We start from the raw sequence: 144179 nt of genomic DNA, 5'->3' as shown, positions 1-144179 counted from the left end.
TTAGCGCTACGAATGTCCAGTTGCATTTTCTACAGACAGAGTGTTTCAAAACTGCTCAATCAAAAGTATGGTTTAACTCTGTTAGCTGAATGCTCAGATCAGAAAGAAGTTTCACAGAATGCTTCTGTGTAGTTTATATTTGAATATATTCCTTTTTCCACTACTACTCTCTTAGCGCTCCAAATGTCCAGTTGCATTTTCTACAGACAGAGTGTTTCAAAACTGCTCAATCAAAAGTATGGTTTAACTCTGTTAGCTGAATCCTCAGATCAGAAAGAAGTTTCACCGAATGATTCTGTGTAGTTTATATTTGAAGACATTCCTTTTTCCACTATTACCCTCTTAGCGCTCCGAATCTCCACTTGCATTTTCTACAAAAAGAGTGTTTCATAACTGCTCAATCAAAAATATGTTTTATCTCTGTTAACTGAATTTACAGATCAGAAATAAGTTTCACAGAATGCATCTGTGCAGTTTTTATTTGAAGATATTCTTTTTCCCAGTGTAGGCCTCTTAGCGCTTAGCATGTCCAATTGCAGTTTCTACAGAAAGAGTGTTTCAGAATGGCTCAATCAAAAGTAAGGTTGAACTCTGTTAGCTGAATGCACAGAACAGAAAGAAGTTTCATACAATGCTTCTGTGTAGTTTATATTTGAACATATTCTTTTCTCCACTATTACCCACTTAGCGCTACGAATGTCCAGTTGCATTTTCTACAGACAGAGTGTTTCAAAACTGCTCAATCAAAAGTATGGTTTAACTCTGTTAGCTGAATGCTCAGATCAGAAAGAAGTTTCACAGAATGCTTCTGTGTAGTTTATATTTGAATATATTCCTTTTTCCACTACTACTCTCTTAGCGCTCCAAATGTCCAGTTGCATTTTCTACAGAAAGAGTGTTCAGATCTGCTCAATCAAAAGTATGGTTTAACTCTGTTAGCTGAATGCACAGATCAGAAAGAAGTTTCACAGAATGATTCTGTGTAGTTTATATTTGGGGACATTCCTTTTTCCACTATTACCCTCTTAGCGCTCCGAATCTCCACTTGCATTTTCTACAGAAAGAGTGTTTCAGAACGGCTCAATCAAAACTAAGGTTCAACTCTTTTAGTTGAACAAACAGAACAGAAAGAAGTTTCACACAATTCTTCTGTGTAGTTTTTATTTGTAGACATTCTTTTTCCCAATATAGGCCTCTTAGCGCTCAGAATGTCCAATTGCAGTTTCTACAGAAAGAGTGTTTCAGAACGGCTCAATCAAAAGTAAGGTTCAACTCTGTTAGTTGAATGCACAGAACAGAAAGAAGTTTCACAGAATGCTTCTGTGTAGTTTATATTTGAACATATTCTTTTTTCCACTATTACCCACTTAGCGCTACGAATGTCCAGTTGCATTTTCTACAGACAGAGTGTTTCAAAACTGCTCAATCAAAAGTATGGTTTAACTCTGTTAGCTGAATGCTCAGATCAGAAAGAAGTTTCACAGAATGCTTCTGTGTAGTTTATATTTGAATATATTCCTTTTTCCACTACTACGCTCTTAGCGCTCCAAATGTCCAGTTGCATTTTCTACAGAAAGAGTGTTCAGATCTGCTCAATCAAAAGTATGGTTTAAATCTGTTAGCTGAATGCACAGATCAGAAAGAAGTTTCACCGAATGATTCTGTGTAGTTTATATTTGAAGACATTCCTTTTTCCACTATTACCCTCTTAGCGCTCCGAATCTCCACTTGCATTTCCTACAAAGAGAGTGTTTCATAACTGCTCAATCAAAAATATGTTTTATCTCTGTTAACTGAATTTACAGATCAGAAATAAGTTTCACAGAATGCATCTGTGCAGTTTTTATTTGAAGATATTCTTTTTCCCAATGTAGGCCTCTTAGCGCTTAGCATGTCCAATTGCAGTTTCTACAGAAAGAGTGTTTCAGAACGGCTCAATCAAAAGTAAGGTTCAACTCTGTTAGCTGAATGCGCAGAACAGTAAGAGTTTTCACAGAATGCTACTGTGTAGTTTATATTTGAATATATTCCTTTTTCCACAATTACCCTCTTAGCGCTCCGAATGTCCACTTGCATTTTCTACAGAAAGAGTGTTCAGAACTGCGCAATCAAAAGTATGGTTTAACTCTGTTAGCTTAATGAACATATCAGAAATAAGTTTCACACAATGCTTCTGTGTAGTTTTTATTTGAAGATATTATTTTTCCCAATAGAGGCCTCTTAGCGCTCAGAATGTCCAATTGCAGTTTCTACAGAAAGAGTATTTCAGAAAGGCTCAATCAAAGTAAGGTTCAACTCTGTTAGTTGAATGCACAGAACCGAAAAAAGTTTCATACAATGCTTCTGTGTAGTTTATATTTGAACATATTCTTTTCTCCACTATTACCCACTTAGCGCTACGAATGTCCAGTTGCATTTTCTACAGACAGAGTGTTTCAAAACTGCTCAATCAAAAGTATGGTTTAACTCTGTTAGCTGAATACTCAGATCCGAAAGAAGTTTCACAGAATGCTTCTGTGTAGTTTATATTTGAATATATTCCTTTTTCCACTACTAATCTCTTAGCGCTCCAAATGTCCAGTTGCATTTTCTACAGAAAGAGTGTTCAGATCTGCTGAATCAAAAGTATGGTTTAAGTCTGTTAGCTGAATGCACAGATCAGAAAGAAGTTTCACAGAATGATTCTGTGTAGTTTATATTTGAAGACATTCCTTTTTCCACTATTACCTTCTTAGCGCTCCGAATCTCCACTTGCATTTTCTACAAAAAGAGTGTTTCATAACTGCTCAATCAAAAATATGTTTTATCTCTGTTAACTGAATTTACAGATCAGAAATAAGTTTCACAGAATGCATCTGTGTAGTTTTTATTTGAAGATATTCTTTTTCCCAATGTAGGCCTCTTAGCGCTTAGCATGTCCAATTGCAGTTGCTACAGAAAGAGTGTTTCAGAACGGCTCAATCAAAAGTAAGGTTCAACTCTGTTAGCTGAATGCACATAACAGTAAGAGTTTTCACAGAATGCTACTGTGTAGTTTATATTTGAATATATTCCTTTTTCCACTATTACCCTCTTAGCGCTTTGAATGTCCACTTGCATTTTCTACAGAAAGAGTGTTCAGAACTGCGCAATCAAAAGTATGGTTTAACTCTGTTAGCTTAATGAACATATCAGAATTAAGTTTCACACAATGCTTCTGTGTAGTTTTTATTTGAAGATATTATTTTTCCCAATAGAGGCCTCTTAGCGCTCAGAATGTCCAATTGCAGTTTCTACAGAAAGAGTGTTTCAGAAAGGCTCAATCAAAAGTAAGGTTCAACTCTGTTAGTTGAATGCACAGAACAGAAAGAAGTTTCATACAATGCTTCTGTGTAGTTTATATTTGAACATATTCTTTTCTCCACTATTACCCACTTAGCGCTACGAATGTCCAGTTGCATTTTCTACAGACAGAGTGTTTCAAAACTGCTCAATCAAAAGTATGGTTTAACTCTGTTAGCTGAATGCTCAGATCAGAAATAAGTTTCACAGAATGCTTCTGTGTAGTTTATATTTGAATATATTCCTTTTTCCACTACTACTCTCTTAGCGCTCCAAATGTCCAGTTGCATTTTCTACAGAAAGAGTGTTCAGATCTGCTGAATCAAAAGTATGGTTTAACTCTGTTAGCTGAATGCACAGATCAGAAAGAAGTTTCACAGAATGATTCTGTGTAGTTTATATTTGGAGACATTCCTTTTTCCACTATTACCCTCTTAGCGCTCCGAATCTCCACTTGCATTTTCTACATAAAGAGTGTTTCAGAACGGCTCAATCAAAACTAAGGTTCAACTCTTTTAGTTGAACAAACAGAACAGAAAGAAGTTTCACACAATTCTTCTGTGTAGTTTTTATTTGTAGACATTCGTTTTCCCAATATAGGCCTCTTAGCGCTCAGAATGTCCAATTGCAGTTTCTACAGAAAGAGTGTTTCAGAACGTCTCAATCAAAAGTAAGGTTCAACTCTGTTAGTTGAATGCACAGAACAGCAAGAAGTTTCACAGAATGCTTCCGTGTAGTTTATATTTGAACATATTCTTTTTTCCACTATTACCCACTTAGCGCTACGAATGTCCAGTTGCATTTTCTACAGACAGAGTGTTTCAAAATTGCTCAATCAAAAGTATGGTTTAACTCTGTTAGCTGAATGCTCAGATCAGAAAGAAGTTTCACAGAATGCTTCTGTGTAGTTTATATTTGAATATATTCCTTTTTCCACTACTACGCTCTTAGCGCTCCAAATGTCCAGTTGCATTTTCTACAGAAAGAGTGTTCAGATCTGCTCAATCAAAGTATGGTTTAACTCTGTTAGCTGAATGCACAGATCAGAAAGAAGTTTCACTGAATGATTCTGTGTAGTTTATATTTGAAGACATTCCTTTTTCCACTATTACCCACTTAGCGCTCCGAATCTCCACTTGCATTTTCTACAAAAAGAGTGTTTCATAACTGCTCAATCAAAAATATCTTTTATCTCTGTTAACTGAATTTACAGATCAGAAATAAGTTTCACAGAATGCATCTGTGTAGTTTTTATTTGAAGATATTCTTTTTCCCAATGTAGGCCTCTTAGCGCTTAGCATGTCCAATTGCAGTTTCTACAGAAAGAGTGTTTCAGAACGGCTCAATCAAAAGTAAGGTTCAACTCTGTTAGCTGAATGCACAGAACAGTAAGAGTTTTCACAGAATGCTACTGTGTAGTTTATATTTGAATATATTCCTTTTTACACTATTACCCTCTTAGCGCTCCGAATGTCCACTTGTATTTTCTACAGAAAGAGTGTTCAGAACTGCGCAATCAAAAGTATGGTTTAACTCTGTTAGCTTAATGAACATATCAGAAATAAGTTTCACACAATGCTTCTGTGTAGTTTTTATTTGAAGATATTATTTTTCCCAATAGAGGCCTCTTAGCGCTCAGAATGTCCAATTGCAGTTTCTACAGAAAGAGTGTTTCAGAAAGGCTCAATCAAAAGTAAGGTTCAACTCTGTTAGTTGAATGCACAGAAAAGAAAGAAGTTTCATACAATGCTTCTGTGTAGTTTATATTTGAACATATTCTTTTTTCCACTATTACCCACTTAGCGCTACGAATGTCCAGTTGCATTTTCTACAGACAGAGTGTTTCAAAACTGCTCAATCAAAAGTATGGTTTAACTCTGTTAGCTGAATGCTCAGATCAGAAAGAAGTTTCACAGTATGCTTCTGTGTAGTTTATATTTGAATATATTCCTTTTTCCACTACTACTCTCTTAGCGCTCCAAATGACCAGTTGCATTTTCTACAGAAAGAGTGTTCAGATCTGCTGAATCAAAAGTATGTTTTAACTCTTTTAGCTGAATGCACAGATCAGAAAGAAGTTTCACAGAATGATTCTGTGTAGTTTATATTTGGAGACATTCCTTTTTCCACTATTACCCTCTTAGCGCACCGAATCTCCACTTGCATTTTCTACAGAAAGAGTGTTTCAGAACGGCTCAATCAAAACTAAGGTTCAACTCTTTTAGTTGAACAAACAGAACAGAAACAAGTTTCACACAATTCTTCTGTGTAGTTTTTATTTGTAGACATTCTTTTTCCCAATATAGGCCTCTTAGCGCTCAGAATGTCCAATTGCAGTTTCTACAGAAAGAGTGTTTCAGAACGGCTCAATCAAAAGTAAGGTTCAACTCTGTTAGTTGAATGCACAGAACAGAAAGATGTTTCACAGAATGCTTCTGTGTAGTTTATATTTGAACATATTCTTTTTTCCACTATTACCAACTTAGCGCTACGAATGTCCAGTTGCATTTTCTACAGACAGAGTGTTTCAAAACTGCTCAATCAAAAGTATGGTTTAACTCTGTTAGCTGAATGCTCAGATCAGAAAGAAGTTTCACAGAATGCTTCTGTGTAGTTTATATTTGAATATATTCCTTTTTCCACTACTACGCTCTTAGCGCTCCAAATGTCCAGTTGCATTTTCTACAGAAAGAGTGTTCAGATCTGCTCAATCAAAAGTGTGGTTTTACTCTGTTAGCTGAATGCACAGATCAGAAAGAAGTTTCACCGAATGATTCTGTGTAGTTTATATTTGAAGACATACCTTTTTCCACTATTACCCTCTTAGCGCTCCGAATCTCCACTTGCATTTTCTACAAAAAGAGTGTTTCATAAATGCTCAATCAAAAATATGTTTTATCTCTGTTAACTGAATTTACAGATCAGAAATAAGTTTCACAGAATGCATCTGTGTAGTTTTTATTTGAAGATATTCTTTTTCCCAATGTAGGCCTCTTAGCGCTTAGCATGTCCAATTGCAGTTTCTACAGAAAGAGTGTTTCAGAACGGCTCAATCAAAAGTAAGGTTCAACTCTGTTAGCTGAATGCGCAGAACAGTAAGAGTTTTCACAGAATGCTACTGTGTAGTTTATATTTGAATATATTCCTTTTTCCACTATTACCCTCTTAGCGCTCCGAATGTCCACTTGTATTTTCTACAGAAAGAGTGTTCAGAACTGCGCAATCAAAAGTATGGTTTAACTCTGTTAGCTTAATGAACATATCAGAAATACGTTTCACACAATGCTTCTGTGTAGTTTTTATTTGAAGATATTATTTTTCCCAATAGAGGCCTCTTAGCGCTCAGAATGTCCAATTGCAGTTTCTACAGAAAGAGTGTTTCAGAAAGGCTCAATCAAAAGTAAGGTTCAACTCTGTTAGTTGAATGCACAGAAAAGAAAGCAGTTTCATACAATGCTTCTGTGTAGTTTATATTTGAACATATTCTTTTTTCCACTATTACCCACTTAGCGCTACGAATGTCCAGTTGCATTTTCTACAGACAGAGTGTTTCAAAACTGCTCAATCAAAAGTATGGTTTAACTCTGTTAGCTGAATGCTCAGATCAGAAAGAAGTTTCACAGTATGCTTCTGTGTAGTTTATATTTGAATATATTCCTTTTTCCACTACTACTCTCTTAGCGCTCCAAATGACCAGTTGCATTTTCTACAGAAAGAGTGTTCAGATCTGCTGAATCAAAAGTATGGTTTAACTCTTTTAGCTGAATGCACAGATCAGAAAGAAGTTTCACAGAATGATTCTGTGTAGTTTATATTTGGAGACATTCCTTTTTCCACTATTACCCTCTTAGCGCTCCGAATATCCACTTGCATTTTCTACAGAAAGAGTGTTTCAGAACGGCTCAATCAAAACTAAGGTTCAACTCTTTTAGTTGAACAAACAGAACAGAAAGAAGTTTCACAAAATTCTTCTGTGTAGTTTTTATTTGTAGACATTCTTTTTCGCAATATAGGCCTCTTAGCGCTCAGAATGTCCAATTGCAGTTTCTACAGAAAGAGTGTTTCAGAACGGCTCAATCAAAAGTAAGGTTCAACTCTGTTAGTTGAATGCACAGAACAGAAAGATGTTTCACAGAATGCTTCTGTGTAGTTTATATTTGAACATATTCTTTTTTCCACTATTACCCACTTAGCGCTACGAATGTCCAGTTGCATTTTCTACAGACAGAGTGTTTCAAAACTGCTCAATCAAAAGTATGGTTTAACTCTGTTAGCTGAATGCTCAGATCAGAAAGAAGTTTCACAGAATGCTTCTGTGTAGTATATATTTGAATATATTCCTTTTTCCACTACTACGCTCTTAGCGCTCCAAATGTCCAGTTGCATTTTCTACAGAAAGAGTGTTCAGATCTGCTCAATCAAAAGTGTGGTTTAACTCTGTTAGCTGAATGCACAGATCAGAAAGAAGTTTCACCGAATGATTCTGTGTAGTTTATATTTGAAGACATTCCTTTTTCCACTATTACCCTCTTAGCGCTCCGAATCTCCACTTGCATTTTCTACAAAAAGAGTGTTTCATAAATGCTCAATCAAAAATATGTTTTATCTCTGTTAACTGAATTTACAGATCAGAAATAAGTTTCACAGAATGCATCTGTGTAGTTTTTATTTGAAGATATTCTTTTTCCCAATGTAGGCCTCTTAGCGCTTAGCATGTCCAATTGGAGTTTCTACAGAAAGAGTGTTTCAGAACGGCTCAATCAAAAGTAAGGTTCAACTCTGTTACCTAAATGCGCAGAACAATAAGAGTTTTCACAGAATGCTACTGTGTAGTTTATATTTGAATATATTCCTTTTTCCACTACTACTCTCTTAGCGCTCCAAATGTCCAGTTGCATTTTCTACAGAAAGAGTGTTCAGATCTGCTGAATCAAAAGTATGGTTTAACTCTGTTAGCTGAATGCACAGATCAGAAAGAAGTTTCACAGAATGATTCTGTGTAGTTTATATTTGGAGACATTCCTTTTTCCACTATTACCCTCTTAGCGCTCCGAATCTCCACTTGCATTTTGTACAGAAAGAGTGTTTCAGAACGGCTCTATCAAAACTAAGGTTCAACTCTTTTAGTTGAACAAACAGAACAGAAAGAAGTTTCACACAATTCTTCTGTGTAGTTTTTATTTGTAGACATTCTTTTTCCCAATATAGGCCTCTTAGCGCTCAGAATGTCCAATTGCAGTTTCTACAGAAAGAGTGTTTCAGAACGGCTCAATCAAAAGTAAGGTTCAACTCTGTTAGTTGAATGCACAGAACAGCAAGTAGTTTCACAGAATGCTTCTTTGTAGTTTATATTTGAACATATTCTTTTTTCCAGTATTACCCACTTAGCGCTACGAATGTCCAGTTGCATTTTCTACAGACAGAGTGTTTCAAAACTGCTCAATCAAAAGTATGGTTTAACTCTGTTAGCTGAATGCTCAGATCCGAAAGAAGTTTCACAGAATGCTTCTGTGTAGTTTATATTTGAATATATTCCTTTTTCCACTACTACGCTCTTAGCGCTCCAAATGTCCAGTTGCATTTTCTACAGAAAGAGTGTTCAGATCTGCTCAATCAAAAGTATGGTTTTACTCTGTTAGCTGAATGCACAGATCAGAAAGAAGTTTCACCGAATGATTCTGTGTAGTTTATTTTTGAAGACATTCCTTTTTCCACTATTACCCTCTTAGCGCTCCGAATCTCCACTTGCATTTTCTACAAAAAGAGTGTTTCATAACTGCTCAATCAAAAATATGTTTTATCTCTGTTAACTGAATTTACAGATCAGAAATAAGTTTCACAGAATGCATCTGTGTAGTTTTTATTTGAAGATATTCTTTTTCCCAATGTAGTCCTCTTAGCGCTTAGCATGTCCAATTGCAGTTTCTACAGAAAGAGTGTTTCAGAACGGCTCAATCAAAAGTAAGGTTCAACTCTGTTAGCTGAATGCACATAACAGTAAGAGTTTTCACAGAATGCTACTGTGTAGTTTATATTTGAATATATTCCTTTTTCCACTATTACCCTCTTAGCGCTCCGAATGTCCACTTGCATTTTCTACAGAAAGAGTGTTCAGAACTGCGCAATCAAAAGTATGGTTTAACTCTGTTAGCTTAATGAATACATCAGAAATAAGTTTCACACAATGCTTCTGTGTAGTTTTTATTTGAAGATATTATTTTTCCCAATAGAGGCCTCTTAGCGCTCAGAATGTCCAATTGCAGTTTCTACAGAAAGAGTGTTTCAGAAAGGCTCAATCAAAAGTAAGGTTCAACTCTGTTAGTTGAATGCACAGAACAGAAAGAAGTTTCATACAATGCTTCTGTGTAGTTTATATTTGAACATATTCTTTTCTCCACTATTACCCACTTAGCGCTACGAATGTCCAGTTGCATTTTCTACAGACAGAGTGTTTCAAAACTGCTCAATCAAAAGTATGGTTTAACTCTGTTAGCTGAATGCTCAGATCAGAAAGAAGTTTCACAGAATTCTTCTGTGTAGTTTATATTTGAATATATTCCTTTTTCCACTACTACTCTCTTAGCGCTCCAAATGTCCAGTTGCATTTTCTACAGAAAGAGTGTTCAGATCTGCTGAATCAAAAGTATGGTTTAACTCTGTTAGCTGAATGCACAGATCAGAAAGAAGTTTCACAGAATGATTCTGTGTAGTTTATATTTGGAGACATTCCTTTTTCCACTATTACCCTCTTAGCGCTCCGAATCTCCACTTGCATTTTGTACAGAAAGTGTGTTTCAGAACGGCTCAATCAAAACTAAGGTTCAACTCTTTTAGTTGAACAAACAGAACAGAAAGAAGTTTCACACAATTCTTCTGTGTAGTTTTTATTTGTAGACATTCTTTTTCCCAATATAGGCCTCTTAGCGCTCAGAATGTCCAATTGCAGTTTCTACAGAAAGAGTGTTTCAGAACGGCTCAATCAAAAGTAAGGTTCAACTCTGTTAGTTGAATGGACAGAACAGAAAGAAGTTTCACAGAATGCTTCTGTGTAGTTTATATTTGAACATATTCTTTTTTCCACTATTACCCACTTAGCGCTACGAATGTCCACTTGCATTTTCTACAGACAGAGTGTTTCAAAATTGCTCAATCAAAAGTATGGTTTAACTCTGTTAGCTGAATGCTCAGATCAGAAAGAAGTTTCACAGAATGCTTCTGTGTAGTTTATATTTGAATATATTCCTTTTTCCACTACTACGCTCTTAGCGCTCCAAATGTCCAGTTGCATTTTCTACAGAAAGAGTGTTCAGATCTGCTCAATCAAAAGTATGGTTTAACTCTGTTAGCTGAATGCACAGATCAGAAAGAAGTTTCACTGAATGATTCTGTGTAGTTTATATTTGAAGACATTCCTTTTTCCACTATTACCCACTTAGCGCTCCGAATCTCCACTTGCATTTTCTACAAAAAGAGTGTTTCATAACTGCTCAATCAAAAATATGTTCTATCTCTGTTAACTGAATTTACAGATCAGAAATAAGTTTCACAGAATGCATCTGTGTAGTTTTTATTTGAAGATATTCTTTTTCCCAATGTAGGCCTCTTAGCGCTTAGCATGTCCAATTGCAGTTTCTACAGAAAGAGTGTTTCAGAGCGGCTCAATCAAAAGTAAGGTTCAACTCTGTTAGTTGAATGCACAGAACAGAAAGAAGTTTCATACAATGCTTCTGTGTAGTTTATATTTGAACATATTCTTTTTTCCACTATTACCCACTTAGCGCTACGAATGTCCAGTTGCATTTTCTACAGACAGAGTGTTTCAAAACTGCTCAATCAAAAGTATGGTTTAACTCTATAAGCTGAATGCTCAGATCAGAAAGAAGTTTCACAGAATGCTTCTGTGTAGTTTATAGTTGAATATATTCCTTTTTCCACTACTACTCTCTTAGCGCTCCAAATGTCCAGTTGCATTTTCTACAGAAAGAGTGTTCAGATCTGCTCAATCAAAAGTATGGTTTAACTCTGTTAGCTGAATGCACAGATCAGAAAGAAGTTTCACCGAATGATTCTGTGTAGTTTATATTTGAAGACATTCCTTTTTCCACTATTACCCTCTTAGCGCTCCGAATCTCCACTTGCATTTTCTACAAAAAGAGTGTTTCATAACTGCTCAATCAAAAATATGTTTTATCTCTGTTAACTGAATTTACAGATCAGAAATAAGTTTCACAGAATGCATCTGTGTAGTTTTTATTTGAAGATATTCTTTTTCCCAATGTAGGCCTCTTAGCGCTTAGCATGTCCAATTGCAGTTTCTACAGAAAGAGTGTTTCAGAAAGGCTCAATCAAAAGTAAGGTTCAACTCTGTTAGCTGAATGCACAGAACAGTAAGAGTTTTCACAGAATGCTACTGTGTAGTTTATATTTGAATATATTCCTTTTTCCACTATTACCCTCTTAGCGCTCCGAATGTCCACTTGCATTTTCTACAGAAAGAGTGTTCAGAACTGCGCAATCAAAAGTATGGATTAACTCTGTTAGCTTAATGAACATATCAGAAATAAGTTTCACACAATGCTTCTGTGTAGTTTTTATTTGAAGATATTATTTTTCCCAATAGAGGCCTCTTAGCGCTCAGATTGTCCAATTGCAGTTTCTACAGAAAGAGTGTTTCAGAAAGGCTCAATCAAAAGTAAGGTTCAACTCTGTTAGTTGAATGCACAGAACAGAAAGAAGTTTCATACAATGCTTCTGTGTAGTTTATATTTGAACATATTCTTTTCTCCACTATTACCCACTTAGCGCTACGAATGTCCAGTTGCATTTTCTACAGACAGAGTGTTTCAAAACTGCTCAATCAAAAGTATGGTTTAACTCTATTAGATGAATGCTCAGATCAGAAAGAAGTTTCACAGAATGCTTCTGTGTAGTTTATATTTGAATATATTCCTTTTTCCACTACTACTCTCTTAGCGCTCCAAATGTCCAGTTGCATTTTCTACAGAAAGAGTGTTCAGATCTGCTCAATCAAAAGTATGGTTTAACTCTGTTAGCTGAATGCACAGATCAGAAAGAAGTTTCACAGAATGATTCTGTGTAGTTTATATTTGGAGACATTCCTTTTTCCACTATTACCCTCTTAGCGCTCCGAATCTCCACTTGAATTTTCTACAGAAAGAGTGTTTCAGAACGGCTCAATCAAAACTAAGGTTCAACTCTTTTAGTTGAACAAACAGAACAGAAAGAAGTTTCACACAATTCTTCTGTGTAGTTTTTATTTGTAGGCCTTCTTTTTCCCAATATAGGCCTCTTAGCGCTCAGAATGTCCAATTGCAGTTTCTACAGAAAGAGTGTTTCAGAACGGCTCAATCAAAAGTAAGGTTCAACTCTGTTAGTTGAATGCACAGAACAGCCAGAAGTTTCACAGAATGCTTCTGTGTAGTTTATATTTGAACATATTCTTTTTTCCACTATTACCCACTTAGCGCTACGAATGTCCAGTTGCATTTTCTACAGACAGAGTGTTTCAAAACTGCTCAATCAAAAGTATGGTTTAACTCTGTTAGCTGAATGCTCAGATCAGAAAGAAGTTTCACAGAATGCTTCTGTGTAGTTTGTATTTGAATATATTTCTTTTTCCACTACTACGCTCTTAGCGCTCCAAATGTCCAGTTGCATTTTCTACAGAAAGAGTGTTCAGATCTGCTCAATCAAAAGTATGGTTTAACTCTGTTAGCTGAATGCACAGATCAGAAAGAAGTTTCACCGAATGATTCTGTGTAGTTTATATTTGAAGACATTCCTTTTTCCACTATTACCCTCTTAGCGCTCCGAATCTCCACTTGCATTTTCTACAAAAAGAGTGTTTCATAACTGCTCAATCAAAAATATGTTTTATCTCTGTTAACTGAATTTACAGATCAGAAATAAGTTTCACAGAATGCATCTGTGTAGTTTTTATTTGAAGATATTCTTTTTCCCAATGTAGGCCTCTTAGCGCTTAGCATGTCCAATTGCAGTTTCTACAGAAAGAGTGTTTCAGAACGGCTCAATCAAAAGTAAGGTTCAAATCTGTTAGCTGAATGCACAGAACAGTAAGAGTTTTCACAGAATGCTACTGTGTAGTTTATATTTGAATATATTCCTTTTTCCACTATTACCCTCTTAGCGCTCCGAATGTCCACTTGCATTTTCTACAGAAAGAGTGTTCAGAACTGCGCAATCAAAAGTATGGTTTAACTCTGTTAGCTTATTGAACATATCAGAAATAAGTTTCACACAATGCTTCTGTGTAGTTTTTATTTGAAGATGTTATTTTTCCCAATAGAGGCCTCTTAGCGCTCAGAATGTCCAATTGCAGTTTCTACAGAAAGAGTGTTTCAGAAAGGCTCAATCAAAAGTAAGGTTCAACTCTGTTAGTTGAATGCACAGAACAGAAAGAAGTTTCATACAATGCTTCTGTGTAGTTTATATTTGAACATATTCTTTTCTCCACTATTACCCACTTAGCGCTACGAATGTCCAGTTGCATTTTCTACAGACAGAGTGTTTCAAAAGTGCTCAATCAAAAGTATGGTTTAACTCTATTAGCTGAATGCTCAGATCAGAAAGAAGTTTCACAGAATGCTTCTGTGTAGTTTATATTTGAATATATTCCTTTTTCCACTAGTACTCTCTTAGCGCTCCAAATGTCCAGTTGCATTTTCTACAGAAAGAGTGTTCAGATCTGCTCAATCAAAAGTATGGTTTAACTCTGTTAGCTGAATGCACAGATCAGAAAGAAGTTTCACAGAATGATTCTGTGTAGTTTATATTTGGAGACATTCCTTTTTCCACTATTACCCTCTTAGCGCTCCGAATCTCCACTTGCATTTTCTACAGAAAGAGTGTTTCAGAACGGCTCAATCAAAACTAAGGTTCAACAGTTTTAGTTGAACAAACAGAACAGAAAGAAGTTTCACACAATTCTTGTGGGTAGTTTTTATTTGTAGGCATTCTTTTTCCCAATATAGGCCTCTTAGCGCTCAGAATGTCCAATTGCAGTTTCTACAGAAAGAGTGTTTCAGAACGGCTCAATCAAAAGTAAGGTTCAACTCTGTTATTTGAATGCACAGAACAGCAAGAAGTTTCACAGAATGCTTCTGTGTAGTTTATATTTGAGCATATTCTTTTTTCCACTATTACCCACTTAGCGCTACGAATGTCCAGTTGCATTTTCTACAGACAGAGTGTTTCAAAACTGCTCAATCAAAAGTATGGTTTAACTCTGTTAGCTGAATGCTCAGATCAGAAAGATGTTTCACAGAATGCTTCTGTGTAGTTTATATTTGAATATATTCCTTTTTCCACTACTACGCTCTTAGCGCTCCAAATGTCCAGTTGCATTTTCTACAGAAAGAGTGTTCAGATCTGCTCAATCAAAAGTATGGTTTAACTCTGTTAGCTGAATGCACAGATCAGAAAGAAGTTTCACCGAATGATTCTGTGTAGTTTATATTTGAAGACATTCCTTTTTCCACTATTACCCTCTTAGCGCTCCGAATCTCCACTTGCATTTTCTACAAAAAGAGTGTTTCATAACTGCTCAATCAAAAATATGTTTTATCTCTGTTAACTGAATTTACAGATCAGAAATAAGTTTCACAGAATGCATCTGTGTAGTTTTTATTTGAAGATATTCTTTTTCCCAATGTAGGCCTCTTAGCGCTTAGCATGTCCAATTGCAGTTTCTACAGAAAGAGTGTTCAGATCTGCTCAATCAAAAGTATGGTTTAACACTGTTAGCTGAATGCACAGATCAGAAAGAAGTTTCACAGAATGATTCTGTGTAGTTTATATTTGGAGACATTCCTTTTTCCACTATTACCCTCTTAGCGCTCCGAATCTCCACTTGAATTTTCTACAGAAAGAGTGTTTCAGAACGGCTCAATCAAAACTAAGGTTCAACTCTTTTAGTTGAACAAACAGAACAGAAAGAAGTTTCACACAATTCTTCTGTGTAGTTTTTATTTGTAGGCCTTCTTTTTCCCAATATAGGCCTCTTAGCGCTCAGAATGTCCAATTGCAGTTTCTACAGAAAGAGTGTTTCAGAATGGCTCAATCAAAAGTAAGGTTCAACTCTGTTAGTTGAATGCACAGAACAGCCAGAAGTTTCACAGAATGCTTCTGTGTAGTTTATATTTGAACATATTCTTTTTTCCACTATTACCCACTTAGCGCTACGAATGTCCAGTTGCATTTTCTACAGACAGAGTGTTTCAAAACTGCTCAATCAAAAGTATGGTTTAACTCTGTTAGCTGAATGCTCAGATCAGAAAGAAGTTTCACAGAATGCTTCTGTGTAGTTTATATTTGAATATATTCCTTTTTCCACTACTACGCTCTTAGCGCTCCAAATGTAGAGTTGCATTTTCTACAGAAAGAGTGTTCAGATCTGCTCAATCAAAAGTATGGTTTAACTCTGTTAGCTGAATGCACAGATCAGAAAGAAGTTTCACCGAATGATTCTGTGTAGTTTATATTTGAAGACATTCCTTTTTCCACTATTACCCTCTTAGCGCTCCGAATCTCCACTTGCATTTTCTACAAAAAGAGAGTTTCATAACTGCTCAATCAAAAATATGCTTTATCTCTGTTAACTGAATTTACAGATCAGAAATAAGTTTCACAGAATGCATCTGTGTAGTTTTTATTTGAAGATATTCTTTTTCCCAATGTAGGCCTCTTAGCGCTTAGCATGTCCAATTGCAGTTTCTACAGAAAGAGTGTTTCAGAACGGCTCAATCAAAAGTAAGGTTCAAATCTGTTAGCTGAATGCACAGAACAGTAAGAGTTTTCACAGAATGCTACTGTGTAGTTTATATTTGAATATATTCCTTTTTCCACTATTACCCTCTTAGCGCTCCGAATGTCCACTTGCATTTTCTACAGAAAGAGTGTTCAGAACTGCGCAATCAAAAGTATGGTTTAACTCTGTTAGCTTATTGAACATATCAGAAATAAGTTTCACACAATGCTTCTGTGTAGTTTTTATTTGAAGATGTTATTTTTCCCAATAGAGTCCTCTTAGCGCTCAGAATGTCCAATTGCAGTTTCTACAGAAAGAGTGTTTCAGAAAGGCTCAATCAAAAGTAAGGTTCAACTCTGTTAGTTGAATGCACAGAACAGCAAGAAGTTTCACAGAATGCTTCTGTGTAGTTTATATTTGAACATATTCTTTTTTCCACTATTACCCACTTAGCGCTACGAATGTCAAGTTGCATTTTCTACAGACAGAGTGTTTCAAAACTGCTCAATCAAAAGTATGGTTTAACTCTGTTAGCTGAATGCTCAGATCAGAAAGAAGTTTCACAGAATGCTTCTGTGTAGTTTATATTTGAATATATTCCTTTTTCCACTACTACGCTCTTAGCGCTCCAAATGTCCAGTTGCATTTTCTACAGAAAGAGTGTTCAGATCTGCTCAATAAAAAGTATGGTTTAACTCTGTTAGCTGAATGCACAGATCAGAAAGAAGTTTCACCGAATGATTCTGTGTAGTTTATATTTGAAGACATTCCTTTTTTTACTATTACCCTCTTAGCGCTCCGAATCTCCACTTGCATTTTCTACAAAAAGAGTGTTTCATAACTGCTCAATCGAAAATATGTTTTATCTCTGTTAACTGAATTTACAGATCAGAAATAAGTTTCACAGAATGCATCTGTGTAGTTTTTATTTGAAGATATTTTTTTCCCAATGTAGGCCTCTTAGCGCTTAGCATGTCCAATTGCAGTTTCTACAGAAAGAGTGTTTCAGAAAGGCTCAATCAAAAGTAAGGTTCAACTCTGTTAGTTGAATGCACAGAACAGAAAGAATTTTCACAGAATGCTACTGTGTAGTTTATATTTGAATATATTCCTTTTTCCACTATTACCCTCTTAGCGCTCCGAATGTCTACTTGCATTTTCTACAGAAAGAGTGTTCAGAACTGCGCAATGAAAAGTATGGTTTAACTCTGTTAGCTTAATGAACATATCAGAAATAAGTTTCACACAATGCTTCTGTGTAGTTTTTATTTGAAGATATTATTTTTCCCAATAGAGGCCTCTTAGCGCTCAGAATGTCCAGTTGCAGTTTCTACAGAAAGAGTGTTTCAGAAAGGCTCAATCAAAAGTAAGGTTCAACTCTGTTAGTTGAATGCACAGAACAGAAAGATGTTTCATACAATGCTTCTGTGTAGTTTATATTTGAACATATTCTTTTCTCGACTATTACCCACTTAGCGCTACGAATGTCCAGTTGCATTTTCTACAGACAGAGTGTTTCAAAACTGCTCAATCAAAAGTATGGTTTAACTCTGTTAGCTGAATGCTCAGATCAGAAAGAAGTTTCACAGAATGCTTCTGTGTAGTTTATATTTGAATATATTCCTTTTTCCACTACTACTCTCTTAGCGCTCCAAATGTCCAGTTGCATTTTCTACAGAAAGAGTGTTCAGATCTGCTCAATCAAAAGTATGGTTTAACTCTGTTAGCTGAATGCACAGATCAGAAAGAAGTTTCACAGAATGATTCTGTGTAGTTTATATTTGGAGACATTCCTTTTTCCACTATTACCCTCTTAGCGCTCCGAATCTCCACTTGCATTTTCTACAGAAAGAGTGTTTCAGAACGGCTCAATCAAAACTAAGGTTCAACTCTTTTAGTTGAACAAACAGAACAGAAAGAAGTTTCACACAATTCTTCTGTGTAGTTTTTATATGTAGACATTCTTTTTCCCAATATAGGCCTCCTAGCGCTCAGAATGTCCAATTGCAGTTTCTACAGAAAGAGTGTTTCAGAACGGCTCAATCAAAAGTAAGGTTCAACTCTGTTAGTTGAATGCACACAACAGAAAGAAGTTGCATACAATGCTTCTGTGTAGTTTATATTTGAACATTTTTTTTTTCCACTATTACCCACTTAGCGCTACGAATGTCCAGTTGCATTTTCTACAGACAGAGTGTTTCAAAACTGCTCAATCAAAAGTATGGTTTAACTCTGTTAGCTGAATGCTCAGATCAGAAAGAAGTTTCACGGAATGCTTCTGTGTAGTTTATATTTGAATATATTCCTGTTTCCACTACTACGCTCTTAGCGCTCCAAATGTCCAGTTGCATTTTCTACAGAAAGAGTGTTCAGATCTGCTCAATCAAAAGTATGGTTTAACTCTGTTAGCTGAATGCACAGATCAGAAAGAAGTTTCACCGAATGATTCTGTGTAGTTTATATTTGAAGACATTCCTTTTTCCACTATTACCCTCTTAGCGCTCCGAATCTCCACTTGCATTTTCTACAAAAAGAGTGTTTCATAACTGCTCAATCAAAAATATGTTTTATCTCTGTTAACTGAATTTACAGATCAGAAATAAGTTTCACAGAATGCATCTGTGTAGTTTTTATTTGAAGATATTTTTTTCCCAATGTAGGCCTCTTAGCGCTTAGCATGTCCAATTGCAGTTTCTACAGAAAGAGTGTTTCAGAACGGCTCAATCAAAAGTAAGGTTCAACTCTGTTAGTTGAATGCACAGAACAGAAAGAATTTTCACAGAATGCTACTGTGTAGTTTATATTTGAATATATTCCTTTTTCCACTATTACCCTCTTAGCACTCCGAATGTCTACTTGCATTTTCTACAGAAAGAGTGTTCAGAACTGCGCAATGAAAAGTATGGTTTAACTCTGTTAGCTTAATGAACATATCAGAAATAAGTTTCACACAATGCTTCTGTGTAGTTTTTATTTGAAGATATTATTTTTCCCAATAGAGGCCTCTTAGCGCTCAGAATGTCCAGTTGCAGTTTCTACAGAAAGAGTGTTTCAGAAAGGCTCAATCAAAAGTAAGGTTCAACTCTGTTAGTTGAATGCACAGAACAGAAAGATGTTTCATACAATGCTTCTGTGTAGTTTATATTTGAACATATTCTTTTCTCGACTATTACCCACTTAGCGCTACGAATGTCCAGTTGCATTTTCTACAGACAGAGTGTTTCAAAACTGCTCAATCAAAAGTATGGTTTAACTCTGTTAGCTGAATGCTCAGATCAGAAAGAAGTTTCACAGAATGCTTCTGTGTAGTTTATATTTGAATATATTCCTTTTTCCACTACTACTCTCTTAGCGCTCCAAATGTCCAGTTGTATTTTCTACAGAAAGAGTGTTCAGATCTGCTCAATCAAAAGTATGGTTTAACTCTGTTAGCTGAATGCACAGATCAGAAAGAAGTTTCACCGAATGATTCTGTGTAGTTTATATTTGGAGACATTCCTTTTTCCACTATTACCCTCTTAGCGCTCCGAATCTCCACTTGCATTTTCTACAGAAAGAGTGTTTCAGAACGGCTCAATCAAAACTAAGGTTCAACTCTTTTAGTTGAACAAACAGAACAGAAAGAAGTTTCACACAATTCTTCTGTGTAGTTTTTATATGTAGACATTCTTTTTCCCAATATAGGCCTCCTAGCGCTCAGAATGTCCAATTGCAGTTTCTACAGAAAGAGTGTTTCAGAACGGCTCAATCAAAAGTAAGGTTCAACTCTGTTAGTTGAATGCACACAACAGAAAGAAGTTGCATACAATGCTTCTGTGTAGTTTATATTTGAACATTTTTTTTTTCCACTATTACCCACTTAGCGCTACGAATGTCCAGTTGCATTTTCTACAGACAGAGTGTTTCAAAACTGCTCAATCAAAAGTATGGTTTAACTCTGTTAGCTGAATGCTCAGATCAGAAAGAAGTTTCACAGAATGCTTCTGTGTAGTTTATATTTGAATATATTCCTTTTTCCACTACAACGCTCTTAGCGCTCCAAATGTCCAGTTGCATTTTCTACAGAAAGAGTGTTCAGATCTGCTCAATCAAAAGTATGGTTTAACTCTGTTAGCTGAATGCACAGATCAGAAAGAAGTTTCACCGAATGATTCTGTGTAGTTTATATTTGAAGGCATTCCTTTTTCCACTATTACCCTCTTAGCGCTCCGAATCTCCACTTGCATTTTCTACAAAAAGGGTGTTTCATAACTGCTCAATCAAAAATATGTTTTATCTCTGTTAACTGAATTTACAGATCAGAAATAAGTTTCACAGAATGCATCTGTGTAGTTTTTATTTGAAGATATTCTTTTTCCCAATGTAGGCCTCTTAGCGCTTAGCATGTCCAATTGCAGTTTCTACAGAAAGAGTGTATCAGAACGGCTCAATCAAAACTAAGGTTCAACTCTGTTAGTTGAATGCACAGAACAGAAAGAATTTTCACAGAATGCTACTGTGTAGTTTATATTTGAATATATTCCTTTTTCCACTATTACCCTCTTAGCGCTCCGAATGTCCACTTGCATTTTCTACAGAAAGAGTGTTCAGAACTGCGCAATCAAAAGTATGGTTTAACTCTGTTAGCTTAATGAACATATCAGAAATAAGTTTCACACAATGCTTCTGTGTAGTTTTTATTTGAAGATATTATTTTTCCCAATAGAGGCCTCTTAGCGCTCAGAATGTCCAATTGCAGTTTCTACAGAAAGAGTGTTTCAGAAAGGCTCAATCAAAAGTAAGGTTCAACTCTGTTAGTTGAATGCACAGAACAGAAAGAAGTTTCATACAATGCTTCTGTGTAGTTTATATTTGAACATATTCTTTTTTCCACTATGACCCACTTAGCGCTACGAATGTCCAGTTGCATTTTCTACAGACAGAGTGTTTCAAAACTGCTCAATCAAAAGTATGGTTTAACTCTGTTAGCTGAATGCTCAGATCAGAAAGAAGTTTCACGGAATGCTTCAGTGTAGTTTATATTTGAATATATTCCTTTTTCCACTAGTACTCTCTTAGCGCTCCAAATGTCCAGTTGCATTTTCTACAGAAAGAGTGTTCAGATCTGCTCAATCAAAAGTATGGTTTAACTCTGTTAGCTGAATGCACAGATCAGAAAGAAGTTTCACAGAATGATTCTGTGTAGTTTATATTTGGAGACATTCCTTTTTCCACTATTACCCTCTTAGCGCTCCGAATCTCCACTTGCATTTTCTACAGAAAGAGTGTTTCAGAACGGCTCAATCAAAACTAAGGTTCAACTCTTTTAGTTGAACAAACAGAACAGAAAGAAGTTTCACACAATTCTTCTGTGTAGTTTTTATTTGTAGACATTCTTTTTCCCAATATAGGCCTCCTAGCGCTCAGAATGTCCAATTGCAGTTTCTACAGAAAGAGTGTTTCAGAACGGCTCAATCAAAAGTAAGGTTCAACTCTGTTAGTTGAATGCACAGAACAGAAAGAAGTTTCATGCAATACTTCTGTGTAGTTTATATTTGAACATATTCTTTTTTCCACTATTACCCACATAGCGCTACGAATATCCAGTTGCATTTTCTACAGACAGAGTGTTTCAAAACTGCTCAATCAAAAGTATGGTTTAACTCCGTTAGCTGAATGCTCAGATCAGAAAGAAGTTTCACAGAATGCTTCTGTGTAGTTTATATTTGAATATATTCCTTTTTCCACTACTACGCTCTTAGCGCTCCAAATGTCCAGTTGCATTTTCTACAGAAAGAGTGTTCAGATCTGCTCAATCAAAATATGGTTTAACTCTGTTAGCTGAATGCACAGATCAGAAAGAAGTTTCACCGAATGATTCTGTGTAGTTTATATTTGAAGACATTCCTTTTTCCACTATTACCCTCTTAGCGCTCCGAATCTCCACTTGCCTTTTCTACAAAAAGTGTGTTTCATAACTGCTCAATCAAAAATATGTTTTATCTCTGTTAACTGAATTTACAGATCAGAAATAAGTTTCACAGAATGCATCTGTGTAGTTTTTATTTGAAGATATTCTTTTTCCCAATGTAGGCCTCTTAGCGCTTAGCATGTCCAATTGCAGTTTCTACAGAAAGAGTGTTTCAGAACGGCTCAATCAAAAGTAAGGTTCAACTCTGTTAGTTGAATGCACAGAACAGAAAGAATTTTCACAGAATGCTACTGTGTAGTTTATATTTGAATATATTCCTTTTTCCACTATTACCCTCTTAGCGCTCCGAATGTCCACTTGCATTTTCTACAGAAAGAGTGTTCAGAACTGCGCAATCAAAATTATGGTATAACTCTCTTAGCTTAATGAACATATCAGAAATAAGTTTCACACAATGCTTCTGTGTAGTTTTTATTTGAAGATATTATTTTTCCCAATAGAGGCCTCTTAACGCTCAGAATGTCCAATTGCAGTTTCTACAGAAAGAGTGTTTCAGAAAGGCTCAATCAAAAGTAAGGTTCAGCTCTGTTAGTTGAATGCACAGAACAGAAAGAAGTTTCATACAATGCTTCTGTGTAGTTTATATTTGAATATATTCCTTTTTCCAGTATTACCCTCTTAGTGCTCCGAATGTCCACTTGCATTTTCTACAGAACGAGTGTTCTGAACGGCACAATCAAAAGTATGGTTTTACTCTGTTATTTGAATGCACATATCAGAAATAAGTTTCACAGAATCCTTCCGTGTAGTATTTTGTTGAAGATATTCCTTTTTCGACTATTATCCTCTTAGCTCTCCGAATGTCCAATTTCAGTTTCTAAACAAAGAGTGTTTCAGAACTGCTCCTTCAAAAGTAGGGCTCAACTCTGTTAGTTGAATGCAGAGAACAGAAAGGAGTTTCACAGAATGCCTCTGTGTAGTTTATATTTGAATATATTCCCTTTTTCAGTATTACCCTCTTAGCGCTCCGAATGTCCACTTGCATTTTCTACAGAAAGAGTGTTCAGAACTGCTCAATCCAAAGTATGGTTTAACCCTTTTAGCTGAATGCACAGATCAGAAAGAATTTTCACAGAATGCTTCTGTGTACTTTTTATTTGAAGATATTCCTTTCTCCAATATAGGAGTCTTAGCGCTCAGAATGTCCAATTGCAGTTTCTACAGAAAGAGTGTTTCAGAAAGGCTCAATCAAAAGTAAGGTTCAACTCTGTTAGTTGAATGCACAGAACAGAAAGTAGTTTCACAGAACGCTTCTGTGTAGTTTATATTTGAATATATTACTTTTTCCACTACTACCCTCTTGGCGCTCCAAATGTCCAGTTGCATTTTCTACAGAAAGATTGTTCAGAACTGCTCAATCAAATATATGATTTAACTCTCTTAGCTGAATGCATAGATTAGAAAGAAGTTGCCCAGAATGCTTCTGTGTAGTTTTTATTTGAAGATATATTTTTCCCAATATAGGCCTCTTAGTGCTCAGATTGTCCAATTGCAGTTTCTACAGAAAGAGTGTTTCAGAATGGCTCTTTCAAAAGTAAGGTTCAACTCTGCTATTTCAATGCACAGAACAGAAAGTAGTTTCACAGAATGCTTCTCTGTAGTTCATATTTGACGGTATTACTTTTTCCACTATTACCCTCTTAGAGCTCGGAATGTCCACTTGCATTTTCTACAGAACGTTTGTTCAGAACTGCTCCATCAAAAGTATGGTTTAACTCTGTTAGTTGAATGCACAGATCAGAAAGAATTTTCACAGAATTCTTCTGTGTAGTTTTTATTTGAAGATATTCCTTTTTCCAATATAGGTCTCTTAGCGCTCAGAATGTCCAATTGCAGTTTCTACAGAAAGAGTGTTTCAGAACGGCTCAATCAAAAGTAATATTCAACCCTGGTAGTTGAATGCACAGAACAGAAAGAAGTTTCACACAATGCTTCTGTGTAGTTTATATTTGAATATATTCCTTTTTCCACTATTACCCTCTTAGCGCTCTGAATGTCCACTTGCATTTTCTACAGAAAGAGTGTTCTGAACTGCGCAATCAAAAGTATGGTTTAACTCCGTTAGCTGAATGCACATATCAGAAATAAGTTTCAAACAATGCTTCTGTGTAGTTTTTATTTGAAGATATTATTTTTCCCAATATAAGCCTCTTAGCGCTCAGAATGTCCAATTGCAGTTTCTACAGAAAGAGTGTTTCAGAACGGCTCAATCAAATGTAAGGTTCAACTCTCTTAGTTGAATGCACAGAACAGAAAGAAGTTTCACAGAATGCTTCTGTGTAGTATTTAGTTGAAGATACTCCTTTTTGGACTATTACCCACTTCGCGCTCCAAATATCCACTGGCAGTTTCTACACAAAGAGTGTTTCAGAACTGCTCCTTCAAATGTAGGGCTTAGCTCTGTTAGTTGAATGCGGAGAACAGAAAGTGGTTTCAGAGAATGCTTCTGTGTAGTTTTTAATTGGAGATATTCCTTTTTCCTCTATTACAATCTTAGCGCTCCGAATGTCCACTTGCATTTTCTAAAAAAAGAGTGTTTCATAACTGCTCAATCAAAAATTTGGTTTAGCTCTGTTAACTGAATTTACAGATCGGAAATAAGTTTCACAGAATGCATCTGTGTAGTTTTTATTTGAAGATATTCTTTTTCCCAATGTAGGCCTCTTAGCGCTTAGAATGTCCAATTGCAGTTTCTACAGAAAGAGTGTTTCAGAACGGCTCAATCAAAAGTAAGGTTCAACTCTTTTAGTTGAATGCACAGAACAGAAAGAAGTTTCACAGAATGCTACTGTGTAGTTTATATGTGAATATATTCCTTTTTCCAATATTACCCTCTTAGCGCTCCGAATGTCCACTTGCATTTTCTACAGAAAGAGTGTTCGGAACTTCGCAATCAAAAGTATGGTTTAACTCTGTTTGCTGAATGCACATATCAGAAATAAGTTTCACACAATGATTCTTTGTAGTTTTTATTTGATGATATTATTTTTCCCAATATAGGCCTCTTAGCGCTCAGAATGTCCAATTGCAGTTTCTACAGAAAGAGTGTTTCAGAAAGGCTCAATCAAAAGTAAGGTTCAACTCTGTTAGTTGAATGCACAGAACAGAAAGAAGTTTCATACAATGCTTCTGTGTAGTTTATATTTGAACATATTCTTTTTTCCACTATGACCCACTTAGCGCTACGAATGTCCAGTTGCATTTTCTACAGACAGAGTGTTTCAAAACTGCTCAATCAAAAGTATGGTTTAACTCTGTTAGCTGAATGCTCAGATCAGAAAGAAGTTTCACGGAATGCTTCAGTGTAGTTTATATTTGAATATATTCCTTTTTCCACTAGTACTCTCTTAGCGCTCCAAATGTCCAGTTGCATTTTCTACAGAAAGAGTGTTCAGATCTGCTCAATCAAAAGTATGGTTTAACTCTGTTAGCTGAATGCACAGATCAGAAAGAAGTTTCACAGAATGATTCTGTGTAGTTTATATTTGGAGACATTCCTTTTTCCACTATTACCCTCTTAGCGCTCCGAATCTCCACTTGCATTTTCTACAGAAAGAGTGTTTCAGAACGGCTCAATCAAAACTAAGGTTCAACTCTTTTAGTTGAACAAACAGAACAGAAAGAAGTTTCACACAATTCTTCTGTGTAGTTTTTATTTGTAGACATTCTTTTTCCCAATATAGGCCTCCTAGCGCTCAGAATGTCCAATTGCAGTTTCTACAGAAAGAGTGTTTCAGAACGGCTCAATCAAAAGTAAGGTTCAACTCTGTTAGTTGAATGCACAGAACAGAAAGAAGTTTCATGCAATGCTTCTGTGTAGTTTATATTTGAACATATTCTTTTTTCCACTATTACCCACACAGCGCTACGAATATCCAGTTGCATTTTCTACAGACAGAGTGTTTCAAAACTGCTCAATCAAAAGTATGGTTTAACTCCGTTAGCTGAATGCTCAGATCAGAAAGAAGTTTCACAGAATGCTTCTGTGTAGTTTATATTTGAATATATTCCTTTTTCCACTACTACGCTCTTAGCGCTCCAAATGTCCAGTTGCATTTTCTACAGAAAGAGTGTTCAGATCTGCTCAATCAAAAGTATGGTTTAACTCTGTTAGCTGAATGCACAGATCAGAAAGAAGTTTCACCGAATGATTCTGTGTAGTTTATATTTGAAGACATTCCTTTTTCCACTATTACCCTCTTAGCGCTCCGAATCTCCACTTGCCTTTTCTACAAAAAGAGTGTTTCATAACTGCTCAATCAAAAATATGTTTTATCTCTGTTAACTGAATTTACAGATCAGAAATAAGTTTCACAGAATGCATCTGTGTAGTTTTTATTTGAAGATATTCTTTTTCCCAATGTAGGCCTCTTAGCGCTTAGCATGTCCAATTGCAGTTTCTACAGAAAGAGTGTTTCAGAACGGCTCAATCAAAAGTAAGGTTCAACTCTGTTAGTTGAATGCACAGAACAGAAAGAATTTTCACAGAATGCTACTGTGTAGTTTATATTTGAATATATTCCTTTTTCCACTATTACCCTCTTAGCGCTCCGAATGTCCACTTGCATTTTCTACAGAAAGAGTGTTCAGAACTGCGCAATCAAAATTATGGTATAACTCTCTTAGCTTAATGAACATATCAGAAATAAGTTTCACACAATGCTTCTGTGTAGTTTTTATTTGAAGATATTATTTTTCCCAATAGAGGCCTCTTAACGCTCAGAATGTCCAATTGCAGTTTCTACAGAAAGAGTGTTTCAGAAAGGCTCAATCAAAAGTAAGGTTCAGCTCTGTTAGTTGAATGCACAGAACAGAAAGAAGTTTCATACAATGCTTCTGTGTAGTTTATATTTGAATATATTCCTTTTTCCAGTATTACCCTCTTAGTGCTCCGAATGTCCACTTGCATTTTCTACAGAACGAGTGTTCTGAACGGCACAATCAAAAGTATGGTTTTACTCTGTTATTTGAATGCACATATCAGAAATAAGTTTCACAGAATCCTTCCGTGTAGTATTTTGTTGAAGATATTCCTTTTTCGACTATTATCCTCTTAGCTCTCCGAATGTCCAATTTCAGTTTCTAAACAAAGAGTGTTTCAGAACTGCTCCTTCAAAAGTAGGGCTCAACTCTGTTAGTTGAATGCAGAGAACAGAAAGGAGTTTCACAGAATGCCTCTGTGTAGTTTATATTTGAATATATTCCCTTTTTCAGTATTACCCTCTTAGCGCTCCGAATGTCCACTTGCATTTTCTACAGAAAGAGTGTTCAGAACTGCTCAATCCAAAGTATGGTTTAACCCTTTTAGCTGAATGCACAGATCAGAAAGAATTTTCACAGAATGCTTCTGTGTACTTTTTATTTGAAGATATTCCTTTCTCCAATATAGGAGTCTTAGCGCTCAGAATGTCCAATTGCAGTTTCTACAGAAAGAGTGTTTCAGAAAGGCTCAATCAAAAGTAAGGTTCAACTCTGTTAGTTGAATGCACAGAACAGAAAGTAGTTTCACAGAACGCTTCTGTGTAGTTTATATTTGAATATATTACTTTTTCCACTACTACCCTCTTGGCGCTCCAAATGTCCAGTTGCATTTTCTACAGAAAGATTGTTCAGAACTGCTCAATCAAATATATGATTTAACTCTCTTAGCTGAATGCATAGATTAGAAAGAAGTTGCCCAGAATGCTTCTGTGTAGTTTTTATTTGAAGATATATTTTTCCCAATATAGGCCTCTTAGTGCTCAGATTGTCCAATTGCAGTTTCTACAGAAAGAGTGTTTCAGAATGGCTCTTTCAAAAGTAAGGTTCAACTCTGCTATTTCAATGCACAGAACAGAAAGTAGTTTCACAGAATGCTTCTCTGTAGTTCATATTTGACGGTATTACTTTTTCCACTATTACCCTCTTAGAGCTCGGAATGTCCACTTGCATTTTCTACAGAACGTTTGTTCAGAACTGCTCCATCAAAAGTATGGTTTAACTCTGTTAGTTGAATGCACAGATCAGAAAGAATTTTCACAGAATTCTTCTGTGTAGTTTTTATTTGAAGATATTCCTTTTTCCAATATAGGTCTCTTAGCGCTCAGAATGTCCAATTGCAGTTTCTACAGAAAGAGTGTTTCAGAACGGCTCAATCAAAAGTAATATTCAACCCTGGTAGTTGAATGCACAGAACAGAAAGAAGTTTCACACAATGCTTCTGTGTAGTTTATATTTGAATATATTCCTTTTTCCACTATTACCCTCTTAGCGCTCTGAATGTCCACTTGCATTTTCTACAGAAAGAGTGTTCTGAACTGCGCAATCAAAAGTATGGTTTAACTCCGTTAGCTGAATGCACATATCAGAAATAAGTTTCAAACAATGCTTCTGTGTAGTTTTTATTTGAAGATATTATTTTTCCCAATATAAGCCTCTTAGCGCTCAGAATGTCCAATTGCAGTTTCTACAGAAAGAGTGTTTCAGAACGGCTCAATCAAATGTAAGGTTCAACTCTCTTAGTTGAATGCACAGAACAGAAAGAAGTTTCACAGAATGCTTCTGTGTAGTATTTAGTTGAAGATACTCCTTTTTGGACTATTACCCACTTCGCGCTCCAAATATCCACTGGCAGTTTCTACACAAAGAGTGTTTCAGAACTGCTCCTTCAAATGTAGGGCTTAGCTCTGTTAGTTGAATGCGGAGAACAGAAAGTGGTTTCAGAGAATGCTTCTGTGTAGTTTTTAATTGGAGATATTCCTTTTTCCTCTATTACAATCTTAGCGCTCCGAATGTCCACTTGCATTTTCTAAAAAAAGAGTGTTTCATAACTGCTCAATCAAAAATTTGGTTTAGCTCTGTTAACTGAATTTACAGATCGGAAATAAGTTTCACAGAATGCATCTGTGTAGTTTTTATTTGAAGATATTCTTTTTCCCAATGTAGGCCTCTTAGCGCTTAGAATGTCCAATTGCAGTTTCTACAGAAAGAGTGTTTCAGAACGGCTCAATCAAAAGTAAGGTTCAACTCTTTTAGTTGAATGCACAGAACAGAAAGAAGTTTCACAGAATGCTACTGTGTAGTTTATATGTGAATATATTCCTTTTTCCAATATTACCCTCTTAGCGCTCCGAATGTCCACTTGCATTTTCTACAGAAAGAGTGTTCGGAACTTCGCAATCAAAAGTATGGTTTAACTCTGTTTGCTGAATGCACATATCAGAAATAAGTTTCACACAATGATTCTGTGTAGTTTTTATTTGATGATATTATTTTTCCCAATATAGGCCTCTTAGAGCTCAGAATGTCCAATTGCAGTTTCTACAGAGAGAGTGTTTCAGAACGACTCAATCAAAAGTAAGGTTCAACTCTGTTAGTTGAATGCACAGAACAGAAAGAAGTTTCATACAATGCTTCTGTGTAGTTTATATTTGAACATATTCTTTTTTCCACTATGACCCACTTAGCGCTACGAATGTCCAGTTGCATTTCCTACAGACAGAGTGTTTCAAAACTGCTCAATCAAAAGTATGGTTTAACTCTGTTAGCTGAATGCTCAGATCAGAAAGAAGTTTCACAGAATGCTTCTGTGTAGTTTATATATGAATATATTCCTTTTTCCACTACTACCTTCTTAGCGCTCCAAATGTCCAGTTGCATTTTCTACAGAAAGAGTGTTCAGATCTGCTCAATCAAAAGTATGGTTTAACACTGTTAGCTGAATGCACAGATCAGAAAGAAGTTTCACAGAATGATTCTGTGTAGTTTATATTTGAAGACATTCCTTTTTCCACTATTACCCTCTTAGCGCTCCGAATCTCCACTTGCATTTTCTACAGAAAGAGTGTTTCAGAACGGCTCAATCAAAACTAATGTTCAACTCTTTTAGTTGAATGAACAGAACATAAAGAAGTTTCACAGAATGCTTCTGTGTAGTTTTTATTTGTAGATATTCTTTTTCCCAATATAGGCCTCTTAGCGCTCAGAATGTCCAATTGCAGTTTCTACAGAAAGAGTGTTTCAGAACGGCTCAATCAAAAGTAAGGTTCAACCCTGGTAGTTGAATGCACAGAACAGAAAGAAGTTTCACAGAATGCTTCTGTGTAGTTTATATTTGAATATATTCCTTTTTCCACTATTACCCTCTTAGCGCTCCGAATGTCCACTTGCACTTTCTACAGAAAGAGTGTTCTGAACTGCGCAATCAAAAGTATGGTTTAACTCTGTTAGCTGAATGCATATATCAGACATAAGTTTCAAACAATGCTTCTGTGTAGTTTTTATTTGAAGATATTATTTTCCCAATATAGGCCTCTTAGCTCTCAGAATGTCCAACTGCAGTTTCTACAGCAAGAGTGTTTCAGAACGGCTCAATCAAATGTAAGGTTCAACTTTCTTAGTTGAATGCACAGAACAGAAAGAAGTTTCACAGAATGCTTCTGTGTAGTATTTAGTTGAAGATACTCCTTTTTGGACTATTACCAACTTAGCGCTCCGAATATCCACTGGCAGTTTCTACACAAAGAGTGTTTCAGAACTGCTCCTTCAAAAGTAAGGCTCAACTCTGTTAGTTGAATGCGGAGAACAGAAAGGGGTTTCAGAGAATGCTTCTGTGTAGTTTTTAATTGGAGATATTCCTTTTTCCTCTATTACAATCTTAGCGCTCAGAATGTCCACTTGTATTTTCTACAAAAAGAGTGTTTCATAACTGCTCAATCAAAAATATATTTTAGCTCTGTTAACTGAATTTACAGATCAGAAATAAGTTTCACAGAATGCATCTGTGTAGTTTTTATTTGAAGATACTCTTTTTCCCAATATAGGCCTCTTAGCGCTTAGAATGTCCAATTGCAGTTTCTACAGAAAGAGTGTTTCAGAACGGCTCAATAAAAAGTAAGGTTCAACTCTGTTAGCTGAATGCAAAGAACAGAAAGAAGTTTCACAGAATGCTACTGTGTAGTTTATATTTGAATATATTCCTTTTTCCACTATTACCCTCTTAGCGCTCCGAATGTCCACTTGCATTTTCTACAGAAAGAGTGTTCGGAACTGCGCAATCAAAAGTATGGTTTAAATCTGTTAGCTGAATGCACATATCAGAAATAAGTTTCACACAATGCTTCTGTGTAGTTTTTATTTGAAGATATTATTTTTCCCAATATAGGCCTCTTAGCACTCAGAATGTCCAATTGCAGTTTCTACAGAAAAAGTGTTTCAGAACGGCTCAATCAAAAGTAAGGTTCAACTCTGTTATTTGAATGCACAGAACAGAAAGAAGTTTCATACAATGCTTCTGTGTAGTTTATATTTGAACATATTCTTTTTTCCACTATTGCCCACTTAGCGCTACGAATGTCCAGTTGCATTTTCTACAGACAGAGTGTTTCAAAACTGCTCAATCAAAAGTATGGTTTAACTCTGTTAGCTGAATGCTCAGATCAGAAAATGTTTCACAGAATGCTTCTGTGTAGTTTATATTTGAATATATTCCTTTTTCCACTACTACACTCTTAGCGCTCCAAATGTCCAGTTGCATTTTCTACAGAAAGAGTGTTCAGATCTGCTCAATCAAAAGTATGGTTTAACTCTGTTAGCTGAATGCACAGATCAGAAAGAAGTTTCACAGAATGATTCAGTGTAGTTTATATTTGAAGACATTCCTTTTTCCACTATTACCCTCTTAGCGCTCCAAATCTCCACTTGCATTTTCTACAGAAAGAGTGTTTCAGAACGTCTCAATCAAAACTAAGGTAAAAATCTCTTAGTTGAATGCACAGAACAGAATTTAGTTTCACAGATTGCTTCTGTGTAGTTTGTATTTGAAGATATTCCTTTTTCCACTGTTACCCTCTTAGAGCTCAGAATGTCCACTTGCATTTTCTACAGAAAGTGTGTTCAGAACTGCTCTATCAAAAGTATGTTTTAACTCTTTAGGTGAATGCACAGATCAGAAATAAGTTTCACAGTATTTTTCTGTGTAGTTTATATTTGAAGATATTCCATTTTCCACTATTACCCACTTAGCGCTCTGAATGTCCAGTTGCATTTTCTACAGAAAGAGTGTTTCAGAACTGCTCAATCAAAAGTATGGTTTAACTCTGTTAGCTGAATGCACAGATCAGAAAGAAGTTTCACAGAATGCTGCTGTGTAGTGTTTATATGAAGTTATTCTTTTTAGCAATATAGGCCTCTTAGCGCACAGAATGTCCAATTGCAGTTTCTACAGAGAGAGTGTTTCAGAAAGGCTCAATCAAAAGTAAGGTTCAACTCTTTTAGTTGAATGAACAGAACAGAAAGAAGTTTCAGAGAATGATTCTGTGTAGTTTATATTTGAAGATATTCCTTTTTCCACTATTACCTTCTAAGCTCTCCGAATGTCCACTTGCATTTTCTACAGAAAGAGTGTTTCCGAACTGCTCAATCAAAAGTATGGTTTAACTCTGTTAGCTGAATGCACAGATCAGTACGAAGTTTCACAGAATGTTTCTGTGTAGTTTTTATTTGAAGATAGTCCTTTCCCAAATATAGGCCTCTTAGCGCTCCGAATATCCAATTTTAGTTTCTACAGAAAAAGTGTTTCAGAACGCCTCAATGAAAAGTAGGGTTCAACTCTTTTAGTTGAATTCACAGAACAGAAAGAAGTTTCACAGAATGCTTCTGTGTAGTATTTATTTGAAGGTATTCCTTTTTCCACCAGTAACCTCTTAGCACTCCAAAAGTCCAGTTGCATTTTCTACAGAAAGAGTGTTCAGATCTGCTCAATCAAAAGTATGGTTTAACTCTGTTAGCTGAATGCACAGATCAGAAAGAAGTTTCACTGAATGATTCTGTGTAGTTTATATTTGAAGACATTCCTTTTTCCACTATTACCCACTTAGCGCTCCGAATCTCCACTTGCATTTTCTACAAAAAGAGTGTTTCATAACTGCTCAATCAAAAATATGTTCTATCTCTGTTAACTGAATTTACAGATCAGAAATAAGTTTCACAGAATGCATCTGTGTAGTTTTTATTTGAAGATATTCTTTTTCCCAATGTAGGCCTCTTAGCGCTTAGCATGTCCAATTGCAGTTTCTACAGAAAGAGTGTTTCAGAGCGGCTCAATCAAAAGTAAGGTTCAACTCTGTTAGTTGAATGCACAGAACAGAAAGAAGTTTCATACAATGCTTCTGTGTAGTTTATATTTGAACATATTCTTTTTTCCACTATTACCCACTTAGCGCTACGAATGTCCAGTTGCATTTTCTACAGACAGAGTGTTTCAAAACTGCTCAATCAAAAGTATGGTTTAACTCTATAAGCTGAATGCTCAGATCAGAAAGAAGTTTCACAGAATGCTTCTGTGTAGTTTATAGTTGAATATATTCCTTTTTCCACTACTACTCTCTTAGCGCTCCAAATGTCCAGTTGCATTTTCTACAGAAAGAGTGTTCAGATCTGCTCAATCAAAAGTATGGTTTAACTCTGTTAGCTGAATGCACAGATCAGAAAGAAGTTTCACCGAATGATTCTGTGTAGTTTATATTTGAAGACATTCCTTTTTCCACTATTACCCTCTTAGCGCTCCGAATCTCCACTTGCATTTTCTACAAAAAGAGTGTTTCATAACTGCTCAATCAAAAATATGTTTTATCTCTGTTAACTGAATTTACAGATCAGAAATAAGTTTCACAGAATGCATCTGTGTAGTTTTTATTTGAAGATATTCTTTTTCCCAATGTAGGCCTCTTAGCGCTTAGCATGTCCAATTGCAGTTTCTACAGAAAGAGTGTTTCAGAAAGGCTCAATCAAAAGTAAGGTTCAACTCTGTTAGCTGAATGCACAGAACAGTAAGAGTTTTCACAGAATGCTACTGTGTAGTTTATATTTGAATATATTCCTTTTTCCACTATTACCCTCTTAGCGCTCCGAATGTCCACTTGCATTTTCTACAGAAAGAGTGTTCAGAACTGCGCAATCAAAAGTATGGATTAACTCTGTTAGCTTAATGAACATATCAGAAATAAGTTTCACACAATGCTTCTGTGTAGTTTTTATTTGAAGATATTATTTTTCCCAATAGAGGCCTCTTAGCGCTCAGATTGTCCAATTGCAGTTTCTACAGAAAGAGTGTTTCAGAAAGGCTCAATCAAAAGTAAGGTTCAACTCTGTTAGTTGAATGCACAGAACAGAAAGAAGTTTCATACAATGCTTCTGTGTAGTTTATATTTGAACATATTCTTTTCTCCACTATTACCCACTTAGCGCTACGAATGTCCAGTTGCATTTTCTACAGACAGAGTGTTTCAAAACTGCTCAATCAAAAGTATGGTTTAACTCTATTAGATGAATGCTCAGATCAGAAAGAAGTTTCACAGAATGCTTCTGTGTAGTTTATATTTGAATATATTCCTTTTTCCACTACTACTCTCTTAGCGCTCCAAATGTCCAGTTGCATTTTCTACAGAAAGAGTGTTCAGATCTGCTCAATCAAAAGTATGGTTTAACTCTGTTAGCTGAATGCACAGATCAGAAAGAAGTTTCACAGAATGATTCTGTGTAGTTTATATTTGGAGACATTCCTTTTTCCACTATTACCCTCTTAGCGCTCCGAATCTCCACTTGAATTTTCTACAGAAAGAGTGTTTCAGAACGGCTCAATCAAAACTAAGGTTCAACTCTTTTAGTTGAACAAACAGAACAGAAAGAAGTTTCACACAATTCTTCTGTGTAGTTTTTATTTGTAGGCCTTCTTTTTCCCAATATAGGCCTCTTAGCGCTCAGAATGTCCAATTGCAGTTTCTACAGAAAGAGTGTTTCAGAACGGCTCAATCAAAAGTAAGGTTCAACTCTGTTAGTTGAATGCACAGAACAGCCAGAAGTTTCACAGAATGCTTCTGTGTAGTTTATATTTGAACATATTCTTTTTTCCACTATTACCCACTTAGCGCTACGAATGTCCAGTTGCATTTTCTACAGACAGAGTGTTTCAAAACTGCTCAATCAAAAGTATGGTTTAACTCTGTTAGCTGAATGCTCAGATCAGAAAGAAGTTTCACAGAATGCTTCTGTGTAGTTTGTATTTGAATATATTTCTTTTTCCACTACTACGCTCTTAGCGCTCCAAATGTCCAGTTGCATTTTCTACAGAAAGAGTGTTCAGATCTGCTCAATCAAAAGTATGGTTTAACTCTGTTAGCTGAATGCACAGATCAGAAAGAAGTTTCACCGAATGATTCTGTGTAGTTTATATTTGAAGACATTCCTTTTTCCACTATTACCCTCTTAGCGCTCCGAATCTCCACTTGCATTTTCTACAAAAAGAGTGTTTCATAACTGCTCAATCAAAAATATGTTTTATCTCTGTTAACTGAATTTACAGATCAGAAATAAGTTTCACAGAATGCATCTGTGTAGTTTTTATTTGAAGATATTCTTTTTCCCAATGTAGGCCTCTTAGCGCTTAGCATGTCCAATTGCAGTTTCTACAGAAAGAGTGTTTCAGAACGGCTCAATCAAAAGTAAGGTTCAAATCTGTTAGCTGAATGCACAGAACAGTAAGAGTTTTCACAGAATGCTACTGTGTAGTTTATATTTGAATATATTCCTTTTTCCACTATTACCCTCTTAGCGCTCCGAATGTCCACTTGCATTTTCTACAGAAAGAGTGTTCAGAACTGCGCAATCAAAAGTATGGTTTAACTCTGTTAGCTTATTGAACATATCAGAAATAAGTTTCACACAATGCTTCTGTGTAGTTTTTATTTGAAGATGTTATTTTTCCCAATAGAGGCCTCTTAGCGCTCAGAATGTCCAATTGCAGTTTCTACAGAAAGAGTGTTTCAGAAAGGCTCAATCAAAAGTAAGGTTCAACTCTGTTAGTTGAATGCACAGAACAGAAAGAAGTTTCATACAATGCTTCTGTGTAGTTTATATTTGAACATATTCTTTTCTCCACTATTACCCACTTAGCGCTACGAATGTCCAGTTGCATTTTCTACAGACAGAGTGTTTCAAAAGTGCTCAATCAAAAGTATGGTTTAACTCTATTAGCTGAATGCTCAGATCAGAAAGAAGTTTCACAGAATGCTTCTGTGTAGTTTATATTTGAATATATTCCTTTTTCCACTAGTACTCTCTTAGCGCTCCAAATGTCCAGTTGCATTTTCTACAGAAAGAGTGTTCAGATCTGCTCAATCAAAAGTATGGTTTAACTCTGTTAGCTGAATGCACAGATCAGAAAGAAGTTTCACAGAATGATTCTGTGTAGTTTATATTTGGAGACATTCCTTTTTCCACTATTACCCTCTTAGCGCTCCGAATCTCCACTTGCATTTTCTACAGAAAGAGTGTTTCAGAACGGCTCAATCAAAACTAAGGTTCAACAGTTTTAGTTGAACAAACAGAACAGAAAGAAGTTTCACACAATTCTTGTGGGTAGTTTTTATTTGTAGGCATTCTTTTTCCCAATATAGGCCTCTTAGCGCTCAGAATGTCCAATTGCAGTTTCTACAGAAAGAGTGTTTCAGAACGGCTCAATCAAAAGTAAGGTTCAACTCTGTTATTTGAATGCACAGAACAGCAAGAAGTTTCACAGAATGCTTCTGTGTAGTTTATATTTGAGCATATTCTTTTTTCCACTATTACCCACTTAGCGCTACGAATGTCCAGTTGCATTTTCTACAGACAGAGTGTTTCAAAACTGCTCAATCAAAAGTATGGTTTAACTCTGTTAGCTGAATGCTCAGATCAGAAAGATGTTTCACAGAATGCTTCTGTGTAGTTTATATTTGAATATATTCCTTTTTCCACTACTACGCTCTTAGCGCTCCAAATGTCCAGTTGCATTTTCTACAGAAAGAGTGTTCAGATCTGCTCAATCAAAAGTATGGTTTAACTCTGTTAGCTGAATGCACAGATCAGAAAGAAGTTTCACCGAATGATTCTGTGTAGTTTATATTTGAAGACATTCCTTTTTCCACTATTACCCTCTTAGCGCTCCGAATCTCCACTTGCATTTTCTACAAAAAGAGTGTTTCATAACTGCTCAATCAAAAATATGTTTTATCTCTGTTAACTGAATTTACAGATCAGAAATAAGTTTCACAGAATGCATCTGTGTAGTTTTTATTTGAAGATATTCTTTTTCCCAATGTAGGCCTCTTAGCGCTTAGCATGTCCAATTGCAGTTTCTACAGAAAGAGTGTTCAGATCTGCTCAATCAAAAGTATGGTTTAACACTGTTAGCTGAATGCACAGATCAGAAAGAAGTTTCACAGAATGATTCTGTGTAGTTTATATTTGGAGACATTCCTTTTTCCACTATTACCCTCTTAGCGCTCCGAATCTCCACTTGAATTTTCTACAGAAAGAGTGTTTCAGAACGGCTCAATCAAAACTAAGGTTCAACTCTTTTAGTTGAACAAACAGAACAGAAAGAAGTTTCACACAATTCTTCTGTGTAGTTTTTATTTGTAGGCCTTCTTTTTCCCAATATAGGCCTCTTAGCGCTCAGAATGTCCAATTGCAGTTTCTACAGAAAGAGTGTTTCAGAATGGCTCAATCAAAAGTAAGGTTCAACTCTGTTAGTTGAATGCACAGAACAGCCAGAAGTTTCACAGAATGCTTCTGTGTAGTTTATATTTGAACATATTCTTTTTTCCACTATTACCCACTTAGCGCTACGAATGTCCAGTTGCATTTTCTACAGACAGAGTGTTTCAAAACTGCTCAATCAAAAGTATGGTTTAACTCTGTTAGCTGAATGCTCAGATCAGAAAGAAGTTTCACAGAATGCTTCTGTGTAGTTTATATTTGAATATATTCCTTTTTCCACTACTACGCTCTTAGCGCTCCAAATGTAGAGTTGCATTTTCTACAGAAAGAGTGTTCAGATCTGCTCAATCAAAAGTATGGTTTAACTCTGTTAGCTGAATGCACAGATCAGAAAGAAGTTTCACCGAATGATTCTGTGTAGTTTATATTTGAAGACATTCCTTTTTCCACTATTACCCTCTTAGCGCTCCGAATCTCCACTTGCATTTTCTACAAAAAGAGAGTTTCATAACTGCTCAATCAAAAATATGCTTTATCTCTGTTAACTGAATTTACAGATCAGAAATAAGTTTCACAGAATGCATCTGTGTAGTTTTTATTTGAAGATATTCTTTTTCCCAATGTAGGCCTCTTAGCGCTTAGCATGTCCAATTGCAGTTTCTACAGAAAGAGTGTTTCAGAACGGCTCAATCAAAAGTAAGGTTCAAATCTGTTAGCTGAATGCACAGAACAGTAAGAGTTTTCACAGAATGCTACTGTGTAGTTTATATTTGAATATATTCCTTTTTCCACTATTACCCTCTTAGCGCTCCGAATGTCCACTTGCATTTTCTACAGAAAGAGTGTTCAGAACTGCGCAATCAAAAGTATGGTTTAACTCTGTTAGCTTATTGAACATATCAGAAATAAGTTTCACACAATGCTTCTGTGTAGTTTTTATTTGAAGATGTTATTTTTCCCAATAGAGTCCTCTTAGCGCTCAGAATGTCCAATTGCAGTTTCTACAGAAAGAGTGTTTCAGAAAGGCTCAATCAAAAGTAAGGTTCAACTCTGTTAGTTGAATGCACAGAACAGCAAGAAGTTTCACAGAATGCTTCTGTGTAGTTTATATTTGAACATATTCTTTTTTCCACTATTACCCACTTAGCGCTACGAATGTCAAGTTGCATTTTCTACAGACAGAGTGTTTCAAAACTGCTCAATCAAAAGTATGGTTTAACTCTGTTAGCTGAATGCTCAGATCAGAAAGAAGTTTCACAGAATGCTTCTGTGTAGTTTATATTTGAATATATTCCTTTTTCCACTACTACGCTCTTAGCGCTCCAAATGTCCAGTTGCATTTTCTACAGAAAGAGTGTTCAGATCTGCTCAATAAAAAGTATGGTTTAACTCTGTTAGCTGAATGCACAGATCAGAAAGAAGTTTCACCGAATGATTCTGTGTAGTTTATATTTGAAGACATTCCTTTTTTTACTATTACCCTCTTAGCGCTCCGAATCTCCACTTGCATTTTCTACAAAAAGAGTGTTTCATAACTGCTCAATCGAAAATATGTTTTATCTCTGTTAACTGAATTTACAGATCAGAAATAAGTTTCACAGAATGCATCTGTGTAGTTTTTATTTGAAGATATTTTTTTCCCAATGTAGGCCTCTTAGCGCTTAGCATGTCCAATTGCAGTTTCTACAGAAAGAGTGTTTCAGAAAGGCTCAATCAAAAGTAAGGTTCAACTCTGTTAGTTGAATGCACAGAACAGAAAGAATTTTCACAGAATGCTACTGTGTAGTTTATATTTGAATATATTCCTTTTTCCACTATTACCCTCTTAGCGCTCCGAATGTCTACTTGCATTTTCTACAGAAAGAGTGTTCAGAACTGCGCAATGAAAAGTATGGTTTAACTCTGTTAGCTTAATGAACATATCAGAAATAAGTTTCACACAATGCTTCTGTGTAGTTTTTATTTGAAGATATTATTTTTCCCAATAGAGGCCTCTTAGCGCTCAGAATGTCCAGTTGCAGTTTCTACAGAAAGAGTGTTTCAGAAAGGCTCAATCAAAAGTAAGGTTCAACTCTGTTAGTTGAATGCACAGAACAGAAAGATGTTTCATACAATGCTTCTGTGTAGTTTATATTTGAACATATTCTTTTCTCGACTATTACCCACTTAGCGCTACGAATGTCCAGTTGCATTTTCTACAGACAGAGTGTTTCAAAACTGCTCAATCAAAAGTATGGTTTAACTCTGTTAGCTGAATGCTCAGATCAGAAAGAAGTTTCACAGAATGCTTCTGTGTAGTTTATATTTGAATATATTCCTTTTTCCACTACTACTCTCTTAGCGCTCCAAATGTCCAGTTGCATTTTCTACAGAAAGAGTGTTCAGATCTGCTCAATCAAAAGTATGGTTTAACTCTGTTAGCTGAATGCACAGATCAGAAAGAAGTTTCACAGAATGATTCTGTGTAGTTTATATTTGGAGACATTCCTTTTTCCACTATTACCCTCTTAGCGCTCCGAATCTCCACTTGCATTTTCTACAGAAAGAGTGTTTCAGAACGGCTCAATCAAAACTAAGGTTCAACTCTTTTAGTTGAACAAACAGAACAGAAAGAAGTTTCACACAATTCTTCTGTGTAGTTTTTATATGTAGACATTCTTTTTCCCAATATAGGCCTCCTAGCGCTCAGAATGTCCAATTGCAGTTTCTACAGAAAGAGTGTTTCAGAACGGCTCAATCAAAAGTAAGGTTCAACTCTGTTAGTTGAATGCACACAACAGAAAGAAGTTGCATACAATGCTTCTGTGTAGTTTATATTTGAACATTTTTTTTTTCCACTATTACCCACTTAGCGCTACGAATGTCCAGTTGCATTTTCTACAGACAGAGTGTTTCAAAACTGCTCAATCAAAAGTATGGTTTAACTCTGTTAGCTGAATGCTCAGATCAGAAAGAAGTTTCACGGAATGCTTCTGTGTAGTTTATATTTGAATATATTCCTGTTTCCACTACTACGCTCTTAGCGCTCCAAATGTCCAGTTGCATTTTCTACAGAAAGAGTGTTCAGATCTGCTCAATCAAAAGTATGGTTTAACTCTGTTAGCTGAATGCACAGATCAGAAAGAAGTTTCACCGAATGATTCTGTGTAGTTTATATTTGAAGACATTCCTTTTTCCACTATTACCCTCTTAGCGCTCCGAATCTCCACTTGCATTTTCTACAAAAAGAGTGTTTCATAACTGCTCAATCAAAAATATGTTTTATCTCTGTTAACTGAATTTACAGATCAGAAATAAGTTTCACAGAATGCATCTGTGTAGTTTTTATTTGAAGATATTTTTTTCCCAATGTAGGCCTCTTAGCGCTTAGCATGTCCAATTGCAGTTTCTACAGAAAGAGTGTTTCAGAACGGCTCAATCAAAAGTAAGGTTCAACTCTGTTAGTTGAATGCACAGAACAGAAAGAATTTTCACAGAATGCTACTGTGTAGTTTATATTTGAATATATTCCTTTTTCCACTATTACCCTCTTAGCACTCCGAATGTCTACTTGCATTTTCTACAGAAAGAGTGTTCAGAACTGCGCAATGAAAAGTATGGTTTAACTCTGTTAGCTTAATGAACATATCAGAAATAAGTTTCACACAATGCTTCTGTGTAGTTTTTATTTGAAGATATTATTTTTCCCAATAGAGGCCTCTTAGCGCTCAGAATGTCCAGTTGCAGTTTCTACAGAAAGAGTGTTTCAGAAAGGCTCAATCAAAAGTAAGGTTCAACTCTGTTAGTTGAATGCACAGAACAGAAAGATGTTTCATACAATGCTTCTGTGTAGTTTATATTTGAACATATTCTTTTCTCGACTATTACCCACTTAGCGCTACGAATGTCCAGTTGCATTTTCTACAGACAGAGTGTTTCAAAACTGCTCAATCAAAAGTATGGTTTAACTCTGTTAGCTGAATGCTCAGATCAGAAAGAAGTTTCACAGAATGCTTCTGTGTAGTTTATATTTGAATATATTCCTTTTTCCACTACTACTCTCTTAGCGCTCCAAATGTCCAGTTGTATTTTCTACAGAAAGAGTGTTCAGATCTGCTCAATCAAAAGTATGGTTTAACTCTGTTAGCTGAATGCACAGATCAGAAAGAAGTTTCACCGAATGATTCTGTGTAGTTTATATTTGGAGACATTCCTTTTTCCACTATTACCCTCTTAGCGCTCCGAATCTCCACTTGCATTTTCTACAGAAAGAGTGTTTCAGAACGGCTCAATCAAAACTAAGGTTCAACTCTTTTAGTTGAACAAACAGAACAGAAAGAAGTTTCACACAATTCTTCTGTGTAGTTTTTATATGTAGACATTCTTTTTCCCAATATAGGCCTCCTAGCGCTCAGAATGTCCAATTGCAGTTTCTACAGAAAGAGTGTTTCAGAACGGCTCAATCAAAAGTAAGGTTCAACTCTGTTAGTTGAATGCACACAACAGAAAGAAGTTGCATACAATGCTTCTGTGTAGTTTATATTTGAACATTTTTTTTTTCCACTATTACCCACTTAGCGCTACGAATGTCCAGTTGCATTTTCTACAGACAGAGTGTTTCAAAACTGCTCAATCAAAAGTATGGTTTAACTCTGTTAGCTGAATGCTCAGATCAGAAAGAAGTTTCACAGAATGCTTCTGTGTAGTTTATATTTGAATATATTCCTTTTTCCACTACAACGCTCTTAGCGCTCCAAATGTCCAGTTGCATTTTCTACAGAAAGAGTGTTCAGATCTGCTCAATCAAAAGTATGGTTTAACTCTGTTAGCTGAATGCACAGATCAGAAAGAAGTTTCACCGAATGATTCTGTGTAGTTTATATTTGAAGGCATTCCTTTTTCCACTATTACCCTCTTAGCGCTCCGAATCTCCACTTGCATTTTCTACAAAAAGGGTGTTTCATAACTGCTCAATCAAAAATATGTTTTATCTCTGTTAACTGAATTTACAGATCAGAAATAAGTTTCACAGAATGCATCTGTGTAGTTTTTATTTGAAGATATTCTTTTTCCCAATGTAGGCCTCTTAGCGCTTAGCATGTCCAATTGCAGTTTCTACAGAAAGAGTGTATCAGAACGGCTCAATCAAAACTAAGGTTCAACTCTGTTAGTTGAATGCACAGAACAGAAAGAATTTTCACAGAATGCTACTGTGTAGTTTATATTTGAATATATTCCTTTTTCCACTATTACCCTCTTAGCGCTCCGAATGTCCACTTGCATTTTCTACAGAAAGAGTGTTCAGAACTGCGCAATCAAAAGTATGGTTTAACTCTGTTAGCTTAATGAACATATCAGAAATAAGTTTCACACAATGCTTCTGTGTAGTTTTTATTTGAAGATATTATTTTTCCCAATAGAGGCCTCTTAGCGCTCAGAATGTCCAATTGCAGTTTCTACAGAAAGAGTGTTTCAGAAAGGCTCAATCAAAAGTAAGGTTCAACTCTGTTAGTTGAATGCACAGAACAGAAAGAAGTTTCATACAATGCTTCTGTGTAGTTTATATTTGAACATATTCTTTTTTCCACTATGACCCACTTAGCGCTACGAATGTCCAGTTGCATTTTCTACAGACAGAGTGTTTCAAAACTGCTCAATCAAAAGTATGGTTTAACTCTGTTAGCTGAATGCTCAGATCAGAAAGAAGTTTCACGGAATGCTTCAGTGTAGTTTATATTTGAATATATTCCTTTTTCCACTAGTACTCTCTTAGCGCTCCAAATGTCCAGTTGCATTTTCTACAGAAAGAGTGTTCAGATCTGCTCAATCAAAAGTATGGTTTAACTCTGTTAGCTGAATGCACAGATCAGAAAGAAGTTTCACAGAATGATTCTGTGTAGTTTATATTTGGAGACATTCCTTTTTCCACTATTACCCTCTTAGCGCTCCGAATCTCCACTTGCATTTTCTACAGAAAGAGTGTTTCAGAACGGCTCAATCAAAACTAAGGTTCAACTCTTTTAGTTGAACAAACAGAACAGAAAGAAGTTTCACACAATTCTTCTGTGTAGTTTTTATTTGTAGACATTCTTTTTCCCAATATAGGCCTCCTAGCGCTCAGAATGTCCAATTGCAGTTTCTACAGAAAGAGTGTTTCAGAACGGCTCAATCAAAAGTAAGGTTCAACTCTGTTAGTTGAATGCACAGAACAGAAAGAAGTTTCATGCAATACTTCTGTGTAGTTTATATTTGAACATATTCTTTTTTCCACTATTACCCACATAGCGCTACGAATATCCAGTTGCATTTTCTACAGACAGAGTGTTTCAAAACTGCTCAATCAAAAGTATGGTTTAACTCCGTTAGCTGAATGCTCAGATCAGAAAGAAGTTTCACAGAATGCTTCTGTGTAGTTTATATTTGAATATATTCCTTTTTCCACTACTACGCTCTTAGCGCTCCAAATGTCCAGTTGCATTTTCTACAGAAAGAGTGTTCAGATCTGCTCAATCAAAATATGGTTTAACTCTGTTAGCTGAATGCACAGATCAGAAAGAAGTTTCACCGAATGATTCTGTGTAGTTTATATTTGAAGACATTCCTTTTTCCACTATTACCCTCTTAGCGCTCCGAATCTCCACTTGCCTTTTCTACAAAAAGTGTGTTTCATAACTGCTCAATCAAAAATATGTTTTATCTCTGTTAACTGAATTTACAGATCAGAAATAAGTTTCACAGAATGCATCTGTGTAGTTTTTATTTGAAGATATTCTTTTTCCCAATGTAGGCCTCTTAGCGCTTAGCATGTCCAATTGCAGTTTCTACAGAAAGAGTGTTTCAGAACGGCTCAATCAAAAGTAAGGTTCAACTCTGTTAGTTGAATGCACAGAACAGAAAGAATTTTCACAGAATGCTACTGTGTAGTTTATATTTGAATATATTCCTTTTTCCACTATTACCCTCTTAGCGCTCCGAATGTCCACTTGCATTTTCTACAGAAAGAGTGTTCAGAACTGCGCAATCAAAATTATGGTATAACTCTCTTAGCTTAATGAACATATCAGAAATAAGTTTCACACAATGCTTCTGTGTAGTTTTTATTTGAAGATATTATTTTTCCCAATAGAGGCCTCTTAACGCTCAGAATGTCCAATTGCAGTTTCTACAGAAAGAGTGTTTCAGAAAGGCTCAATCAAAAGTAAGGTTCAGCTCTGTTAGTTGAATGCACAGAACAGAAAGAAGTTTCATACAATGCTTCTGTGTAGTTTATATTTGAATATATTCCTTTTTCCAGTATTACCCTCTTAGTGCTCCGAATGTCCACTTGCATTTTCTACAGAACGAGTGTTCTGAACGGCACAATCAAAAGTATGGTTTTACTCTGTTATTTGAATGCACATATCAGAAATAAGTTTCACAGAATCCTTCCGTGTAGTATTTTGTTGAAGATATTCCTTTTTCGACTATTATCCTCTTAGCTCTCCGAATGTCCAATTTCAGTTTCTAAACAAAGAGTGTTTCAGAACTGCTCCTTCAAAAGTAGGGCTCAACTCTGTTAGTTGAATGCAGAGAACAGAAAGGAGTTTCACAGAATGCCTCTGTGTAGTTTATATTTGAATATATTCCCTTTTTCAGTATTACCCTCTTAGCGCTCCGAATGTCCACTTGCATTTTCTACAGAAAGAGTGTTCAGAACTGCTCAATCCAAAGTATGGTTTAACCCTTTTAGCTGAATGCACAGATCAGAAAGAATTTTCACAGAATGCTTCTGTGTACTTTTTATTTGAAGATATTCCTTTCTCCAATATAGGAGTCTTAGCGCTCAGAATGTCCAATTGCAGTTTCTACAGAAAGAGTGTTTCAGAAAGGCTCAATCAAAAGTAAGGTTCAACTCTGTTAGTTGAATGCACAGAACAGAAAGTAGTTTCACAGAACGCTTCTGTGTAGTTTATATTTGAATATATTACTTTTTCCACTACTACCCTCTTGGCGCTCCAAATGTCCAGTTGCATTTTCTACAGAAAGATTGTTCAGAACTGCTCAATCAAATATATGATTTAACTCTCTTAGCTGAATGCATAGATTAGAAAGAAGTTGCCCAGAATGCTTCTGTGTAGTTTTTATTTGAAGATATATTTTTCCCAATATAGGCCTCTTAGTGCTCAGATTGTCCAATTGCAGTTTCTACAGAAAGAGTGTTTCAGAATGGCTCTTTCAAAAGTAAGGTTCAACTCTGCTATTTCAATGCACAGAACAGAAAGTAGTTTCACAGAATGCTTCTCTGTAGTTCATATTTGACGGTATTACTTTTTCCACTATTACCCTCTTAGAGCTCGGAATGTCCACTTGCATTTTCTACAGAACGTTTGTTCAGAACTGCTCCATCAAAAGTATGGTTTAACTCTGTTAGTTGAATGCACAGATCAGAAAGAATTTTCACAGAATTCTTCTGTGTAGTTTTTATTTGAAGATATTCCTTTTTCCAATATAGGTCTCTTAGCGCTCAGAATGTCCAATTGCAGTTTCTACAGAAAGAGTGTTTCAGAACGGCTCAATCAAAAGTAATATTCAACCCTGGTAGTTGAATGCACAGAACAGAAAGAAGTTTCACACAATGCTTCTGTGTAGTTTATATTTGAATATATTCCTTTTTCCACTATTACCCTCTTAGCGCTCTGAATGTCCACTTGCATTTTCTACAGAAAGAGTGTTCTGAACTGCGCAATCAAAAGTATGGTTTAACTCCGTTAGCTGAATGCACATATCAGAAATAAGTTTCAAACAATGCTTCTGTGTAGTTTTTATTTGAAGATATTATTTTTCCCAATATAAGCCTCTTAGCGCTCAGAATGTCCAATTGCAGTTTCTACAGAAAGAGTGTTTCAGAACGGCTCAATCAAATGTAAGGTTCAACTCTCTTAGTTGAATGCACAGAACAGAAAGAAGTTTCACAGAATGCTTCTGTGTAGTATTTAGTTGAAGATACTCCTTTTTGGACTATTACCCACTTCGCGCTCCAAATATCCACTGGCAGTTTCTACACAAAGAGTGTTTCAGAACTGCTCCTTCAAATGTAGGGCTTAGCTCTGTTAGTTGAATGCGGAGAACAGAAAGTGGTTTCAGAGAATGCTTCTGTGTAGTTTTTAATTGGAGATATTCCTTTTTCCTCTATTACAATCTTAGCGCTCCGAATGTCCACTTGCATTTTCTAAAAAAAGAGTGTTTCATAACTGCTCAATCAAAAATTTGGTTTAGCTCTGTTAACTGAATTTACAGATCGGAAATAAGTTTCACAGAATGCATCTGTGTAGTTTTTATTTGAAGATATTCTTTTTCCCAATGTAGGCCTCTTAGCGCTTAGAATGTCCAATTGCAGTTTCTACAGAAAGAGTGTTTCAGAACGGCTCAATCAAAAGTAAGGTTCAACTCTTTTAGTTGAATGCACAGAACAGAAAGAAGTTTCACAGAATGCTACTGTGTAGTTTATATGTGAATATATTCCTTTTTCCAATATTACCCTCTTAGCGCTCCGAATGTCCACTTGCATTTTCTACAGAAAGAGTGTTCGGAACTTCGCAATCAAAAGTATGGTTTAACTCTGTTTGCTGAATGCACATATCAGAAATAAGTTTCACACAATGATTCTTTGTAGTTTTTATTTGATGATATTATTTTTCCCAATATAGGCCTCTTAGCGCTCAGAATGTCCAATTGCAGTTTCTACAGAAAGAGTGTTTCAGAAAGGCTCAATCAAAAGTAAGGTTCAACTCTGTTAGTTGAATGCACAGAACAGAAAGAAGTTTCATACAATGCTTCTGTGTAGTTTATATTTGAACATATTCTTTTTTCCACTATGACCCACTTAGCGCTACGAATGTCCAGTTGCATTTTCTACAGACAGAGTGTTTCAAAACTGCTCAATCAAAAGTATGGTTTAACTCTGTTAGCTGAATGCTCAGATCAGAAAGAAGTTTCACGGAATGCTTCAGTGTAGTTTATATTTGAATATATTCCTTTTTCCACTAGTACTCTCTTAGCGCTCCAAATGTCCAGTTGCATTTTCTACAGAAAGAGTGTTCAGATCTGCTCAATCAAAAGTATGGTTTAACTCTGTTAGCTGAATGCACAGATCAGAAAGAAGTTTCACAGAATGATTCTGTGTAGTTTATATTTGGAGACATTCCTTTTTCCACTATTACCCTCTTAGCGCTCCGAATCTCCACTTGCATTTTCTACAGAAAGAGTGTTTCAGAACGGCTCAATCAAAACTAAGGTTCAACTCTTTTAGTTGAACAAACAGAACAGAAAGAAGTTTCACACAATTCTTCTGTGTAGTTTTTATTTGTAGACATTCTTTTTCCCAATATAGGCCTCCTAGCGCTCAGAATGTCCAATTGCAGTTTCTACAGAAAGAGTGTTTCAGAACGGCTCAATCAAAAGTAAGGTTCAACTCTGTTAGTTGAATGCACAGAACAGAAAGAAGTTTCATGCAATGCTTCTGTGTAGTTTATATTTGAACATATTCTTTTTTCCACTATTACCCACACAGCGCTACGAATATCCAGTTGCATTTTCTACAGACAGAGTGTTTCAAAACTGCTCAATCAAAAGTATGGTTTAACTCCGTTAGCTGAATGCTCAGATCAGAAAGAAGTTTCACAGAATGCTTCTGTGTAGTTTATATTTGAATATATTCCTTTTTCCACTACTACGCTCTTAGCGCTCCAAATGTCCAGTTGCATTTTCTACAGAAAGAGTGTTCAGATCTGCTCAATCAAAAGTATGGTTTAACTCTGTTAGCTGAATGCACAGATCAGAAAGAAGTTTCACCGAATGATTCTGTGTAGTTTATATTTGAAGACATTCCTTTTTCCACTATTACCCTCTTAGCGCTCCGAATCTCCACTTGCCTTTTCTACAAAAAGAGTGTTTCATAACTGCTCAATCAAAAATATGTTTTATCTCTGTTAACTGAATTTACAGATCAGAAATAAGTTTCACAGAATGCATCTGTGTAGTTTTTATTTGAAGATATTCTTTTTCCCAATGTAGGCCTCTTAGCGCTTAGCATGTCCAATTGCAGTTTCTACAGAAAGAGTGTTTCAGAACGGCTCAATCAAAAGTAAGGTTCAACTCTGTTAGTTGAATGCACAGAACAGAAAGAATTTTCACAGAATGCTACTGTGTAGTTTATATTTGAATATATTCCTTTTTCCACTATTACCCTCTTAGCGCTCCGAATGTCCACTTGCATTTTCTACAGAAAGAGTGTTCAGAACTGCGCAATCAAAATTATGGTATAACTCTCTTAGCTTAATGAACATATCAGAAATAAGTTTCACACAATGCTTCTGTGTAGTTTTTATTTGAAGATATTATTTTTCCCAATAGAGGCCTCTTAACGCTCAGAATGTCCAATTGCAGTTTCTACAGAAAGAGTGTTTCAGAAAGGCTCAATCAAAAGTAAGGTTCAGCTCTGTTAGTTGAATGCACAGAACAGAAAGAAGTTTCATACAATGCTTCTGTGTAGTTTATATTTGAATATATTCCTTTTTCCAGTATTACCCTCTTAGTGCTCCGAATGTCCACTTGCATTTTCTACAGAACGAGTGTTCTGAACGGCACAATCAAAAGTATGGTTTTACTCTGTTATTTGAATGCACATATCAGAAATAAGTTTCACAGAATCCTTCCGTGTAGTATTTTGTTGAAGATATTCCTTTTTCGACTATTATCCTCTTAGCTCTCCGAATGTCCAATTTCAGTTTCTAAACAAAGAGTGTTTCAGAACTGCTCCTTCAAAAGTAGGGCTCAACTCTGTTAGTTGAATGCAGAGAACAGAAAGGAGTTTCACAGAATGCCTCTGTGTAGTTTATATTTGAATATATTCCCTTTTTCAGTATTACCCTCTTAGCGCTCCGAATGTCCACTTGCATTTTCTACAGAAAGAGTGTTCAGAACTGCTCAATCCAAAGTATGGTTTAACCCTTTTAGCTGAATGCACAGATCAGAAAGAATTTTCACAGAATGCTTCTGTGTACTTTTTATTTGAAGATATTCCTTTCTCCAATATAGGAGTCTTAGCGCTCAGAATGTCCAATTGCAGTTTCTACAGAAAGAGTGTTTCAGAAAGGCTCAATCAAAAGTAAGGTTCAACTCTGTTAGTTGAATGCACAGAACAGAAAGTAGTTTCACAGAACGCTTCTGTGTAGTTTATATTTGAATATATTACTTTTTCCACTACTACCCTCTTGGCGCTCCAAATGTCCAGTTGCATTTTCTACAGAAAGATTGTTCAGAACTGCTCAATCAAATATATGATTTAACTCTCTTAGCTGAATGCATAGATTAGAAAGAAGTTGCCCAGAATGCTTCTGTGTAGTTTTTATTTGAAGATATATTTTTCCCAATATAGGCCTCTTAGTGCTCAGATTGTCCAATTGCAGTTTCTACAGAAAGAGTGTTTCAGAATGGCTCTTTCAAAAGTAAGGTTCAACTCTGCTATTTCAATGCACAGAACAGAAAGTAGTTTCACAGAATGCTTCTCTGTAGTTCATATTTGACGGTATTACTTTTTCCACTATTACCCTCTTAGAGCTCGGAATGTCCACTTGCATTTTCTACAGAACGTTTGTTCAGAACTGCTCCATCAAAAGTATGGTTTAACTCTGTTAGTTGAATGCACAGATCAGAAAGAATTTTCACAGAATTCTTCTGTGTAGTTTTTATTTGAAGATATTCCTTTTTCCAATATAGGTCTCTTAGCGCTCAGAATGTCCAATTGCAGTTTCTACAGAAAGAGTGTTTCAGAACGGCTCAATCAAAAGTAATATTCAACCCTGGTAGTTGAATGCACAGAACAGAAAGAAGTTTCACACAATGCTTCTGTGTAGTTTATATTTGAATATATTCCTTTTTCCACTATTACCCTCTTAGCGCTCTGAATGTCCACTTGCATTTTCTACAGAAAGAGTGTTCTGAACTGCGCAATCAAAAGTATGGTTTAACTCCGTTAGCTGAATGCACATATCAGAAATAAGTTTCAAACAATGCTTCTGTGTAGTTTTTATTTGAAGATATTATTTTTCCCAATATAAGCCTCTTAGCGCTCAGAATGTCCAATTGCAGTTTCTACAGAAAGAGTGTTTCAGAACGGCTCAATCAAATGTAAGGTTCAACTCTCTTAGTTGAATGCACAGAACAGAAAGAAGTTTCACAGAATGCTTCTGTGTAGTATTTAGTTGAAGATACTCCTTTTTGGACTATTACCCACTTCGCGCTCCAAATATCCACTGGCAGTTTCTACACAAAGAGTGTTTCAGAACTGCTCCTTCAAATGTAGGGCTTAGCTCTGTTAGTTGAATGCGGAGAACAGAAAGTGGTTTCAGAGAATGCTTCTGTGTAGTTTTTAATTGGAGATATTCCTTTTTCCTCTATTACAATCTTAGCGCTCCGAATGTCCACTTGCATTTTCTAAAAAAAGAGTGTTTCATAACTGCTCAATCAAAAATTTGGTTTAGCTCTGTTAACTGAATTTACAGATCGGAAATAAGTTTCACAGAATGCATCTGTGTAGTTTTTATTTGAAGATATTCTTTTTCCCAATGTAGGCCTCTTAGCGCTTAGAATGTCCAATTGCAGTTTCTACAGAAAGAGTGTTTCAGAACGGCTCAATCAAAAGTAAGGTTCAACTCTTTTAGTTGAATGCACAGAACAGAAAGAAGTTTCACAGAATGCTACTGTGTAGTTTATATGTGAATATATTCCTTTTTCCAATATTACCCTCTTAGCGCTCCGAATGTCCACTTGCATTTTCTACAGAAAGAGTGTTCGGAACTTCGCAATCAAAAGTATGGTTTAACTCTGTTTGCTGAATGCACATATCAGAAATAAGTTTCACACAATGATTCTGTGTAGTTTTTATTTGATGATATTATTTTTCCCAATATAGGCCTCTTAGAGCTCAGAATGTCCAATTGCAGTTTCTACAGAGAGAGTGTTTCAGAACGACTCAATCAAAAGTAAGGTTCAACTCTGTTAGTTGAATGCACAGAACAGAAAGAAGTTTCATACAATGCTTCTGTGTAGTTTATATTTGAACATATTCTTTTTTCCACTATGACCCACTTAGCGCTACGAATGTCCAGTTGCATTTCCTACAGACAGAGTGTTTCAAAACTGCTCAATCAAAAGTATGGTTTAACTCTGTTAGCTGAATGCTCAGATCAGAAAGAAGTTTCACAGAATGCTTCTGTGTAGTTTATATATGAATATATTCCTTTTTCCACTACTACCTTCTTAGCGCTCCAAATGTCCAGTTGCATTTTCTACAGAAAGAGTGTTCAGATCTGCTCAATCAAAAGTATGGTTTAACACTGTTAGCTGAATGCACAGATCAGAAAGAAGTTTCACAGAATGATTCTGTGTAGTTTATATTTGAAGACATTCCTTTTTCCACTATTACCCTCTTAGCGCTCCGAATCTCCACTTGCATTTTCTACAGAAAGAGTGTTTCAGAACGGCTCAATCAAAACTAATGTTCAACTCTTTTAGTTGAATGAACAGAACATAAAGAAGTTTCACAGAATGCTTCTGTGTAGTTTTTATTTGTAGATATTCTTTTTCCCAATATAGGCCTCTTAGCGCTCAGAATGTCCAATTGCAGTTTCTACAGAAAGAGTGTTTCAGAACGGCTCAATCAAAAGTAAGGTTCAACCCTGGTAGTTGAATGCACAGAACAGAAAGAAGTTTCACAGAATGCTTCTGTGTAGTTTATATTTGAATATATTCCTTTTTCCACTATTACCCTCTTAGCGCTCCGAATGTCCACTTGCACTTTCTACAGAAAGAGTGTTCTGAACTGCGCAATCAAAAGTATGGTTTAACTCTGTTAGCTGAATGCATATATCAGACATAAGTTTCAAACAATGCTTCTGTGTAGTTTTTATTTGAAGATATTATTTTCCCAATATAGGCCTCTTAGCTCTCAGAATGTCCAACTGCAGTTTCTACAGCAAGAGTGTTTCAGAACGGCTCAATCAAATGTAAGGTTCAACTTTCTTAGTTGAATGCACAGAACAGAAAGAAGTTTCACAGAATGCTTCTGTGTAGTATTTAGTTGAAGATACTCCTTTTTGGACTATTACCAACTTAGCGCTCCGAATATCCACTGGCAGTTTCTACACAAAGAGTGTTTCAGAACTGCTCCTTCAAAAGTAAGGCTCAACTCTGTTAGTTGAATGCGGAGAACAGAAAGGGGTTTCAGAGAATGCTTCTGTGTAGTTTTTAATTGGAGATATTCCTTTTTCCTCTATTACAATCTTAGCGCTCAGAATGTCCACTTGTATTTTCTACAAAAAGAGTGTTTCATAACTGCTCAATCAAAAATATATTTTAGCTCTGTTAACTGAATTTACAGATCAGAAATAAGTTTCACAGAATGCATCTGTGTAGTTTTTATTTGAAGATACTCTTTTTCCCAATATAGGCCTCTTAGCGCTTAGAATGTCCAATTGCAGTTTCTACAGAAAGAGTGTTTCAGAACGGCTCAATAAAAAGTAAGGTTCAACTCTGTTAGCTGAATGCAAAGAACAGAAAGAAGTTTCACAGAATGCTACTGTGTAGTTTATATTTGAATATATTCCTTTTTCCACTATTACCCTCTTAGCGCTCCGAATGTCCACTTGCATTTTCTACAGAAAGAGTGTTCGGAACTGCGCAATCAAAAGTATGGTTTAAATCTGTTAGCTGAATGCACATATCAGAAATAAGTTTCACACAATGCTTCTGTGTAGTTTTTATTTGAAGATATTATTTTTCCCAATATAGGCCTCTTAGCACTCAGAATGTCCAATTGCAGTTTCTACAGAAAAAGTGTTTCAGAACGGCTCAATCAAAAGTAAGGTTCAACTCTGTTATTTGAATGCACAGAACAGAAAGAAGTTTCATACAATGCTTCTGTGTAGTTTATATTTGAACATATTCTTTTTTCCACTATTGCCCACTTAGCGCTACGAATGTCCAGTTGCATTTTCTACAGACAGAGTGTTTCAAAACTGCTCAATCAAAAGTATGGTTTAACTCTGTTAGCTGAATGCTCAGATCAGAAAATGTTTCACAGAATGCTTCTGTGTAGTTTATATTTGAATATATTCCTTTTTCCACTACTACACTCTTAGCGCTCCAAATGTCCAGTTGCATTTTCTACAGAAAGAGTGTTCAGATCTGCTCAATCAAAAGTATGGTTTAACTCTGTTAGCTGAATGCACAGATCAGAAAGAAGTTTCACAGAATGATTCAGTGTAGTTTATATTTGAAGACATTCCTTTTTCCACTATTACCCTCTTAGCGCTCCAAATCTCCACTTGCATTTTCTACAGAAAGAGTGTTTCAGAACGTCTCAATCAAAACTAAGGTAAAAATCTCTTAGTTGAATGCACAGAACAGAATTTAGTTTCACAGATTGCTTCTGTGTAGTTTGTATTTGAAGATATTCCTTTTTCCACTGTTACCCTCTTAGAGCTCAGAATGTCCACTTGCATTTTCTACAGAAAGTGTGTTCAGAACTGCTCTATCAAAAGTATGTTTTAACTCTTTAGGTGAATGCACAGATCAGAAATAAGTTTCACAGTATTTTTCTGTGTAGTTTATATTTGAAGATATTCCATTTTCCACTATTACCCACTTAGCGCTCTGAATGTCCAGTTGCATTTTCTACAGAAAGAGTGTTTCAGAACTGCTCAATCAAAAGTATGGTTTAACTCTGTTAGCTGAATGCACAGATCAGAAAGAAGTTTCACAGAATGCTGCTGTGTAGTGTTTATATGAAGTTATTCTTTTTAGCAATATAGGCCTCTTAGCGCACAGAATGTCCAATTGCAGTTTCTACAGAGAGAGTGTTTCAGAAAGGCTCAATCAAAAGTAAGGTTCAACTCTTTTAGTTGAATGAACAGAACAGAAAGAAGTTTCAGAGAATGATTCTGTGTAGTTTATATTTGAAGATATTCCTTTTTCCACTATTACCTTCTAAGCTCTCCGAATGTCCACTTGCATTTTCTACAGAAAGAGTGTTTCCGAACTGCTCAATCAAAAGTATGGTTTAACTCTGTTAGCTGAATGCACAGATCAGTACGAAGTTTCACAGAATGTTTCTGTGTAGTTTTTATTTGAAGATAGTCCTTTCCCAAATATAGGCCTCTTAGCGCTCCGAATATCCAATTTTAGTTTCTACAGAAAAAGTGTTTCAGAACGCCTCAATGAAAAGTAGGGTTCAACTCTTTTAGTTGAATTCACAGAACAGAAAGAAGTTTCACAGAATGCTTCTGTGTAGTATTTATTTGAAGGTATTCCTTTTTCCACCAGTAACCTCTTAGCACTCCAAAAGTCCAGTTGCATTTTCTACAGAAGGAGTGTTCAGAACTGCTCAATCATAAGTGTGGTTTAACCCTGTTAGGTGAATGCACAGATCAGAAAGAAGTTTCACAGAATTCTTCAGTGTAGTTTATATTTGAAGATATTCCATTTTCCACTATTACCCACTTAGCGCTCTGAATCTCCAGTTGCATTTTCTACAGAAAGAGTGTTTCAGAACTGCTCAGTCAAAAGAATTGTTTAACTCTGTTAGCTGAATGCACAGAACAGAAAGAAGTTTCACAGAATGCTGCGGTGTAATGTTTATATGAAGATATTCTTTTTACCAATATAGGCCTCTTAGCGCTCAGAATGTCCAATTGCAGTTTCTACAGAAAGAGTGTTTCAGAAAGGCTCAATCAAAAGTAAGGTTCAACCCTGTTAGTTGAATGCACAGAACAGAAAGTAGTTTCACAGAATGCTTCTGTGTAGTTTATATTTGAATATATTACTTTTTCCACTACTACCCTCTTAGCGCTCCAAATGTCCAGTTGCATTTTCTACAGAAAGAGTGTTCAGAACTGCTCAATCAAATGTATGATTTAACTCTCTTAGCTGAATGCACAGATTAGAAAGAAGTTGCACAGAATGCTTCTGTGTAGTTTTTATTTGAAGATATACTTTTTCCCAATATAGGCCTCTTAGTGCTCAGATTGTCCAATTGCAGTTTCTACAGAAAGAGTGTTTCAGAATGGCTCTTTCAATAGTAAGGTTCAACTCTGCTATTTCAATGCACAGAACAGAAAGTAGTTTCACAGAATGCTTCTCTGTAGTTCATATTTGACGATATTACTTTTTCCACTATTACCCTCTTAGAGCTCGGAATGTCCACTTGCATTTTCTACAGAAAGTGTGTTCAGAACTGCTCCATCAAAAGTATGGTTTAACTCTGTTAGTTGAATGCACAGATCAGAAAGAAGTTTCACAGAATTCTTCTGTGTAATTTTTATTTGAAGATATTCCTTTTTCCAATATAGGTCTCTTAGCGCTCAGAATGTCCAATTGCAGTATCTACAGAAAGAGAGTTTCAGAACTGCTCAATCAAAAGTAAGGTTCAATACTGTTAGTTGAATGCACGGAACAGAAAGAAGTTTCAGAGAATGCTTCTGTGTAGTTTATATTTGAAGATATTCCTTTTTCCACTATTACCCTCTTAGCGCTCCGAATCACCACTTGCATTTTCTACAGAAAGAGTGTTTCAGAACGGCTCAATCAAAAGTAAGGTTGAACTCGTTTAGTTGAATGCACAGAACAGAAATAAGTTTCACAGAATGCTTCTGTGTAGTATTTAGTTATAGATATTCCTTTTTCGACTATTACCCTCTTAGCGTTCCGAATGTCCACTGGCAGTTTCTACACAAAGAGTGTTTCAGAACAGCTCCTTCAAAGTAAGGCTCAAATCTGTTAGTTGAATGCAGAGAACAGAAAGGGGTTTCAGAGAATGCTTCTGTGTAGTTTTAATTTGGGGATATTCCTTTTTCCACTAATACAATTTTAGCGCTCCGAATGTCCACTTGCGTTTTCTACAGAAAGAGTGTCTCATAACTTCTCAATCAAAAGTATGGTTTAACTCTGTTAGCTGAATGCACAGATCAGAAATAAGTTTCACAGAATGCTTCTGAGTAGTTTTTATTTGGAGATATTCTTTTTCCCAATATAGGCCACTTAGCGCTCAGAATGTCCAATTGCCGTTTCTACAAAATGAGTGTTTCAGAAGGCTCAATCAAAAGTAAGGTTCAACTCTGTTAGTTGAATGCACAGAACAGAAAGAAGTTTCACAGAATGCTTCTGTGTAGTTTATATTTGAATGTATTCCTTTTTCCACTATTACCATCTTAGCGCTCCGAATGTCCACTTGCATTTTCTACAGAAAGAGAGTTTCAGAAAGGCTCAATCAAAAGTAAGGTTCAACTCTGTTACTTGAATGCACAGAACAGCAAGAAGTTTCACAGAATGCTTCTGTGTAGTTTATATTTGAATATATTCCTTTTTCCAGTATTACCCTCTTAGTGCTCCGAATGTCCACTTGCATTTTCTACAGAAAGAGTGTTCTGAACGGCTCAATCAAAAGTATGGTTTTACTCTGTTATTTGAATGCACAGATCAGAAAGAATTTTCACAGAATGCTTCTGTGTACTTTTTATTTGAAGATATTCCTTTCTCCAATATAGGAGTCTTAGCGCTCAGAATGTCCAATTGCAGTATCTACAGACAGAGTGTTTCTGAACTGCTTAATCAAATGTAAGGTTCAACTCTGTTAGTTGAGTGAACGGAACAGAAAGAAGTTTCATAGAATGCTTCTGTGTTGTTTATATTTGAAGATGTTCCTTTTTCCACTATTACCTTCTAAGCGCTCCGAATGTCCACTTGCATTTTCTACAGAATGAGTGTTTCCGAACTGCTCAATCAAAAGTATGGTTTAATTCTGTTAGCTGAATGCACAGATCAGTACGAAGTTTCACGGAATGCTTCTGTGTAGTTTTTATTTGAAGATAGTCCTTTTTCCAATATAGGCCTCTTAGCGCTCCGAATATCCAATTGCAGTTTCTACAGAAAGAGTGTTTCAGAATGGCTCAATCAAAAGTAGGGTTCAACTCATTTAGTTGAATGCACAGAACAGAGAGTAGTTTCACAGAATGCTTCTGTGTAGTATTTATTTGAAGATATTCCTTTTTCCACTATTACCCTCTTAGCGCTCCAAATGTCCACTTGCAGTTTCTACAGAAAGAGTGTTTCAGGACTGCTCCTTCAAAAATAAGGCTCAACCCTGTTAGTTGAAAGCAGAGAACAGAAACAAGTTTCAGAGAATGCCTCTTTGTAGTTTTTATTTGAAGATATTCCTTTTTCCACAATTACCATCTTAGCGCACCGAATGACCACTTGCATTTTCTACAGAAAGAGTGTTTCAGAACTGCTAAATCAAAAGTATCGTTTAATTCTGTTAGCTGAATGCACAGATAAGAAAGAAGTTTCACAGAATGCATCTGTGTAGTTTTTATTGGAAGATATTCCTTTTTCCACAATTACCAACTTATCACACCGAATGTCCACTTGCATTTTCTACAGAAAGAGTGTTTCAGAACTGCTAAATCAAATGTATCGTTTAATTCAGTTAGCTGAATGCACAGAACAGAAAGAAGTTTCAGAGAATGCATCTCTGTAGTTTTTATTTGAAGATATTATTTTTCTCAATATAGGCCTCTTAGCGTTCAGAAATCCAATTACAGTTTCTACAGAAAGAGTGTTTCAGAACTGCTCAATCAAAATTAAGGTTCAACTCTGTTAGTTGAATGCACAGAACAGAATGTAGTTTCACAGATTGCTTCTGTGTAGTTTATATTTGAAAATATTCCTTTTTCCACTGTTACCCTCTTAGAGCTCAGAATGTCCACTTGCATTTTCTACAGAAAGTGTGTTCAGAACTGCTCTATCAAAAGTATGGTTTAACTCTGTTAGGTGAATGCACAGATCAGAAATAAGTTTCACAGAATTCTTCTGTGTAGTTTATATTTGAAGATATTCCATTTTCCACCTTTACCCACTTAGCGCTCTGAATGTCCAGTTGCATTTTCTACAGAAAGAGTGTTTCAGAACTGCTCAATCAAAAGTATGGTTTAACTCTGTTAGCTGAATGCACAGATCAGAAAGAAGTTTCACAGAATGCTGCTGTGTAGTGTTTATATGAAGATATTCTTTTTACCAATATAGGCCTCTTAGCGCTCAGAATGTCCAATTGCAGTTTCTACAGAAAGAGTGTTTCAGAAAGGCTCAATCAAAAGTAAGGTTCAACTATGTTAGTTGAATGCACAGAACAGAAAGAAGTTTCACAGAATGCTTCTGTGTAGTTTATATTGGAATATATTCCTTTTTGCACTACTACCCTCTTAGTGCTCCAAATGTCCAGTTGCATTTTCTACAGAAAGAGTGTTCAGAACTGATCAATCAAATGTATGATTTAACTCTGTTAGCTGAATGCACAGATCAGAAAAAGTTTCACAGAATGCTTCTGTGTAGTTTTTATTTGAAGATATTCTTTTTCCCAATATAGGCCTCTTATCGCTCAGATTGTCCAATTGAATTTTCTACAGAAAGAGTGTTTCAGAATGGCTCTATCATAAGTAAGGTTCAACTCTGTTATTTGAATGCACAGAACAGAAAGTAGTTTCACAGAATGCCTGTCTGTAGTTCTTATTTGACGATATTACTTTTTCCACTATTACCCTCTTAGAGCTCCCAATGTCCACTTGCATTTTCTACAGAAAGAGTGTTCAGAACTGCTCAATCAAAAGTATGGTTTAACTCTGTTAGTTGAATGCGCAGATCAGAAAGAAGTTTCACAGAATTCTTCTGTGTAGTTTTTATTTGAACATATTCCTTTTTCCAATATAGGACTCTTAGCGCTCAGAATTTCCAATTGCAGTATCTACAGAAAGAGAGTTTCAGAACTGGTCAATCAAAAGTAAGGTTCAATATTGTTAGTTGAATGCAAGGAACAGAAAGAAGTTTTACAGAATGCTTCTGTGTAGTTTATATTTGAAGATACTCCTTTTTCCACTATTACCCTCTTAGCGCTCCGAATCACCACTTGCCTTTTCTACAGAAAGAGTGTTTCAGAACGGCTCAATCAAAAGTAAGGTTCAACTCTTTTAGTTGAATGCACAGAACAGAAAGAAGTTTCACAGAATGCTTCTGTTTAGTATTTAGTTGAAGATATTCCTTTTTCGACTATTACCCTCTTAGCGTTCCGCATATCCACTGGCAGTTTCTACACAAAGAGTGTTTCAGAACAGCACCTTCAAAAGTAAGGCTCAACTCTGTTAGTTTAATGCAGAGAACAGAAAGGAGTTTCAGAGAATGCTTCTGTGTAGTTTTTATTTGGGGATATTCCTTTTTCCACTATTACAATCTTAGCGCTCCTAATGTCCACTTGCATTTCCTACAGAAACAGTGTTTAATAACTGCTCAATCAAAAGTGTGGTTTAACTCTGTTAGCTGAATGCACAGATCAGAAATAAGTTTCACAGAATTCTTCTGAGTAGTTTTTATTTGGAGATATTCTTTTTCCCAATATAGGCCACTTAGCGCTCAGAATGTCCAATTGCAGTTTCTACAGAATGAGTGTTTCAGGACGGCTCAATCAAAAGTAAGGTTCAACTCTGTTAGTTGAATGCACAGAACAGAAAGTAGTTTCACAGAATGCCTGTCTGTAGTTCTTATTTGACGATATTACTTTTTCCACTATTACCCTCTTAGAGCTCCGAATGTCCACTTGCATTTTCTACAGAAAGAGTGTTCAGAACTGCTCAATCAAAAGTATGGTTTAACTCTGTTAGTTGAATGCACAGATCAGAAAGAAGTTTCACAGAATTCTTCTGTGTAGTTTTTATTTGAACATATTCCTTTTTCCAATATAGGACTCTTAGCGCTCAGAATTTCCAATTGCAGTATCTACAGAAAGAGAGTTTCAGAACTGGTCAATCAAAAGTAAGGTTCAATATTGTTAGTTGAATGCAAGGAACAGAAAGAAGTTTTACAGAATGCTTCTGTGTAGTTTATATTTGAAGATACTCCTTTTTCCACTATTACCCTCTTAGCGCTCCGAATCACCACTTGCATTTTCTACAGAAAGAGTGTTTCAGAACGGCTCAATCAAAAGTAAGGTTCAACTCTTTTAGTTGAATGCACAGAACAGAAAGTAGTTTCACAGAATGCTTCTGTTTAGTATTTAGTTGAAGATATTCCTTTTTCGACTATTACCCTCTTAGCGTTCCGCATATCCACTGGCAGTTTCTACACAAAGAGTGTTTCAGAACAGCACCTTCAAAAGTAAGGCTCAACTCTGTTAGTTTAATGCAGAGAACAGAAAGGAGTTTCAGAGAATGCTTCTGTGTAGTTTTTATTTGGGGATATTCCTTTTTCCACTATTACAATCTTAGCGCTCCTAATGTCCACTTGCATTTCCTACAGAAACAGTGTTTAATAACTGCTCAATCAAAAGTGTGGTTTAACTCTGTTAGCTGAATGCACAGATCAGAAATAAGTTTCACAGAATTCTTCTGAGTAGTTTTTATTTGGAGATATTCTTTTTCCCAATATAGGCCACTTAGCGCTCAGAATGTCCAATTGCAGTTTCTACAGAATGAGTGTTTCAGGACGGCTCAATCAAAAGTAAGGTTCAACTCTGTTAGTTGAATGCACAGAACAGAAAGAAGTTTCACAGAATTCTTCTGTGTAGTTTATATTTGAATATATTCCTTTTTCCAGTATTACCTTCTTAGTGCTCCGAATGTCCACTTGCATTTTCTTCAGAAAGAGTGTTCATAACGGCTCAATCAAAAGTATGGTTTTACTCTGTTAGTTGAATTCACATATCAGAAATAAGTTTCACAGAATGCTTCTGTGTAGTATTTAGCTGAAGATATTCCTTTTTCGACTATTATCCTCTTAGCTCTCCGAATGTCCAATTTCAGTTTCTACACAAAGAGTGTTTCAGAACTGCTCCTTCAAAAGTAAGGCTCAACTCTGTTAGTTGAATGCAGAGAACAGAAAGAAGTTGCAGAGAACAGAAAGAAATTTCACAGAATGCTTCTGTGTACTTTATATTTGAATATATTCCTTTTTCCACTACTACCCTCTTAGCGCTCCAAATGTCCAGTTGCATTTTCTACAGAAAGAGTGTTCAGAACTGCTCAATCAAATGTACGGTTTAACTCTGTTAGCTGAATGCACAGATCAGAAAGAAGTTTCACAGAATGATTCTGTGTAGTTTATATTTGAAGATATTCCTTTCTGTTGTCTGCATTAAAATCAATCAAAAAATTATATTGAAATTGAAATACTGAATTTTATACTAAAGACAAGGCATCCAACTGAAAATGAAATTTTCCAGGTGAAAATTTCCAAATCATAAATATGTAGGGACAAAAAACTTTATTTATAAAGAAAAAGATAATTCTAATTAATTGATGATTCAAAGGTTTACAACTTTAAAAGTAAATATTATCTTTGAAATAAAGTCCATTTAAATTATTTATGCCGCCAAAATTTTAGTAATTGTATATGTATATCATGTAAACTTTTTCGAGAATGATGGAACTGGAAATGTTAGGGTATTATGCGGAAAAAATCACCTAAAGAAAAAAATTATCTCCTCATGAAGGATTACTTTAGCCACTTTGACAGGTGTAGGTAAAAGAACACTTAATGCACATCAATATGATTAGGAGATGCGCGCTTAGATATACGTTATCATTGAAAAGAGAATTGTATTATCAGGTTTGCAGGGGCCCTTCTTATCCTTCATATTTATGTAACTTTGTCATCTATAGAAAGATTATAGGAATTTTAAAAATAGCTGATAGTTAAGAAACATCACCATAACACTGTGCTGAATGCATAATAAAACATTTCCCTTCTCTCTAAAAGCCTTTTAAAATTATGTACCATAATCAGTATGGCCAGCAGAGGGTCATTTCCATGTTCAAGTTCCTCTGTTTCTCGAGGGTGAGAATCCTTCTATAGTCTTCTGAGGGTGACACTGTAGTGTTTTCTTAGCCTGATTATTTTTATCTATTTTTTCCGATGCTTTCCTTTGTATATTTACATTTTACATATTGAAAGTTATTTTTTCAAATATTTTATATGCAAGTTTACAAAGTACAACGACTGTACATTAAAATAACTTATTTATGCCATATGGAAGATTAAATATAATTTTACAATATCTAATATTGATTGTTTAGTTTCTAATCATTGATACTTGACATGATTTTTCCCAGCATACCTCAAAATATTCTTCAAAATCCTGCGAATTAATTCCTGTAACACTTCTGAGGTGTATTAATAAGCTAGAGATGTAAAGAAGATTTGCAGAGAAAATTAGGTTCCCAAATTAGAAATTTTGTCCCACTATCGACTAGAAACCTCTTGAAATGATCAAAAACAATAATAATGCATGTCATAGAGGAAAACCAATAAGGCTGCTGCAGCATGACTACCTCTGTGACCTCAGACAAGTTACGTGTGGGTCCCTACTTCTGTGACCTCAGACAAGTTACGTGTGGGTCCGCACTTATTTTCTTCATCTCTAATAAATATTCGACAAATCTCATTTTCAAAAGTCTTTTAAGGCCTATCCACCTTTCTTTTTCTGATGGAGTTTTGCTCTCATTGCCCAGGCTGCAGTGCAATGTCATGGTCTCGGCTCACACAACCTCCGACTCCCGGGTTCATGTGATTCTCCTGCCTCCACCTCCTGAGTAGCTGGGATTACAGGTGCGCAACACAACGCCCAGCTAATTTTTTGTATTTTTAGTAGAGATGGGGTTTCACCATGTTGGTCAGGCTGGTCTTGAACTCCCGACCTCAGGTGATCTGCACGCCTCGGCCTCTCAAAGTGCTGGGATTACAGTCATGAGCAACCGCGGCCTGTGAGGGCTTTCTACTTTTAAGATGTCAGGACGTATAGCCTGGGAGGTAAATGGTAGTATATATATACATATATATATGTATATATATATACACACACACACACTGTATATATATACATATATACGGTATATTATACTATATATACATATATACTGAATATTATACTCTATATATACATATCTACTGTATATTATATATATATATATATATACACATACACACATACACACATACACACATGAGACAGAGAGAAGAGATAGACAATTTCATGTGAAAATATAAACTGTTAACATAATATTTTGCTTCTCTGAGGAATATTTAGCATTGTTCTCAATCTTCTCTGCAGAATTTAAGCATTTTTCTCAGAACTCACCAGATAGAATGAGGGAGGGGCCATATGATACGAGCCAGAGATGAAGGGAGAACAATAGAGAGGGTGCTTTGGGAAAAATAGTACAGTAAGGCTAGGGAATACTTCTCTCCAACAAAAAGACCAAGGTCAGAGCTGTATCTCTTCAGAAGCCAAACTTTCTTTTAAAATGTCAATTTCCATCTATTTCTTGCTTCACAGACATTCCATTCATTGCTGGATTTCAAATAAAGCCTTTCCATGTGCAACCTTTCTATAGAAAAAGAGAAATATGGGGGACAGTACAGTCTAAGAAGTGATTAAGAATATCTAGTGGACTTTCCCAGACTGTAAATCTTTACATATATCTGAGCCTAATGAGGTGATTTATTGTGCTATAATGCACAGTGAACTATACAGATGCTTCTTTTTGATCATGCTGCAGAATGGAACTAAATACTAAATACCAAATAGCACTCCCATGATTCTTATACATGTGGCATATTTATGCTTTTTTATATAGCAATTCTTATTCTTAGCTCTTAGGCAACTACGGAATCTATTTGTCATTTTAATAGTCATGCTCCATTTGAGTTATGCAAGGTAGAAATTCTAAGTAGAAAATCTTGTTTTTATTGAAAGTTTTTAGTAAACATTTTGGAAAAAGTCTGTTTTTTGATGCTACTTCTGCACGCTTTCTCAACATGATATTACTTGGTATTGTCCTTATTAACCATAGTACACCATATTCTGCAAATGTTAGAGAGGGTTAAAAATCAGTCATGTATAAGTAAAGCTAATGAAATAGAAAGGAAACCATATTTAGGAAATGGAAGGCAGAAGCAAATGTATTAACCGTGAGTTAGAAACAGTTTAGTCTTTGGAATGAAGCAGCAAGAGTTTAAAAATCTGGTTTGTGATTCACTAGCTTTGTGACCTTGGAGAATTACCTCAGATTTCTGAGTATCAGTTTAGTAGGTGATATCAATTGCAACTTCGCAGAAATATCACAAGTATTAAATAAAGGACTTAGTATCTGGGAGAGCATAGAAAATTACTAATAGTTACATTTTTGTTAATATTACCGTTATTATTATCATACGTATAGTATTTTCTTTCACTGACAATGCATTTAGGACATAAGGAGAACTATAGAACAGTGCTTCTCCAACTTAAATGCAGAGCATGAATCACCTGGAGTTTTGTCAAAATGCGAATTCTGACTCAGTAGCCCTGCAAACTAAGGAAATCTTGGTAATGCTGGTGCTGCTAGTTCACCAACAGACCACACGTTTTGCAACAGCTATATAGAATGTCCTGTTTCTTTTTTTAATCACAAAACATGGCAAGCTCTAAAATAAAGCAGAATAACAGATTTAAATGTTAATACTCATGTCCTCAATTTATAATTTCTCCCTCCCTAACAATGGTATAATTCTGATTAAAAATTAGCAAAGAAAAAAATGGAAATTAATCTTCCTATGTTTATTCTTTTAACAAATTCTGTGTGATTACTACTGGGTTACTTGCTGTAGGAAATAGAAAAATTGCTTTGACATAGATCCTCAAGAATCTGTCCCACTACAAGCTTATTTTTGTAGGAAGCTAAAAGATTTATATAAATAACCGTAATTAAAGAGACAAATGAAGAAGTGCAATGAAAGACGTAGGGAAAGTGCTAGAGGAGTTCGGGGTGGAGGAAAATTATCCTCAAATAATATCTATGCGTAACATTATGCTATCTTCCCTAACCAGCGCTTGACCAGATTGTCACAGTGAACTTTGGTCCTTTCTTATATCTTAGTTTTGGTTCCCACATCCTTCTGTTTGGGGAAGTTCTTGTTTTCCTCATGTAATGACAACAACACTTAAACAATGTATACCAGATAAAAGGAACTATATTGCTTGCTTTATTTACATAGTTAATTTAATTTGTACAATGAACTATGAAGTAATCAGCATTATTTCCTTCATTTTACATATGAGAAAATGGAGAATCAGCGACATTGAATCATCTCAAGTTTCTAAAATATCCACTCTCACCAGGCTGTTTACCCTGTTTTTGTCTGTATGCTGCTATAACAAAATGCCACAGATTGAGTAATTCATAAAAAACAGAAATGTATTTCTCACAGTTCTGGGGCTGAGAAGTCCGAAATCAAGGCAGCGGAGATTTGGCAGTTGGTCCCGAGGTGGCACCTTCTTGCTTCGTCTTCACGTGACAAAAGTGGGCAAAAACGGACAATGTGACGACATGGCAGAAGAGACTGAGGAGCCCGGCATTCCTCTAAAGCATCTTTTACGAGGACGTTTATCTCATTCATGAGGGTGGATCCTTCTTCACTTAATCACTTAACCAAAAGCCCCATCTCTTGATGTCATTGTCCTGGGATTTTAGTTTCAACATACAAACTTTGGATGGGCACATAGGTTCAAATCATAGCACCCTCCAAATTATAATGCCTCTCTCATGCCTGTTCTCCTTGAAGTACCCTCTGGTTTTGCTCTCTTCATTCTTGCCATCACAGTTAACCCTTCAGTTCCATTTCTTTAAGTAATCTCTAAATTTGTAAGATGGTTCCATCTTTTTTTTTTGGTATATGGCAGTCTCTCAAACATATTTGTCATATGAACTAAGCAGGTAAATATGTAAATGCCAGCTAAATTTTAGTGAATGATATAATGGCCTAAAGTTGTATCTACCCTTCAGCCAAATATATTTACTTTTAGTAGCAATCTCCTGTCATATACAAAGTCACGACTCTAGGGGTAAACATTTTAGCCTGTGGGTAAGATGTAAAGCAGTGGTATGTTATAGTGACAACTCACTGTCATAGCACTGGGACATGCTCCTCTATCTGCTACAAATTGAATCAACAAAATATATATGATTTTGTCAGATTTAAATGTATGCTCCTGTTAGTAAAATAAAAGTATGGGAAAACTTTACGGAGTAGATTTAATAGAAATGTTTTCCTGAGTTATCTGCCTTCTTTATTTTTATGTTATGCTTTAAGTCTATGGTCAATGTATAGAGCTATGATTGATGTGCTTTTCCAATTCTGTTCAGATCAGACAGGTTAATTTTCTTCTTTTAAATCTTCTTGAATTTTGTCTAACACTTTTTGTTCCAATTTCTTACTAGATTATACTCCCTTCCCTAACTGCTTCATGATTACTTATACACAAACAATATTATGATATTGACACATTGAATTCATTTTAGGTGATGATTTTGGTCATAAACATGAGCAGGTTGTGAAGTGTTTCAGCCATCCCAGGGCATGGCTGTCAGTCCCTTGTCTAATGTTTCAAAAAAATCTTGAATTTGTGATGATGCTGTGATGGTCCCTCAGATATTCTTACACACATCTTTGCCCCTTGTTCCCTCTAACTTTCCTCTTCTGATAAAAAAGCAAACACTGCCAAGCTCAAATGGAATTACATTTGGATGCAAGTGTCACTATGCAATGGTTGCCAATAAAAGTACACAAGGAATTTTATTATGGTGAATTAAAGGCAAACAGACTTCAGAGAAATGAGCACGAACATGAAAATGGCGCATGGTACGCGGATCTCACTGGAAAGTCATTCTGTACACAATGTTTTCACTAGAAAAATCCATTAGCTTTAGCTAGAAATTGAAATTACTTTGTAGGAAATCAGAATAAAATATGTGAAAACATTATATTCTGTGCAAGATTAATACCACGCCTGGTGTTGAAAGGTTTGTGGTCTTGCTTCGACGATGCTAAAAGGTCAGAAACCACAAAGATGCATATGTGTTGTCGTTTGCACAGTTACTAATTTTTCTCATTATTTCCATAATGCGATGTGCTGTTTCAACAGAGAAACCCTCTGGAGAGTGGCTTGCACTGTTTTCAGGCAGCTCTTTTGCTTTCATGTTTTGGCCTTGGCCAGGGAATTCAGACAGACTTTTCAGTTATTTTCGACAAGAATGTATTCATTTATTGTTTTAAATAACAATAAATAGATTTTAAAATTACTGTACATTACTGCACTTTAAACGCCATGAGGTCAAGGACTCTAAAGTCTGGACATCATTGTATACCCTACATCTTGCACAAGGTTTAGAAAAAATGGCATGGACACCTATTTTTTGAATCAATAAATGAATACATAAAAGAATTCCAAACTCTAGTCCAAGGTTTTAGATTAATAATGTATTAAAATGCGTAAAATTTATAGACAAAACTCTTCTTATTTAGAAGTTTATTCTTTAATTGGAGAGATAAAATATATGCACATAAAAGCTTAAGGAAAAATAATAAGGGTTTTGAAGTACTTACTATGTGAAAAATTTAGCATAAATCTTACATCCATTTATTTAACACATTTTATACGTTGCATTATTTATATATAGTGCTGATTGGTAGAATTCATATGTGAACGGAACTATAAAAATTTTGAGGATAAGCACTAGAAACACAGAATAAATAGAGTGTTAACATGCAAAACACAGAAATACTTCAATTGACTAGGTGAAAGAAAAGATTTCTGGTTCCATGTACACTGATTATTGAGGGATGAGTATGACATTATTATGCCAGAATCAATAAATATTTTAAATAGGGAGAAAACTATAATTATATATCTTTGTGTTCAACAGGAGTAGCAGTACTGATAAAGTAGAAGTTTGTTATACCTTTTTTATAGTCTTTTAAAGTTGTTTATAAATAAAATCTACTCTTAGTTAATTAATGGTTGATGTTCATTGAAGTGTTTTCAAATTTTTGACCTCTGAATTGCCTTGTACATATGGAGAAATAAAGCTTGCCTAGCATAATTTCTTGAGTGGAGAATGAATGATCTGGATAGATTTGTTGACAATATGTCTGTACTTATTTTATTAATTCTTTAATCTTCATGAAGAAAAATATAAAAGTCATATTCTAGTGTTTTATACCATGGAAAAAATGTCTTATCCTTTTCCTAAGGAAAAATACATCATGACACAAAAGTAAAGTTAATTAAATTACTTACTTTATTAATTAACTGTCTATTATTTCTATGGGTTGAAGTAAATTTGATACTCAATGCTATTTAATCTAATTCTAAAAGCTTGAATGAGTAATGATTTTTTCATGTAAGGTTAGTTGAAATAAATTATCACTGATTTTCAGATTTAATATTAATTAGCTATTGCATATTCTTAATGGGATATAAGTGTTTAAAAAGCCCTTTTTGGTTGCGAAAAGACCACGCCCATTGTAGACTTCTTAGAATACATCACATCTGGCCTCCTTTTTAGAGTGGGGAATTCAACTCATAAGTGGCTGGACATTGATTCTGAACATTTTGAACATTATTTGCCTGTCTTCACTCATACTGGTTGCTGTTCTTTTATAAGTAATCACCATGTTTAGCATGCACTTGAACTATTGTTACTTAGGGTGCTTGACTATTTACAAGTCTCACTAGGATTCTAGGTATTCATTAGTCTCGTGGTGTGTATTTGCTGATGGTCCTATTATCTTTGTTGGTTCAGTTACACAGTACCATCCAAGATGCTGCAACACATTATACACAGGGTATGGGTTGTGGGAGCTGCAGATATCAGTTATTATTTAGGCTCAGAAACTTAGAATCTCTGCAAGGTTGGACATGATCCTTAGTCTTGTTTTAAGACCGTCTTGTTTTAAAAGTTAAACCCAAATTCTTAAAATATAGAATAGGGGTGCCAGTAGTGCTCACAGAATTGTAGTAAAGATCAGCTGGGAAAGAAGAGCCTATTAAACAGAGCCTGGTATTTAATAAGTATCAGCTGCCTTCAATTAGGAATCTGTGTTGTCATGATTAGAAGATTGCTGGTTTATTTTACAGATCTGTAAGTATAGCCAAAATATGTCAAAATAACCACCAGAAAGAATCATATACCGTCCCTTGAACATTTCATCCCTAGAATCTAGCCAGATTAGCATCTCTATACTGGCAATACTGTTAACACAGATTGTGCTCAAACCCCTCATTGACTTTTCAGCACCTGTAAATTACTGGAGATTTAGGAAGAAGTCTGGGGTTATGGCTTAGTTAAGCTGAGTGGCCAGAAAGTGTGAGATGCTGGATGCCTCCTCCAGTTCATTTCTCCAGCGGCCGCACCAGGCGTATCCATAGCTCCGCTCCCGGGAGCTCGTCTCCGGCGTGGGGCGTGTGCGCACCCCTGGCCGGGCGGAGCCTGGAGCCTGCTCATTAGCAGCGCGGGCAGCTCGTGCGCCCGCAGGAGGGAGGCGGAAGCACAGCCCTGAGCCGCCAGCAGGAGGAGGGAGCGCGGCGGCTGCAGGCAGGGGAGGGAGAGGAAAGAACGGAGGGACGGTTCCCGGACAGAGAGGGAGGAATCGGGGAGCGGCCAGTCCAGGGGGAGCTGCTCCGCTGCGCTGCGCTCGTTATTCACAGGACGCGGCGGCGCTTCCCGGGGCCGCTTCCCGGTCCCCTGGGTGGAGGCTGCCATCTAAACCTGACTCCAGGTGAGTTCCCCAAAGAGGCGAAGCGAGGGGTCTCGAACCAGAGACTTGGAACTGGCGAGGCTGCTCGGCTCCCCAAGCGCTGCTGCCTTGACATTTCCCGATTCACGGGAGGTTTTGGGGGCGGCTGCACAGGCTGGAGGGGCGGATGGGCGGTTGCGATCCTCAGCCGGCGTGGGGGCGTTCGGGAGGAATTAGCTTCAGTGAACGGGGTTTTAGGAGATGTCCGCAAGGCACGCGCTATGTACGCGTTTCTAGACGAGCTTTTGAGACAGAAATTTGGCTTCCCGGATGCCCGTTTTGGCCTTCTGTCCTTCCTTTAGCTTGCCTCATGCCCAATTTTCCAAGCCGAGGAAAGGACTGGAAGGGCGTGGAAGTAGGAGGTCTGGGCACAGCATTCGGCAGGGCAGCCCTGGTCTCCAAGTTTGGGGGTGGGGGGTGGGACTCTTTTCCTTTCAGCCTAATTTACCAGGGGAAAACCCGCAGAGCACCTTGAGGTGCCTTTGCTCCGCACCCTCCATAAGCTTATTAGAGGGAACTTGAGGCTCGCTAGACAACCTGTGACAGGTGACGGCAATTTAGCTTAAAAGCCATGTTGGTTCACTTCGTCTCCTCTTTATCCTTTGTTGCAAAATTGATACCTTTTTGGATTTCTTTAACAGCACAAAGTTTAAGTGGCCGGCTGACAGGAAATATTTCTTTTGAAAATGCTATGAGAAAAGAGATGAGTTAACGTTGAGAGAAAGGCAACTTTATTTTCTCGGAAGAACTTTGGGGAAAGAGATTGATAGGGAAATTCTGGGCATGAAATTATGGACATTTCCCACAGAACTTCCTTCATTTATTTATATTTTTACATTTCCTTCATTTTTTTTTTTAATCGTGTGTGTGTGTATCAGAGAGACAAAATTCGTTGGAGGTATTAGGACTTTATTTGGTTTAGAAGTTTCTTTCTTACTAATAGCACTAATTTGTGATCTTCATGATTATAAGAATTTACTAAGTGTTTTGCTTTTAGGTGTTTTGGGTCTGTTTTTTAAAAAAATTCAATACTTACTTTGTGGGCCTTGCTGAATACCTCTCAATAAAATCGGTGGGCATACAGTTAGTGACATGACCCCTGTGGATTTAATAGCAGGTAAGTATACAAATGATAAGTTTAGGAAATAAATGTCAGAATCAACATTTAGGTGTGAAATTGAAATATCTTTCAAATATTTACCAAACTCTCTTATAGGATCCAATGTCATTTTATGGTCAAGAGAGCTTAAAGGTTTCTCAGATTGAGATATATGTATCTACTTTGTTAATCCAAATGTAATGTTTTATTTTGTTCTTTAATGACTGTTTGAATTCAACAAATAAAACTTGCATATTTAATGTAAGGTTCTTTCACATATATTACTTCTCCAATTTTTAATATAAATTTAAGGAGAAAAGCAATATTCCATTTTGTAGATGAAGAGACTGTGTCACAGAAGTATTACTTTACCTAGATTTCTGTAATTATTATGTTATAAACTTAGAAATTACATATTATTCTGGAACATATAAAATATATGAATGTTATAAACCATAAGAATTCAGACCTATGCTATTTAACTTCAAGTTTAGTTCTTTACCCAAACAATTGCATGACTACATTGAGACTACTGAAGTAATTATATATGAACACGCTATACGAAAAAATACTTAAAACATTTCTTATTTTTGTCGTTTCTCTTTGATATAAAATATACTATAATTTAATGGAGTTATATTCCATATTTAGATGCTCCTAACTTCCAAATAACACCTAAACTCCTAAAAACTGACCTGTGTCCTTCTTAATAGAAGTGGCTTGACCGGGAGACCCAATTTTTACTAAGAATATTCTTGGGATAATTTATGTCTTATAATCAAGATAAAGACAGGCCACATTTAGTTGTATTTTTAAACCACTTAGTGTGAAGTTGCAACGCAGACATAACTTGCTTTCAGGCTACACTGCCAGCTTTGCAGTGAATAGTCTTTAAGATTCCGTGGAAACATTGGCAGATATAGCTAATGTCTATCTGATGTAGGATTTATGAGAAAAGGAGAGGTAGAAACTGAATGCTCTTATATTTCATATGTGACCACATTCATAAAACTTTATTGATAAGTACTTTGTTGTCTGACACGGGCTGATACAAATAGGCTTCTTCAAGAGTTGAGGAAGAAAACTAAATCCCTATAATACAGCCTTTTTCCTCCTTTTCTTTCTTAAGCGGTAATAGTTGATCCTAGCTTTTGTGTGTCTATGCATGCTCAATACAGTTAGGGGTATAAGGAGAAGTTAAGCAAGAATAGTGAATGCTAGCTAGGAAAGTTTTTGGAGTCTCAAATACTTTGGAACGATTTTTCACATTATATACATAAAATTCCTAGTTACATTTGGGAACTAAGTATATTATACACAACTTTGCATCTGATTACAGGATTCCCTGTACATTTATAGCTCAGGTATTCTGGAAAGAGTCAAGATAATTAGTTTTATGGCTCTTGCCCGTGTGACCTGTTTCTTTCTGGTCCTGATATTAAAAGGATGACTTAAATTTTCTGGAATGTCAAAATTTTCTCTTCCCTTGGATCCTACAAAATACTTCAAGCAGTGTATGTGTGATACTCGCTGTCATTCCAACATTTCCAATCCTCCTGAGAATGCTAAACAATGCCCTAGATTTCTTCCTTTGTAATTCTTTCAGATAGAGGGTTAGCTGAGTTAGGAAGAAAGGAGAGAGGGAGAGAAGAAGAGAGATGACATTTTATCCCTCAGGAAAGAACAAGACCAATTGTATTCCTAATTTAGAAATATTATTCTACAAACATTCCTGAACAAGAGGGCTTTGCATATACATTAAAGCAGAATACCTAGTCAACTTCTAGTTATGCCATGTAGTGAAATGGAAGTAAGATGAGCAGGCCGAGATCATTTTTGTTGGAGAACTGAGACCACATGAAATAGGTAACAGAGTTACCCCAACTGGGGGGCAAGAGGACTTGAAAGTTTCCTCCATAAATTTGCAGTTAGTACAGGGCTGCTCCAGTGATCAGAGTCATGAATGCCCTAGAGTGTCTGTATAACCCTGTACACAGGCTGAGACAGCTCTAACGGCCCAGAAAAGCCTCTGGACAGAATCACTGCACCCTTGGACATTGTCCGACCGCATGTATGAGAATAGTGAGTGCTGAGGAGTTGTGGGTAGCTCGGTACAACTCTTGCTAAAGGAGTGTCATCAACATTCATTGCTGAAAGTGAATTTTTTCATTCACATATGTGATGCCTATTAGGTCATGATTTCTTGGATACCAATTTGTACAAGATATGAATTAATTTTTGAACATCCTTTCTTAAAAGTACCATGTTCATATAGTTGCTCATTTTAATATGAGTAGTTCAGATGGGACATAATAGAGTAAGGAAATGATTGAACATCCTAAGATCTAGTGTATATACCTTTGTTCATGATGAGATTCATCCCCTGTCCCCCTTTGTAGTGACACTGATGGCATAAGGAGTATTAGATGAAATTTAATGCAGAAAACAATGGGATATATGAATGGTAGATATGGTTGACAACCACCATTTTCACTGAAGTTGTTTCAAAGCAAAGAAATTTGGGATAAATTCATTTTATTTGCTCCTGAAGGGTAATTAGGAATAAGTAGGAATTGTGAAGAGGCTGTAGTGTTGACATTAAGAGAAGTTTTTGATTCTTAAAATAGGATATATTACACAAGAGTGAACAAACAGAAGATACTGAACAAATATTCTGTCATAAGTAAGTGATGGATTATTCGGACTTGTTGAACTATGTTTTTAAATGTATTATTTAAATATTTAAATATTATTAAAACCTTAAATAATATTTAAATATTATAAAAGTTGTAGAAAATTATGTTTTCAATACAAATATACACTTATAAGCTATATTGTAGATATGGGAGTAAACAATGCAATTTTTTTTAACTGAGTGAAAAATTTAGTTTTTTAAAATTCCAAATGGAGCTAACAGCTTAGTGTGATACATATTTTGAATTTCAAAATTTGTAACCAAATAGGACAAATGTGTGGAACTGTACTTTTCTTGAAGAACCGTGATAAGAATGAGCGGTGAAAAAATTACAGCATACTTACCAGGGATCAAATACTTGCTTAGGGTTAATAAGAAAAATCTCAGCAAACGCTAGAAATGAGGTACACGATCTATCAGAGACCCGTGATTAAAGTGGTATCTTGTTAGGTATATGAGCTTGAAAAGAAACGGCATAGCTTCACTTTACCCCAGTTGCTTCTTTTGTAAAACGGGGAGACTAAGAGTGTGGTAACTCAAAATCCTTTGTTAATGATTTTCTTCTTAGAACAGTGCCAGGTCCAATTAGGATTAGATTGCTATTTTTATTATTGATATTTGCCCTAGTTCTGCCTTTTATTGACTGTGTGAAATTGGTGAAGATCCCTTTCTGAAGCTTTGTTTCTTACCTACAAGCTGGGAATAGAATACCTGCTATGAAGAGTGGTTGTTAGTACATTAGAAAGGCTGGATATTTGTTTATATAAGGGGCTCAGCGCATGGTAGAAATTTGATAGCATTTTTTGCTTGCCCTCCCATGTATTACTGTGAAGACATCCCACATATTATGTCCAAGTTTTTATTTTCCCCTCAAATGCAATGTCAAGCACAAAACATTCCCATCTCCCAATTCTCTTCTGATGTTCTACAACCATTAAAGTATAGAAAACTAGAATGAGTGTTTTTATAACTTTTGCTGTACTTAAGCATGTGGAGAGAAGAGCGCTAGATCACAGGACACACTTTGATAGGAAAAGGGAAATATTTACACTGCAAACAACTTTCTCCTCATGCTTAACAGTTTTATGCTGTCATTCTGTCAGCACCAAGTGAGATTTTTCTATTTAAATAGTTTTCTATTTGTGGTATGATAATTCATGTATGGACTTCATGTAACTAACATAAATATAATGGATGGTTGAGAAGTGGTTTATTTTTACCAAGAGGAAAAAATGTGTACACGATTTTTTAAAATATTGCTTTGAAAATATTTAAAATTAATTTTGATTCAGTTGGTGGAAGATAGCGTCACAAACTCACTGCTAGTGGTATTCTTGAGAAGTAATGTTTGAATTTTCTAGGTATTGTCCCCAGACTGCCTTAAAAGAATTTAATTTTAGATGTAAATTTTCTGCTTAACATGGAAGATTTTCCCTGAAAATATTAGCTTCATCAGATACATAGTTGCTTAGGGGTAGCTGCATGGAATTATGGGAAGAGTGAAATAGAAAAAAATTTTCATGTCTAAGTTATACATACTGGTGTAATCATATTGATTGGATGATAATGATAATTACAGCAGTAATGTGATTGAAAGGGTAAGCAAGTAACATATACTACAGTTACTAATATAATCCTGTGATTGAGTTTACCACTTCGTTTCTCTTTCCTGGAAACCCTTAAGTTTGTCACTATTGCACTTTATTTCCTTTGCTTATTGTAGTGGTGTATTAGTTGTATTACTGCTGCTATAACAAATTACGACACATTTACATAACTTAACACATATTTATTGTCTTGCAGTTTCAAAGGTCAGAAGTCCAAAATCACTTTAATTAGGCTAAGTCAATGTGTCTGCAGTGTGGGTTCCTTCTCGAGGTGCTGAGGGGAGAATCCATTCTCTTGCATTTTCTGCTTCTGGTGGCACCTGTCTTCATTGTCTTTTCCCCATTCCTCCATTTTCAAGGTGCGTTGCTTTTATTTCTGTTTCTGTCTCTGCGCTGTCTCCTCCTTTAACTTTGAGTCCTTCTCTCCACTTCATCTAAGGACTCCTGTGATTACTTTGGACTCACGTGGATGATCTGGGATAATCACCTTGTCTCCAGATCCTTAAATGAATCGTATCTACAAGTCCTTTGGCTGTGTAAGGCAGCACATTCCCAGGGCCGGGAGATTAGGTGAAGAACATCTTTTGGGACTATTATGCAGCCTATCACAAGTGGTAATATCACTTTTATGCCTTGAGACCCTGAAATTAATGTACTTGCTTACGCATGGAAAAACAATGTATCTGTGGGGGTAACAGTTTATTTTTGAACCATTAGAAGGTATTGATGGGGAAGTTTTCATCTGACAACAGATACTGATAAATTAAATACCCTTAGATTTGTCAAAACTAGCTTTAGTAAAATATAAGTAAAAGTATTTGCACTGCTAGGGTCAAAAATATTAATTAAACCCATTATTTATCAAGGCCAAGTCCTGGATTAGTTAGGTTTAAATTAACCTAGAACATTATCTTCCATAGTGCTTAATTGTGAAGCTTAGTTCTTGTTGACAAAAGCTCATCCATATAAGAAAGCATCGAAAGGTTGGTGTTTTTTTAACCTTTGCAGAATATAACTTTTCAAAGGGATGTTAGACAGTAGTTCCATCACAATTGATGCAGTTCACAGACATTCTTTGTGAATATTTTATCTCATGAGTTATATCTATGACACTAATCATAGACTTCTAGAAGAAATTTAGCAATGGTCATGTCAGCCTTTCAAATCTTTCTGTAACCTAGAAGAGGATCATTGCATAAGATAGATTCATTTTCCCCTTTATTCCATTGTTGCCAGAGAGAACTTGAAATGCCCTGTTCAAATTAATTTAATGCAAATGAATTCTTGCTGCCTCACAAGTAGTTTGTCCTTCATTTTTCTTAAAATTATATTGAAAATGGATGTGACCTGCTTTACTGGTTGTTGTGCAGGAAGCGTTGTCCTTCCTGAAAGCTCCCTCCGTTGTCAAAATGAAGCCATTAAGAGTAAAGTAAATTATATTATCTGATCATAGTATCACAATTGACCTTAAAACAATAAATTTTATAATCAGTGCAAATTGCTGAATAGTGTTTGCAGTTGTAGAAATTTCAAAGGAAACCCTGGTTGAGATACAAAGCTGCTATAATCATTTTTAAAATCTTTGTTTTTCTTTTACTTTGGAACAGTAGTGCAGTAAGTACTTTTGCCTTATTGTTCTCTCTGCCTTCCAGAAACCCTCATTCAAATATTCTAAGTTTTTAAGTCTTTTTCATTTCTTTTAATATTGTAACATTTAACAATGTCAAAGAAAGTATAATTTTTCTGGAAATCAAGCTAAAAATAAAGAGAAGCCGATGTAAATGAACATCAAATTAACAAGATTGATTAGGAAAAGTAATTTTTGAAAAGGGCCCAAAATCCCTTTGCACATAAATGCAAAAGAATTTAGTGAAAGAAGGTGAAACTGGAGTAAAGAACTCTACGGATGCGTAAGTAACTCTTAATAAGAATGAGTAACGTACATGCGTATCTTTAGCTCCCAGTTTCAGAGATACAGTAGTTGTACAACAAATGGTCCTTTCCTGCTCTTAAGGAAGCCTCTCCTCCTCCAGCCATGCCATTCCTCAGAGCAAGCTCTTCCACTGAGTTTTCAGCAACCATAAGTAAGAAGGATGGTACGATAGGCTGCGTGTACATATGGCCCTCATTAGCAGGCCAACTGTTCCTTTTGCCCACCCACATCACTGGGGACATATGGCGTTACTTTGACTGTTGAAACAAGTGTGTGTGGACATATCTTGGTATGAGTAAAAGACTGTTGATTGTCTTTCTCTTGTCGCTCGTGCAACCGTCTCCTTGTGGAGATCGTATTATCCATAACACTAGATTTGAGGATGATAAATGACGTTGTTATTATTAACTGAATTTGCCTCTCTAGTTTGATCACAAAACCAGCGAATGTTTGCTTATGGAACATGTAAAGCTTATAGAAGACGGAAAGCTTACAGAAAGAAATGATGGCTTTTCTAAGCATAAGAGTCAGGTCTTTTTCAATCAAAAACTAACTCATTCAAAAATTCAAGAGTTCTGTAAAACCAGAACAGCAGAGGTTTCAGAAATGCTATTGAGATCATTTATTATAAAATAGCCATTAATGAAATGTAATAGTGAGTCTGTTGTTGTGACTATGTGGAGAAATGAATGAGAAAATATAAGATAGGCTGGAATGAAGAGAGTCATCGGATCCCAACATAATTCATTTTGTATAGTTCACAGTATTGTAGCTTTAAAAAAATTATGAATTTTTTCAGTACTGTGAATTCTGAATTTGCAATATGAGGCTTTTCAATCCTTGCAACAAGTGTGTATTTTTCAGTGGTTCTAGAATTATCGGGGCTTTCGAGCTGCTTCTGATAAGAAGGCAAGGCTAGAGGACTCGTGTTGAGGTGGCATTTGCACAGGACTTTAGATAACATACATCGATGATGTAGAGAGAAGAGCGGGTGATGTTGCTGTGGATTATAGTGGAAAGGCACCTTTTGCTCCCTCTGCTGACCTGTTTGTGTATTCAGCTGTGTAGCATATTTCTTGTATAATTACATAGTAATTTCACACACTACATTAAGAAAATCTGAACAATTTTTACTAAACTCATGTTTTCTAAATATTAAGTAAATAAAACCAATATTTGGCTAGGTAACATTTATAAAAACAGGATTTCTAGATAGATGATGATAAATTTTCATCTATATCTATAGAGCTGATAAATTTTCAAAACCCTTTGAATATCACTTGTACTACAAAGTCTCGTTTCAGTTTCAGTGCCATGGCACATTGATTAATCACCACTAAAGCGGTACATGAAATATTTGGCAATATAGGTATTTGGTAATGGTGATTGATGCACAGAATACGGCACCGTTATTATGCACTGGCCTTGAGAACTTTAGTTTTCATCTTCGATCACCTGATAGAGAACAAACTAACAGCTTTTTTCTTTCACCTTGCTGGAGAATAAACTAACAACTTCAAATTATCTGATCCATCCAAAAACTTATTTCCGTGAAACTCACTGATTTATTTATTATTTCGTGGGGATCACTATTATTTGCTGTAGTAAAATATCAAATGATCGATGTTTTATACCAACATGGCAGCTCACATGGTAGGCAACAGAATGAAAACAAACAGGTTTACTACCAAGAATTATACTATATTGCTTTTATTGACAGAAAAAGCATACAGATAATTTTATTCAGAGATTTTATGTGAATTATTTTGATAAGTGTACACATATATTTATAACTGACCTTTCTTTGTCAAGTGTGTGCCCACACACGTATTCATACTAAATCAATCTTAGAGATCTTATCCAAAGATTGAATTTCTTAAAGTGACTGTTCCAAATATGTATAATTTATGGCAAAAAAGTCACAAAATGGCAATACAAGGAGGCATAAAAGTGAAGATAAAGGGGGAGATGATGGTTAAAAACACCTGTAAATGAATAATTGATTTTGATTTAAATTCTTTTTAGTTCTTAGCTGATGAAATGAATATAAATGAAATTATTATGCAAAACACCTCTATTTGTTGTATATGCATGTACATATATGTGTTACAAATACAAAACTGATAGGATATTATTTAACATATATTCACACTCATAATGTGCATATATGTACATAATGAAAATGAGTGCTTGTTTTATATGTATGTATACACACACATACACATATTGCATACTTTCATTTTTTAAAATTTTACTTTAAGTTCTGGGATACATGTGCTGAACATGCAGGTTTGTTACATAGGTATACTTGTGCCATGGTAATTTGCTGCACCCATCAACCCGTCATCTAGGTTTTAAGCTCCACATGCATTAGCTATTTGTCCTAATGCTCTCCCTCCCCTTTCCCCACACCCACCTACAGACCCCAGTGTGTGATGTTCCTCTCCCTGTGTCAACATGTTCTCATTGTTCAGCACCCACTTATGAGTGAGAACATGCAGTGTTTGGTTTTCTGTTCCTGTGTTAGTTTGCTGAGGATGATGGTTTCCAGCTTCATCCATATCCCCGCAAAGGACGTGAACTCATCCTTTTTTATGGCTGTGTAGTATTCCATGGTGAATATGTGCCACATTTTCTTCATCCAGTCTATCATTGATGGGCATTATGTTGGTTCCAAGTCTTTGCTATTGTAAATAGTCCCATGATAAACATATATGTACATGTGTCTTTAGAGTAGAATGATGTATAATCCTTTGGTATATACCCAGTAATGGGATTGCTGGGTCAAATGGTATTTCTGGTTTTATATCCTTGAGGAATCACCACATTGTATTCCACAATGGTTGAACTATTTTACAAGCCCACCAACAGTGTAAAAGTGTTCCTATTTCTCTGCATCTTCTCCAGCATCTGTTTCCAGAATTTTTAATGATCACCATTCTAACTGGTGTGAGATGGTATGTCATTGTGGTTTTGATTTGCATTTCTCTAATGAACAGTGATAATGAGCTTTTTTCATATGTTTATTGGCCACATACATATCTTCTTTTGAGGAGTGTCTGTTCATATCCTTTGCCCACTTTTTGATGGGGTTGTTTGTTTTTTTTTTCTTGTAAATTTGTTTAAGTTCCTTCTAGATTCTGGATATTAGACCTTTGTCAGATGGATAGATTGCAAAAATTTTCTCATATTTTGTAGGTTGCCTGTTCACTCTTGTGATAGTTTATTTTACTGAGCAGAAGCTCTTTAGTTTGATTAGATTCCATCTGTCAATTTTGGCTGTTGTTTCAAGTGCTGTTGGTGATTTAGTCATGAAGTCTTTGCCCACACCTATGTCCTGAATCATATTGCCTAGGTTTTCTTCTAGGGTTTTTATAGTTTTAGGTTTTACATTTATGTTTTTAATCCACCTTGAGTTAATTCTTTTATAAGGTATAATGAAGGGGTCTAGTTTCTCTTTTCTGCATATGGCTACCCAGTTTTCCCAGCGCCATTTATTACGTAGGGAATCCTTTCCCCATTGCTTGCTTTTGTCAGGTTTGTTGAAGATCAGATTGTTGTAGATGTGTGGTGTTATTTCTGAGGCCTCTATTCTGTTTCATTGGTCTATATATCTGTTTTGGTATTAGCACCATGCTGTTTTGGTTACTTTAGCTTTGTAATATAGTTTGAAGTCAGGCAGCGTCATGCCTCCAGCTTTGTTCTTTTTGCTTAGGTTAGCCTTGGCTCCACAGGCTCTTTTTTGCTTCCATATGAAATTTAACATAGTTTTTTTCTAGTTCTGTGAAGAAAGTCAATGGTAGCTTGATGGGAATAGCATTGAATCTATAAATTACTTTGGGCAATATGGCCATTTTCATGATATTGAGTCTTCCTATCCATAAGGATGGAGTGTTTCTCTATATGTTTGTGTCCTGTCATTTCCTTGAGCTCTGGTTTGTAGTTTTCTTTGAAGAGGTCCTTCACATCCCTTGTAGGTTGTATTCCTAGGTATTTTGTTTTCTTTTTAGCAATTGTGAATGGGAGTTTACTAATGATTTGGCTCTCTGCTTGTCTGTTATTGGTATATAAGAATGATTGTGATTTTTGCACATTAATTTTATATCCTGAGACTTTGCCAAAGTTGCTTATCAGGTTAAGGAATTTTTGGGCTGAGGTGGTGGCGTTTTGTAAATATACAATCATGTCATCTGCAGACAGAGACAATTTGATTTCCTCTCTTCCTATTTGCATGCTTTTATTTCTTTCTCTTACTCGATTGCCCTGGCCAGAACTTCCAATACTATCTTGATAAGAGTGGGGAGAGAGGGCATCCTACTCTTGGGCCAGTTTTCAAAGGTAATGCTTCCAGCTTTTGGCCATTTAGCATGATATTAGCTATGCATTTGTCATAAATAGCTCTTATTTTTGTGAGATATGTTCCATCAATACCTAGTTTATTGAGAGTTTTTAGTATGAGGGGTGTTGAATTTTATTGAAGGCCTTTTCTGCATCTATTGAGATAATCATGTGGTTTTTGTCATTGGTTCTGTTTATGTGATGGATTATGTTTATTGATTTGCATATGTTGAACCAGCCTTGCATGCCAGGCATGAAGCCAACTTGATCGTGGTGGATAAGTTTTTGATGTGCTGCTGGATTCTCTTGCCGGTATTTTATTCAGGATTTTCGCATCGATGTTCATCAGTGATATTGGCCTGAAATTTTCTTTTTCTATTGGGTCTCTGCCAGGTTTTGGAATCAGAGTGATGCTGGCCTCATAAAATGATTTAGGGAGGAGTCTTTCTTTTTCTATTGTTCAGAATAGTTTCAGAAGGAATGGTACCAGCTCCTCTTTGTACCTCTGGTAGAACTCGGCTGTGAAGACATCTGGTCCTGGGCTTTTTTTGGTTGGTAGGCTAGTAATTACTGAGTCAATTTCAGAACTTGTTATTGGTCTATTCAGGGATTTGACTTCTTCCTGCTTTAGTCTTGGGAGGGTGTATGTGTCCAGGACTTTATCCATTTCTTCTAGATTTTCTAGTTTATTTGTGTAGAGGTGTTTACAGTATTCTCTAATAATAGTTTGTATTTCTGTGGGATCAGTGGTGATATACCCTTTATCGTTTTTTAATGTGTCTATTTGATCTTTCTCTCTTTTCTTCCTTGTTAGTCTGGCTACCGGTCTATCTATTTTGTTAATCTTTTCAAAAAACCCACTCCTAGATTCATTGATTTTTTTTTGAAGGTTTTTTTGTGTTTCTCTCCCATTCGGTTCTGCTGTGATCTTAGTTATTTCTTGTTTTATACTAGGTTTTTAATGTGTTTTCCATTGCTTCTTTTGATTGTGATGTTAGGGTGTCTATTTTAGATCTTTCCCACTTTCTAATGTGGACATTTAATGCTGTAAATTTCCCTCTAAACACTGTTTTAACTGTATCCCAGAAATTCTGATATGTTGTGTCTTTGTTCTCATTGGTTTCAAAGAACTTATTTATTTCTGCCTTAATTTTGCTATTTACCCAGTAGTCATTCATAAGCAGGTTGTTCAGTTTCCATGTAGTTGTGCAGTTTTGAGTGAGCTTCTTAATTCTGAGTTCTAATTTGATTACACTGTGGTGTGAGAGATTGTTTGTTATGATTTTCATTCTTTTGCATTTGCTGAGGAGTGTTTTACTTCCAATTATGTGGTTGATTTCAGAATAAGTGCTATGTGGTGCTGAGAAGAATGTATATTCTGTTGATTTGGGGTGGAGGGTTCTGTAGGTATCTATTAGGTCCACTTGGACCAGAGCTGAGTTCAAGTCTGAATATCCTTGTTAATTTCCTTTCTTGTTCATCTGTCTAATATTGATAGTGGGTTGTTAAAGTTTCCCACTATTATTGTGTGGGAGTCTAAGTCTCCTTGTAGGTCTCTAGGAACTCGTTTTATGAATCCTGGTGCTCCTGTATTTGGCATATATATATATTTAGGATACTCAGCTCTTCTTGTTGCATTGATCCCTTTACTACTATGTAATGCCCTTCTTTGTCCTTTTTTATCCTTGTTGGTTTAAAGTCTGTTTTATTAGAGACTAGGATTGCAACTCCTGCTTTTTTTTTCTTTCTTTCCATTTGCTTGGTAAATATTCCTCCATCCCTTTATTTTGAGCCTATGTGTGTCCTTGCAAGTGAGATGTGTCTCCTGAATACAGCACACCTGTGGGTATTGACTCTTTATCCAATTTGCCAGTGTATGTCTTTTAATTGGGGCATTTAGCTCATTTATATTTACCGTTAATATTGTTATGTGTGAATTTGGTCCTGTCATCATGATGTTAGCTGGTTATTCTGCACATTAGTTGAAGCAGTTTCTTCCTAGTTTCATTGGTTTATATATTTTGGTGTGTTTTTGCAGTGGCTGGTACTGGTTTTTCCTTTCCATGTTTAGTGCTTCCTTTAGGAGCTCTTGGAAGGCAGGTCTGATGGTGACTAAATCTGTCAGCATCTGCTTGTCTGTAAAGGATTTTATTTCTCATTCACTTATGAAGCTTAGTTTGGCTGGTTATGAAATTCCATATGTACATCATGGAAACGAGTGCATGTGATACACACACACACACACGCACACACATTGCATACTTTCATTTTTGTGTCCATTACTTTTCTGATTTTATCAGCAGCCAACTAAAGAAAATAGAAAAAAAAATTGGTAATTCGATCTTTCATGTTCTGCATCTTCCAGCTTCACAACTTATAGTTTTCTATTTTTATTGTTATTGTGATCAGAATGAAAATGTATACAATAGAATCAGAATCAGGTCAGAATCAACAAAAATACTATAATGTTTGTACATGCTTTCGATGCAGTTTGTCTCTGCAAAGGGTGTGTGTGTTTCTATGCACATGTGCATGTACACAAGTGTGTAAATAAGTGTTTTATTCATGATGGAGAAAGGCTGGTCAAAATGATTCTGAATGAGATAGCACCACTACAGCAGATAATTAGGTCTCTAGCAATAAAACAAGTCATTAAACATGTTTCTAAGCATCTACTCAGTATCTGGCACAATGTTAAGTAGTGTAAATATAATCATTAGCAAAATTCAGCTTCTACCCTCAATGGTATATGTGTAGAACAAATTGGTAAAGCTGGAGTACATTTCAGGACCAAAAACAGTTTCTGTGTAGTTCCCACTTCATCAAGACCATGTTGTATACCTCTCATACACTTAAGCCATAGGGAAGCAATTATTCCATCCATCCTTTTACAGGGTAGTGGTGGGGAAGAAGAGCTGACTGTCATGCTTGAATTCACATAATTTCATAATTAAATAATTTCATGTTACATAATCTCGATAAACCTAAAATCCAATATATGATAAAGATAGTGTTTCAAATCAGTGGATAAGTGATAAACAGTTCATAAAATGGTGTTCAGATAATTGGCTATATGTATTTTATAGTTGCACAAAGGTATAATATGTCATTAATAAATATTAATTCCATAGTGGATGTCAAATACACTTTTTCAAAATATAAAGAAAAAATACCATAGACAAATATCACTTGCAACATTACGGTTAAAATTAAATATCCAAACATAGCCCTAACCAATAACAGAAAATTTAAAAAAAAAATTATGGATTGGAATTTGTTAAAATATAAAACTTTTCTTTTTCAGAGGATACAATGAATATGTGTAAAAAGCAAATATCAAATCAGCAACAAGTGCTTGCAATTCACTTGACATATTTAAAATATGAGTAGTTCCAACAAATCATAAATAAATGATTAGTAGTCCAATAAAAAAAAGACAAAGTACATTGACAGGAAACTGTATGAAACTCATGAACACTAAATGTCTTAGATTCTCTATTGTTAAACAAAATGCAAAAACAATAGAGAACATTATGAATATGGAGTTAATATTTAACAAAATTATTTTATCCATGTTATAAGTAAATATTTACATCCAAAAACCCTTGTTTTCTCTGAAAGTTGTCACTTATGAGTCTATTTTGAAAATGTTTAAAGAATAGTAATTAATTAACTTTAATAAATAGGTACTCCTATTGAGGGAAAACAGACATTTCCATAATTTTTCTTCTGTTTCTAATCAAGTAGATGGTAGGAAAATAATGACAATTGCATGTTCATACCTGGAGAATATGCATTCCATTTCTTTTAAACTTTTGCATTCTCAAAACTATATTGATACCTCAAAGCATACCCTTTGCTGTTGAAAACAGCCTTTCAAGTATAAAGACACACACATCACTTTCCTTAAATCTTATATAAGGCAAGGGCCTAGATTCCTATCAGAAAATGTATTTCAAGAATGCTTTTTTAGTAGTTCCTGTGGCCTTATCTTATAGAGGAAGGTTTTTTTTTAAACATACACACAGTATTTGATGCACATTTTTATTGGAAAGAGCTTTTATTTCCTTAAATGTTTTGTTGTCTAAGTGTGAAAAGTATCCTGCAGTGGAATTCAGTGGCACAGATGCTTATTGTGATAGATGAGATGAACTTGCTTCCCTAAGCATGCATGGGCATGAAATGCATCTGGCTTCTGTACATAAAAGTCAGTTATGTTCCCAAATGTGTCTCTGCATTTACACAGACGTTTAGGGGCAGACACCCTACTGTTCCCTCAAAAGGCGGCTCTGCTTAATTATGAAGTTCAAGTTAGACCAGAAGTTGGAAAATACTAAATTCCACATTGCAGACAGAGCCTGAGCAGGTGATGTCACCACTGCATTCTAAGGTGGCAAGTCCTCAGAGAAGTAACTTATCACCTTACCATGGAGAAAAATAACCGTGTCCAGAACACAAGAGGATGCTTTAAGGTAGCGTACAATCAAGTGTGCAAACCTGTGCAATACATACCAGATGAAATCCAGTTCAGAGGCTCAGGAAAACAAACAAATGAGGATATGCTTTAAAAAATAGGACTTAATATAAACAGTCGTGAGAGTAAAACTATTGCTAAGCACATAGGAAACATAAACCAGGCTTTCAGGAAGGAGTTTGGCACATGTGTGCACTGGTAGGAGGTGTAATGTGCAGAAATCCGGCCTTTTGTGGCATAGCAACTAAAGTTCCTTTTCTATTGTCCAGACAACCTTAAATATTCCTTTATGCAGTACTATTTTAAAAAGGCCATCTACTGTGCACAATGTGTTAGCATCAAGGACATGAAATTTATCTGGAATATACCAAAACTTTAATCAATAGACTAGGACCAAAGCTTTTAAAAACAGGTTTTCGTAGATAAATCATTATAAGTTATTATTTCCTCGCCATAGGTAAGGCATGATAGATAACTTTACTTTTTCTCAGTCACTTAGTGTGTAGGTAGAATAATGACCCTTAGCAGGATGACCTTTTGAATGTGTTGTTAGGCAGCATGGAAGCATTATGGTTAGAGGTGGAATTAAGATTGCTAATCACCTCACCTTAAACTGGAGCGATTATCCTGAATTATCTAGGTGGGCCCACTGTAGTCACAAAGAACCTTCAGACAGGAAGGCGGAGAGACCAGAGTGAGCAGAAGAGCTTGGGGAAACTGGAGCCGAGGCTGAAGTGATGTGCTGTGTCCAAGATGTGCAGAGGCCAAGAGCTCAGGGATACATGTGACCCCTCAAACCTGGTGAATTCTCTCCTGGAATCTCTAGACAAAATATACACTTGATGATACCTTGATTTTAGCACACTAAGACCCATTTTGGACTTCTGACCCCCAGAAGTATAAAGAAAAAAAATGTGTTGTTTTAAGCCTCTGAGTTTATGTTAATTTACTGTAACAGCAGTGAGAAACTAACACAGTAAGACGGCTTTTATTTTTATGTGATGTATAGAATTAAATTGGATATGCTAGGAAATATTGGAAATTTATTGATTTATTTTTTTGTCTGAGCTGGAGTCTGGCTCTGTCGCCCAGGCTGGAGTGCAGTGGCGCGATCTCGGCTCACTGCATGCTCTGCCTCCCGGGTTCCCGCCATTCTCCTGCCTCAGCCTCCCGAGTAGCTGGGACTACAGGCGCCGCCACCACGCCGGCTAATTTTCTGTATTTTTAGTAGAGACGGGGTTTCACCGTGGTCTCGATCTCCTGACCTTGTGATCCGCCCGCCTCGGCCTCCCAAAGTGCTGGGATTACAAGTGTGAGCCACCGCGCCCGGCCAGGAATTTATTTTCTTAATATAGTTCTTCATATTAGAATAATGAGAACCATCGAGTAATGAAGTGTTCTATTTTGTGAAGGATGATTATATAAACAGTACGAAGGTTAAAAACCGGGCGGGACCGGCTGGGCACAATGGCTCGTTCATGTAATCCCAGCACTTTGGGAGGCCGGGGCAGGTGGATCTCTTGAGCCCAGGAGTCTCAGATCAACCTGGGCAACATGTGAAACCCCATCTCCACAAAAATACAAAAACCAGGCAGACGTGGTGGCGGCGCCTGTGGTCCCAGCCACTCAGGAGGCTGCGGTGGAAGGATCGGAGCCCGGCAGGTGCAGGCTGCGGTGGACCGTGATTATGCCACTGCGCTCCAGTCTGGGTGACAGAGTAAGACCCTGTCTCCATTAAATAAATAGATAAATAAATATATATATAAGTAAAAGAGGAGGGTGTCTTTTGAAGGCTATTAAAGTCGTCTAAGTGTCCTCTGATTATATGAGGCTGGAATGGTGCATGGAATGTTGTGTTGAATAACCTGATACAGTCTCTGAAACTATAGAAGCATTAGTAATTTTAGCCTGAGAGTGCTATAATCTGGGATAATTTGGTCCAATACTTCCAGAGAGGGTTGAAGTTTTGAGATAGCTGGAGTTATTTCAGTTGAAGACCTGAATATGAGGCAACTGCATACTCAATTACAATTCAATTTCTACTCTTTATATAAGGTAGAAATGGGTAACATGTGGGACACTGTGTTAAAAGTAATGCAGCCATAGTGTAGTGGTAAAAGCAGATGAAAAGTACTATAATAGTCGTATAGATGAGGTACTGGAAAGAAGCAGATTTGAAAAATTGGAGATAAATGTCAGTTTTCCGGAGCCATGGGATGAAAACCAAACCGGATTACAACAGATTCAATTCACTCAAGATGTCTAACTTGGTAATAGGTCAGAAAACTCAATTTGTCGTATTTTCTTAAAAGTACACAAAAATGTTCCTTTTGATAAAACACGTGTAGTGCACCTTCGGATTTGATTTTTCTTTATGTTCTGTAAACTGCTCACAGTAAAACAGAAAAAAAGTCTGACAAATATGATGGTCGTTAAATCTTGTAGGAGTATGATGCTTCTCCAAAGAATAGAGGTTTTCCTAGGAAGGCCCTAAGCAAGGAATCAAGTTTCCTTTTGCAAGAAATAAAATTCTCAAAAGTTCCCTGCACCTTGGAAAGGCTCTGGTTGAAATTAATAGCACAACGTTATTTATTTAAATTTTAACTTTTAAGTTCAGGGGTACAAGTGTAGGTTTGTTACAGAGGTAAGCTTATGCCATGGGATTGGTTGTACAGTTTATTTCATCACCCAGATATTAAGCCTAATATCCATTAGTTGTTTTTCCTGATCCTCATAGCAAATATGACCCCCATAAAGTTTTATGGTTACTTTTTTCTTATCTTCTGATTAATGCCATTAGATTCACCAATTGAAATTATTTTTCAGTAGTTTAATTCCCTCTAGAAGGTTTAAAAAATGTTTCCGAATTTCCTAAGTCTTCTTTCTTTGTTAGTCTTCTAAAAAGCTATATTCAATAGAATTCATGTGCTTAGGTACAGTTTCACTAAAAGCGTATCTTCAACATTTGATCTGTTTAAAAGTTCTTAAGGTGTTAAGGAACATTAGGTATCAGAGTTTATGGCATTTGATTAATCTGAATAAATCTTGGCATCAAATTGAATTCAGCAAAAGTAACAGTGATAAATCAGAGAGCAATATTTGAAATGTCTCCAGGAAACATTTTAAAACAATTTTTAAGTTCACTAATTTGAGTCATTACACTTGGCCCTAATATGGTAGATTTTAAGTGAAGCTCAGTCGAACCTGGCAGATATCATATACAAACTTTTAATAGTCCTAACAATTCCTGTACCTCATTTGGATAAAGATTATTTCCAGAGCATCAGTGCTTTGACCAGAAAGGCATTTATTATTCTGTAACACTTTTCTTGAGAAATTAGCATGATTCATCATTTGAGTACGCTCTCTCAGATAAGATTCTAATATTTGGGTGTGAATAAAACTTCAGGGCATTGAAAACAGCTGGAAGATAGACAATAGGGTGATCATCCTCTCTTGTCATTCTCTATCAAGGTCCTCTTTAATTATTGGCCTAAACAGCTATAACTTTATGGTGAAAACAAACCGCTCGGATATAGCGTTAAAGGTTGAAATAATGAATTATACATAAATCGATTTAGTTCAGTTATATTCTGTTGAATTGGGAGAACATCGAATTTTTAAATTTCTCTGCATTTCTTGAAGTTAGGAATAAAAGCTGGGGTGGGGTCTCCTGAAATAATGAGGTCTAGAATAATTTCTGTTAAATTTACTTTTTAGTAGGATAAGTCTACTAAAATCAATATGAATGGAACCTTCAATGTACCACTGAAGATAATTAATCTTTGAGAGGTTAAGTAACCATTACAAGGTAATTTACCTAATTAGCAACTAAACCAACCAAATTTTAGATTTCTTAACTTTAAGACTATTGCTCACATAGTCACGTAAAGTATATCTTCCACATAGTCACAGGCAATCACAAGCTAACACGAGCAGTTAGCACAAAATAGATGTTCCACATAGAATGCAGAACAAAAAAAGACACTTTAAAAATCCTTTTCCCTTTTCCAAATTCATATTTAAAAAGTTTCTTGTGGAATTTCCCAAATGCCAGCATGGCCACATATAATACAGATTGATACTCAGACCTCTAATGAGAAACAGTTAGAATTATGCTAAACAAGGAACATTCTATATTGATTTCACAAATTCTCCTCTTTCCACTTATAGTTTCTCATAAAATGTAACATGTTTGTCTTGTGTGGAGTCTGTATAGAAAAAGTGTGATAACTGAAGATATAGACACACAGGTGTATGTATGTCTGTGTGTTCCTGTGTATTATAGCCTTTCTTTAATGGTTTTCTCTTTATATATATATATACTTTAAGTTCTAGGACACATGTGCACAACGTGCAGGTTTGTTACATATGTATACATGTGCCATGTTGGTGTGCTGCACCCAGTAACTCATCATTTACATTAGGTATATCTCCAAATGCTGTCCCTCCCCCTCACCCCACCCCATGACAGGCCCCGGAGTGTGATGTTCCCCTTCCTGGGTCCATGTGTTCTCATTGTTCAATTCACACCTATGAGTGAGAACATGCAGCGTTTGGTTTTTTTTGTCCTTGTGATAGTTTGCTGAGAATTATGGTTTCCAGCTTCATCCATGTGTCTACAAAGGACATGAACTCATCCTTTTTTATGGCTGCATAGTATTCCATGGTGTATATGTGCCACATTTTCTTTTTTTTTTCTTTTTTTTATTATACTTTAGGTTTTAGGGTACATATGCACAATGTGCAGGTTTGTTACATATGTATCCAGCCACATTTTCTTAATCCAGTCTATCATCGTTGGACGTTTGGGTTGGTTCCAAGTCTTTGCTATTGTGAATAGTGCCACAATAAACATACGTGTGCATGTGTCTTTATAGCAGCATGACTTATAATCCTTTGGGTATATATACATATATATATAAAAAAACTATATATATATATTTTGGGGACGGAGTTTCGCTCTGTCACCCAGCTGGAGTGCAGTGGCGCGATCTCGGCTCACTGCAAGCTCCGCCTCCCGGGTTCACACCATTCTCCTGCCTCAGCCTCCAGAGTAGGTGGGACTACAGGTGCCCGCCACCATGCCCGGCTAATTTTTTGCATTTTTACTACAGACGGGGTTTCACCGTGTTAGCCAGGATGGTCTCGATCTCCTGACCTCATGATCCACCCTCCTCGGCCTCCCAAAGTGCTGGGATTACAGGCATGAACCACCGCGCCTGGTCTCTATTTAAGTTAGCTCTGTCCAGGGCAAACCAGCATTTCAAAGATACAAACTGTTTTTGCAAAAAACAGGTATACACCTATCCATAGTGCAGACATTATGTCTACTTATTTCTCTCTAAATAGATCTTTCATTTTAACAAGTACTTCACCTTCACAAAATTTAGTTGAGTCAGTGAACTCTTATCCAGATGCTATATCTTGGCCAGATTATCAAGAATTAAGCCTCACAGATAGGCTGTTTCCATTTCCTTTAACAAAGTTTATCAGTCCTGAGTTACTTCTTGATTTCTTGCCAGTGGCATATAATGATGACTCAGCCAAGTCAGTTCCCAGAGTTGGACTCTTTTTTTTCTTATACACAGGAAACTTCTTTTCCAAGAATACTTGTTCCAGTTGCTCACAATCTTCATAGTTGATGATTATAGAATGATCTATGTACTTTCAATGTACCTTCAAAAATGAGATCTGCAGCTGGATAAGACGTGTGTGTGTGTGTGTGTGTGTGTGTGTCTTAGTAGACTTAAACCTTTCATTGAATAAGAAGCCTAGTTGATAGTGTAAGGTGAGAGTTAGAAGAACAGGGAATTATTTGGTTTAAGGAATTGTGAAGAAATGTGCTATGCCATTAAAATTTTTCTCTACTTTTGTGTTAAATCTTAATTTTGTGCAGAATTTACTAAGCTGCAGGAAACTGTCAAAATTGACTCTTGCTAAGTTCCATATTGGTTTGTAATTATCTTAAAACAAAAGTTGGTTGATACTAAAGTGCAGTTTTTCCTCTAGCTTTCATAAATTGAGACAGGTCTTTTTCTCACCCTCCACATACCTATGGCTGGAAGCCGAGGTGGTTGTTCTTGGTTCCCGTTACAACTTCTAGACTGTTAATTTCTCCGCTCCTTGCAAATTAGACTGTTCCTTTGAAACTCAAACCCCTTGGAAATATCAGCCATGTCCCTTTGGTATTACCATCATCAACAGACCTCCCTCCTGGGCACTCTGGTCTTATTTTTTTTTTTTTTTGAGATGGAGTCTTGCTCTGTCACCCATGCTGGAGTGTAATGGTGTGATCTCGGCTCACTGCAAACTCCTCCTCCCGGTTTCAAGTGATTCTCCTGCCTCAGGTTCCTGAGTAACTGGGATTACAGGTGCATACCACCACACCCAGCTAATTTTTGTATTTTTGGTAGAGACGGGGTTTCGCCATGTTGGCCAGGCTGGTCTCGAACTCCTGACCTCAGGTGATATGCCTGCCTCAGCCCCCCAAAGTGCTGGGATTACAGGCATGATCCACTGCACCTGGCCTCTTGCCATTTATTTAAGGCTTTAGATCTTTTGCTCAATATCATCTTCAGGCAAGTTCAGCCATCATTTTAGTGGCTCAGCTTTCACGTGAAAGGACCAGTACAAACCTCGGTTCCCCGTTTTTTGACATCTTTATTTCCATTACTTTTTTTCTTTCCTCCACTTTATTGTCATCAAATCTGAAACATTTTCTATAAGGGTATGTACCACCAGGATCTAGATGCAAATATTCTGCCTCCTGGACATCACTCCTTGCCAGCTCGTTGGCCCAGATGTCCTCATTCCTACAACCCTTCATTTTCACTGAGACTCTCCTTAGGACACAGATGCTGCTGCTCCCTCACGATCCATCCGTACTCTCTTGCTTTCAGTTTCCACGTTTTCCTCCTCAAATGCCATAGTTCATTTTTAGCATTCCCTTGCAACTACCCTGAGCTTCATTTTCCCACAATTTATTTGTTTCTCTTTCTCTTCCCAAATTTTAAATGTTGATGTTTCTAAGGGTTCTGTCCTAATTGCTCTTCTTTTCTCTCCACACACATACTCTCTCTAAGCTCTAAACACTACTAAACAGCTCATAATTTCCAGTCTTAGAGTTTGGTCCAGACCTTTATTCTGGGAGTTGATGATTTACGTGACAATAGCACTCGAATAATTCAGAGGTAACATGTCCTGGTTTCCCACATGATAGTAAGTGGCACTGCCAGCCATGCTAGATGCTTATAAGTCATTTTTGGCCCTTCCTCAATATTCTGACAATATCCAATTCAACATTCATTTAAAGAATATTTTGGTTCCAAATACATCTGTAATTTCCTCCACCTATTTTGATTTCCAATGTCCCCAGCCTAGCCAGAGCCACATATTTTCTTACCTACGCTTATTTTCTTAGGTCATCCTTAGTCAACTTACTTTAATTCTTATCTCCGACACCCTGTTAGCTACAGAGAAACCAAAGTGATCTCTTAACATGTCTTTCAGTTTCCAACTCTCCCACTTTTCTGGTGTACTTGGACTAAGATTTATGTTCCTCATCATTACTAATGAAGACCTGTACTGTTTCACATATCCTTCTCTTTCAGCCACGTCTCACATTACTCTTTCTCCCTTCTGTACTTCATCCAGATTCCTACTTTTCAGTTTTTCATTTCATCCAATTCACAGGTTTCTTCTACATGCCAAGATCTTGCTCATATATTAGGGTCCTTGAACACTGGGGGTTTTTCCTATAAGACGAATCTTTCTGTATTGTATGAAAAGCTAACTCTTTTTATTCTCAGGTCTTAGCTTAAATATTCTCACTTGAAAGAAGTGGTTAGAGTCTGTATAATCCAAATTAATATTTCTTTTTTTCTTTTTCTTTTGAGACAGGGTCTTGCTGTGTCACCCAGGCTGGAGTGCAGTGCCACAATCTTGGCTCACGGAAACCTCTGCCTCCTGGGTTCAAGCAGTTTTCCTTTCTCAGCCTCCTGAGTAGCTGGGACTACAAGCGCACACCACTACACCCGGCTAACTTTTTTATTTTTAGTAGAGATGGGGTTTTGCCATGTTGATCAGACTGGTCTCAAACTCCTGGACTCAAGTGATCCATCCGCCTTGGCCTCCCAAAATGCTGGCATTACAGGCATAAGCCACCACGCCCGGCCCAAATTAATATATCTATATATAAAAATTATATGTATGAATCTTATATAATGTGAATTAAGATTATATCTAATGTTCGCCCCAACACCCTTGTTGGATATTCAGTCCCTTGCTTCACTTTGCATGTGAACACATTTTGTAATAATCTCTTCACTTTGCTCAGTTGGATTTCTGTGCCTGTCTTCGTCTTCAGAATTGAAACCCTAGGAGTACAGGACTGTGGCTTTCTTATTCACCACTGCAGCTCCGTAACTAAGAGAGCATCTGATACATATGTGTGAAGGGAATTGGTTAAATATAGACCACTAGGTCCAGTGGAGTCCACAGCCTATTCACTTCATGTAGTTTCCAAGAAACAAATGCTTCTCAACATATATTAATGAATGAGATATGGGCCAGGGTATCTGGTCTGGCTGGAGATGGCTTAACTTTGAGTTCACTTGAGAGGGTATCAGTGTGAGCAGGAATGCTTTCACTCACTTCAAGAATTGCATGGTGTTGGCCGGGCGCGGTGGCTCTCGCTTGTAATCCCAGCACTTTGGGAGGCCGAGGCGGGCGGATCACGAGGGCAGAAGATCGAGACCACGGTGAAACCCCGTCTCCACTAAAAATACAAAAAAAATTAGCCAGTCGTGGTGTCGGGCGCCTGTAGTCCCAGCTACTTCGAGAGGCTGAGGCAGGAGAACGGCGTGAACACAGGAGGCGGAGCTTGCAGTGAGCCGAGATTGCACCACTGCACTCCAGCCTGGGTGACAGAGCGAGACTCCGTCTCAAAAAAAAAAAAAAAGAAGAAGAATTGCATGGTGTTTAGGGGGAAGAATCACCCCGCTTCTCTGGGGAGACATGAGGGCTCTGTGGCTCCTGTGGGCTCTCAAACTGTTGGAAGATGATTGCTAAACCTGAGTTTTCAGGTCTCCTAGTTATATTCATTTAAACTTATACATGATTTGTCACTATTTTAAGTTGTTTTTCACTGAAAAGTCAGTCTGAATATAGAGCCTTATTTCATTCAGATCAGAAAAACTGGGTTTTGGTAAAATCTGTTTATCTATAATTTTTAAGTAAGTACAATTTTATAAACCAGTTATTCCTAACTTGAGAGGCCTGGAGGATTTATTACAATGTGTATTTCAGGGCCACATCTGCAGAAGTTTTGATACAACATTTCCTTACTAATACCCCTGACAGCACATTTTAGCAGGCATCCTGTGTTATTCAGAAGCAGAACGTTTATGCACTACACTTTGGGAGAGAGAAGTGCATGTTATGTTACCATTTAAAGATGCCTGGTTCTTGTGGGGCAAATTGGCAAATGATTTATCTGAACTAATGGCAGAGTGGAATTTTAATACTTTAGGGTTTTCAGGAATCTTAGAGCTGTTTTCATTTGTCTCACACATACAGCCTGAACCTTGAAGACATTAATGAATTTGTCACAGAAATTAAATTGGGCCAAAATTTACATTTCCAACCCATGTCTGTGCTCTTCATTCTAAAGCACAATGGCCTAGAGTCATATTTTAACCTCTAAGTTTCATCTTATTAAAAAATAAAATAAAATAAATGTAAATACATGCATGTATTATACTATATATACAATTTATATACATTACAATATTAATTTGAATTACACATGACATCACTAGTAAAGGCCAGTTACAGTTTAGACTGAGATAAGCCCTGTGAGAATTTACTAAGGTCAAAAAGACTCCTTTTAATAGTGACTCAGTGGTACCTACTCTAAGGACAAAGGCTCCAGTATGTATCCTAATCTAAGTTATTACTGAATGTGAGTCCTGTGATAGCTTCTAATGAAAATTTTCCATTGAAAAAAATCAATGTTAATAACTGGAACTCGAGAGCTGTAATGGGTTCTGCTGTGTTTTTCGGGCTTAGACTGTGTGCTATAATATGCTAAGAAGAGGAGTTGATGACCTGTGAGCTCTGGTCACTTCCTGATCTCATTTGACTCTTTGGTCTTTAGTTTTAAAAGGGTGATCAGAGAGGTTGCTTTATAATGGAGAAGTTGAACAAAAGGACCATCAACCTGCAGGCTCACTGGCACAGCGCAAGTTTCACCGGATAAGCATTTCAGTAAAGAGGACTATTGCCAACAGCAATACTTGCAAGGAAGCTTTGTTACAGAGAGGATTTTTTTTTTTAAAGAAGCTGCTAGGAAAACTGACACTAGAAGCTAACTAGAGTCACTCTTTATAGATATCAATGAAATTGTAAGTCTGAAGACATTACTTACCTAGATACAGTAATGGACTTTATTTAAGAACCAACTTTATACATACCTAATATACCTAGGCTTGTTGATCAAGTTGGCTGGCTGGGGAAGAATAAAACCATCTAGAAGATCCACATGATGAGAGAAAGCATTCGGGGAGGGCAGACAGAGACATGATGCTGGCCACAGATAGAACCCAGAGACGCTCTGTGATTGAAGTAGTTCTAATACCTGGAAGCTTCGATTTGCTCTTATAACGTGTCTAAAGCCATTTAATTCAAGACTACCCTTCCTAGTTGGTACCTGTAGATGTAATGCATCTCCTAAGGTATTAGTCTAGGCTCCACCGGACAGAACAACTACCTGGAGGTAGGTGGTGGAGCCTCCGGACTCCGCGACACATTTCACAATGCTGTTTACTCCAAAACACTGGCCTTATTGAACTAATCTAGCTATTGGGTAAGACGAGAAGTAATACACGAACATTCTTAAAGTCTGTTCTCTTTTGCCTTGTGACCTTAAACATTTCAAAGACCAACATGAACACTATTGAATAGAATTGTGTTTCCATCGTCATAACTAATCTGAAAGCCTAAGTTATACCTCTTTCACTGCACATCCAATCTATTTTATGGGCAGAAGAGCACAATGGGCTCAGCTATGCAGGCTTTAGGAGTTATTTTAACCTTTAAAGAACAATAGACACAAGTAAAAGTACATACATAAAGTAGGCATTTTATATTTAATTTTTATTTTCATATGCATGAAAAGTGTGTTCCAAAAAAAGATTAGAGAAATCCATGGCATGTCTTTCTGGTTAATGTTACTTTATTTTTTGGTTCATCTACGCTACTACTTACAAGTTACTTGTTTTTTTTTTCATGGAAAATTTTTTTTAAATGAATTGATTTTGCTTTTCATCAGCACAGTTGTTGACTAATACCAAAGTTAGTTAGAAGGTTATGATTTTTACATTTATAGAATGTCAGGGGCAGCATTTAGACAATACATCATAGTAACTTGGCATTTATGAAATATTAGTTTTCCATAAACATGAACTCAGAGAGGAAGGTTACATTTTTTTAAATTATAATAACATTTTGAAAACCATCTGTCCTTTAAAATGTTACTAAAATATATATTGGAACTGGTGTTTTAGATGCCAGTCCTTCCTGAAGAGTGTTTTGAGATTTTTTTCAAATACTGCCTCAGTTCTATATAAAATAGAAAATATTCTGCCTTGTAAAATGACTACTGGATGTAGGTAAGAAGAAGTTAAGGAAATATTACATAAAAGTAGATTTGCAAAGGTAATTTGCTGAAGGATTATTTACACTTTGATGAGTGGATCTGGATATTTTGATACTAAGTGAAAGTGGTTCCACTGGAATTAGAAGGGAATAGAGATCTGAAAGCAGGAGTGAAAAGAATGTGTGTAAGCCGGGCACGGTGGCTCATGCCTGACCTCAGGTGAGCCGCCCACCTCAGCCTCCCAAAGTGCTGGGATGACACGCTTGTTAAGTGGTACTCTAATTAATCAGTAACTTAAACCTCAAAAGAGATTCATTATGTACACAAAATTAATCTTGTGTAATCAAGTGTATAAGTAAAATTAATTGAAGAAATCAAAAAACGCAAGGTGGCTGACACCTGTAATCTCAGTGCTTTCGGAAGTCTAGGTGGGAGGATCCCTTGACTTAAGGAGGCTGAGACCAGTCAAGCAACACGGTGGGACCCCATCTCTGTAAAACAATTAGCCGGGGATGGTGGTGCGTGCCTGTAGTCCGAGCTACTTGAGAGGCTGAGGCAAAAGTATCGCTTGAGCCTAGGACTTGGAGTCGGCAGTGAGCTATGATCACACCACTGACTCCAGCCAGAGCAACAGAGGGAGACAATGAGAACACGTGGACACAGGAAGGGGAACATCACACTCTGGGGACTGTTGTGGGGTGGGGGGAGGGGGCAGGGACAGCATTAGGAGATACACCTAATGCTAAATGACGAGTTAATGGGTGCATCACACCAACATGGCACATGGATACATATGTAAGAATCCTGCACGTTGTGCACATGTACCCCAAAACTCAAAGTATAATAATAAATAAATAATAAACCACAAAACACTTGTAATTCCAAATCCAGATATATAAACCACAGGAATACTTAGATAAACACACGTTATACACACATATAGTATATGTATGATAAAATATACTTGTATGTTCAACTTGGGAAAGGTTGATGATTTTAGAAACTAATAATTCTATTGCCTTGTGCTCTAATGATTTTCAATTTGAAGATTTATTTGGGATCAAATATATGAGGCTCCATATACAAGACATCTTTCTTTCCCCTCTTCTCAGCACCATTTTTTGGCTGATTATTGGACTACAACTGGGAGATCTAGAACTAAATTCCTGCTTAGTGTTTACTTGTTCAGAGCATAGGCTTTGAAATCGTCCTGTTTTGCCTCAGTCTCCACAGTGGTACCTACTAACCTCATGACTAGGGGATCGTGTAGCATTTCTCTAAGCCTTGTTTTCTTAGCTGTGAAGTGGTAAATTTTGGAAGTGCTTTGTTCATAGGATTTCTGTGGAAACTGAATTGGGTAAAGAATGTAAGGCATTTAGCACAGTAAAATAACCTGGATTACAGTAACTTTTCAAGGAGTGTTTATTAGTACTTAAACTGCCATTGTCATCAAAATTCTGTTTTTACATATGAACTTAGAAATGCCATTGTAACCTTCTCAACTCATTTGGTCATTTAAAATGGAGAGGTTGAGTTAGGTGTTTCTTAAATTTCTCTTTAGCTCTGATACTATGAGTCTGACGTTAAGTAATGCAAAGTTGGTAATTAAATCTTCCCCTTTCGTGATGTAGGAGAAAGGCATAAAAAATTTCTGGGTGACTGGATTCCCTTGCAAGTTTATTAGAATTGTAATTACGTAGCATTTTGAATAAAGCGTTCATTCTGGAAATCATTAAGTTTATTTTTCTTAACTCCGTATTTTGTCAACTGTGGAAAAATTGGGATTTAGGAGTAACCTCTGATTTAAAATTCCACCTAGTAACCATCTAAATTGTAGTCTTGTAATTTCCTAACTTTGGTCTTGAAGGTGTTTATCATTCTTATGCGTTATCATACTGTATTATATATTTATGCAACATAAAATGTATAGTTTTAACTATTGCACATGTTTACATATGAAAGGTGTAGTTTTGAACTTATCATTATTAAATTTGCTAATTTTGCTTCACTATTCATTTTGGACACTTATCCATATTAGTACATGCAACTCAAGTTTATTCTTTTGAGCTACTGTATATCATTCAAATGTATGAATAAATAACCTTGCTTTGGTGGACATTTAAGTATTTTCATGTATCAGTATGAAAAACAGTTTCAAAATGAACATTCAAATATACATTGCATATATGTGTATAATATTTGTATATATGAAGGTTCCTGTGGGTCATATATCTGAAATCAAAATTACAAGTGTTTTGTACCTTCTATAATTAATTTTACTCTCAATTTTAAGTAAACAAGATTAGTTTTTGCACATGATGCATCTCTTTATTCAGTTAAAATTACTGACATAATTAGAATACCACTTAAAACTTGAGAATATTTTCAAGGGTATTTATGCAAAACTTACATAAATGTGTTGAAAAGTCCTTTTGTATATATGTAGAGATTACATGGTATGTTAAATTCATCAATTTGCCTAAATATCAAGTTATACTTAAGTAGTGTCCATACACCATGCTTTTGCTTGACTGAACTCCAATATGTATATCCGGAGTACTTTTTAACATTCATAGGTTAAGTGGCCTGTTTTGGAAAATGATATTAAAAATGTAATTCAGATGAATGCTTAAAGATTAAAAATGAATGAGCTTTCGTATTAATCATCAATATGACAACCCTAAAGGGAAGCATGATTTTCAAATATACCTCCTTGTAGGCAGGATAATTCAGAAATGCACAGTGCATATTAGATATGGGATTTGAGTCATAGTGTATTTCTCTAAGAATGTAATTTATTGTACTTTCACATCCACCCCACTGAATATGCAGAGTTTAAGATGCAATGGCCAGAAGACATGAGCGTGTCACTAGAAGGATGTGGACGTGGGCTCCGGGGCTGTTGATGATGACGGTGGTCTTTTGGGGTCATCTGGGGAATGGACAAGGCCAAGGTAAGTGCAAGGATTTTCTAATTCTTTGCGAGTTGGATGCGAATTTCACTTTGTGATGAAATTATGTTGAGTCTTTGGTTTGATGTTTAAGCAATTTTTTACAATCTTCCGTCAGGTTTTTGTTACAGGGTATTGTAATATCTCTGCACCAGTTAAATTGAAATAGAATTAGGTGTGAGTAAATGCATCAAAATTGAAGCCATCTTTCTGAAATTGGCTTTTCTCTGTTGTAATTGATGATATGTATATATATGTGAGGTTTTATGAAGCCATATATATGCGTGTGTCTCTGTTGTAGTTGGTGGTATGTATATATATGTGAGGTGTTACGAGGCCATAAATATGCGTGTGTGTGGGTTTTGGGTGGGTGGGTGTGCCTGTGAGTTTGTGTGTGTGGTATTTTACAAGAACACGTAGCATATAAAGTTGTCGTGATTTTGAAGAAAAGTTTTTGGACGTTTGTCTGTTTAGGGTTTTTATGTTTTTGGATGTTTGTCTCTTTAGGGTTTTTATGTTTTACATTTTAAAATTTCAAGAACCTATTCTTAAAGGATGCGATGTTCTTTAGAAATTAAATGAAAAATGTGACGTTTCTCATTCTTCTGCCAAGTGTATTTAGGGGAAATTAATGAGAGAGTGGAGCTGCAAGGTTGTGGCATCCTGAAATGTCTGTTGGAGCGTAGAAAAAGGCCATAGATTTTGTAATAAGGCTTTCAATACTGATTTCATCAATAGCTGTATGGAGTGGTTTGTGCCAAATCTAGTATCTGTGAATGTATTTTGTGATAAGTATTGTATTATTTTTGGAGGTGTGTTGCCTGCTCAGATACAAATTGCAATTCTGTATTTTATGTGATAAAACATCCTGACATCGCTGAAATTTTCTTTTCCTTTCCGGGCAAGTATATTCGGCATTGATTTCCTGCCTTTTCAAGGCTTGAAATGAAATCTGTGAGCAGGAAGTTTACAGAGTTATTTCAAGGGATAGGTATATTTCTCCAGATAAAATTGAAAGTGTGCAGTGTTATTATATAATTGTGATGAAGTTGAGCTTTGCTAGTTTGAAGTATCTAATAAAGTTTAACACTTTTTAAAAGATCCTTCAAAAAAAGCAGTTTTCTTGCCATATGTAATATTGTTCAATGAAGTTTTGAAATGAAATAGATATTTTTCAAAACCACAAATGCATCTGTGCCTTTATATGAACAGTTGTATATACATGTAAGCAGATAATACATTTTGTTAATTAAGATCAGCTTTGATTTTAATTTTTCTTTCCTGTCATTCAGAATTTGTATTTGCATCTAATAGAATTCTCATTTTTCTTTTTTGTCATAAAACTAATGTAAAATATATTCAATACACATAGTAGTTTTTTTCACCAAAGGTCTAAAACAAGAATATGTAGACAGTAGCTACGTTGGATTTCTTTGGCTATAAGAGTTGTCTATTTCTCTGGTGATGTGTAGAATTACTAAAATGCAGCATGACAACTGTTTCTCTGTAATAGTGATCCAACATGACATGTAGTATTACACAGGGTTGCTAATACCTTCCTCTGACCATCATTTCCAGTAATTGTGGCTTGTTTTAGATGAGGAATAGGTTATTAGATATTTAAAATATTTGAGAAAAATAGGTATCTTCTCTCTTATTTACCCAAACCCTTTTATTTACTCAATATTGATGGCTCAAGTATTCTATCTTTCACTAGGGACCATCATTTATTAAAAAATGGCCTGAAATCAATTCCAAGTCTAGCTGTAGTGAAGCTTCTAGTGGGAAATGCAAATTAAGTAATTTGTTTTCTTTCTAAAAGGATAAATTAAAATAGACAATGATTCAAAGAACAAAACAACTTAATAGAAAACATAATGGAATGCTTTGATACTATGATTCAGGGAATTTTGCTTCCTTAGTGGTAGCTAGATTGAGTGAAGGAGATTGCTTAGGTATAATGAGCAAATCTTATAATTGCAAGTATAACCCAAGCTGCATATCATCATTTAGCTCAATAAGCCTCATTAAATATTAAATATTACCTTTTAACTTTTGTGCAATTAAGCAGAATTTTAAAATAAAAGTTTTAAAAATTAAAGTTTTTATTACTAAGTATCTTTTAAAATACAAATCTCACAGCTCCTTATTGTCAAGAAAAGAACACATGAAAATTTATAAATAAGGTTTTCTCTCTATTAAATTTACAGTCTTGCATTAAATATTGGTTATTGGGACCCACCATGTCCATGATTATGATTAAGTATCAATGAAAGATGACTCTTGCAGCAAATATGCATGCAAATGTTTTAAGATTATTTTCACATTATTTCACATAATTTCTTAAGCATAATAGGATAAGTAAATTATACTTTCTACACAAGCTCTTCATATTTATGAATAGACCATGTTCTAAATTTTTCAATCATTGGGGAATCCCAATGTCATATTTATGAATGGACCATGTTCTAAATGTTTCAGTCATTGGGGAATCCCAATGTCATATTTATGAATGGACCATGTTCTAAAAGTTTCAGTCATTGGGGAATCCCAGTGTCGTATTTATGAATGGACCATGTTCTAAATGTTTCAGTCATTGGGGAATCCCAGTGTCGTATTTATGAGTGGACCATGTTCTAAATGTTTCAGTCATTGGGGAATCCCAGTGTCGTATTTATGAATGGACCATGTTCAAAATGTTTCAGTCACTGGGGAATCCCAGTGTCGTATTTATGAATCGACCATGTTCTAAATGTTTCAGTCATTGAGGAATCTTCCTAGAGAAACCGTGTGAGAAATTGTAGCTAAGCTCAAAAACGGAAGACAAAAATCGATTTAACGAGGAATGTAGATTAATGTCATAGTATTATCGCGACTGTGTGCAACCACTACTTATAAACAATGATATAAGAAATGCAATCTGAAATCTGAATTCTAAATAGGAATGTAGTGCCATTATCCCTCTGGGACCCTTAGGGTCAAAATAAGATAAAAGTGATGAATGGTGGGTTGGAAGTCAGTCAGTGATCCTTGTCAAATTTTTGTATCTGTCAAGAAAAGCATCTGCTTGAGGACATCCATTTTCCTACTTCTGAGTTACAGAATAATAGGTACTTATCCTGAATGTGACATTCCCTGACGTGGACTCTGTCTTTGCTGCTTAGGTGGTGTGTGCATGAGAAAGTGCTTAACATCTGAAAACGGAGACAATCCTTAGAGAAAGATATATATGAATTTTAAAAGGAAATATACCTACGATGGAAATAAAACAAATAGCATAAATATCTAGCTGTATTTGGTCTTTTTGGTAACTATTACAATATATACATTTTCAAACAACTAAGTTCAGCACTGACTTTGGGAGAATCTAGATAAAACTGAACTGACATATAATAAGCATTGGTGTAATTAATAGCACAGCGGGCAGAACCATGGGGGTATTTCCTGAGGAAGAGGGACTATAGAGAGGCAAAAGAAAACCCAGCTCATTCTGGGGAGTGCCAGGAGCAGTTATTATATTCAGAACTGATAACTTATTTCTAACTCACCAACCCATAGTTCTGGCTGAAGTGCAGTGGTGCAGTCATAGCTCATTCTCAGCCCCAAACTCCTGGGTTCATATGGTCCTCTCATCTCAGCCTCCTGGTAGCTATGACCACAGGTGTGCACTACTTTGTCCAGCCAGTTTATTTTATATTTTATTTTCATTTCATTTGTAAAGACTGGGTCTTGCTATGTTGCCCAGGCAGGTCACAAACTCCTATCCTCAAGCAGTCCTCTAACCTAGGCCTCCCAAAGTACTGACATTACAGGCATGAGCCATTGCATCTGGCTCAAAAATATTTCTGTCCTAATGGCTTTAACAAAGAAGTGCCGTTTTGGGGATATATACAATGGTGTGCTGCTTGGGAGTGACAAAAAAATAATTATAAGAAGAATGGAACGAATATGTCAGTATGTTTTCAAAAGCAAGTTAGCCCAAGTTTTTAAACAAGCATAATTTTAGGGTTTTTGTAACTAACTTAGGGTTTAAATGTAGCAAAAATTTTAAACATTATCATGAATACACAGAAAATTTTAATCAATTTGGTTTCCATGATGAATTTACATGCTTAAATTCCTAATTTCAATTTGCTGCTAGATATGAGAAAGTTTGAGATTTTGAAGAAGCAAGTGGTTCTTACAAATGTAGCAAACTTAAATTTTGAGGACAATTTAATTTAACTTCCATTTTTATGACCAGATTTTGGGTCAGCTGTTAAGCATTCAAAAAATAAAATCTGATAATATCTGGCAATTCCAATTTTCAGTTTTATTGATCTTCACCATGAAATAATATATAAGCTAAGGGGCAAAATTTTGGAAAAGCAGATCACTTTGTTGTCCTATTTAGCAAGTTCTCAAATTATGCCATCTTGGAATCATTACAAGTAATTATACGAAGACAGTATCTTGTGTTTTGTATTTCATTGTTACACATCCAATTGTTCTCTAGAGATATCAGAGAAAACCCACTCAAGAAGGGAAGGTTAGATAAACAGCCCTCTCTCTCTCTCTCTCTGTCTTTGCCTCCATTTGGTTCCTTATGTTCATTTCTCAGTGCATTTCAGTTACTTTTATTGTTCCCTTCATTTTCTCTTTCATTCCAGAAGTTTAAGTGATTGCATAATTCTTTTGACAGCTGAAAGTAGTATCCGACTTTGAATGAAAGGTTTACAGCTACAGCTTTTCAATTAGAAAATCTCAGATCATGTGATCTATGAGTTTTAATATCTTAGGATCTCGACCAGTAAGGAATAATCACTTTGAAAAACCTTGATGCTACCTAGAGTTTGTGTTTTGTGAGGTTGCTTGGTAAATTATTTTCCTTTGATAATTGAATATTGCTTCAAGAGAGGTGAGCTCAGACGTTTGGCAATGAATATTGAATGTGTATTCCAAGAGACATGACCTTAAAATATCATCAAGCTAAGTAGTAGTGAAATTGAACTCTGCTGTATAATAGAAGTCAGTGTTTCTTACATCTTTGTGATATATAAATATTTTTACATTGTGGTAGATAATAATTTGTATGGGAACATTTAATTGAATTTAATTTATCCTATGGCAGAATTATGTTGCATAGGTCATTTTAGTTTTTGATTTAAGCATCTTAAAATTACAAATGCAAATATTCAACACGTAAAACCCACATGAATACACACTCCCAAACATTTGAAATCCTAACAGTCATTTCCAACAGCTTTTTCCTACAAAAGAAGTCAGCTCTTCTTAGAGAAGACATGCATTCCCATAGCTTGAGAGGTGCACACTATAAGGTAAACAGAGAAAGGATTACAGCAGTTTAAGTATACCAGCGGATTTACTTTATAGACAATAGACTTTTGAATTACTTGTCTTCAAAATTTGGTTTCTTGAGAAAATTATCTGTGTAGATTAATCATGCATTTCAGATACTTTCCAGACATCTGAATGTTGTTTTCTTAAAAGTAGCCAGCACGCCTTTTTATGCAGTCTGCATGGGAGATAGTAAGAGATGTGTATGCTGTATATCTACTAGTAGAGATTTGTTTATGAGTGCTTCCTTAAAAAATTATTTTTTCTGAAGAAAGGGATTTCTTTTTTATAATTTAGATTAGATGATTTTAAATGTTTTTAGGTTTTAACCTCTCTGATCATCAGGGTCATTGCCATGGAAAAAATGCAAGTTATAGCATATTTCATTTTTATAAGGAAAGAAGTTGATAATTTAGACTTTTTTCTTTTACTAAATTGAATTACATCACTCAATATTTGGATGGCATTAATTCACAATAGCAACAAAAAAATCTTACTATTCAACAAAATAAAGTATGATTTCCTTCACATTTAACTTAATTTGTTCTTTAAAACATCTCCTAACGAAGGTTTTCTCATCCTCTGAAGCTGAATTTATTTAGGAAAAAATATTTTAAACACCATCCCAAGTGATATAACTATTTTTATTGAGCTTTGATGTTCTATTTGAACATATTTGAAGACTGTACAAGCACTCAATTTAGAATTAAGATTTTATTTGGAGATTTTGGTTGTATTTGAAATCTGTTGTGGAATTAAACATGAAGAATACGTCAATTTACTAGATGTCATTGTCTATGACACATTTTAGTCTTATCTTTCTGCCTATATGTAAAGAGGAATAGAAATAATTGGTATAAACAGGAAAAAAGAAGTAAAGTGGTAGGATCAGATGTGAGAAATATATAAGCTAAGATACTCTTTTTTTGTTTGTTTGTTTTTTGTTTTTGTGAGACAGAGTCTTGCTCTGTTGCCCAGGCTGGAGTGCAGTGACACAATCTTGGCTCACTGCGGCCTCCACCTCCCAGGCTCAATGGTTCTCCTGCCTCAGCCTCCTGTGTAGCTGGGATTACAGGTACGCATCACCACACCCGGCTAATTTTTGGATTTTTAGTAGAGACTAGGTTTGACCATGTTGGCTAGGCTAGTCTCAAACTCCTGACTTCAGTTGATCCGCCCACTTCAGCCTCCCAAAATTCTGGGATTTCAAGTGTGAGCCACCAGGGCCAGCCTAAGCTAAGATATTCTAGAAGCTATTAATAGTAAAATATAATGTAAATTGTTTAAAATTAATCTGTATATGAAATTTTTTCTAGGACTTTCCTGCCAGAAAAGTAGGAATAGAATGGCAAAAGGAACGAGGTTCCTTCTACAAGTAGGCACACATCCTATTTCACTTTATCCTGTGATCAGTCTCATAACCATCTCCTGGTGTGAAGTGCTAAAACTGTGCTTTAAGAATAACTTAAGTCCTTTATGTACAAACTAAAGTATGAGAGCCTGAACCTTGGAAACCAAGAGATTCCAAAAAGCCTTATGTGTGAGACTGGGTGCCACAGATCTTGGCAGAAATTACTGCTTATTCTTAATTCTTATTGTTCCTTTCTAGCACTTCAATTTATAATGCCAATATCTACCTCAGCCTAAAGACAAGCTCTAGAATCACTTGTGTTACTTATTACATTTCTTTTAAAAAGCTCATGAATTACACATGAATTTCAAAGTTGCCAACTGAGATTCCAAGGACTTAGAAAAGAAAAAACGTGGCACCTTTCCATTATAAAGGCTGTACGCAGTCTTCATAGTGTTTGTCTTTAAGGGACAACATGCCTCATCCATCAGCAACTTTTCTTCCTTAAATCATCATATCTTGCCTAAAAAGGTTTTCTGAAAACTAAGATTTGCAGATTGTTATATCACATCTTAATCTACGTATCAACTTTAGCATTATCAAAGCATGAACTCTTCTGGGTTTTCATAGTTAATTATGTTTGTGGTAATAACTGGGATGCAATTGTTTTTCTTCTGATGATTTTGTACTTGCTTTTCTTATGGTAACTTCTGATGCTTGTTTGTAAGATCTTCCTCTCTTTTCTCCATCTGGTTATCTTCTTACCTTCTGTCCTTTAACTCAGATGTCACCCACACTGTGTGTCTTTCTGGATTGCTTCTTATTTAACTGTTGCTTCTCATAGTTTACATACCTCCTCCTGTACCACACTATCAACATTTCTCAAGCTGCACTATATGCTGGGTTGTGTCTTTATTTATTTATAAGTTCCTTGATAATTCGGACTATATATTAGTATATTCAAAAAATACTTATGAAGTGTTTACTTTGGGTCAGGAATTATTGAGTGAAGGAAATTGACCAAAACTCTGCCATCATGAAGCTCGCATTCTAACTTAGGGAGACAGATAACAGACAATGAGCCACATAAATATGCAAAGTATCGTAAGTTAGATGGTGAAAAGTAATCCTGGATGGGGATCAGATAATTTTGATAGGATAATTTTTAACTGGGTAGTCAAGAAAGGCCGCACAGAGAAGATGGCAATTGGAAGAACAAGGTGGTGAGAACTGCTGAGTCTGGAGCAAACACACAATTTGGAGCAGTAGAAGATTCCAGAAGTAACAGTATAGAGGCGAAGAAGTGGGAATTGTGTGGAGTCTTTTACTTGCTGTTGTAATGACCTTGGCTATGCTTTGAAGTGAGGTGGAAAGTTGGCAGGGACCTTAGTTTTCTTTTTAATAATTCACTATGAATTTTGAACGGTCACTATTATAGACTCAATAATTTTGCTTTATTACTCTTGCAATTGACTACAAAAGAGCGTATTGAAGAAATGTTAAATTCTAATTTAAACTGATTGAAATAGGTTTTTATCTTTTTATGTTTCTCATCACTGAATATCTCATTTTTAATTAGTTTGAAAGCATTCTAAGATAGTGAGCCAATGCAATTTAGCATAATGCATAACTTATTATTCATCAGATTTAGGTATTTAACCGAGGATGCTAATTAGGAAAGTAACTTGTTCTGTTGGATGATTTTGATAAAGCTACTTTCAAATGATTATCACATCCATTGATGTCATATTAAGTTGTGTTTCTGGAAACCAAATTTAGGCAGTGGTAATGAGTTAATATCTCTAAGTGGATACCTTTTATCTCTACAGTCAAGGATACTTGAAAGTGGAAAAACATACTGGCTTCAAGTCTTGGGAACTAGGACTTACCGGAAATGTGTGTGTTTTTTTTGTTTCCTGGTGGAATTGTCTTCTCGGAAAGATGGTGTTTCCTTTTCAATAGGAAAAAATTGATCCTATGCTGCTTTACTTTAATGCTTTGCTTTTGTCAAAATAGTGTTTTCTTAGGAAAATTAACCTATCATAATATAATGAAAAGAGAAATGCTGAAGACACAAAATGATGTCCATGTTAATATTGAGTAGGAAGCATCAAGGGACATGAGAAGAGGGAAGCGAAGAGAGGGAGAAGAGAAATTTATAGTGTAACAACAATTAGTAAAAAGGATTAGCATATACATGTAGTCAATAAGTCAATAAATGGCTGTTTATAGAAAGCCTACCAGGCACTAGGGGATATAGCAGTGAAGAAGGCAAAGACACAATTGGCTATACTGTAGTGAGGAGGGAAAGAGGAGGAAGACATACAAATACCTAAAAAAAGCAATGGTGTGAAGGGCTATAAAGTACACTACTACGAAGAAGATTACATGTGATAACATGGCTGAGTAAAACTGTCAAGGAGGAAGGCACTGATCTGGCTGTAGGTATTTCAGAGCATTTTTCTCTCTGAGGAGGTAATATTTCATTTGAGAGTTGAGTGAAGACAAAGAGGAAGGTACTTTGAAGATCTGGGGTGCTCTGAGCAGAAAGAAGGGCAGATATAAAGATTCTGTAATTTAAAAAGAGAGCTTGATAGTTTCTTACAAAGAAAAGAAGGCCGGTTTGGCTGGAATGTCCATGAAGGAAGAGCATGGAGAGAGATTACATGAGTGTTCTCAGGGACCAAATCTAGATCTTATATCAAAATGTGAATATAAATTAACTACATTGAAAAGTGTATGATGGATGTGTGATACGATGAGGTTAGCTCTTAGGAGGGTGTACTATTGTGGAAGGGTACACTAGTGAAGGAAGGGGGTTCATTTAGCTGACTATTGCACCTGTCCAGTTGAAGGATGATGGTAGTTGGGATTATGAGTGTAGCAATAAAGTTGGAGAAAATCAGTTGAGATTGGAAGTTGATTTGAAGATGATTGAATTTACTGAGCAAGAATTATATCAAGGTATTTGGATGTAGGGACATGGGGGATTATGGTCACTTTTAGTGATATGGCAAAGTCTTGATGACATGAGGCAGTTTGCAAGTGACAGAGGTGTGGGTAGGTGCGTATGTGTGATTGATTTTACATTTTTTAATCTTAAATTAAGACGCTAGTTAGAATCCAAGTGGAGACATCAAGTAGGCACTGACAAGTTGACTTGGCTAGAGATGTGAGTTAGATCATCGTAGCCTATAGAGCATGCCTAAAGTCATGAATCTAGGTGAGGGGTTGGAAAACTATTATAGCCCATGAGCCAGATCTGGTCTGCCACCTATTTTTGTATGGCTCATGAGTTATAAGTACGTGTGGCATTTATAAGTCTAAAATGTAAAATACAGGGAAATTTTTCAGCAGGGAAAGTTCCATAAATTTGCCTCTTGGCAACACAAAGCCTGCAATATTTACTATCTGGCTCTTTGTCAAAAATGTTACTGACTCCTGATCTGGATGAAACCCTGTGAGGAGAGAGTGTTGACAGAAGAGAGAGAAGCATCACAGTGGAAATTAAAATTATGTCAACTGAAGTGTGTAGGGTAGAGAATTTAAGCCTGAGTATAACAGTAAGAGATTAAAATAACAGTAAATTCATTATCAGCGTGATCAATGAAACCTTTGGGGGCAAAGAGGAACTATCTTCGTCACACCTTTCACTCACTCATAGAAAGATCTTAGGCAGGAAATATAACTTGTTTGAAGATCTGAGATAAGGCTAATGTAGTTTGGACAAAGAAAGCCAATGGGAGGATGACATTACATCTGGCCAAAGATTTAGGGAAGAGCCAAATACTTCAGGCTTTTTAAAGTGATCTTTAGATAAAGAGGAGGTCATCAAGGCATTCCGAATTTGGAGGATCAAATCACATCTGATGGAAAAAATCTGGCTGTATGTGCATCTAGGATGTAAGGAAGCCAACATGGATGTGAAGTTAAAATTGTCCATTGCAAATAATAAAATGAAGGCCCCAGGTAGCCTTGGCAAGGGCAGATTTGGTATAAAATCCTTATTGGAATGGGCTTAAGCAGTAACGGGAATACGGATCTAGCTGTTGTGTTTAGTGGAATTTTATCAGTCTTTTTGTTGTGTATGATATATAGATGGTCAAAATAAGGAACTTCTACATTTTCGGTTTTTGTTTTATTTTAATTGAGATTTGAATTAAAAATAAGAAACTTTTATTTTGAAACTTGGAGACTGTGTTTAAAAAGTATAGAGTAGGGCTAGAAAAAAACCTAAAACTCTCCTGATGAGGAGAGTGCTAATCGTGACTCTAATAATAATAAAATACTTTTCTGATAATTTTTTGTGTGTTTCATTATTTATATATGTATGGGAAGTTGTACCCTAGCCACATGCCAATTCACCTGGTGAACTTGCTCTTCAACGTGGCACAAATATTTCCTTCTATCTTTAGCCTTCCGGGGTTTCTCACATGGACTATTGGCTCTTCCTACATGAACCTGCTGGTAGTACCCTGTAGGAGACATGCTACTCCATGACAACAGGCACCACGCTGTAGGGGAATTACCATACCTGTCAATCACTATCTCTAGAATGTGGCCTTTCATGAGCCCTGAGATTTCATACTGTTTCTCTGAGCTGTAACAATATTTATATTGAAAAAATAAACATGTTCTTCTATCTTTAATATTTTATATCTTATAATTTGAATATCCCATTTTCATTATACTACTTAGCTGCTAAGTTATGTTATAAAAACAAGTTTTAATTATCTGCAAACACCTTCAAATCTAATCCTTACCGGTGAAGACTGATGTCTGGTTAACATCTGTTAGGACATTTATTTCCATACAGTATTTATAGCGCCTTTTTGTTATTGATTGGTATGATAAATGTGTAACTCTTACACAAAGACAAAATTTTTAGATTTTTGTATTTAAAATACTGGTTATCAAAAGAAAAACCCAGATGTTATTTGTTTATGTTTCTGCTTGAGGTACTGAATCTATTTCAAGTCATATTTCTCAGTATTGATATACTTAATTTTGCTGAAATAATAACACACTAACTTTAGCTACTTTTTTTCTCAGTGTATCTCCTTGTCGCTCACCATTTCTGCCTCATTTCACTTCTCATCTTTATTTCTTTTTCTTTGGTCTTCTTTTACTTTAGGGATTCTTTCAATTTAGAAGTGTTCTTGTTTTCTGTTAATTACTATTCTTCTTGGATGTACACAGTTATCCTTTTCCATTTCATTTGTGAATTCATCTCAGAGGCATTTTGTATGTGCCTTTTACTCATAGCTTCTCAGAAGTCCCTTTCGAGGTTACCGATTTAACATGTCATGTACTATAAGGTTTGCATGGCATGGTGGCAGCTGACTTTGGTCTTTACAAGGATTGAAATGTTCACTCAACATGGATTGGTAGAATTTATTTTTTCCTTAAACATTTCATCGCCTTGTAAACAAACAAAAGCAAACCCAAGACTCAAAACTGACATTACTATTGGTGCCCCTGGAAATAGCTACCTTCTCACTAAAGTAGATTTTGTCATCCAACTTTATGTGTTGTTGAACACACATGGTGCTGTATGAGCACTCACTCACTAGTCTAGAAAACATTGCTGTGACCAGTTACCAGAAAAATAAATTCAGATTGCTCTTCACCTTCCACAGATGACCCTTCTGAAAGCCATTTGAATTCATTATAAATTATAGTTATATTAGTGTGACTTTAATTCACTTGTAATCTGAACTTTATGTGCAATGCATTTTTTCCCGTGTTTAATCATTTTTGAATGCTAAATCATTTGCAAACAAATGGCTTGTCCTTGAGAAAGAATTTAAGGCTGAAAGTACATTAAGTGCCATCTGGGTATCTGTGTCAATGGTTTTGTCACTACAAATGTGTGTGTGTGTGCATATCACCTACTTTATCACATTTATTTGATAAAATTGATATGCAATCTCTAAATCATTGTGTCTCCAACTTGTGTTATGCCACAAATACAAATTTTTGTCCTAAAGTTGATGGTACCCTTTGTAAAACTAGAAGTTCTCATTTGTGCAAAGGAAGGAAAAATAAAACAAGAAACAAATTCAATAAAAAAATTAAAGGTCAGATTTCTTTTATAGCTGCTGAATTCCTTTCTTTCCTTTCCATCATCCTCACATTCCCAAATCTCAACAAAGTTAAGAAATTAAAACACACATCATGAGATCATATGTTCACCTTGTTCAGGAACTGAAGGATTACATATACAAGACTATACCTTAATAAGTAGAGGGAGAAATATGAAGATATGAATAGAATATGAAAATTTATTATAATGCAGTTGTATTCTAAAGTGTTTCCTAGGCAGGCTAAGAGTATGTTGCCAGGAAATTTTAAGAGACCCACTCCATTATATAGAAGAGGATGTGTGTAGATCTCTTAATTCTGAAATGTTTAGAACTGAGTACAACAGGTCTTTGAATAACGACGTTTCATTCAATGTCATTTCATTATGATGTTGATGAGAAAAAACAAATTGATTCCAATTGGGGTTCACTGTCTGTGTAGAGCTTATGTATTCTCCCCATGTCTGCATTGATATTCTCTGGATGCTCCAGTTTCCTCTCACTTCCCAAGGCTGTGCATGTGAGGTTGATTGACGTGTCTATGTGGTCCCAGTCTGAGTAACTGTGGGTATGTGTGAGTGCACCTGCAATGCGACGGCACCCTGTCCAGGGCTGGTTCCCACATTGCGTCCTGAGCTGACAGGATAGGCTGCGGTCAACTGCAACCCTAAACTGAAATAAGTAGGTAAATAATGATTTTACTAGCTTTTATTAATCTTAAACGTATGAATAGCTGAAATTTATTTCAGCATTTAATATTAGAAGTGTTTTGATCTTTATTTACAAGTTTGTTGACGTTTTAGTTACCAAAAGCCATAGAAGCTGAACTCTTTTGATGTCAACCTATGGTAAAATGGGTTTCGCTGACTGTATTTTTGTACCAATTAACCATCCCCAATTTATCCCTCCGTATGCGTGTATCAAAACATCACGTGACCATAAATATATATACCTATGACCAGTTTTCAAGCACCTGTCAATGATGTTAAGTGAAGACTTATTGTAGTCCTTTTTTGGCATAACGAAAATGTGTGTGTTTTGTTCAAGATTGGAAAAGTTCTTTGTGTAAAGAACTAGACAGTAAATATTATAGGCTTTGCTGGCCATATGTAGTCTCTGTCTCTCCTTCATCTACTCATTCTTCTTCTCCCCTTCCTTCTCCTTCTTTAAACACTTCCAAAATGCCAAAACAATTTTTAGCTCTCAGCCATATGAAGCAAGCCATTGATTAAATTTGGCTTGTAGGCCCATAAGGTGTGAATTCCTTTACATCATCAGAATGCCGCATATATATGAAATGTTATCTATGAGAAATTAATGGGGCTCCCAGCAGAGAGAAATTAGCCTAAGTTAAGTTTGGGCTTTGGAATTCAGGGGAATGCCATGCACAAAAATGCTCTGCTTTTAAAACTAGTTACTAACAGTCCATTTCTGATATCAGAAATACATGAAAACTACCAATTGAACGGACATTATTCACTACTTTAGTGCTGCTACTCCTGTGTGGTGGAAAAAGAATCCAGAAAGTTTTCCTTTCCATTTGAACATTCATGCAATAAAAATTTCCAAATCTTTTTTTGAACAAATTTTTTATCTTATAGCTCTCTTGTGTACTTTATAAGTACGTTTTGCTGCTTATTCTCAGTAACTGTATTGAAACAATCTGTTTTCCTTTATCAATCAAAATAAAATAAGAAATTTAGCTTAATACTAATATTAAGCTGAAGTGCAAGATATATGAAAAAGAGAGAAAAGAAGCAGGATAAACTGACCTTTTGATAACTGCAGAGGACAGCAGATCAAAGACTGGACTTTAACGTCTGACATTTTCAGAATCTATCACAGTAAGTCCACTGGGTCCAGAAATAGGTTTTAATCCTAGATTGAAATGACAATGCTGTCATGACATTGAGTTTGATGGAAAAAGTGAAGTTAAAGTTTTTCTCAATATTTTTTTAAAATCAATGATTGATTCAACTATAAAATGGACTGATTCTGAAGAACTCATTCTGACGTTGGAGGTGAAAATGCTTTTACTCTAATCATTAAAATCAATTTCTCTAGATATCTGACTTTATTCTGCTTTATAACATAAAGAATGAAACTATATTTATTAATGAAGTGTAATCTAGCAAAGTGGCATAAGCATAATTATGAGTCACTTACTAAAGTTGTGTGTTTTTTTCCATTGCATGAAAACCCTGCCTTGTTTTAATTTTTATTGACTCTTTAAAAGCAATTTTAGGTTTGTAGAAAGAAGTGAATAAGCATTCACACGTCATCCTCAGCCTCTACCCCAATTTCCCCGATTTTTAACATCTTGCAATAGTGTGGTACATTTGTTATAGTTGATGAGTCAATATTGGTACATTACTATTGACTAAAGTATGTAGTTTGTATTAGAGTTTACTCCTTGTCTTATGAATTCTGTAGGTTTTGTCAAATGTGTAATGACAAATAATCCTCATTACAGTGTCATACAGAATAATGGATTCACTCTCCTAAAATTCTTCCTTGCTCCATCCGTTCATCGTTTCCTCTACTAATTTATGTAGAAGATAAATTAGTAGATTGAGTTGATGGTTATAGCAGTTTAAAGCACAGATAGAAAACTAGATTGACCTGCCTACCCAGACTGTGCTTCTCACTCTCACTGTGCCCTTTCTTAACCTTTGGAAATGCTTTTATTCATATATAAAATAGGCTATAACTTCATATAGTTGTATTACAAAAAGTTAATGCACAGAAAAAGACTTGTGCTAGGTATATGGTTTCTTCTCAGTTAAATGGAAGCCATTGCGTGTGTTTGTCAATAGAATTCGTCATACTTTATCTCACATATCTTTACGTCATTGTTGGCACATGACATGTTTAGACTGCACAAATCTCCTCCAAATCCCTAATAGTCACTGATCTCTTTACTGTCTCCATAGTTTTGCTTTCTCCAGAAGGTCATGTAGTTGAATCATACGGTATGTAGACTTTTCAGACTGGCTTCTTTCACTTGGCAATATGCATTTAAAGGTTCCTGTGTGTCTTCTGTAGCTTGACAGAATACTATTCCATTGCCTGGATATACCACAGTTTATTTTTCCATTCACTTCCTGAAGGACATTTCGATTTTAGTGATCATGAATAAGGCTCCTGTAACATTCATGGGAAGAAGGCTTTTGTGTGCATGTAAGTTTCAAATCCTTTAAGTAAATACCGGGAATGTAATTGCTGGGTTGTGTGGTAGGAGTATGTTTAGTTTTATAAGAAACTGCCAAACTGACTGCCAAAGTAGCTGTACTATTCTGCATTCTCACAAGCAATGAATAAAAGTTCCTGTTTCTCCTCACATTTGCCAGCTTTTGGTATCATCAGACTTTTGGATATTGGTCATTTTAATAGTCATGTAATAATATCTCACGGTTGCTGTGACTTGCAGTTCCCTAATGATACATGACTAGTAACTTCAAAATCCCCATTTGACAGCTGTATTTAGACCTTTGGACTATTTTTTAAATGAGTTGTTTTCTTTCTTATTTTCGAGTTCTCTGTATACTTTAAATACCAGTAATTTATCTGATATGTTTTGAAAATGTTTTGAATGTGTTTTGAAAAAATTTTCTCCCAACCTGTGGCTTTTGTTTTCATTCTAAGCACAGTTTTAATAACAAAAGTCTTTAATTTTAATGATGCTCAATTTCTCAATTTTTTCTTTGTCTAACCCAATAAATCAGAAAGCTTTTTATCATTTCACATGACTTAATATTCAGGCAAGGTCTATATAGGCCCCTTTCAAACAGTCATAAAGTTTAGAAGCTCTGACCTCACAAACAATAACAACGACAACATAGAAACAAAAATGACAGCTTTTGATGTTGTCTCAGTAATTTCTCAATTCAAGAACAGATTACTGAGCTTTATAAGCAATACGTATAGATATCAATTTCACAATAAAATACCTTATGATATTTATCAAATCACCTTAGTTTTGGTCACTTATTACTATTAGACTAAAATGTAATTTGTCAGACATGAGAAATCCTTTGGAGTATTTTTTAGAGAACCAAGTATTTGTTTTAGCCTTTTCAGTTCTTCTCTTGCTGTTTCTCCAGTATAGTCATTCCAATTGTCTCTATAGATGTATTAATACCAGGTACATAGTAAACACAATTATCTCCCACGTGTACCCCAACCCCCTTCCCTGTTCATGCAGTGAACATAAAGGAAGCAGGTCAAAAGGAAGCAGGTCATGTACCCTGTGATGTGCTGGGTTGTAAGGAAAGGTACACAATTAATGTACCATGTCTGAGTTTTCTTCTTCTCTGTATTTGTTCCATTTAATGCATGTATGTTTTTTATTCCTTAGGCCTCTCCAGTCCTAACACACTCAGGGATATTTGATACAGCTATAAGGCTGTGTCTTTATCAGGTACCTTTGGGTTACCCCCGGCCAGGGGTGGGAAATAGAGGAAGTGAATGTCTGTATCCTCATTAAGTATCACACAGAGCAGAGACATAAAGAAGCCTGTGCCATGAATGGGTCTCTTCTTTCTCCAAAAACCACCTACCCCTTCAACTCCCACTGCTTAAAGAGAAATCTTGTATTAGTCTCCCCATTTTCTCCTCAAACTTGCTTTAGCAAAGCAGTTCCTAAACCTCTGTTAATGTATGTCCCCACCCCTAACTCAACACACAGTCTCATGTCACATCACAGAAAATAAGTTCAAAACAAAACAAAACAAAGCCACAGTCTTATAAGAAAAATAGGTAAGTTTTACAAAAGTTGTGTACTGTATCTCTGCTTTGAATTTTGTCATTGGCCAAGGATAGTAAAACTCTTGGAAAACTATAAAACAGGAACTTATGTAATATGTTTTACCCAAGATTTTTCAAACATTTTTGGAAGGATACTTATTAACATCTTGCAGAGGTAATGTTACATGAAAAACTTAGCATAAGACCAATCAGGTATTCTATGCAATAATGCAGATATATGAAAAAATAATATAATGAAATAAATGACTTTTCAAAAGGTATTGATCCTAGATCCACATTCTTTTTTTGGTTCAGGTGAGGCAATTAGAATGTGAAAAAAAGAAGCATAGAACAACTGTCTAATGAGAGGGACGAATGCTCCTGGGTGGAAAGTTATTAGAAGATAAATTAGTAGATTGACACTTTTGTGTAGTTTATATTTGGAGACATTCCTTTTTCCACTATTACCCTCTTAGCGCTCCGAATCTCCACTTGCATTTTCTACAGAAAGTGTGTTTCAGAACGGCTCAATCAAAAATAAGGTTCAACTCTTTTAGTTGAACAAACAGAACAGAAAGAAGTTTCACACAATTCTTCTGTGTAGTTTTTATTTGTAGACATTCTTTTTCCCAATATAGGCCTCTTAGCGCTCAGAATGACCAATTGCAGTTTCTACAGAAAGAGTGTTTCAGAACGGCTCAATCAAAAGTAAGGTTCAACTCTGTTAGTTGAATGCACAGAACAGAAAGAAGTTTCATACAATGCTTCTGTGTAGTTTATATTTGAACATATTCTTTTTTCCACTATTACCCACTTAGCGCTACGAATGTCCAGTTGCATTTTCTACAGACAGAGTGTTTCAAAACTGCTCAATCAAAAGTATGGTTTAACTCTGTTAGCTGAATGCTCAGATCAGAAAGAAGTTTCACAGAATGCTTCTGTGTAGTTTATATTTGAATATATTACTTTTTCCACTACTACGCTCTTAGCGCTCCAAATGTCCAGTTGCATTTTCTACAGAAAGAGTGTTCAGATCTGCTCAATCAAAAGTATGGTTTAACTCTGTTAGCTGAATGCACAGATCAGAAAGAAGTTTCACCGAATGATTCTGTGTAGTTTATATTTGAAGACATTCCTTTTTCCACTATTACCTTCTTAGCGCTCTGAATCTCCACTTGCATTTTCTACAAAAAGAGTGTTTCATAACTGCTCAATCAAAAATAAGTTTTATCTCTGTTAACTGAATTTACAGATCAGAAATAAGTTTCACAGAATGCATCTGTGTAGTTTTTATTTGAAGATATTCTTTTTCCCAATGTAGGCCTCTTAGCGCTTAGCATGTCCAATTGCAGTTTCTACAGAAAGAGTGTTTCAGAACGGCTCAATCAAAAGTAAGGTTCAACTCTGTTAGTTGAATGCACAGAACAGAAAGAATTTTCACAGAATGCTACTGTGTAGTTTATATTTGAATATATTCCTTTTTCCACTATTACCCTCTTAGCACTCCGAATGTCCACTTGCATTTTCTACAGAAAGAGTTTTCAGAACTGCGCAATCAAAAGTATGGTTTAACTCTGTTAGCTTAATGAACATAACAGAAATAAGTTTCACACAATGCTTCTGTGTAGTTTTTATTTGAAGATATTATTTTTCCCAATAGAGGCCTCTTAGCGCTCAGAATGTCCAATTGCAGTTTCTACAGAAAGAGTGTTTCAGAAAGGCTCAATCAAAAGTAAGGTTCAACTCTGTTAGTTGAATGCACAGAACAGAAAGAAGTTTCATACAATGCTTCTGTGTAGTTTATATTTGAACATATTCTTTTTTCCACTATTACCCACTTAGCGCTACGAATGTCCAGTTGCATTTTCTACAGACAGAGTGTTTCAAAACTGCTCAATCAAAAGTATGGTTTAACTCTGTTAGCTGAATGCTCAGATCAGAAAGAAGTTTCACAGAATGCTTCTGTGTAGTTTATATTTGAATATATTCCTTTTTCCACTACTACTCTCTTAGCGCTCCAAATGTCCAGTTGCATTTTCTACAGAAAGAGTGTTCAGATCTGCTCAATCAAAGGTATGGTTTAACTCTGTTAGCTGAATGCACAGATCAGAAAGAAGTTTCACAGAATGATTCTCTGTAGTTTATATTTGGAGACATTCCTTTTTCCACTATTACCCTCTTAGCGCTCCGAATGTCCACTTGCATTTTCTACAGAAAGAGTGTTCAGAACTGCGCAATCAAAAGTATGGTTTAACTCTGTTAGCTTAATGAACATATCAGAAATAATTTTCACACAATGCTTCTGTGTAGTTTTTATTTGAAGATATTATTTTTCCCAATAGAGGCCTCTTAGCGCTCAGAATGTCCAATTGCAGTTTCTACAGAAAGAGTGTTTCAGAAAGGCTCAATCAAAAGTAAGGTTCAACTCTGTTAGTTGAATGCACAGAACAGAAAGAAGTTTCATACAATGCTTCTGTGTAGTTTATATTTGAACATATTCTTTTTTCCACTATTACCCACTTAGCGCTACGAATGTCCAGTTGCATTTTCTACAGACAGAGTGTTTCAAAACTGCTCAATCAAATGTATGGTTTAACTCTGTTAGCTGAATGCTCAGATCAGAAAGAAGTTTCACAGAATGCTTCTGTGTAGTTTATATTTGAATATATTCCTTTTTCCACTACTACTCTCTTAGCGCTCCAAATGTCCAGTTGCATTTTCTACAGAAAGAGAGTTCAGATCTGCTCAATCAAAAGTATGGTTTAACTCTGTTAGCTGAATGCACAGATCAGAAAGAAGTTTCACAGAATGATTCTGTGTAGTTTATATTTGGAGACATTCCTTTTTCCACTATTACCCTCTTAGCGCTCCGAATCTCCACTTGCATTTTCTACAGAAAGAGTGTTTCAGAACGGCTCAATCAAAACTAAGGTTCAACTCTTTTAGTTGAACAAACAGAAGAGAAAGAAGTTTCACACAATTCTTTTGTGTAGTTTTTATTTGTAGACATTCTTTTTCCCAATATAGGCCTCTTAGCGCTCAGAATGTCCAATTGCAGTTTCTACAGAAAGAGTGTTTCAGAACGGCTCAATCAAAAGTAAGGTTCAACTCTGTTAGTTGAATGCACAGAACACAAAGAAGTTTCATACAATGCTTCTGTGTAGTTCATATTTGAACATATTCTTTTTTCCACTATTACCCACTTAGCGCTACGAATGTCCAGTTGCATTTTCTACAGACAGAGTGTTTCAAAACTGCTCAATCAAAAGTATGGTTTAACTTTGTTAGCTGAATGCTCAGATCAGAAAGAAGTTTCACAGAATGCTTCTGTGTAGTTTATATTTGAATATATTCCTTTTTCCACTACTACGCTCTTAGCGCTCCAAATGTCCAGTTGCATTTTCTACAGAAAGAGTGTCCAGATCTGCTCAATCAAAAGTATGGTTTAACTCTGTTAGCTGAATGCACAGATCAGAAAGAAGTTTCACCGAATGATTCTGTGTAGTTTATATTTGAAGACATTCCTTTTTCCACTATTACCCTCTTAGCACTCCGAATCTCCACTTGCATTTTCTACAAAAAGAGTGTTTAATAACTGCTCAATCAAAAATATGTTTTATCTCTGTTAACTGAATTTACAGATCAGAAATAAGTTTCACAGAATGCATCTGTGAAGTTTTTATTTGAAGATATTCTTTTTCCCAATTTAGGCCTCTTAGCGCTTAGCATGTCCAATTGCAGTTTCTACAGAAAGAGTGTTTCAGAACGGCTCAATCAAAAGTAAGGTTCAACTCTGTTAGTTGAATGCACAGAACAGAAAGAATTTTCACAGAATGCTACTGTGTAGTTTATATTTGAATATATTCCTTTTTCCACTATTACCCTCTTAGCGCTCCGAATGTCCACTTGCATTTTCTACAGAAAGAGTTTTCAGAACTGCGCAATCAAAAGTATGGTTTAACTCTGTTAGTTTAATGAACATATCAGAAATAAGTTTCACACAATGCTTCTGTGTAATTTTTATTTGAAGATTTTATTTTTCCCAATAGAGGCCTCTTAGCGCTCAGAATGTCCAATTGCAGTTTCTACAGAAAGAGTGTTTCAGAAAGGCTCAATCAAAAGTAAGGTTCAACTCTGTTAGTTGAATGCACAGAACAGAAAGAAGTTTCATACAATGCTTCTGTGTAGTTTATATTTGAACATATTCTTTTTTCCACTATTACCCACTTAGCGCTACGAATGTCCAGTTGCATTTTCTACAGGCAGAGTGTTTCAAAACTGCTCAATCAAAAGTATGGTTTAACTCTGTTAGCTGAATGCTCAGATCAGAAAGAAGTTTCACAGAATGCTTCTGTGTAGTTTATATTTGAATATATTCCTTTTTCCACTACTACGCTCTTAGCGCTCCAAATGTCCAGTTGCATTTTCTACAGAAAGAGTGTTCAGATCTGCTCAATCAAAAGTATGGTTTAACTCTGTTAGCTGAATGCACAGATCAGAAAGAAGTTTCACAGAATGCTTCTGTGTAGTTTATATTTGAATATATTCCTTTTTCCACTACTACTCTCTTAGCGCTCCAAATGTCCAGTTGCATTTTCTACAGAAAGAGAGTTCAGATCTGCTCAATCAAAAGTATGGTTTAACTCTGTTAGCTGAATGCACAGATCAGAAAGAAGTTTCACAGAATGATTCTGTGTAGTTTATATTTGGAGACATTCCTTTTTCCACTATTACCCTCTTAGCGCTCCGAAACTCCACTTGCATTTTCTACAGAAAGAGTGTTTCAGAACGGCTCAATCAAAACTAATGTTCAACTCTTTTAGTTGAACAAACAGAAGAGAAAGAAGTTTCACACAATTCTTTTGTGTAGTTTTTATTTGTAGACATTCTTTTTCCCAATATAGGCCTCTTAGCGCTCAGAATGTCCAATTGCAGTTTCTACAGAAAGAGTGTTTCAGAACGGCTCAATCAAAAGTAAGGTTCAACTCTGTTAGTTGAATGCACAGAACACAAAGAAGTTTCATACAATGCTTCTGTGTAGTTCATATTTGAACATATTCTTTTTTCCACTATTACCCACTTAGCGCTACGAATGTCCAGTTGCATTTTCTACAGACAGAGTGTTTCAAAACTGCTCAATCAAAAGTATGGTTTAACTCTGTTAGCTGAATGCTCAGATCAGAAAGAAGTTTCACAGAATGCTTCTGTGTAGTTTATATTTGAATATATTCCTTTTTCCACTACTACGCTCTTAGCGCTCGAAATGTCCAGTTGCATTTTCTACAGAAAGAGTGTTCAGATCTGCTCAATCAAAAGTATGGTTTAACTCTGTTAGCTGAATGCACAGATCAGAAAGAAGTTTCACCGAATGATTCTGTGTAGTTTATATTTGAAGACATTCCTTTTTCCACTATTACCCTCTTAGCACTCGGAATCTCCACTTGCATTTTCTACAAAAAGAGTGTTTAATAACTGCTCAATCAAAAATATGTTTTATCTCTGTTAACTGAATTTACAGATCAGAAATAAGTTTCACAGAATGCATCTGTGAAGTTTTTATTTGAAGATATTCTTTTTCCCAATTTAGGCCTCTTAGCGCTTAGCATGTCCAATTGCAGTTTCTACAGAAAGAGTGTTTCAGAACGGCTCAATCAAAAGTAAGGTTCAACTCTGTTAGTTGAATGCACAGAACAGAAAGAATTTTCACAGAATGCTACTGTGTAGTTTATATTTGAATATATTCCTTTTTCCACTATTACCCTCTTAGCGCTCCGAATGTCCACTTGCATTTTCTACAGAAAGAGTTTTCAGAACTGCGCAATCAAAAGTATGGTTTAACTCTGTTAGCTTAATGAACATATCAGAAATAAGTTTCACACAATGCTTCTGTGTAGTCTTTATTTGAAGATTTTATTTTTCCCAATAGAGGCCTCTTAGCGCTCAGAATGTCCAATTGCAGTTTCTACAGAAAGAGTGTTTCAGAAAGGCTCAATCAAAAGTAAGGTTCAACTCTGTTAGTTGAATGCACAGAACACAAAGAAGTTTCATACAATGCTTCTGTGTAGTTCATATTTGAACATATTCTTTTTTCCACTATTACCCACTTAGCGCTACGAATGTCCAGTTGCATTTTCTACAGACAGAGTGTTTCAAAACTGCTCAATCAAAAGTATGGTTTAACTCTGTTAGCTGAATGCTCAGATCAGAAAGAAGTTTCACAGAATGCTTCTGTGTAGTTTATATTTGAATATATTCCTTTTTCCACTACTACGCTCTTAGCGCTCCAAATGTCCAGTTGCATTTTCTACAGAAAGAGTGTCCAGATCTGCTCAATCAAAAGTATGGTTTAACTCTGTTAGCTGAATGCACAGATCAGAAAGAAGTTTCACCGAATGATTCTGTGTAGTTTATATTTGAAGACATTCCTTTTTCCACTATTACCCTCTTAGCACTCCGAATCTCCACTTGCATTTTCTACAAAAAGAGTGTTTAATAACTGCTCAATCAAAAATATGTTTTATCTCTGTTAACTGAATTTACAGATCAGAAATAAGTTTCACAGAATGCATCTGTGAAGTTTTTATTTGAAGATATTCTTTTTCCCAATTTAGGCCTCTTAGCGCTTAGCATGTCCAATTGCAGTTTCTACAGAAAGAGTGTTTCAGAACGGCTCAATCAAAAGTAAGGTTCAACTCTGTTAGTTGAATGCACAGAACAGAAAGAATTTTCACAGAATGCTACTGTGTAGTTTATATTTGAATATATTCCTTTTTCCACTATTACCCTCTTAGCGCTCCGAATGTCCACTTGCATTTTCTACAGAAAGAGTTTTCAGAACTGCGCAATCAAAAGTATGGTTTAACTCTGTTAGCTTAATGAACATATCAGAAATAAGTTTCACACAATGCTTCTGTGTAGTTTTTATTTGAAGATTTTATTTTTCCCAATAGAGGCCTCTTAGCGCTCAGAATGTCCAATTGCAGTTTCTACAGAAAGAGTGTTTCAGAAAGGCTCAATCAAAAGTAAGGTTCAACTCTGTTAGTTGAATGCACAGAACAGAAAGAAGTTTCATACAATGCTTCTGTGTAGTTTATATTTGAACATATTCTTTTTTCCACTATTACCCACTTAGCGCTACGAATGTCCAGTTGCATTTTCTACAGGCAGAGTGTTTCAAAACTGCTCAATCAAAAGTATGGTTTAACTCTGTTAGCTGAATGCTCAGATCAGAAAGAAGTTTCACAGAATGCTTCTGTGTAGTTTATATTTGAATATATTCCTTTTTCCACTACTACGCTCTTAGCGCTCCAAATGTCCAGTTGCATTTTCTACAGAAAGAGTGTCCAGATCTGCTCAATCAAAAGTATGGTTTAACTCTGTTAGCTGAATGCACAGATCAGAAAGAAGTTTCACCGAATGATTCTGTGTAGTTTATATTTGAAGACATTCCTTTTTCCACTATTACCCTCTTAGCACTCCGAATCTCCACTTGCATTTTCTACAAAAAGAGTGTTTAATAACTGCTCAATCAAAAATATGTTTTATCTCTGTTAACTGAATTTACAGATCAGAAATAAGTTTCACAGAATGCATCTGTGAAGTTTTTATTTGAAGATATTCTTTTTCCCAATTTAGGCCTCTTAGCGCTTAGCATGTCCAATTGCAGTTTCTACAGAAAGAGTGTTTCAGAACGGCTCAATCAAAAGTAAGGTTCAACTCTGTTAGTTGAATGCACAGAACAGAAAGAATTTTCACAGAATGCTACTGTGTAGTTTATATTTGAATATATTCCTTTTTCCACTATTACCCTCTTAGCGCTCCGAATGTCCACTTGCATTTTCTACAGAAAGAGTTTTCAGAACTGCGCAATCAAAAGTATGGTTTAACTCTGTTAGCTTAATGAACATATCAGAAATAAGTTTCACACAATGCTTCTGTGTAGTTTTTATTTGAAGATTTTATTTTTCCCAATAGAGGCCTCTTAGCGCTCAGAATGTCCAATTGCAGTTTCTACAGAAAGAGTGTTTCAGAAAGGCTCAATCAAAAGTAAGGTTCAACTCTGTTAGTTGAATGCACAGAACAGAAAGAAGTTTCATACAATGCTTCTGTGTAGTTTATATTTGAACATATTCTTTTTTCCACTATTACCCACTTAGCGCTACGAATGTCCAGTTGCATTTTCTACAGGCAGAGTGTTTCAAAACTGCTCAATCAAAAGTATGGTTTAACTCTGTTAGCTGAATGCTCAGATCAGAAAGAAGTTTCACAGAATGCTTCTGTGTAGTTTATATTTGAATATATTCCTTTTTCCACTACTACGCTCTTAGCGCTCCAAATGTCCAGTTGCATTTTCTACAGAAAGAGTGTTCAGATCTGCTCAATCAAAAGTATGGTTTAACTCTGTTAGCTGAATGCACAGATCAGAAAGAAGTTTCACCGAATGATTCTGTGTAGTTTATATTTGAAGACATTCCTTTTTCCACTATTACCCACTTAGCGCTCCGAATCTCCACTTGCATTTTCTACAAAAAGAGTGTTTCATAACTGCTCAATCAAAAATATATTTTATCTCTGTTAACTGAATTTACAGATCAGAAATAAGTTTCACAGAATGCATCTGTGTAGTTTTTATTTGACGATATTCTTTTTCCCAATGTAGGCCTCTTAGCGCTTAGCATGTCCAATTGCAGTTTCTACAGAAAGAGTGTTTCAGAACGGCTCAATCAAAAGTAAGGTTCAACTCTGTTAGTTGAATGCACAGAACAGAAAGAATTTTCACAGAATGCTACTGTGTAGTTTATATTTGAATATATTCCTTTTTCCACTATTACCCTCTTAGCGCTCGGAATGTCCACTTGCATTTTCTACAGAAAGAGTGTTCAGAACTGCGCAATCAAAAGTATGGTTTAACTCTGTTAGCTTAATGAACATAACAGAAATAAGTTTCACACAATGCTTCTGTGTAGTTTTTATTTGAAGATATTATTTTTCCCAATAGAGGCCTCTTAGCGCTCAGAATGTCCAATTGCAGTTTCTACAGAAAGAGTGTTTCAGAAAGGCTCAATCAAAAGTAAGGTTCAACTCTGTTAGTTGAATGCACAGAACACAAAGAAGTTTCATACAATGCTTCTGTGTAGTTCATATTTGAACATATTCTTTTTTCCACTATTACCCACTTAGCGCTACGAATGTCCAGTTGCATTTTCTACAGACAGAGTGTTTCAAAACTGCTCAATCAAAAGTATGGTTTAACTCTGTTAGCTGAATGCTCAGATCAGAAAGAAGTTTCACAGAATGCTTCTGTGTAGTTTATATTTGAATATATTCCTTTTTCCACTACTACTCTCTTAGCGCTCCAAATGTCCAGTTGCATTTTCTACAGAAAGAGTGTCCAGATCTGCTCAATCAAAAGTATGGTTTAACTCTGTTAGCTGAATGCACAGATCAGAAAGAAGTTTCACCGAATGATTCTGTGTAGTTTATATTTGAAGACATTCCTTTTTCCACTATTACCCTCTTAGCACTCCGAATCTCCACTTGCATTTTCTACAAAAAGAGTGTTTAATAACTGCTCAATCAAAAATATGTTTTATCTCTGTTAACTGAATTTACAGATCAGAAATAAGTTTCACAGAATGCATCTGTGAAGTTTTTATTTGAAGATATTCTTTTTCCCAATTTAGGCCTCTTAGCGCTTAGCATGTCCAATTGCAGTTTCTACAGAAAGAGTGTTTCAGAACGGCTCAATCAAAAGTAAGGTTCAACTCTGTTAGTTGAATGCACAGAACAGAAAGAATTTTCACAGAATGCTACTGTGTAGTTTATATTTGAATATATTCCTTTTTCCACTATTACCCTCTTAGCGCTCCGAATGTCCACTTGCATTTTCTACAGAAAGAGTTTTCAGAACTGCGCAATCAAAAGTATGGTTTAACTCTGTTAGCTTAATGAACATATCAGAAATAAGTTTCACACAATGCTTCTGTGTAGTTTTTATTTGAAGATTTTATTTTTCCCAATAGAGGCCTCTTAGCGCTCAGAATGTCCAATTGCAGTTTCTACAGAAAGAGTGTTTCAGAAAGGCTCAATCAAAAGTAAGGTTCAACTCTGTTAGTTGAATGCACAGAACAGAAAGAAGTTTCATACAATGCTTCTGTGTAGTTTATATTTGAACATATTCTTTTTTCCACTATTACCCACTTAGCGCTACGAATGTCCAGTTGCATTTTCTACAGGCAGAGTGTTTCAAAACTGCTCAATCAAAAGTATGGTTTAACTCTGTTAGCTGAATGCTCAGATCAGAAAGAAGTTTCACAGAATGCTTCTGTGTAGTTTATATTTGAATATATTCCTTTTTCCACTACTACGCTCTTAGCGCTCCAAATGTCCAGTTGCATTTTCTACAGAAAGAGTGTTCAGATCTGCTCAATCAAAAGTATGGTTTAACTCTGTTAGCTGAATGCACAGATCAGAAAGAAGTTTCACCGAATGATTCTGTGTAGTTTATATTTGAAGACATTCCTTTTTCCACTATTACCCACTTAGCGCTCCGAATCTCCACTTGCATTTTCTACAAAAAGAGTGTTTCATAACTGCTCAATCAAAAATATATTTTATCTCTGTTAACTGAATTTACAGATCAGAAATAAGTTTCACAGAATGCATCTGTGTAGTTTTTATTTGAAGATATTCTTTTTCCCAATGTAGGCCTCTTAGCGCTTAGCATGTCCAATTGCAGTTTCTACAGAAAGAGTGTTTCAGAACGGCTCAATCAAAAGTAAGGTTCAACTCTGTTAGTTGAATGCACAGAACAGAAAGAATTTTCACAGAATGCTACTGTGTAGTTTATATTTGAATATATTCCTTTTTCCACTATTACCCTCTTAGCGCTCCGAATGTCCACTTGCATTTTCTACAGAAAGAGTGTTCAGAACTGCGCAATCAAAAGTATGGTTTAACTCTGTTAGCTTAATGAACATAACAGAAATAAGTTTCACACAATGCTTCTGTGTAGTTTTTATTTGAAGATATTATTTTTCCCAATAGAGGCCTCTTAGCGCTCAGAATGTCCAATTGCAGTTTCTACAGAAAGAGTGTTTCAGAAAGGCTCAATCAAAAGTAAGGTTCAACTCTGTTAGTTGAATGCACAGAACAGAAAGAAGTTTCATACAATGCTTCTGTGTAGTTTATATTTGAACATATTCTTTTTTCCACTATTACCCACTTAGCGCTACGAATGTCCAGTTGCATTTTCTACAGACAGAGTGTTTCAAAACTGCTCAATCAAATGTATGGTTTAACTCTGTTAGCTGAATGCTCAGATCAGAAAGAAGTTTCACAGAATGCTTCTGTGTAGTTTATATTTGAATATATTCCTTTTTCCACTACTACTCTCTTAGCGCTCCAAATGTCCAGTTGCATTTTCTACAGAAAGAGAGTTCAGATCTGCTCAATCAAAAGTATGGTTTAACTCTGTTAGCTGAATGCACAGATCAGAAAGAAGTTTCACAGAATGATTCTGTGTAGTTTATATTTGGAGACATTCCTTTTTCCACTATTACCCTCTTAGCGCTCCGAAACTCCACTTGCATTTTCTACAGAAAGAGTGTTTCAGAACGGCTCAATCAAAACTAAGGTTCAACTCTTTTAGTTGAACAAACAGAAGAGAAAGAAGTTTCACACAATTCTTTTGTGTAGTTTTTATTTGTAGACATTCTTTTTCCCAATATAGGCCTCTTAGCGCTCAGAATGTCCAATTGCAGTTTCTACAGAAAGAGTGTTTCAGAACGGCTCAATCAAAAGTAAGGTTCAACTCTGTTAGTTGAATGCACAGAACACAAAGAAGTTTCATACAATGCTTCTGTGTAGTTCATATTTGAACATATTCTTTTTTCCACTATTACCCACTTAGCGCTACGAATGTCCAGTTGCATTTTCTACAGACAGAGTGTTTCAAAACTGCTCAATCAAAAGTATGGTTTAACTCTGTTAGCTGAATGCTCAGATCAGAAAGAAGTTTCACAGAATGCTTCTGTGTAGTTTATATTTGAATATATTCCTTTTTCCACTACTACGCTCTTAGCGCTCGAAATGTCCAGTTGCATTTTCTACAGAAAGAGTGTTCAGATCTGCTCAATCAAAAGTATGGTTTAACTCTGTTAGCTGAATGCACAGATCAGAAAGAAGTTTCACCGAATGATTCTGTGTAGTTTATATTTGAAGACATTCCTTTTTCCACTATTACCCTCTTAGCACTCGGAATCTCCACTTGCATTTTCTACAAAAAGAGTGTTTAATAACTGCTCAATCAAAAATATGTTTTATCTCTGTTAACTGAATTTACAGATCAGAAATAAGTTTCACAGAATGCATCTGTGAAGTTTTTATTTGAAGATATTCTTTTTCCCAATTTAGGCCTCTTAGCGCTTAGCATGTCCAATTGCAGTTTCTACAGAAAGAGTGTTTCAGAACGGCTCAATCAAAAGTAAGGTTCAACTCTGTTAGTTGAATGCACAGAACAGAAAGAATTTTCACAGAATGCTACTGTGTAGTTTATATTTGAATATATTCCTTTTTCCACTATTACCCTCTTAGCGCTCCGAATGTCCACTTGCATTTTCTACAGAAAGAGTTTTCAGAACTGCGCAATCAAAAGTATGGTTTAACTCTGTTAGCTTAATGAACATATCAGAAATAAGTTTCACACAATGCTTCTGTGTAGTCTTTATTTGAAGATTTTATTTTTCCCAATAGAGGCCTCTTAGCGCTCAGAATGTCCAATTGCAGTTTCTACAGAAAGAGTGTTTCAGAAAGGCTCAATCAAAAGTAAGGTTCAACTCTGTTAGTTGAATGCACAGAACACAAAGAAGTTTCATACAATGCTTCTGTGTAGTTCATATTTGAACATATTCTTTTTTCCACTATTACCCACTTAGCGCTACGAATGTCCAGTTGCATTTTCTACAGACAGAGTGTTTCAAAACTGCTCAATCAAAAGTATGGTTTAACTCTGTTAGCTGAATGCTCAGATCAGAAAGAAGTTTCACAGAATGCTTCTGTGTAGTTTATATTTGAATATATTCCTTTTTCCACTACTACGCTCTTAGCGCTCCAAATGTCCAGTTGCATTTTCTACAGAAAGAGTGTCCAGATCTGCTCAATCAAAAGTATGGTTTAACTCTGTTAGCTGAATGCACAGATCAGAAAGAAGTTTCACCGAATGATTCTGTGTAGTTTATATTTGAAGACATTCCTTTTTCCACTATTACCCTCTTAGCACTCCGAATCTCCACTTGCATTTTCTACAAAAAGAGTGTTTAATAACTGCTCAATCAAAAATATGTTTTATCTCTGTTAACTGAATTTACAGATCAGAAATAAGTTTCACAGAATGCATCTGTGAAGTTTTTATTTGAAGATATTCTTTTTCCCAATTTAGGCCTCTTAGCGCTTAGCATGTCCAATTGCAGTTTCTACAGAAAGAGTGTTTCAGAACGGCTCAATCAAAAGTAAGGTTCAACTCTGTTAGTTGAATGCACAGAACAGAAAGAATTTTCACAGAATGCTACTGTGTAGTTTATATTTGAATATATTCCTTTTTCCACTATTACCCTCTTAGCGCTCCGAATGTCCACTTGCATTTTCTACAGAAAGAGTTTTCAGAACTGCGCAATCAAAAGTATGGTTTAACTCTGTTAGCTTAATGAACATATCAGAAATAAGTTTCACACAATGCTTCTGTGTAGTTTTTATTTGAAGATTTTATTTTTCCCAATAGAGGCCTCTTAGCGCTCAGAATGTCCAATTGCAGTTTCTACAGAAAGAGTGTTTCAGAAAGGCTCAATCAAAAGTAAGGTTCAACTCTGTTAGTTGAATGCACAGAACAGAAAGAAGTTTCATACAATGCTTCTGTGTAGTTTATATTTGAACATATTCTTTTTTCCACTATTACCCACTTAGCGCTACGAATGTCCAGTTGCATTTTCTACAGGCAGAGTGTTTCAAAACTGCTCAATCAAAAGTATGGTTTAACTCTGTTAGCTGAATGCTCAGATCAGAAAGAAGTTTCACAGAATGCTTCTGTGTAGTTTATATTTGAATATATTCCTTTTTCCACTACTACGCTCTTAGCGCTCCAAATGTCCAGTTGCATTTTCTACAGAAAGAGTGTTCAGATCTGCTCAATCAAAAGTATGGTTTAACTCTGTTAGCTGAATGCACAGATCAGAAAGAAGTTTCACCGAATGATTCTGTGTAGTTTATATTTGAAGACATTCCTTTTTCCACTATTACCCACTTAGCGCTCCGAATCTCCACTTGCATTTTCTACAAAAAGAGTGTTTCATAACTGCTCAATCAAAAATATATTTTATCTCTGTTAACTGAATTTACAGATCAGAAATAAGTTTCACAGAATGCATCTGTGTAGTTTTTATTTGAAGATATTCTTTTTCCCAATGTAGGCCTCTTAGCGCTTAGCATGTCCAATTGCAGTTTCTACAGAAAGAGTGTTTCAGAACGGCTCAATCAAAAGTAAGGTTCAACTCTGTTAGTTGAATGCACAGAACAGAAAGAATTTTCACAGAATGCTACTGTGTAGTTTATATTTGAATATATTCCTTTTTCCACTATTACCCTCTTAGCGCTCCGAATGTCCACTTGCATTTTCTACAGAAAGAGTGTTCAGAACTGCGCAATCAAAAGTATGGTTTAACTCTGTTAGCTTAATGAACATATCAGAAATAAGTTTCACACAATGCTTCTGTGTAGTTTTTATTTGAAGATATTATTTTTCCCAATAGAGGCCTCTTAGCGCTCAGAATGTCCAATTGCAGTTTCTACAGAAAGAGTGTTTCAGAAAGGCTCAATCAAAAGTAAGGTTCAACTCTGTTAGTTGAATGCACAGAACAGAAAGAAGTTTCATACAATGCTTCTGTGTAGTTTATATTTGAACATATTCTTTTTTCCACTATTACCCACTTAGCGCTACGAATGTCCAGTTGCATTTTCTACAGACAGAGTGTTTCAAAACTGCTCAATCAAATGTATGGTTTAACTCTGTTAGCTGAATGCTCAGATCAGAAAGAAGTTTCACAGAATGCTTCTGTGTAGTTTATATTTGAATATATTCCTTTTTCCACTACTACTCTCTTAGCGCTCCAAATGTCCAGTTGCATTTTCTACAGAAAGAGAGTTCAGATCTGCTCAATCAAAAGTATGGTTTAACTCTGTTAGCTGAATGCACAGATCAGAAAGAAGTTTCACAGAATGATTCTGTGTAGTTTATATTTGGAGACATTCCTTTTTCCACTATTACATTCTTAGCGCTCCGAAACTCCACTTGCATTTTCTACAGAAAGAGTGTTTCAGAACGGCTCAATCAAAACTAAGGTTCAACTCTTTTAGTTGAACAAACAGAAGAGAAAGAAGTTTCACACAATTCTTTTGTGTAGTTTTTATTTGTAGACATTCTTTTTCCCAATATAGGCCTCTTAGCGCTCAGAATGTCCAATTGCAGTTTCTACAGAAAGAGTGTTTCAGAACGGCTCAATCAAAAGTAAGGTTCAACTCTGTTAGTTGAATGCACAGAACACAAAGAAGTTTCATACAATGCTTCTGTGTAGTTCATATTTGAACATATTGTTTTTTCCACTATTACCCACTTAGCGCTACGAATGTCCAGTTGCATTTTCTACAGACAGAGTGTTTCAAAACTGCTCAATCAAAAGTATGGTTTAACTCTGTTAGCTGAATGCTCAGATCAGAAAGAAGTTTCACAGAATGCTTCTGTGTAGTTTATATTTGAATATATTCCTTTTTCCACTACTACGCTCTTAGCGCTCGAAATGTCCAGTTTCATTTTCTACAGAAAGAGTGTTCAGATCTGCTCAATCGAAAGTATGGTTTAACTCTGTTAGCTGAATGCACAGATCAGAAAGAAGTTTCACCGAATGATTCTGTGTAGTTTATATTTGAAGACATTCCTTTTTCCACTATTACCCTCTTAGCACTCGGAATCTCCACTTGCATTTTCTACAAAAAGAGTGTTTAATAACTGCTCAGTCAAAAATATGTTTTATCTCTGTTAACTGAATTTACAGATCAGAAATAAGTTTCACAGAATGCATCTGTGAAGTTTTTATTTGAAGATATTCTTTTTCCCAATTTAGGCCTCTTAGCGCTTAGCATGTCCAATTGCAGTTTCTACAGAAAGAGTGTTTCAGAACGGCTCAATCAAAAGTAAGGTTCAACTCTGTTAGTTGAATGCACAGAACAGAAAGAATTTTCACAGAATGCTACTGTGTAGTTTATATTTGAATATATTCCTTTTTCCACTATTACCCTCTTAGCGCTCCGAATGTCCACTTGCATTTTCTACAGAAAGAGTTTTCAGAACTGCGCAATCAAAAGTATGGTTTAACTCTGTTAGCTTAATGAACATATCAGAAATAAGTTTCACACAATGCTTCTGTGTAGTCTTTATTTGAAGATTTTATTTTTCCCAATAGAGGCCTCTTAGCGCTCAGAATGTCCAATTGCAGTTTCTACAGAAAGAGTGTTTCAGAAAGGCTCAATCAAAAGTAAGGTTCAACTCTGTTAGTTGAATGCACAGAACAGAAAGAAGTTTCATACAATGCTTCTGTGTAGTTTATATTTGAACATATTCTTTTTTCCACTATTACCCACTTAGCGCTACGAATGTCCAGTTGCATTTTCTACAGGCAGAGTGTTTCAAAACTGCTCAATCAAAAGTATGGTTTAACTCTGTTAGCTGAATGCTCAGATCAGAAAGAAGTTTCACAGAATGCTTCTGTGTAGTTTATATTTGAATATATTCCTTTTTCCACTACTACGCTCTTAGCGCTCCAAATGTCCAGTTGCATTTTCTACAGAAAGAGTGTTCAGATCTGCTCAATCAAAAGTATGGTTTAACTCTGTTAGCTGAATGCACAGATCAGAAAGAAGTTTCACCGAATGATTCTGTGTAGTTTATATTTGAAGACATTCCTTTTTCCACTATTACCCACTTAGCGCTCCGAATCTCCACTTGCATTTTCTACAAAAAGAGTGTTTCATAACTGCTCAATCAAAAATATATTTTATCTCTGTTAACTGAATTTACAGATCAGAAATAAGTTTCACAGAATGCATCTGTGTAGTTTTTATTTGAAGATATTCTTTTTCCCAATGTAGGCCTCTTAGCGCTTAGCATGTCCAATTGCAGTTTCTACAGAAAGAGTGTTTCAGAACGGCTCAATCAAAAGTAAGGTTCAACTCTGTTAGTTGAATGCACAGAACAGAAAGAATTTTCACAGAATGCTACTGTGTAGTTTATATTTGAATATATTCCTTTTTCCACTATTACCCTCTTAGCGCTCCGAATGTCCACTTGCATTTTCTACAGAAAGAGTGTTCAGAACTGCGCAATCAAAAGTATGGTTTAACTCTGTTAGCTTAATGAACATAACAGAAATAAGTTTCACACAATGCTTCTGTGTAGTTTTTATTTGAAGATATTATTTTTCCCAATAGAGGCCTCTTAGCGCTCAGAATGTCCAATTGCAGTTTCTACAGAAAGAGTGTTTCAGAAAGGCTCAATCAAAAGTAAGGTTCAACTCTGTTAGTTGAATGCACAGAACAGAAAGAAGTTTCATACAATGCTTCTGTGTAGTTTATATTTGAACATATTCTTTTTTCCACTATTACCCACTTAGCGCTACGAATGTCCAGTTGCATTTTCTACAGACAGAGTGTTTCAAAACTGCTCAATCAAATGTATGGTTTAACTCTGTTAGCTGAATGCTCAGATCAGAAAGAAGTTTCACAGAATGCTTCTGTGTAGTTTATATTTGAATATATTCCTTTTTCCACTGCTACTCCCTTAGCGCTCCAAATGTCCAGTTGCATTTTCTACAGAAAGAGAGTTCAGATCTGCTCAATCAAAAGTATGGTTTAACTCTGTTAGCTGAATGCACAGATCAGAAAGAAGTTTCACAGAATGATTCTGTGTAGATTATATTTGGAGACATTCCTTTTTCCACTATTACCCTCTTAGCGCTCCGAAACTCCACTTGCATTTTCTACAGAAAGAGTGTTTCAGAACGGCTCAATCAAAACTAAGGTTCAACTCTTTTAGTTGAACAAACAGAAGAGAAAGAAGTTTCACACAATTCTTTTGTGTAGTTTTTATTTGTAGACATTCTTTTTCCCAATATAGGCCTCTTAGCGCTCAGAATGTCCAATTGCAGTTTCTACAGAAAGAGTGTTTCAGAACGGCTCAATCAAAAGTAAGGTTCAACTCTGTTAGTTGAATGCACAGAACACAAAGAAGTTTCATACAATGCTTCTGTGTAGTTCATATTTGAACATATTCTTTTTTCCACTATTACCCACTTAGCGCTACGAATGTCCAGTTGCATTTTCTACAGACAGAGTGTTTCAAAACTGCTCAATCAAAAGTATGGTTTAACTCTGTTAGCTGAATGCTCAGATCAGAAAGAAGTTTCACAGAATGCTTCTGTGTAGTTTATATTTGAATATATTCCTTTTTCCACTACTACGCTCTTAGCGCTCGAAATGTCCAGTTGCATTTTCTACAGAAAGAGTGTTCAGATCTGCTCAATCAAAAGTATGGTTTAACTCTGTTAGCTGAATGCACAGATCAGAAAGAAGTTTCACCGAATGATTCTGTGTAGTTTATATTTGAAGACATTCCTTTTTCCACTATTACCCTCTTAGCACTCCGAATCTCCACTTGCATTTTCTACAAAAAGAGTGTTTAATAACTGCTCAATCAAAAATATGTTTTATCTCTGTTAACTGAATTTACAGATCAGAAATAAGTTTCACAGAATGCATCTGTGAAGTTTTTATTTGAAGATATTCTTTTTCCCAATTTAGGCCTCTTAGCGCTTAGCATGTCCAATTGCAGTTTCTACAGAAAGAGTGTTTCAGAACGGCTCAATCAAAAGTAAGGTTCAACTCTGTTAGTTGAATGCACAGAACAGAAAGAATTTTCACAGAATGCTACTGTGTAGTTTATATTTGAATATATTCCTTTTTCCACTATTACCCTCTTAGCGCTCCGAATGTCCACTTGCATTTTCTACAGAAAGAGTGTTCAGAACTGCGCAATCAAAAGTATGGTTTAACTCTGTTAGCTTAATGAACATATCAGAAATAAGTTTCACACAATGCTTCTGTGTAGTTTTTATTTGAAGATTTTATTTTTCCCAATAGAGGCCTCTTAGCGCTCAGAATGTCCAATTGCAGTTTCTACAGAAAGAGTGTTTCAGAAAGGCTCAATCAAAAGTAAGGTTCAACTCTGTTAGTTGAATGCACAGAACAGAAAGAAGTTTCATACAATGCTTCTGTGTAGTTTATATTTGAACATATTCTTTTTTCCACTATTACCCACTTAGCGCTACGAATGTCCAGTTGCATTTTCTACAGACAGAGTGTTTCAAAACTGCTCAATCAAAAGTATGGTTTAACTCTGTTAGCTGAATGCTCAGATCAGAAAGAAGTTTCACAGAATGCTTCTGTGTAGTTTATATTTGAATATATTCCTTTTTCCACTACTACGCTCTTAGCGCTCCAAATGTCCAGTTGCATTTTCTACAGAAAGAGTGTTCAGATCTGCTCAATCAAAAGTATGGTTTAACTGTGTTAGCTGAATGCACAGATCAGAAAGAAGTTTCACCGAATGATTCTGTGTAGTTTATATTTGAAGACATTCCTTTTTCCACTATTACCCACTTAGCGCTCCGAATCTCCACTTGCATTTTCTACAAAAAGAGTGTTTCATAACTGCTCAATCAAAAATATATTTTATCTCTGTTAACTGAATTTACAGATCAGAAATAAGTTTCACAGAATGCATCTGTGTAGTTTTTATTTGAAGATATTCTTTTTCCCAATGTAGGCCTCTTAGCGCTTAGCATGTCCAATTGCAGTTTCTACAGAAAGAGTGTTTCAGAACGGCTCAATCAAAAGTAAGGTTCAACTCTGTTAGTTGAATGCACAGAACAGAAAGAATTTTCACAGAATGCTACTGTGTAGTTTATATTTGAATATATTCCTTTTTCCACTATTACCCTCTTAGCACTCCGAATGTCCACTTGCATTTTCTACAGAAAGAGTTTTCAGAACTGCGCAATCAAAAGTATGGTTTAACTCTGTTAGCTTAATGAACATAACAGAAATAAGTTTCACACAATGCTTCTGTGTAGTTTTTATTTGAAGATATTATTTTTCCCAATAGAGGCCTCTTAGCGCTCAGAATGTCCAATTGCAGTTTCTACAGAAAGAGTGTTTCAGAAAGGCTCAATCAAAAGTAAGGTTCAACTCTGTTAGTTGAATGCACAGAACAGAAAGAAGTTTCATACAATGCTTCTGTGTAGTTTATATTTGAACATATTCTTTTTTCCACTATTACCCACTTAGCGCTACGAATGTCCAGTTGCATTTTCTACAGACAGAGTGTTTCAAAACTGCTCAATCAAAAGTATGGTTTAACTCTGTTAGCTGAATGCTCAGATCAGAAAGAAGTTTCACAGAATGCTTCTGTGTAGTTTATATTTGAATATATTCCTTTTTCCACTACTACTCTCTTAGCGCTCCAAATGTCCAGTTGCATTTTCTACAGAAAGAGTGTTCAGATCTGCTCAATCAAAGGTATGGTTTAACTCTGTTAGCTGAATGCACAGATCAGAAAGAAGTTTCACAGAATGATTCTCTGTAGTTTATATTTGGAGACATTCCTTTTTCCACTATTACCCTCTTAGCGCTCCGAATGTCCACTTGCATTTTCTACAGAAAGAGTGTTCAGAACTGCGCAATCAAAAGTATGGTTTAACTCTGTTAGCTTAATGAACATATCAGAAATAATTTTCACACAATGCTTCTGTGTAGTTTTTATTTGAAGATATTATTTTTCCCAATAGAGGCCTCTTAGCGCTCAGAATGTCCAATTGCAGTTTCTACAGAAAGAGTGTTTCAGAAAGGCTCAATCAAAAGTAAGGTTCAACTCTGTTAGTTGAATGCACAGAACAGAAAGAAGTTTCATACAATGCTTCTGTGTAGTTTATATTTGAACATATTCTTTTTTCCACTATTACCCACTTAGCGCTACGAATGTCCAGTTGCATTTTCTACAGACAGAGTGTTTCAAAACTGCTCAATCAAATGTATGGTTTAACTCTGTTAGCTGAATGCTCAGATCAGAAAGAAGTTTCACAGAATGCTTCTGTGTAGTTTATATTTGAATATATTCCTTTTTCCACTACTACTCTCTTAGCGCTCCAAATGTCCAGTTGCATTTTCTACAGAAAGAGAGTTCAGATCTGCTCAATCAAAAGTATGGTTTAACTCTGTTAGCTGAATGCACAGATCAGAAAGAAGTTTCACAGAATGATTCTGTGTAGTTTATATTTGGAGACATTCCTTTTTCCACTATTACCCTCTTAGCGCTCCGAATCTCCACTTGCATTTTCTACAGAAAGAGTGTTTCAGAACGGCTCAATCAAAACTAAGGTTCAACTCTTTTAGTTGAACAAACAGAAGAGAAAGAAGTTTCACACAATTCTTTTGTGTAGTTTTTATTTGTAGACATTCTTTTTCCCAATATAGGCCTCTTAGCGCTCAGAATGTCCAATTGCAGTTTCTACAGAAAGAGTGTTTCAGAACGGCTCAATCAAAAGTAAGGTTCAACTCTGTTAGTTGAATGCACAGAACACAAAGAAGTTTCATACAATGCTTCTGTGTAGTTCATATTTGAACATATTCTTTTTTCCACTATTACCCACTTAGCGCTACGAATGTCCAGTTGCATTTTCTACAGACAGAGTGTTTCAAAACTGCTCAATCAAAAGTATGGTTTAACTCTGTTAGCTGAATGCTCAGATCAGAAAGAAGTTTCACAGAATGCTTCTGTGTAGTTTATATTTGAATATATTCCTTTTTCCACTACTACGCTCTTAGCGCTCGAAATGTCCAGTTGCATTTTCTACAGAAAGAGTGTTCAGATCTGCTCAATCAAAAGTATGGTTTAACTCTGTTAGCTGAATGCACAGATCAGAAAGAAGTTTCACCGAATGATTCTGTGTAGTTTATATTTGAAGACATTCCTTTTTCCACTATTACCCTCTTAGCACTCCGAATCTCCACTTGCATTTTCTACAAAAAGAGTGTTTAATAACTGCTCAATCAAAAATATGTTTTATCTCTGTTAACTGAATTTACAGATCAGAAATAAGTTTCACAGAATGCATCTGTGAAGTTTTTATTTGAAGATATTCTTTTTCCCAATTTAGGCCTCTTAGCGCTTAGCATGTCCAATTGCAGTTTCTACAGAAAGAGTGTTTCAGAACGGCTCAATCAAAAGTAAGGTTCAACTCTGTTAGTTGAATGCACAGAACAGAAAGAATTTTCACAGAATGCTACTGTGTAGTTTATATTTGAATATATTCCTTTTTCCACTATTACCCTCTTAGCGCTCCGAATGTCCACTTGCATTTTCTACAGAAAGAGTGTTCAGAACTGCGCAATCAAAAGTATGGTTTAACTCTGTTAGCTTAATGAACATATCAGAAATAAGTTTCACACAATGCTTCTGTGTAGTTTTTATTTGAAGATTTTATTTTTCCCAATAGAGGCCTCTTAGCGCTCAGAATGTCCAATTGCAGTTTCTACAGAAAGAGTGTTTCAGAAAGGCTCAATCAAAAGTAAGGTTCAACTCTGTTAGTTGAATGCACAGAACAGAAAGAAGTTTCATACAATGCTTCTGTGTAGTTTATATTTGAACATATTCTTTTTTCCACTATTACCCACTTAGCGCTACGAATGTCCAGTTGCATTTTCTACAGACAGAGTGTTTCAAAACTGCTCAATCAAAAGTATGGTTTAACTCTGTTAGCTGAATGCTCAGATCAGAAAGAAGTTTCACAGAATGCTTCTGTGTAGTTTATATTTGAATATATTCCTTTTTCCACTACTACGCTCTTAGCGCTCCAAATGTCCAGTTGCATTTTCTACAGAAAGAGTGTTCAGATCTGCTCAATCAAAAGTATGGTTTAACTGTGTTAGCTGAATGCACAGATCAGAAAGAAGTTTCACCGAATGATTCTGTGTAGTTTATATTTGAAGACATTCCTTTTTCCACTATTACCCACTTAGCGCTCCGAATCTCCACTTGCATTTTCTACAAAAAGAGTGTTTCATAACTGCTCAATCAAAAATATATTTTATCTCTGTTAACTGAATTTACAGATCAGAAATAAGTTTCACAGAATGCATCTGTGTAGTTTTTATTTGAAGATATTCTTTTTCCCAATGTAGGCCTCTTAGCGCTTAGCATGTCCAATTGCAGTTTCTACAGAAAGAGTGTTTCAGAACGGCTCAATCAAAAGTAAGGTTCAACTCTGTTAGTTGAATGCACAGAACAGAAAGAATTTTCACAGAATGCTACTGTGTAGTTTATATTTGAATATATTCCTTTTTCCACTATTACCCTCTTAGCACTCCGAATGTCCACTTGCATTTTCTACAGAAAGAGTTTTCAGAACTGCGCAATCAAAAGTATGGTTTAACTCTGTTAGCTTAATGAACATAACAGAAATAAGTTTCACACAATGCTTCTGTGTAGTTTTTATTTGAAGATATTATTTTTCCCAATAGAGGCCTCTTAGCGCTCAGAATGTCCAATTGCAGTTTCTACAGAAAGAGTGTTTCAGAAAGGCTCAATCAAAAGTAAGGTTCAACTCTGTTAGTTGAATGCACAGAACAGAAAGAAGTTTCATACAATGCTTCTGTGTAGTTTATATTTGAACATATTCTTTTTTCCACTATTACCCACTTAGCGCTACGAATGTCCAGTTGCATTTTCTACAGACAGAGTGTTTCAAAACTGCTCAATCAAAAGTATGGTTTAACTCTGTTAGCTGAATGCTCAGATCAGAAAGAAGTTTCACAGAATGCTTCTGTGTAGTTTATATTTGAATATATTCCTTTTTCCACTACTACTCTCTTAGCGCTCCAAATGTCCAGTTGCATTTTCTACAGAAAGAGTGTTCAGATCTGCTCAATCAAAGGTATGGTTTAACTCTGTTAGCTGAATGCACAGATCAGAAAGAAGTTTCACAGAATGATTCTCTGTAGTTTATATTTGGAGACATTCCTTTTTCCACTATTACCCTCTTAGCGCTCCGAATGTCCACTTGCATTTTCTACAGAAAGAGTGTTCAGAACTGCGCAATCAAAAGTATGGTTTAACTCTGTTAGCTTAATGAACATATCAGAAATAATTTTCACACAATGCTTCTGTGTAGTTTTTATTTGAAGATATTATTTTTCCCAATAGAGGCCTCTTAGCGCTCAGAATGTCCAATTGCAGTTTCTACAGAAAGAGTGTTTCAGAAAGGCTCAATCAAAAGTAAGGTTCAACTCTGTTAGTTGAATGCACAGAACAGAAAGAAGTTTCATACAATGCTTCTGTGTAGTTTATATTTGAACATATTCTTTTTTCCACTATTACCCACTTAGCGCTACGAATGTCCAGTTGCATTTTCTACAGACAGAGTGTTTCAAAACTGCTCAATCAAATGTATGGTTTAACTCTGTTAGCTGAATGCTCAGATCAGAAAGAAGTTTCACAGAATGCTTCTGTGTAGTTTATATTTGAATATATTCCTTTTTCCACTACTACTCTCTTAGCGCTCCAAATGTCCAGTTGCATTTTCTACAGAAAGAGAGTTCAGATCTGCTCAATCAAAAGTATGGTTTAACTCTGTTAGCTGAATGCACAGATCAGAAAGAAGTTTCACAGAATGATTCTGTGTAGTTTATATTTGGAGACATTCCTTTTTCCACTATTACCCTCTTAGCGCTCCGAATCTCCACTTGCATTTTCTACAGAAAGAGTGTTTCAGAACGGCTCAATCAAAACTAAGGTTCAACTCTTTTAGTTGAACAAACAGAAGAGAAAGAAGTTTCACACAATTCTTTTGTGTAGTTTTTATTTGTAGACATTCTTTTTCCCAATATAGGCCTCTTAGCGCTCAGAATGTCCAATTGCAGTTTCTACAGAAAGAGTGTTTCAGAACGGCTCAATCAAAAGTAAGGTTCAACTCTGTTAGTTGAATGCACAGAACACAAAGAAGTTTCATACAATGCTTCTGTGTAGTTCATATTTGAACATATTCTTTTTTCCACTATTACCCACTTAGCGCTACGAATGTCCAGTTGCATTTTCTACAGACAGAGTGTTTCAAAACTGCTCAATCAAAAGTATGGTTTAACTCTGTTAGCTGAATGCTCAGATCAGAAAGAAGTTTCACAGAATGCTTCTGTGTAGTTTATATTTGAATATATTCCTTTTTCCACTACTACGCTCTTAGCGCTCGAAATGTCCAGTTGCATTTTCTACAGAAAGAGTGTTCAGATCTGCTCAATCAAAAGTATGGTTTAACTCTGTTAGCTGAATGCACAGATCAGAAAGAAGTTTCACCGAATGATTCTGTGTAGTTTATATTTGAAGACATTCCTTTTTCCACTATTACCCTCTTAGCACTCCGAATCTCCACTTGCATTTTCTACAAAAAGAGTGTTTAATAACTGCTCAATCAAAAATATGTTTTATCTCTGTTA

The sequence above is a fragment of the Symphalangus syndactylus genome, chromosome 3 (assembly GCF_028878055.3).
Source record: "Symphalangus syndactylus isolate Jambi chromosome 3, NHGRI_mSymSyn1-v2.1_pri, whole genome shotgun sequence".
In the NCBI taxonomy this organism is placed as follows: Eukaryota; Metazoa; Chordata; class Mammalia; order Primates; family Hylobatidae; genus Symphalangus; species Symphalangus syndactylus.
Note: the sequence above shows the minus strand (reverse complement) of the source record.